The sequence below is a fragment of the Ascidia mentula genome, chromosome 4 (genome assembly GCF_947561715.1).
Source record: "Ascidia mentula chromosome 4, kaAscMent1.1, whole genome shotgun sequence".
In the NCBI taxonomy this organism is placed as follows: Eukaryota; Metazoa; Chordata; class Ascidiacea; order Phlebobranchia; family Ascidiidae; genus Ascidia; species Ascidia mentula.
This window is the reverse complement of record NC_138569.1, coordinates 893,648-1,037,826: the sequence shown is the minus strand read 5'-3', so window position 1 is coordinate 1,037,826 and position 144,179 is coordinate 893,648. Positions and strand designations below refer to the sequence as shown.

At 35.9% G+C, this 144,179-nt stretch overlaps 6 protein-coding genes across 6 annotated transcripts in view; 1 reads left to right on the top strand and 5 right to left on the bottom strand.

Annotated features, from left to right (window-relative positions):
* Nucleotides 1-2,879: 2,879 nt before the first annotated feature.
* LOC145899679 (uncharacterized) lies at nucleotides 2,880-4,288 on the bottom strand. Its single transcript, XM_082988572.1, has 4 exons — nucleotides 4,233-4,288; nucleotides 3,775-3,971; nucleotides 3,541-3,708; nucleotides 2,880-3,483 (listed from the first exon to the last, which is right to left on the bottom strand). The coding sequence occupies exons 1-4, from the start codon at nucleotides 4,286-4,288 to the stop codon at nucleotides 3,197-3,199; spliced, it is 708 nt and encodes a 235-aa protein (XP_082844698.1). The 3' UTR covers nucleotides 2,880-3,196.
* A 6,027-nt stretch (nucleotides 4,289-10,315) lies between these two features.
* Nucleotides 10,316-11,279, bottom strand: LOC145899857 (uncharacterized). The gene is made up of 5 exons (XM_082988782.1): nucleotides 11,220-11,279; nucleotides 10,952-11,131; nucleotides 10,724-10,887; nucleotides 10,593-10,669; nucleotides 10,316-10,509 (listed from the first exon to the last, which is right to left on the bottom strand). The coding sequence occupies exons 1-5, from the start codon at nucleotides 11,277-11,279 to the stop codon at nucleotides 10,316-10,318; spliced, it is 675 nt and encodes a 224-aa protein (XP_082844908.1).
* A 23,924-nt stretch (nucleotides 11,280-35,203) lies between these two features.
* LOC145899853 (uncharacterized) lies at nucleotides 35,204-117,573 on the bottom strand. The gene is made up of 11 exons (XM_082988779.1): nucleotides 117,487-117,573; nucleotides 116,845-116,963; nucleotides 114,185-114,249; nucleotides 113,665-113,768; nucleotides 113,415-113,603; nucleotides 113,141-113,277; nucleotides 111,552-111,687; nucleotides 36,186-36,290; nucleotides 36,063-36,127; nucleotides 35,488-35,668; nucleotides 35,204-35,403 (listed from the first exon to the last, which is right to left on the bottom strand). Exons 1-11 carry the CDS (start codon nucleotides 117,560-117,562, stop codon nucleotides 35,204-35,206), a joined length of 1,377 nt encoding a protein of 458 aa, XP_082844905.1. The 5' UTR covers nucleotides 117,563-117,573.
* Nucleotides 50,137-59,929, bottom strand: LOC145899166 (uncharacterized). Its single transcript, XM_082987891.1, has 10 exons — nucleotides 59,713-59,929; nucleotides 58,064-58,200; nucleotides 55,785-55,912; nucleotides 55,321-55,512; nucleotides 54,844-54,983; nucleotides 54,525-54,654; nucleotides 51,565-51,669; nucleotides 51,440-51,504; nucleotides 50,937-51,117; nucleotides 50,137-50,852 (listed from the first exon to the last, which is right to left on the bottom strand). Exons 2-10 carry the CDS (start codon nucleotides 58,135-58,137, stop codon nucleotides 50,656-50,658), a joined length of 1,212 nt encoding a protein of 403 aa, XP_082844017.1. The 5' UTR covers nucleotides 58,138-58,200; nucleotides 59,713-59,929; the 3' UTR covers nucleotides 50,137-50,655.
* LOC145899675 (uncharacterized) lies at nucleotides 63,029-63,697 on the bottom strand. Its single transcript, XM_082988569.1, has one exon. It carries the CDS (start codon nucleotides 63,695-63,697, stop codon nucleotides 63,029-63,031), a length of 669 nt encoding a protein of 222 aa, XP_082844695.1.
* Nucleotides 117,574-139,956: 22,383 nt separating the features above from the next.
* LOC145897450 (uncharacterized) overlaps nucleotides 139,957-144,179 on the top strand; it is an 8,830-nt gene continuing 4,607 nt past the window's right edge. The window contains exons 1-3 of the mRNA XM_082985754.1: nucleotides 139,957-140,095; nucleotides 141,659-141,985; nucleotides 142,145-142,309. Coding sequence (XP_082841880.1) covers nucleotides 140,029-140,095; nucleotides 141,659-141,985; nucleotides 142,145-142,309 — 559 coding nt within the window. The 5' untranslated portion in view covers nucleotides 139,957-140,028. The remainder of the gene's footprint in view (nucleotides 140,096-141,658; nucleotides 141,986-142,144; nucleotides 142,310-144,179) is intronic.

Sequence of the window (144,179 nt, the reverse complement as noted above, 5' to 3'; positions counted from 1 at the left end):
AGGGTTGCAAGATGTGCGTTAATTAATCATTAGATGCCTAAACCACAGTTATTCACAGCTTGTAGTGACCACATATGTGTATTTTTAATGTGTATTTTTTATAATGTATGTTGTATTACATGCGTAAAATTGTTTGTGGAAATTTTATACTCTGGAGCGTTTACGCACGCATTCACGTAACACGGAACGACAATTTAAAACTTTCACGACCATCGCTCTAACAATTAACTCTTGACCTAGGGGCATTTTTTAACTTGAAGAAGTTTTATATACGAAAGAAAGTTGCAAGCGGGTTTAAAAAGCGATGTAATGCATTGTCAAAGAATCATTCGGACCAGACCACTCTAACAATTCAACTCGATGCCATTCAAACTATTTCGATACCGAACGTTTAAATTGATAACTCAGCTCTTGGATTTGCTGTTTTGATGTCTGTCAAGTTTTGCCATCTTGGTAAAAGATCGTTTACCTGATTGGTGTTGGATATGCGGAGTTTACAGAAGAACACGCATCTACAAGCTCTAAGGTTAATTCATAAATTATGAACATGTTTAAATTGGTTTATTTGCATATAATTAGACATTGTAACGGTGATACATCTACACGCGTCAACCAACCCTACGTGTTATGTATCACCGTAACAACGTCCTACTATATGCAAATAAACCAATTTAATCACGTTCCTGAATAAGGAGATACTTTTGCGAATTTCCTAGGGTTGGTTGAAGCTTGCGTGTTGATGTTAATAGGAAATGATTCGGGACATAATCATACATGCTGCCCCGATCATATTTCAAGTTGTTGATATGTTTCCTATATTACACAACGTGGGATACCAGACGCACGGGCAACACGAAAAACAATATTCTCGTTTTTGTAATTGCTTTTTGCCACGTTGTTGATGCGCACACGTGGGGGCATGATTATGCACAAGCTTTTCATTGCATGGAAATATACTAACATTGTGCTCTGTATCTTTGTAGGAAAAAACTGTAAACAAATTTGTTCAGTGCACAGCATTATGCTGAAACCTAAACAACCTAACACAACACTTGTCAAGAACCACAAGTTGTTTGATATGGTTTTATTTTAATATCACCACAAAAATCATCCAAAGCACAAACATGTTTTGTAAAATATTCCATAATACTGGAGTCTAATACAGTGACCCAAAACTTAAAAAATATATTCCACAAAACAAAAAGAAATTACAATAATGGGGAACATGAACATCAGTGATATTTTTATTGGATCAAATATTTGTGTTGTTAAATGAGTGCAGATAACGTTGGACTTGATATAATATCAGCTGTTTATGGCAGCATTTTAAAAATTGTATTTGTCAATAAATACTATATGTGTACAGTAATGGCAGTTGTAGTTTTGTAATTAAAATAAAATTTTGTTTGAGGTAAGAAATGTGACAGAGTGTCAACTTTGTCAGGGTACAGTTACAAGAACGCACATATAACATATCTCAATACACACTGCTTGCAAACACTAATCTACAAATATTTTTCGACAGTAAACCACCAAAACTCCATCACAGTTTCTCACTATGAGGTAACATACATTTCAGTCCTGGAAAACCAACAATCACAAGTTGATCAAATCAAAAATAAATAATATTGCAGCAGTTATAAATAAATGCCTAAAAACATTTTTAAAATCACACACATTGCACATAACAATGAATATTTTAAACCAATATATCAGGTTTGCTGCATATTTTGATATAATTGTAAGGTACTATGGAAAGCTTTTGTGAAAATAACTACATTTAGAAAATATGACTTCGACATGGAAGTGCTGTTGTATGGAAAACCTAGGTGTGATTGCAAACAACAGAAAGGAAAAGCATGACAAGTGGTGTGCCAATCCAGGAAGTCCCCAAAGCTGAAAAATACAGGGAGAAATTTAGTGATTAATCTATTAAGTTTTGCTAAGTTTAGTTTAAATGGAGTGCATTTTTCCATTTATTTTACCTCCAAAATTTCCTGGTTCTGGAATAGTTGAAAAACAATATTTATTAACACATAAGAATACAACTCTTAACACTAGTGATAAATGTATTTGTTCAAAGGTTAAAGTTCATTTTTAAACATGTGTACAACCTCAAATATCAAAGTTGAGATGTAGTTGTTTTGATTCCGATTCTTTGCAATTAAACCATACACTGGATTTATATGCTACCCATATATATGTATTTACCTGTTGCTCCACCATTACTTGTTGTTGCTGTTGCAATTGCAGTGGTTGTAACTAAAACAAAATATCAACACTCAATAATTTTGCAAAACCATCATTTAACGTGCATGCTAATTATGCATTTTATCCATCTAGGCTTTCTCAGGGTTATTGTTCATTGTACAAGTTACGTTTTAATGTTCCAGAAGAACAGACTATTAAATATAATATGCCTGGCAGCAACAGAAACATTATATTTGCTAATTATGCAGATTGACATCCACACCACGCAATATTAATGCTATGCAACACAAAAACAGACAAAATATCAAAGTTTACCAACAGGAAAAACTCCTGGTTACATAAAAAACTTAATCACCATGTGTATCATTAAAATCAATATTCCATGTTTCTTTTAGGTATATTTTAGGTAATGTACTTTAACAAAGAAATCTTGAGAAAACCAATATTCTATATTTGCATGTGCTTAAGAATAAAATTAAAATGAACAAAATTTCTTTTTAGGAATAATATGTGAAAAGTGTCTAGGAATAATATGTGAAAAATTGTAAATATGGCAAACAACTTTGCACAAGGCTTATTTTTTTGTAAAACATATTCCATAAACAGTCTCTCAATCTCTCAATTTGCCACCCAAAACACATACAATCGTAAGTCCAACAAATCAAATCCATTCAATATTTGCCACAGTTATGTTGACAAAATGTAAACAAAAAAGTTCCATAATAATAAACCAGCGAATCATGCATTGTTAGCGAAGCACACTTTGTGGAAGTAATTTATTCATGCAAATTAAACTGCAACCATTACAAACCACAACATACAAAGATATTTGCCACCAACAAATTACAGACAGCAAGAGAAAAGTAACTGGAGAAAATGTAGTCAAGGCATTGCCACAGTTTTAACTTAAAAGATGTTTAAAGGTAGATTGGAATTCATTCCAGAAAAATTTTTCTTCATAATAGTGCAAGCTTTAGTTAAGGTGTTATTTGGCAAAAAAATGGCTTTTATTTAGCATGTCAAACAAAAGTAAAGAAAAATTATGTGTAAGACTATCAGCAGCAATATGTATATTTATAGGGTTGAACCACCCAATACCTTGGCAAACCAAGTCAGAAGTAATAGTTCGATCATGGGAACAATTTGCTTTCGCACTTTTTATTTTATCATCACAACACACAATGAAACCCATGGTTCCTTCTGTAATGGTTGAAGCTGTACCATTTGTGCAAAATGTTGCATTTGAGCCTAAAGCAGGAACTTCGCATTGAGCTAAAAACAAATTTTTTTTATATGGCTGATATAAAACCTACTACACAGTTTTAGTACCCAAACACGTTGTAACGCGCCACACTCCAGGAGCAACACATTCTGCAGATGCACTTCCAGTGTACCCACTGTTACATGTTAGGTTCAGCATATTATTAACAACAACAACAGCAGTTGAGTTATTTTTGTAAGATTGATCAGTAGGAATATCAATTGCATTGCATGAACCTAAAATTTTATGTTGTCAGTTTAGGGGATAGGCAAAAGAACAACAAAAATCAACAAAAGTCATACCAATGCAACTGTTACTGACATTCCATGTATCAACCCCCACACAAACTACCTCTGCAGTTCCAGAGTAGTTTTCAGCCCCAATCAAATTTACCCTCTGGCCAAAACCAGTTGTTCCATTTTGTGGGTGGACATATGAGGCATCTTGCGGTACTTTGTTATTCTGGCATTCAACTAAAGATTTACACAAATGCCAGTAGGCATGTTATGTTTCTACGAACCAGCAACCTATTTTTAACATGCCTTTGAAGGGCCATGTACATGTATAAAGGTGAAATACTTGCCCTAGCAACCTTTTCAGCTATTGTTTGAATTTTGCTCAATTGCATAAATATACATTTATTCGATTCTTTTAATTTGTTATGAAGCAAATGACATTTTTATTTGATTGAGCTTTGCAGTAACTCACCATAACCATGTAAACCGACTGATTAATGTTGGCACATGTGACACACTCTTACCACTTAAACACAAGAGTGCTTGTTTGTGGGCATATCATAATAATGTTTCTTAGCATGATAAAGGTTTGACGCTATATCAAAGTTATGATGAGCGCAAGAAACTGATACGTCGTTTAGTACATAAACATAAGCAGACAATTCCATCTCTCACACAAAGAGTCTGCGATGCCTTAACATGGCAGCAGTGGTCCCGATTTAATGTTTACAACAGATTGCCAGACAATCACAAATCTAGGTTGATGCACAGTTTTACAACTTACAAAAGTTGTTTACAAAGGACTTAAGACTTAAGGAACATGCAATGGTTCTCCTGATAGGCATAACCAGGGTGGTCTGAGAGGTTCAGAACCCCACCCTTTTGTAACATTCTGTCTGTTCATACTTAAATTTGCCATTGTTTCCTCAACATGAAGCATAGTTACCGAACATGTGTTATAAAACAAGCACTATTTTTCGTTGATCCAAAAACAAAATGTCTTTTGTTTACAGCGGTCAGTTTGTAGCAATGACATGCATTTTCCTAAATCTAAAATCATTAGTTATGTCGTAAAACAGGCTACAAACATTGAGCTCCTGAACATTGACTCAAAGAAATACTATAACTGCACGCATATAAGCAAAGAGGTATAGCGGACCACTTCATGCAAAAACTGAAAATAGAGTAATCTTCTGGGTTACAATCTAATGACTTATAATTGAACTATTTCCAATTCAGAAACAATGTCTCACTGCTAATACATATTCGACAATTCATTCACTTCAATCATACACAAGTGGAACACTGACTACATCACAAAACTATGAAGTGCTTAACCTTTGTAACTTGGTAAAATAAAAAACAGGTTTTTAAGAAAGGTTGGCATCACACAGTATTGTGCCTATTTAAGTTTAGCACACAAATGAGTTTATGTTAGTGGAGAAGTTAACTTAACAAGGCAACAGTTTTAGTCATATGATATTAAAGGCTTCTAACAACAAATAAGATATTAAAAAAAAAGTTTCGAAATAATATATTTAGTTGTGCAAGCTGCAGACAGACTTACACAATTCATATTATTGGCTCCACTTTGCTTATAATATATTTAAGTTACTATCATTAAATATTTACAAAACTACCTGAATTACAAAATGCTGTCAAGTTCCATGTAGCATCAGATAGACAAGTAGCTGTTTGGATTGCTGGTATGTAATTAGGTGTCATGCATTCAAACATGTGTGTGCTTCCAAAACCTTTATTGGCTGGAACATTCTTCACCACACCCAGCCTGCTCACATTTCCGCAATCTAAACATACATGCACAAATGTGTGCCACTTTTATTTTTTTGACATTTTTTTGTATCCTGTGGTGGACCAGTATTTAAATTACAAATAGATTTTTTAAACAAATTTTGAAAAGGATTTACTATGGGCAACTTACAAATAACTGTTAAACCTAAGACAACAGCAAAAGTTTCATTCTGAAACAAAATTATTACTATCACATATGTATTTCTATGCAAGTTCAATACAACAAACAAACAGACAGCTTAGTTAAGTGAAAAATATATTTTTTAAGTTTCTGTTTTTCGCCTGTAGTAGTTACACAGACTGATGATGCCTTATATATATATATCTCTTTTTTTTTCTGAATTATACATCAACTAACTGAGCTGTCTGCATGATCGTTGTATTGAACTTATGTAGAAATACTGGGTTAACTCGAGCTAGCAGCACTATTGGATACCAAGCAATAGTTGGTCATAGTGCGCTTCACTGTGGTTTGTCATTGTTGTTTTGTACCCAACAGATCAACATTGACTAAAAGGTACCACAAAGTGGAAATCTGTGTGCCTGCTAGTTTATGAGCTAGCCTGTGCCAAAGTCAACAGCTGCACTGATAAGACCTCACTGGTCGAACTTAAGTATGAAATAAGACTCAAGTATTAATAACTCCTGAACAAAATGATATGTTAGCTTTTTTTGGTAAATGTCACAGACAAAATTAAATAAGTTCAAAGCAAAAATAATTTTGCCATTTTGTATCAAAATCCTCTTATTATGTACAAAATAATTACTTACATTTTGCTGTCACATTAAACTGTGCGGGGTCACCAGCAACACATCCAATTTTGATATATAAGTTGGATGGTGCTGTTACTGGAAGGGGTGAATATGTTGACACCAAATTATTAGGAGAGTCCTCAGTACAAGTAGTATTATATGTAGGGTTGGAAACACACCCAAGAGCATAGAAGTTTGCAATAAAAACTGTATCCTTATACCAGTCACAGTTGGAATAAGGATTATTTGATATAGTATATGTGAAAGTTGGAGAATAATTAATAGCTATGGAACCATTATTTCTCACTTGACCGGATGAGGTGATTTCTTGTCCAACTAAAATACAAAAATGTTTTCTAAATGTGGTATCATTTCATTGAAAACTGAAAATAGGTTTTGACCACCAGGTATCACAATGAATTATTAAAATGTTCGTTTTTCAGCTGTGTATTGATGTATTTATGTCCTGCTATGTTGCGCCCTTTTTCACTTTTTCTTCACGTAATTTCCTCGCCTTTGGGTTCGCTACTGCGTTTGTTTTATTCTCTGAAGAAGCCCAGTTGTTCTTACAGGTGGAACATCGGAAAACACAATCTTTTTAAACTTAAGGTACATATTTGTTGTTTTTTCACGGTAAGAACGAACAATTTAGTAATTCATTCATTTCATTGTGAGGGAGAGTTCCCTATATGTAAGTATATATTTTAATGGGAGATACAGAAATGAAAAACGTAGACTTGATTTTTGAATTAAATATTTGATGACAGGTCACAATAGCAAGAAACTTGTGCAAAGTCATGAAAGGCATTAGTTTATACCAAAATTTCAAATGCCATCTTATTAGGCATTTAATAGGCATAAAATGCGGACTTATTTGAAGCAAAGATATATTCAAAACACTTGCTAAACACCTTTGAGCAAAAATGAGTTACAGTGGTTACAACCCAATGCCTTTGCTATTGTAACCTCCAGTAAGTCATTTAAACAACAGTAAAGTTTAGACAAATATAAACAAACCAAACCTACCTGCCAAGTGCGGGCTAGCGGCAAAAAAGCCAAAACCACAAACCATCAGTACCAACAAAGACATAACTTTCAGGTACATATATTGGGTCGGGTCTAGTGCGGAATCGTACGTACCTATGTTCCAGAAACCGGGGAAACTCCAAATTACGTCACAATAAAGGTGGGGTCAAGTTATGACGTCACACCAAAAATTACGTCACTGTGACGTCACTGGCTGAAGATACGCACCGACGAAGATTCTCGCCTACACGTACATACGCAGTTCTCCTATAGCAGTGGTTCCCAACCTGGGGGTCGCGACCCCTAAGGGGGTCGCGGGAAGGCTATCTGTGGGTCGCGACAGATATGTGATGTTTTCATAACTTGTTACAACACATAGGCTACAAACAACTAGTTGGGCCTACTATCGCTTTGTCTTGTCAGGGACGATAAGCAGTAGGCTATGTGCCACTAACATTGTGCACAGGCATTGTCATTGAAACATCACAGCAATTATTGTCATCAACAATGAAAGTATCAAAAAGCAGTTTAGGGCGTTCAGTTGTAAGTAGCAGTGAGATATCAAGGTGCAGTGTTTTTCTTTAACTCTGGTCATGGAGAAGAAGCGTAAATATGTTGAAGAATATTTGAAGTTTGGATTTACCCGCATAATCTGCACTTGCACTGAAAAGCCTCCGTGTGTGTGCAACGTGGTGCAGTGCTGAATTAAGCCGTCTAAATTAAACCGCCATTTACACACCATGCACCCCCAACACGTGAAAAAAAGATTAGGAATTCTTCAAACGTCATGAAGCCGGTTTGAAACGGCAGAGATTTGACTTGGGAGGTAGTTTTCAGATTTTAGCGTTGTCAAATACTCAACCACGGATTTCAAACTTGGCTATGGAGTTGCAAGTCAGCCGTCTTATGGAGCAAAGTGATTGCCAATAAATGATATACTGTAAAATGCACTTTGATTGATATTGCTGTTGGGAAAAAAATGGTGGGGTTCGCAAGTTAGTTTGAATCAATATAGGGGGTCATCAACCACAAAAGGTTGGGAACCACTGTCCTATAGGCATCGAAAAGGCGACGAAAGGCACAACAGCAACGAAGAAAATACGTGTTTACGCTTCATTGATTATTCAATAAAATAAACATTTTACAAGCTTGAAATTGCCTACGATCAACCACAAGGGTATCCAAAAGCAATATAAGAAAAAAATGAAGCTAAGCATAGCGCGTATTAGCGCCGTTGGCGGTAAATATGTCACAAAGTGAACAATTGTATGTCGCCCTGAAGAAGTTGTCGCACAGACTTAATTTTTTGCACAGACAACCACAAGTGTCACCAAACCACCATACTTGAAAATCTAGGCGATAACGAAATATTAACCCTATTTAAATCGACGACAAACTTTTGTTTGTGACGTAACAACGTTGATGATACATGGATTAGATCAAAGTTGTAATCATCTTAAAACACAGTCTCTTCTGTACAATCGTATCCATTTATACATTAATCGGACCAGTACTTTAGCTTGTACACCTCGAAACATACACACACCTCTTCGCACTCTGGCGCCGTTGGCGGCAAGAGGGGGTACCAAGTGCGGAATCGTACGTAACCATGAAGAAGACGTCGCAGAGACTTGAAATTTGGTACAAATTATAAGAAGAGACATATAACAAACATACTAAAAACACAAGTCGCTACCTCTTTATCAACCCTCTTTTAAACAACGATGCACATTTGTTTATGACGTAACAACGTTAATGATAGATGGATTGGATCAAAATTACAATCATCTTATAACACCGTCCCTCCTGCACAATCGTACCAAAATTTACAATAATCGGAGAAGTACTTTACCTTTCACACCTCAAAACATACACACACTTCTACGCACTCTGGCGCCGTTGGCGGCAAGAGGGGGTACCAAGTGCGGAATCGTACGTAACCATGAAGAAGACGTCGCAGAGACTTGAAATTTGGTAAAAATTATAAGAAGAGACATATAACAAACATACTAGAAACGCAAGTCGCTACCTTCTTATTAACCCTCTTTTGAACAACGATACACATTTGTTTATGACGTAACAACGTTGATGATAGATGGATTGGATCAAAATTACAATCATCTTATAACACCGTCCCTCTTGTACAATCGTACCAAAATTCACATTAATCAGACCAGTGTTTTAGTTTGTACATCTCGAAACATACACACACTTCTACGCACTCTGGCGGCGTTGGCGGCAAGAGAGGGTACCAAGTGCGGAATTGTACGTAACCATGAAGAAGACGTCGCAGAAACTTGAAATTTGGTACAAATTATAAGAAGGGACATATAACAAACATACTAAAAATTCAAGTCGCTATCGCTTTATTAACCTTCCTTAAATCAACGATAAACTTTGTTACGTAACAATATATAGTAGATAGATTGGATCAACATTGTAGTCATCTGATAACACCGTCCCTTTTGCACAATCGTACCACTATTCACAATAATCGGAGAAGTACTTTAGATTGTACACCTCGAAACACACACACACCTTTACAATGAGGGACATGACACATTAAAAATTGAATTCGCTGCCAGTTTATTTATCGGGTTCGGATTAGCATTGCCAGAACGATATCACAAATACACACACAAACTGCATTAACTCGGATGTTAATATAAACTTATTTTATTGCTTTGAGAATTTTCCAACTGCACCCGTGAGGTAATCTCAACGCAGTCGTTAGGTTTTTTTTTTGCAGGACCTTTTGCCGGTAGCCGTATTGTACCTGCCTATTTACAATTTAGGTTTTTTTCAGAGCAGGTCCTCTCACGAAGTTTGGAATACTTGACCTGCGTTTCTCGGGCAGCATTGTCACCTGCACAAGTTTAAAAGCGTTAACTTGTCACCTAAATTGGTGTTTGTAGTCTATTTTTAACAATACTTGCCCATTTAAACCAAATACTTTGGATTGTTTTTTATGGCCAAAATCAAATCATTAAAATAATGAGATTTTGGCCTCCTTTGTCTACAAAAACTCATCCAAGTAAGATGGAATGAAATCCCTGGACACCCCGTTTTTTTTTCTCATCATTCTTTTGGCTGAAGCCCATAAACTCTCAATGCTGTTGGTATGGACACCAGCAGCTGTCACATATTGCTGCGAATGGTTCACAGTCCTATGTGTGTATCCGATGTCTGAAAAGGTAATGTTGTAGTCGTCTACGATATACAAAAAAATATCACAATAATCTTACTTCCAAGATTTCTGTAAGCTCTCCACTCATCTGATCAGATTTCTGTGCCCGGGAGAATGTGGCGACGGATAACCGCTTCCAAGGTCTGCTGGTCACGGGCGGGAACCAGTTGCATGAAGCACTCACTTAAATAAAAAACATATTACGTGCTTTGTTGATGGTATTGTTAAAAAAATTACTTGGTCTGCATATCTATGCCGCCAAAAACCCATTGTTGCGGAATTGCGCGGGCCTGGGCATTGGAGCACGGTTTTCTTCGCGCCACCAGCGATTCATCAATAGCCACTACGTGGCCAGGACCTCCAATCAAAATAGGACTGGTCATCAGATCTTCTGTACAAATCTAAACGTGCCAAGACAAATTAGTTACACACGAAATGTCATATGACAAGTTTGATACTAGTTACCTCGCGAAGAAAACCGCACCAATCGACGCACGCTCCGTTGGCAATCTCTGCCTCTTTGCAGATTGCATCTTGTGTACTTTCCTCTGCCCAATGATAGAGGATGGTTAGGAGCTGCACCATGGAGAGGTTGCTCCTCTCAAAGAATGAGCCTGCACGTATCGACATGCGTTTCTTGCATTCCTGGCATTGTTCGATGCAAACACAAATGATTAACCTTAGCATATACACTTTAAAATCAATAAAGCCACCGTTATTGATAAAAACCTACTTTGTCAGGGCACCTCCAAACTCGTCCGTCCTTGGACGCTTGCAGACGTTGTTCGGTCATGTCTGACCCGCAGACACATATTTTTGTTAAACACAGCAACCCATGTTGCCGAGCCCAATTAATGGCATCGTTGTTGTGGAGGAAAGCACCACACAGAGAAAGTTGACGTGAGTTTACACCTACAAGCGAGTTCATGTTGATAGCACACGAATTTGCAAGAAAAGACAGTTTTTTGCGTTTCACGTTACACATCATAAAAAAAGAAAAAGGCGACACCAAAGTTTTTAAGATGCCCATTATTAGAAAACAATGAGCATTATTGACAAACTTGCAGAGACATGGGATTACCAAATAAGGCAACGAAAATATGCTTCCTGGTATTGCGAAATTAAACTTTCAACAAATACAAGCATGATTCATTGCTTACAGTTAGCATTCTAGTTTTACCAACATGTACCACAGCAAAGCAGTTGTGGAAATGTTAAACACTTTTGGCAATTTATTTTATTGCTGGAAGACTTAAACTTGGTTGAAACAATATATTTCGGTTTGGAATTAGTTATTAGTTCATTACAAACTATGGAAACATCGATTTACCTACATGGCTGCACTCAAACAGAAGACCTTTCAACTACACACTGTATTGATGTCTCTGGTAATAAGACAAATCCTAATCGACGGCTTGACCCTGCTGAAATTAAGCAATCGGTCTCCTAAAAGAATATAATGAATTCGTATCGTAAAAACAAGGCCCAAATTCCGTCGATCACCGTAAGGTCGTGGTTAATATACTTGTAGCGATTTATATTTCGAGTTTCTTTGATACATTCTTTACGGTTGTGATCTCGCATAGGCCCTTTTAACCGCTAACGGGCACCGCACCTGGTTGGTCGACAATGTAAGAAATGCATAGCTACACTAGTTTCAACAAAATTAGAAAGTTAAATTTTTTCATTGGTCATCCGCCAGAGCCCAATGGGTCACAGTTGATGCAATACTCATGGAAGTCAGAAATAAGGGGTCAGAAAGGGAGATACTTTTACACCGGGTCACAAAGTTTTTTCCAAACTTGATCCACATATAAGCCCAAATCACATATAAATCTGTGCGAATATAAACGCTCCGATTTCGGGTGGTATTTCAACTCAAAGTTATAAACAAAAACAACAGGCGGTGCGCACTGTTCACGCCTAATCATTCAAATTGGCACAGATTTATTTTTTACACATACTTATATGTGGATCAAGTTTGGAAAAAACTTTGTGACCCGGTGTAGTAGTATTTTCCGTCAGAAAGGGGAATGCGCAGATATCACCATAACATTTGGACACGCCCTGAAAGATATCCCGACTCTATACCATATGAGTACATTAACCAAACAAAATAACAAGTGTATGAGCTCCAGCAGCAGGCAGCAGGGTAGATAATATATAGGAAAATCCTTTAAATAATGTTTATTTATTGCGTGCAGGGAGGAATATGTTCCACCTCATAAGTGCGTTAGGATATAGCCCAAAAATAGTGAATTGTTTAATGGTTGTGGCAATTCAATTTTGATCTGAAATACATCTAAGCGTTTGCAACATTCCAATTTGTTTACATATCTTTCATATGAGAAAAGCTGGGAAATTCACATACTTTGAAATGAGCTAATATTACTCACCAATTCATTGCCCTAATTAATTTACGCAATTAACCCCAAAGTTTCGGTTGAGTATTTGAAAAAAATGCACCTAACCGTTTTGTTTTACAACACTAACCCTAACCTTACTTTATTACGTCACAAACAAAAGTGTATCATTACTTAAAAGAAGGTTAATAAAGAGGTAGCAACTTGTGTTTTTAGTATGTTTGTTATATGTCTCTTCTTATAATTTGTACCAAATTTCAAGTCTCTGCGACGTCTCCTTCATGGTTACGTACGATTCCGCACTTGGTACCCTCTCTTGCCGCCAACGGCGCCAGAGTGCGTAGAGATATGTGTATGTTTCGAGGTGTACAAGCTAAAGTACTGGTCCGATTACTGTATAAATGGGTACGATTGTACAGAAGAGACAGTGTTATAAGATGATTACAATTTTGATCTAATCCATCTATCATCAACGTTGTTACGTCACAAACAAAAGTTTATCGATGTTCAAAAGAGGGTTAATAAAAAGGTAGCAACTTGTGTTTTTAGAATGTTTGTTATATGTCTCTTCTTGTCATTCGTACCAAATTTCAAGTCTCTGCGACGTCTCCTTCATGGTTACGTACGATTCCGCACTTGGTACCCCCTCTTGCCGCCAACGCCGCCAGAGTGCGTAGAAGTGTGTGTATGTTTCGAGATGTACACACTAAAACACTGGTCTGATTAATGTGAATTTTGGTACGATTGTACAGGAGGGACGGTGTTACAAGATGATTGTAATTTTGATCCAATCCATCTATCATTAACGTTGTTACGTCATAAACAAATGTGTATCGTTGTTTAAAAGAGGGTTAATAAAGAGGTAGCGACTTGTGTTTTTAGTATGTTTGTTATATGTCCCTTCTTATAATTTGTACCAAATTTCAAGTCTCTGCGACGTCTTCTTCATGGTTACGTACGATTCCGCACTTGGTACCCTCTCTTGCCGCCAACGGCGCCAGAGTGCGAGGAGGTGTGTGTATGTTTTGAGGTGTGAAAGGTAAAGTACTTCTCCGATTATTGTAAATTTTGGTACGATTGTGCAGGAGGGACGGTGTTATCAGATGATTGTAATTTTGATCCAATCCATCTATCATTAACGTTGTTACGTCATAAACAAATGTGTATCGTTGTTTAAATAGGGTTAATATTTCGTTATCGCCTAGATTTTCAAGTATGGTGGTTTGGTGACACTTGTGGTTGTCTGTGCAAAAAATTAAGTCTGTGCGACATCTCCTTCAGGGCGACATACAATTGTTCACTTTGTGACATATTTACCGCCAACGGCGCTAATACGCGCTATGCTTAGCTTCATTTTTTTCTTATATTGCTTTTGGATACCCTTGTGGTTGATCGTAGGCAATTTCAAGCTTGTAAAATGTTTATTTTATTGAATAATCAATGAAGCGTAAACACGTATTTTCTTCGTTGCTGTTGTGCCTTTCGTCGCCTTTTCGATGCCTATAGGAGAACTGCGTATGTACGTGTAGGCGAGAATCTTCGTCGGTGCGTATCTTCAGCCAGTGACGTCACAGTGACGTAATTTTTGGTGTGACGTCATAACTTGACCCCACCTTTATTGTGACGTAATTTGGAGTTTCCCCGGTTTCTGGAACATAGGTACGTACGATTCCGCACTAGACCCCGAATGTTAAATGACACCTTACGAGTTACCATGCCAAAAATGACGTTATCACCTATGACGTAACGAAATTTACAAGACTTCGAAATTTTCCTCTCTATACGCGGTACGCCCGTCAACGAACTGCAATAGCATACTCCGTAAGGTACAACACCCACAAAACAAAAGTGTTGTTTGATGAAAATTTAGAAATCTCACAAGTAACCCGCATTGCGTCGTGTGACTATTACTGATTTATTAAATGCCTTCTTAAGCAAACACGCCAAAGTAGCCCGTAGTTATTACGAAAAAAACACAACAAACAACATGTACTCTTTTCACCACGGCAAATTGTCAGGATCATATAGCAAAAACCACTGGTCCAATAGAATCCATTGTGGCACCATCAGGAAGGTAGGCTATAACCCTCTACTTTACACCAAAGTTAAGTTTAAAGATATATTTCGATTGTGCGACATCTAGTGTCGTTTAGAACAAGGACGATTTACGAAACATTGTGACGTCACAAGCAAACTACTAAACTTGCATCGATCGAAAGACATGTCCTTTGTTGCAAAGCGTAGCAAATTTCAGCTTGCAGCAGCCTTTACTTTTGAGTTGGGACCCCATCAAAGACCCCCACCAAATTCGCTCGTATATACGCGAAAGGCCGAAACCGAGCATGTGTACTTTTAACACCACATATTCGATGGGTCGTACCGTCAAAAGTAGGAACCCCATAGGGTCGGTTGATGCATCGTGTGGAAGGTCTATCCTTCTACTTTACCATCCACCGAAATTTAAGTACCTACTGTGCTTGTGCGACACCTAGTTTCGCCTAAAACGAGAACGATATATCAAACATTGTTTATTTTTATCCATACTTGTTTCGCTGTTTACATTGTTTATCAACCCCACCTAATACGCTCGTGATCAAGATGGGGGTCTAACATAAAATTGCAAATGTACGTATACTTCTGTGATTCAACTTTTAGATGCATCCCCTGTAACATTTTTGTGTTTTTTAACTAAGTTACGTGCCGCCTTTGTTTGTGACGGAGGATAAAACCTTTTTTATTAGAAATACTCATATGCGTTCTAAAGGTTGCTACGAATGGCACCTTTTTTAAATGAAAGGAATATTGCTTCAATTGACCATCTTAAAACGGTAGATAATATAGATCCACCCCACAGCTAATTCGTCATGTGTGGGCCTCACATAAGTTTATGAAACATAGAAATCTGTGCTAAGTAAACGTTTGTTGTTAACAAACAAATATTTGAGTTTAAATATTGCACTAAATTGTGCACAATTTGTGTCGTCTACATTCGCACATATTTCTTTGTTCCAAACTTATATTGAGAATCACAAATGCTGACCCAGCTGTGAGGTGGTTCTTTAGCATTCACTTCTTAAACCCGAATACCTATAATTTCTATGAGCAGTAGCAATTAAGATATCAACCTCAATTAAGACATTTTCTCATTTACCTGTTGTTATTTTGTATGTTGTCATTCTCTTGCCGTGCCGAGGTGGTGGAGCGGGTGTTTGTAACCCAACCCTAGGTTTTTTCAACCCTAACCCTGGTTTTTGGTTAAACCCACTATTTGACAATATTTACCCTAATGATTTGTTTTCGATTGTAACCACTCACTATAACCTTTTTGCAAACGTAACTCAAACGTATGTATTTGTGCCTGTGCAACTGATGAATGACGGCCGTCTTGCCCAGTCAGACAGAGACTTTCTGCTTTGTAGTGACCGTCGTCAGCCACCACCAGCAGTGATGAGGGGTCGTTGCTCTCACATCTTACTTCAATCGAACAGAGAAATATCAAAAACAACACGATGGGATTAAATCGCTTACAATATTTTTTCATTCAAAGGGTAAACTCTTTACAATTGTGTATTGAATACCAATTCATTCTGACAGAGTTGTTGTATCGTTTGACCCAACCCATGCGGTGGTGCGTCCACTGTACGATAGCGCGAAGATTTGAGGTTGGTCACGTGGATAAAGATCTTTTGACAAACGGCTTATCTGATCGTCGAGATGTGTTGTGTCCTAGCAACCCCGCCTGATACTTTCCTTGATATTGCATTTCTAGTACCGCTAAGGAGAGCGTTCAATACGAGAGTGAGACAGGCCGTTCCCGAAGAACAAGTGCGATGACATCAATTGCAAGAAGACATTGTTTCAACCTGCCCAGAGTTGCGCAATCAAAAGCTTCGTTACGGTTGTAAAATGGTTATGGATAGAACTTTCAACAGAAAATTACACATCAGGGTCAGGGTTGATAAATACTGGGTTAGGGTTTTCAAACAAAATAACAGGGTTAGGGTCGAAAAAACCTAGGGTTAGGGTTTTTTTTGCCCAAACTTGAGGGCTGGGATTCCCAGACAGACGGCGGCGATACATTTATGCGTGAATCCAACATCGATGTCCTGCAACCGGCCTTTTACACCTGCTACTGGAGTCAACTTCTACCAGCACGCAGGCACCCCCCCAATTCTAGATCTACAGAGCCACCATAGACTCCCCCTTTCAATCCTCAAGATCAATTTATCACAAACCCGCATTTTTTTCGCAACCCTGTACACCGACCAACATCTTTCTTCTTATGCCCATCAAAATTTCATTAACCTCCCCCAGAATCCCAGAATAATATCTTGAAATCCTTCCAATCCCATAATACAACATGAAGTTAAAAAGTCCCATCCTCTTTCCAACTGGTAAAGCCCCGGCCCCGACAGTCTCAGCATCGAGTTCTACTCGCTCTCCTGGGACTCAACCGGGGCCGATCTCACCCAAACCCACAACTACACCCATACGTGTGCATACACCTCGGTAAAATTTAATCTTGGACACCAAAAACTAATACACAATATATCCCGACCTTTCGATTTTTAGTCGCATTTATTGCTCCTGGTAGACTCGCTTTGTGCTTGTTTTTTTTAGGTTTTTACGGTCACATTTGAGCTTGCGTTTTTTTTTCTCCGCTACCACCTACTAGGTTCGTAACCACACTGTGGTTCACAATTTGAGGTTTGAGGAGATAGCGTGAAGAAATGACTTCCAGTTGCAGCGATGTTCTATGTGCATTTTATTGCTTTCATTATTACTATTACGTAATATTTGCAGAAACAAAAGGTGCTTATGGTAACCTACTTAAGCGAAATAGAGTTTTCAAAATAAAATCTTCTGACGTAAATCAAAGGCTTGTTGCTTCACTATATACACCAACTAAAATAATTTGATGTCGCAGATAAATAAACAATGCCTAACCGAGGGCAATTCCTGTTAAGCAAGTCCTATCTCGACCCATTTTGTTAATTACTTTTTCGTTTCTCTTGACTTCAAAAAAGCGTTTCATTTCTTTCTCATGGCTCTCTCCCCAGTACAAACTTGATCGCTTTCCCCTTCATTACCTTTCTGCTCTTCACTCTTCCGCCAATTTCCGGGCCATAGTCAAGGTTTTGCAACGATGGACTTTCAGGTCAGGAGATGCGTCAGACAGGGAGATCTGAACCTCCTCGTTGCCCTTCACAATCGCTAACCCTCCTGCCATAAAATTCTTCCCTTGCCAACAGTCCTCCCTTCCATTAGATTAAAGCCCTCACGGTCATTTTTGCACATTAGGCGTTGGAATATTTACACGCCTATTTTGCGACTGCTCTTCTATACAACCTATTACCCCTGGCCAAAAACACCCTCAACCCACTTCTTAACATGACTACCGCCTATTTTGACACCCGTGCCTACCATAACATCCCCAAACTCCCACAGCCTAACAACACCCTACAACACAACCCTTAAACCCTTCTAAACACCTCTCTGTCCCATAACATTCGGAAAACGCGTAACCTAATCCGCCATGAACCCCGCCCTTTGAACAACATTCCCCCAACACCTCAGCAAGTCCTTAAAACAGTCCATAAACTTTAAGCTCGCAATTGAACAAAATAGATAACTTGGGTGGAGCTGGGTGAAGTAACTCCACCAAAGTGAATATTTTTCCATACGAGTCAGTCTCCCTTTTTGCCTGTATACGAGCGAATTAGGTGGGGTTTTTGGTGGTCTCCCAAGTCAAAATTAAAGGTTGCTGCAAACTGAAATTTGACACGCTTTGTCACAAATGACATGTCTTTCGATCGATGCACGTTTCGATCCGATTTGGAATTTGCTTGTGACGTCACAATGTTGTCACTTCTCTGTTAAACGCCTTAAATAAACACGTCAATGTAGTCCGCAGTTAGTACGAAAAAAACTCAATGAACAAGAAGTACTCTTAGTCCCACATATTGCCAGGATCTTTGAACAAATACCAATGATCCAATTGAGACCAATGTGCCATCCTTAGAAACGCCTATCCCTCTACTTTACAATAAACCTAATGTTTAAAGATTTACTGCGCTTGTGCGACACCAGCTGGTGCAAATATAACAACGATTTACCCAACATTGTGACGTCACAAACAAATTAGTAATTGTATCAAGATTTAAATTAGTCTAAAGGCAAACGAGTAAGTTAAATTTTAAGGTTGTAATGAGAACATTTGGCCGAATATTGGCCAAATAAAGTTAAATGTTTAAGCGTGGCAAGATTTCGAGAACATGTACAGATCAGAACATTCGCCTTAGCTGTAAGTTGGGTGTTTTTTGAGCCCTGGTGTATAATTCGCTAATAACCTGTGCTATCTGCTACATTTCCGCAGAGGAAATTTAGTTTATGTGGAAGTGTTGGTCCCGATGACAACTCGCTCTACAACTCATGAACTATCAGGTCAGAGTATTCCTTGGCGGTAGTTTTATAGTAAACCGCTCTGAAGAGTTAGTTGTAAAATTTTTTGCAAAGCCCGATGCTAGCCCGAAAACGTTTTTTTTCACATAAGCCAGAGTCAGACCCGAAAAGCCAGACATAGGCCCCAAAGTACGGCCAACATTATGATTTTGTGCGGTCTGCGACATAAATGCGACAAAACGGCAGACCTTTATAAGTTAAGTTTCCCGGTTTGGTCACAGCAAAAACCCATGCTCTGATTAGACATATTAACATGTTACATTATATAACATCCAAATGCCGTGAGTAACACGTAGATAATTACAAAAATTCCAATTTCGTTTCTAGATTATAAGGTAGGCCTGCTCTGTTAATAATGTTGGTCTCGTCACATTATTAATTGTAGACTTCACTACTTGCTACTGAATGTGTCCAACAATGTCATGTTTTGAATGTGGTTGAAGGAACAATTTAACTGAAATAATATACGGGACTTGAGTGAATTTCAAATATTTCGCAGTTTTTGTTTCCAAAGTATTTGCCCGAACACGTCAATTCTTGTCACAAATATTAACTAGGATGTAGTTAAGTGGGAAGGTGCAATCTGATATCCCGCAGTGCTTTAGTATAGGAAACATCAACAACTTGCAATATGATCAGGGCATATATTGATTACATCCTGCCTTAATCCCTATGCACATCTAAATTAACCAACCATGCGTGTAGATGTATCACCATGACAATGTCCAATTATATGCAAATAAATCGAATTGAGCATGGTCTAAATTGTAAGGGAAACTTTTAATTATGAATAACTTATCAGTGATTGCACATCTTTCAACTCATCATATACATACACGCACATACACGTAAGATTTGTAAGTATTTGCGGGTTGTTTGCATATACGGCTGTAACACAAAAAAACGAACTCGAACAGAGTTCTTCCTGGCCTGGTAACGAATCCCATTTAAAGCTTTTGTGTATAATTTTAGCGCCATCTATCGCCAGAGTGTAATTGGGAAAGTCCCTAAAGTAAATTTATTTTGTCAAGGCCTAGTTTTTTTTGAGAAGGGAAACAACAATTTGTTGAAAACAACAACACTCAAAAATGATTGCTTTATTTGTAGCGTACAGGTCTCTGATGTGATTTTGTGTCATGTAAAAACGGTGTGTCATTGGAATATCCTACACTACTTTGCTTAGTGCCAAAATATACTGGTAAACGCATTTAAATCCTGCCAATAGCCACGAATAAGAATTTTACGCTCTATACAATTGAGAAACCAGCGGTTTTATATATAATTAGGGGTGCATGTCTTTTATTCGGTCCAGATATCTTGTTCTCCGCAAGAGAGCGATAAAGATTGTATTTAGTTCAGGAGACCCTTCATGGTCAGCTTCCAAGCAGGCTATTTTTGGGGTTTAAAATTTACGAAATTTGTCTACGTGACTGATATAACTCTGTCGCAATTGTGCGGTGACAAATATGATAACCCTAAAGTCTAATAGTCCTAACAAAGAAAGTGAAAGTAGACGATTGTTTGAACACACATATCCACCCTAGTACGCGAACAGGATATTACGAGGGTTTGTTTGCACTACCATTGCACACAACACCTCATCCCTTACACCATTGCAAATAACACTAAAGGTTATGTACGCAGTATATGTGACATTATGACGTCAAGCAACTGATTAAAAGTATATTTTTTTCTCAGGATCACTAACTTGAATGATGAAATTCGCATTATCTGTTTAGGTGTGGCTTGTTTTTCGGAAATAATCATTTATCAACAAACTTCGGTGAAAATGTATGTGCTCCATATTTCTGAACTTATTGTGCAACAGGATAAAGCCGTGGCACCCATGCACTCCTTGTAACATCATAGAATTAGTTCCTGGTTGGCTTTAACATCGAGACATATGTTGGGTTCACCAGCGCACAGTAACCTATCGAACTATCCGGTGACAAAGTATTAATAACAGCAGTGCGATGCAATTAAAAGCTGTGTTATAACAATGATTCAAACTTAGCTTAGTGGTCACTGTCCTTGATTCACATGTAGGAATTTATAAAACGACAACTAAGATATTTATGGTTGAAGACACGCCTTGTTTTCTTACAAACAGAAAGTATTTTCACGCTACATTGTGTCTTGTCCCAAAAGTAAGGCCATTTATTTCATAATGCGGTTGGATGAATTTCATCACAAAACATTCAAAAAACTATGTTTGTGCAACTTCCTAAGGTCTTGTTCAGTGTTCTCGTTAAACTTATTGCATCGGTAATTCGTAAGTAAAGAAGGTGGTGGATAGAAAAGAGAGCAAAACACACATTTCGCATATTAGCTTTCTGACCAACACGGAAGTTCTGTAAAGGAAAGGAGTCCTTGCCTATAAACCGCCTTCCGCGTATTCGTCACCGAACATATTGTTTTAACGCAAAAACCCTACGTAATATTGATCACCTTATTTTGATCACAAAAGTAAGTGATGCACAATTTCGCAGAAATTAAAGCCAAAGCCGCCAAATCAACCAATTTATGGAGTGTAAAAGGCAGAACTTTTATCCATACAAAGTTCAAATCGTCCAAAAAAGGTTTAAATGCCTCTTTGTAATGAATCACTTAATTACCGCCTACTCTCCTATTGCTTACTATAGGTTGGCGATAGAAAAATCCTTGCAATAGAAACTCAACGCAACGAAGATCACATTCATTTATTAAAATATTAAAAACACACAGTGATGGACATGAAGTTAAACATTATAAAACACGAATAGAGAACAAACAGTGGTCACGGTTCTTACAACATTCTAAATTTACACAGGGAAGTTGAAGTCAACCTTCCTGTAATACTCAATACCCTGGCAACCAGAAAGGAAGGTGTTCTATTAAGTCAGGTAAAACATTAACCCCAGCAATACAAGGAAGTAAATGGAACTGTACTTGATTGGTTGAACTAATCAGGTATTTTCACTGATCGACTTTACGTTGTCGAATCAGCTTCAAAATCAATGAGAAAGTTAAAGTTACAAAAGAACACCGCACTGTAATAACTTGTACCAGCGGTTTTACCGGGAAAGTTATCACAATGTTGGCCAACCTTAAGTTTAAATCAATTTAAACCAAATACATGTTTCAAATACATAGTAGTGGTCAGTACATTCACATTCTCTCTCAAGTCTATAGTTAAAGTGCTTTTAACTGGAACCAAATGTTTCATATGCTGATGCACTTTGGTTTGCAGTTGTGGTTTGACAAGTTGCCACATTCTGATACTCAGGTGTGTTTTCACATGTGGGTGTATTAGGTTGTGGAGGTGTGTTTTCATACACATGTGTGTCTAAATATGCAGGTGCTCCCAGTGAAACCTTTGCAGGTGTTCCTTTCATTTTGTTGCCTGCAAGTTAACAACATTAATATGAAACAAAACTTTGGGTTTAATAACCCAACATTATAAAACATGTTACAATTTCACACTTACCTGTTGATCTTTTGAAACAAAATACTGCAAGTATTATTGCAAGAATCACAGAAAAAGCTGCTACAGATATTCCAATAATCATTCCCAGTTGGCTGGTAGTGATTACAGGTATTGTTATTGTAATCGAGCCTGTTCCAATTGCATTTGTAACATGCAAAGTGTAGGTTCCTTCTGGCTTCTACAGTAAAATAACCAAACTAGGATTACAAAGAACTCACTGTGCATAGTTTGTTACATTACTTTCAACATGCAGCAATAAAACTATATTATTTTAAATTTATTTTGGGATATATGTTAAATTATCACATTTTCCTACATCTATTATTTAAGTCAACCTTATTGGCACATTTTGTATTAAATAAGTATTGGTAACCGGCCTCAACTAAAGTAAACCAACCATTATGGGATTTAAGGTAAACGTTCGTTTAATATTATACTACCTTTAATGCGACTTACAAGAACAAATAAATGATTCCTTACTGTTTAACAACATAATTTACCTTAATTTGATATGTGTAAACTGGTGGAGTACTTGACAACAGTGAAAGAGTTTCATTTTCACCTCCTAAAAAAATATATTTACAAATCAAATGTTAAGATATGGCAAGTATTCAAGCATTACAAACCTGGTGACATTCAAACAGATGCATTAGGTGGAGGATTTGAATACACAACAATATTACATGGTTGGTTTGGTTGGCAGTTCAAATTGCTGTCAGTGTATGGTTGGTCTATGAAAATATATTAACTTGCAAAGCCAACATTAGCACAATTACAAAAACTATACAATTATCATTTCAAATAGTGTAAACCAAATGTAAATTGACACATGATTTATAAAATGTCTAATTGTAATCATTAGCGTTGTGCAAAGTGGTCAATCATTCATTGGCTTTAATGCACATATAGCACAAATTGTTTAATGGGGGAAAAAAGATAAAGAAACAGTTGCAGTAATTTTTGCAAAAGATCTGTTCCACTATGAAATGTCTACAGTTATGCTTGGAATACAGAAGTAGGATGCTAAAATATGAACTTGTGATTGGAATAGAACTAATGCAACCAATAGAAACCTTCACAAAACACCCAGTTATTAACAGGTTAAGCAAAACATAAAACACAAAACAAATTATTTAATGATAATTAATTCATTTACCAGATACCATACACTAGCACAGTTAAGGTAATCCATTAATACAAACAAAGGTGTAGCTAATCTTATACAGAACAATTTGGGTCAGTTAAGATTTCTACTGAATGCTACATTTTGCAATAGTTTCCAAAACAAATTATTTACCCAACATGTCACACAACACTATGGTTTTAAGAAAAAAATACGAAAACATGCAGAGTTGAATAGACAAACTATTTCAAATTAACACCACATGCAAACTTTCTATGCCAAACACATCCCAAACACATCAGAAGACTTGCATACATATGTACCAGTGTCATTTGGTGTAACAATTTTGGACAAAATGCTATCATTATTAACATCTATCTCAACATCAATCCCATCTTTTGTCCATTTAAAGATTGTACCAAGATAACTTTGGTGATCAACGGTACATTTAAATTTAACAGCATCGCTTTCATTGAGAAGCTTTGTTGTATTGCTATCAACTGTTTCACCATTAACTGTTATCTTTGGTTGTCCTGTATAAGAATGTTTTAAAGGAAAAAATGCCCAACCTCAAAAACCAAGCTTGAAATCTAACTTACTCAATGTTGGAACTGACACAATTGAAATGGTTGTGTTGGCAGAATTACCAATGCCATTAGTGGCTTTACAAGTTGCATTTGTTGAATCTTTAAATTTTCTGCTTATTCTACATGAATTGTTGTGTTCATTCAAGTTATCATATGACCAAACACATGTGGATTTGGGATTTGAATTTGCAATGCAATTTAAGCTTATATTGGTGTTTTGCAAAATAATATATTGGTTTTTAGTGTGTTGAAATAACCCCTATACAGTGATGTTTGAAATTGAAGGTGGATCTGAATACAACAAATACAAAAAGATCAGCAAACATTTGTTCCTGTTGAAATATCTGTTAGTTCAGACATATATCTTCTTTTAAATGTGGTAAATTTACAATTTATTTTTGAATGAGAAAATTTGATTATTAACAAATTAAATATATGGCAAAAATTAACATGTAAAGAGGAATAATTGCCTTTTTTATCAATAAAACAAATAACATTAAATTCAGTTCTTCTATAGTCACAAGATAAATATTTTTTTTTCAGATTTAGTTAATATCTATATTAATTAGCATAACTAACATACTTCAGGAGTAAACAATGCGTGAATTGTTTATATCAATAAACTTTAAATGATGTAAATATTGACAAATCACAAGCTGGAGTACACGAGTTTTGAAAAAGAAAGTGCAATGAAGAATATCTGCAGTTTAATTTAGCCAATACCATGGCTGATAACAGTGTGTGCTATACCTTGAATGCTTAACAACAATGCTCTGAGCTCTGAGGTCATTTGTAGCCATTTTAGCATTTAACAGTCTGATTTTAAAAATCCCCTGGTAAAAAACATACAATATCAGGGAAACTTTACTCAAATCGTATTCATTGTGTGTTTCACCAGCATCCTAGGCAAGACTAACAACAATAATCTTGAAAAGATTTACTATCCAATATGCCCCATCTATCCACCCCAAAGGGGTTGAAACTTTTTCGGGGGTAAAATTCAGGTTATTCAGGAATATGTGTACTTCTATTTTTCACAGTTGTGTTAGCATTGATTTGCTGCACTTGCGAATGTAAAGAGAAAAGCTCACAACCAACTCTGCTGTGAAGTTAAACTGACTGTGAATTGCCATCCCCAAAACTTTTGCAGCTGTTTTTCAATGTGTGGGGGACCACAAGGTTTCATATATAATGTTGTGGGCGTAACAAAAAAGTTTTAGAACCACTATGTAAACCAATAAAAGCAAAAAAAAACTTACAAATAACATTCAGTGTTTTGGGTTGAGACCATCCCTTGTCCTGTCTGATTCGTGTATATTTTGTATCAGCTTGACATTGAATGCTTTTGCCATTCATATCCCGACTAATTTTCAGACTATACAGCAAACACTAAAAAGTAAAGAGATGTTTTAAGACTTGTTAACAGTGCAAGTTATAACAGAATAGCCTGGATTTAAGGCTCTGATCACACAAAGATCATGCAGGCATGCATTGCTGTATTGTGATTGATCAAAAAAATTGCAACATAAAAAAAGATAGATCCAAACACAAAAAGAGACTAATTGAGTCAAACAGTTTACAGTTTTTCCAATTTTTGCAAAAAAAAATACCCTGACTTCAAAAATCTTTTTTACAAAAATGAAGCACACTTACAACATTTTGTTTACCAACACAAGTATTATCCAGTGTAACATTATAGTGACTCCCATTAGGCCACATAGACTGGTGATAGGAACAATTAATTTTAATTGAATTTCCATCTTGTTGAGTAAAATTTCCTGTAAGTTGTACGATTGGGGCTGCAAAAAAATTACATATGTGGAGGCAAAATGTTCTGGGAACTCTCTTGTGTTGAAACATTTCAGAAAAATATTTTACTATTCGTACAAGCAATGTTTTAGAAAAAAAGATGTGTAAACTTAGTATACTTAACAAACAGAAACAACCACCACATTTATGTGATGTGACTGGGACTTTTTAGTTTCTTATGCACAAACCTGACCAACATTCCAGTCCGTTAGCTCCAAACCATGTTGCATCATTTTGACAAGTTGTATCCCTGATACCAGGAGTTGAGTTGTTGTAAAACAACTCCTGTCCCAATTGACAATAGAAGGTGCCAGATTTTTGGTACGTGCACATACTTGCATTAACATTTGGTCCAACAACTGAGATATGATTTGTGCACTCTAAGAACAAAAATTAACATGCCAGACAGATTTTAATTTAGACAAAGCACTGATTGTACATTACACTGCATTTATACGCATTTAAATAAAGAGTTTTTGGCTAAAAAGCCAAAACTCTAGACAGTATAACATTTACCAGTTATGAAGGGAAAAAAGCTAATGTACAGTTTGACAGAGTTACAGTTTGACAGAGTAAATTATTTTAACCTTACTTAGAACTTTGAAGTTTAGGATGGTTGGGATTAAATTGAATAACCATTGAAGATTGGAAAAATTGGCATTTATATTTTCAAACTTCAGAGTGATTATTGTGGAAGTTCCATTGATTTCATATTTACAACTACAAAAGCAAAAATATGGTTGATGCATGTAAAATGTACAATAATACAATTATACATTAGAAACATATACTGTATTAACACAAACGCAGAGATTTTATTTGTTGCACGGAAAATTTCAGTATCATAGCCATAATCAGTTATAATATTGGTCTTGCACTTGCAATTGGAGTGACTTGAGCATACAAGCGCTTGTGTATTTTGTTATCATGTTTTTGACTTAACAAACATAAATTCTAAAACTTTTTATGTATATATGTTATAGTTAATTTATGAAAATTAACCTGGACATATTTCATTGCAGACAGTTTAAATAGTCTTAATCTACTACAATGCAAAGCATGTCAAATTTATTTAAATGTTCACCCTGTTATTATTTGCAAAAGTGTTACTTATTTTTGCACAAGCCAAAAATACATGTACACGGCTCTGCCAACCATTCTTATGAGGAAAATGTTTTCTGTAGCAAATACATAATTTTGTATGTATTGTGTAAATTTTGAGTATATGCAAAGCAACATTGCTTGGAGTTAGTTACAATGTATTTAACAACTAAGTTAAGAATAAATAATTAAAATTCCGAAAATTTTTCATGAATAAACTCTAAAAAAAAATAAGCAATTCATTTGTCAAAAACGTAATAACAAGACAGTTAACTGTGCAATTAGTGGACATATTCCAAAATTTTTAAGTATTGGCATCATGGGCATATCCAGGGGGTGTCCGAGGGGTTTCGGAGCAAATAAGCAGCATGTAGTGAGACAAAAAAATTAAACGAAATTTTGCAAAAATTACCTTCACTACATTCATTAGCTTTTATCAAAAAAATATAAAAAAGTATCATGTTACCTCCAATTAATATAATCCACGTTTGTTCCATTTAGGCAGCGTAATATGTTACCAGATACCACAGCCAATGTCTATGAAAACAATAAAGTTTGTACTTGCAGAAGTATAAATTGATATTATTAAATCTTGAAAAACAATTGATTTTGCTTTTAATCTTTACGATCAACTTACAACCAAATAAAAGTACATGAATCAAGAGAACAAAAAATATAAAAGTTGTCTAAAACGTATATGGTTTAAAACCTTGCACAAACTTTTGTGGCCCCTGATGTTTGCAACAAACACTGTAATACCATCCTGCTATTGAATGAAAATAAACTTTAATTGAATTGAAACTGGGAACTACAGAAAGTTTATTGCTTTACTGCAACTAACAGGACATGTGATGGTTCAGTAACCTAGCACATGTGGCAGATTTTATGTAATAATGAACTTGAACAATAATTTGTGAAGTATCATATCGTCAAACTAGGTCCGATAATTCAGCAATTTATCAAAAACAATAATATAAATTCTAACAAATTAATTGAATCATTTATGATGTAGCGCAAACCTGTACAAGTTACACTACTGCCAGACAAATAGTGCTATGACAGGATTATTGTATTCCATTATGCATTTTAACAGGTTTTTTATAGAATAAAAAAACATACATTCTTTTCAATTTGAGCATTATAGTATAAATTCCCACTTAAAGATCCAACAATAACAGATGTTGAAGTTGCAAAACCTCCAATTACTTGAGTGCTAGGACTGATGTCAAAATGCTTTAATTGTCCTGCAAATGCAGAAAAGGCTTCTTAAAACCAGTATTTTCTATGGAGATGAATTGTTACATACCTATATCAAATTTGAAGCTAATGTTTCTCTTGTTAGTTTGAGAAATACATTTAATATATATGCAACTATTATACATGCAAAAAGCATGAGTAGGCAAAACATGTTTGAGATAGTTGCAATGTGACAGTCAGATTTTACATTAAAGTATATATAGGCCTACCACTTCATTTTGTAACAACTCAGCAAATGACCACTTGAACATCCTTTTTGGTTCAAGATATAGTGAAGTCCTTTCTTTCACAGTCAAAGCAAAGAAAATTATGTATGTGCAACTCACAAATAACAGTCAGTTACACAGTGAATTAAGGAAATATCCTAAAATTATGTTGACCCTCTTTATTCAAGCAATTGGCTTGCGGTAAATTCATAAAGGCTACAATTTTATAAAGATGAATACAAAAAAATGATTGCCTTGCTCTTTCTTTAACTACATCAAATGCCAGTACACAATACCTAACTGCATATCTTGAAAAGCAGCAAGGTTGTCTTTAACCACGTTAGAACTAGCCATTGTTTCCTAACACGGTGCATTCTTACCAAACATGCGCTATTTTCCGTTAATAATGGCACGTAGTTTACCTGTGTGTCAAGCCAATTAGTCTAGTTGTTAAACCTTTTGCAAATATTACGCATGTACCTATTGAAGTTTGACTCAAGAAAAAACTGCTCATGCGAATGTGCAAAGAGGAAAAGCAGCATGCAAAACAGTTTAATCCCTTTTTCATTTTTATGTTTTCTTGGTGGCGTAACAGCACATTTAATTCTTTTTTGGTTGCAAATATATTCAACACCTTTCTTACAAATTAACAGTAATAAATCAACAGCGCGTTCTACCGAAAAACTCGCATTCGCGTCCAAAGGGTTACGCAATTGCGCAGGCCAGGAAGCCACCGTAACGATTGGTGCTAATACAGATCTACATATTTTGCTATGCTCGATCACAACTAACCTTAATTTAAAACGAAAAATCGGTGATTCCCCACCCAATTTTTAACCTCACATGCGGACACCCCTCTTTAAAGTTATTATAGGTCCGCAAATAATTACAACACTGCATAGTACTATGCTCCTAAATTAGTCATTTATTGCCCCAAGTCATACGATTATACGATCACCAAATGTCATTTGACAGTTGTTAGCCGAATTCAAGACAAAATGACTATGAAATACAACTTTAAAAGCACCAATGCAGTGTAGTTTTAGTGTTGCTGTTTGAACATTGACATTGCTAACGTTTGTCAACTCACATTGTATGAATTGCATTGATTGCTTGTAATTTGCCACATTGCGGGGGAATTTACAAAAAGTGATCAAGCAAAGGCAGGGATTTTTTGGAGGGGAGCGAATTTTTAAGGAATTCTCCAATTTTCCGCTGTTATTTGTTATCAAACAGCACAAAATTTGAATCCCGCCTGGTAGTGCAAAATATTGTTTTGACACCAATTGTAGCGTGGTGGTTTATCTGATAATCTTCTAACTTATAAGTTGCAAATAGCTAAAAAGTGCAGTACCGTCTAAATCAACTGACCTTCACTGAAGCAACCAGATAAGAGAACAAATACAACTTGAAGTAATAGTTCCACGATCATGGTAAAACAAAATCTTTTACACAACAAATATCTCAGCTACCTGGAACCTGATCCTGCACACAAGTGTTAAACGACTGTGACACTATCCCAAGAATAGCGTTATCAGCTGTAATGCAACTGTATTAAGATGAGGATGAAATATCGCTCCCCAGTAACTTTCCCACAAAAGCTTTAGTCCATCGCATTGGCATCGCATAGCTATAATGCCTGCAAATTCCAAACTTAATTTTTTTCGATCAGATTGACATGATTTGCGATGTTTGTGCGACATCTTGTGGTATAATACTTAGCTGCGATTTACGCAATATATATTGCTGTCTAGTTGGGAAGGACTTTGGTAAGTGCAAAGTATCGATTGATGAAATGACGATTGTTTTATTGTATGTGATGTAAACAAAGCGCAACAGAGATTCAATGGAGCGTCAATTTAACGCAAATTGCAAACAATGGAACTCAGTCATCACGCTTATGAACTGCGAAACCCGACGAACTGACGGCGCATTTTTCGACTCCCTTACAGCAGACATAAATTTTACTCGTAGCATAGTCAGCTATTCACTAGCGTGTGATCCAAATTAAAAAAAATGGGCGTTTGCCACCAATGCCCCTCAAACTTTGGTTAGAATTATTTGCGAAACCACACCGTGTGCTGTCCTAACTTTTTCTGTTGAGCAATAGTAGTTGCCCTTCACAAGAGAAATTGTCACCAGGTGCGTATAAACAAATTTCTTCCAAAACTAAATTTTTGGCTTTTAATTATGAGATGGGACCTGAAAGGGCAAGGTGGCTGCAATTATTAAATTAGGAATGGAAAACGCGCGTTCATTGATAATGAACCAAAATGACGGAAGTTAATCACGAATGTGAACTCGGTTACCAATGCTTCAAAAACTACTTGATCAGTAGACTCGTATAGTGGGCCATGGAGAAATAATATTGTGTTTCTTGCTCACTTATCACGCGAAACAAAATATGCTGTTTCAAAACAAATAAGACTACATGAAAAGAAAATAACAGCAAAAAACCAAACGCTGACGGCATAAATCAGTATTTATTCAATAACGAGAATATCGTTTTTCCGTGTTGCTCGTGCATCCGTGAATTTTGTAACCAAGTTTTTTACATCGTCCTCTATGTATATTTCAACTTCATTGCTGGCCTGATCTGTTGTATTTATCGTCTTTAGATATTAAAGCATTCACATCTCACGCGGGCCAGTTTTAGGTCCTATTACTTTTGGTTATTTATGCTACAGTGTTATTGCCCATTCGATATGCATGTTGCTTCTGTGGTCGGCAATTCGCATGCAAGTAATAAGTTTGCTTCGCTCACAAGTGCAAATAACTGTTACAATTCTTATTTTTTTTGTTAGCTGTTGTTTAAATATTGCTTGCGCCAAAATATGCTAATTTATAGTTGAATGAAAAACGTATGTTTTTTTTTGTGAGTAAAAAATGCCCACAAATAAATGCACTGGCAGTGTTTATGATTTAATTATCATTGCAAATGATGAATATCATTGCGAATGATACCTGCTGATTAATACGATACCCAATTAAATTCTTACCAATGTTGTTTAACGATTATATCGTATTCGTATTTATGTTTATAATGCTTGTTCCATCGCATCATCTGGTTTGGATGCAATAAAATGTGTCTAACTATGAAAAAAGAGGGAGGTGTTGATGAGACAATATAGTTTTCCAAGAAAAATATATTGCTAAAACAGCACTCCCCATGTCAATCTTCGGTAGGTGCATTAATTAGGAAGGTGCAATCTGATATCGTGCAGTGGATATTATAGAAAACATACCGATTTGCAATATGATCAGGGCAGCGTGTAATGTTTATATCGTGCCTTATTTCCAATTTACATCTAAACGCGTCAACCAACCATGCGCGTAGATGCATCACCAGAACAAAGCTCAATAATATGTAAATGAGCCAAATTGAACATGGTCTTAAATTGTAAAGAATACTTTTATTTCTGCACGTTTTTTCTCTCGCACAATAACTTTGCAAAAAATTCATTTACTTTCAATCTAGTTTGTGAATTGGCTGACCAGGTTAGTTTTCGATAAATTGACCGAATCCTAGAGTTGGGAATAACTTATCAGTGAATGCACATCTTTAAACGCATTATGTACACACACGTAATATTTGTAAGTATTTGCGGGTTGTTTGCATATACGGCCGTATCACAAACGATCAGGAAGTCGGGTAAAGCAATAGTAAAAGCTTATTATGTGCTCACCTTATTCACATTGTATGCTCTTACCCTATACACGTACATTACAATAACACAAGTGGAAAAAGATAATACAGTTTGACGACAACAATCTTCATTCAAAAGATTGCTTCGCTGTTCAACTTTATGGCCTAACATATCAGCTGAAAGTTTTGGTGATCAATAGACCGCTGGATTGTTTACCACAACCGAACACAGTTTTTCCTGGCTTGGTAACGAATCTCATTTAAGGTTTCTTATATAATTCTAGCGCCCTCTATCGCCAAAATGTTTTTGGGAAAGTCCCTAAATTGAATTTATTTTGTTCAAGCCTATTTTTTTTGAGAAAGGAAACAACAATTTGTTGAAATCAACAACACTAAAAAATGATTGCTTTATTTATAGCGTACAGGTCTCTGATGTGATTTTGTGTCATGTAAAAACGGTGTGTCATTGGGATATCCTACACCACTTTGCTTAGTGCCAAATTATACTTTTAAAACGCATATAAATTTTGCCAACAGCCACGAATAAGAATTTACGCTTTATACAATTGAGAAACCAACGCCATAAACCAACGGTTTCATATATTTCTAGGAGTGCGTGTATTTTACTCGGGCCAGATATCTTTTTCTCCGCAAGAGGGTGATAAAGATTGTATTTAGTTCAGGCCAGCTTCCAAGCAAGCTGTTTCTTGGCTTTAGAATTTTCGACTCTGAGAAACAAAACGATCAATAAACGTAAGGTTTGCAAATGATGACAAGATTTTAATTTTTGGGGAGTTTTTCGTCTGATTCAAAATGGCAAGAAGCAAGTCACAAATGTAATCTCCTGGTTTAATTCTGGGAAAAAAAAACGGTCCTAATTTGTAAAAGTGTCCAGATGTTTAAGGTTTGGGACTGCAAATTTGTCTACGTGCCTGATATAACTCTGTCGCAATTGTGCGGTGACAAATATGATAACCCAAAGTCTAATAATCCTAACAAAGAAAGTGAAAGTAGACGATTGTTTGAACACACATATCCAGCTTAGTACGCGAACAGGGTATTACGAGGGTTTGTTTGCACTACCATTACACACAACACCTCATCCCTTACACCATTGCAAATAACACTAAAGGTTATGTATGACCATATTTCTGTAAGTATGCAGTATATGTGACATTATGATGTCAAGCAACTGATTTAAAAGTACTTTTTTCTCAGGATCACTAACTTGAATGATGAAATTCGCATTATCTGTTTAGGTGCTACCTGTGAATTTTGTTTTTCGGACAAAAATCATTTATCAATAAACTTCGGTGAAAATGTGCTCCATATTTCTGCACCTATTGTGCAATATGATAAAGCCGTGGCACCCATGCACTCCTTGTAACATCATAGAATTACTTCCTGGTTTGCTTTAATATCAAGACATATGTTGGGTTCACCAGCGCACAGTAACCTATCGAACTTTCCGGTGGCAAAGTATTAATTACAGCAGTGCGACGCCATTAAAAGCTGTGTTATAACAATGATTTAAACTCAATTTAGTGGTCACTGTCCTTAAATCAAATGTAGGAATTTATAAAACGACAACAAACATATTTATGGTTGAAGACACGCCTCGTTTTCCTACAAACAGAAAAGTATTTTCACGCAATATTGTGTCTTGTCCCAAAAGTAAGGCCATTTATTTCATAATGCGGTCGGATGAATTTCATCACAAAACCTTCAAAAAACTATGTTTGTGCAACTTCCTAAGGTCTTGTTCAGTGTTTCCGTCAAACTTATTGCATCGGTTATTCGTAAGTAAGGAAGGTGGTGGATAGAGAAGAGAGCAAAACACACATTTCGCATATTAGCTTTCCTGCCAACACGGAAGTTCTGTAAAGGAAAGGAGTCCTTGCCTGTAAACCGCCTTCCGCGTATTCGTCACCGAGCATGTTGTTTTACGTAAAAACCCTACGTAATATTGATCACCTTAGTTTGATCACAAAAGTAAGTGATGCACAATTTCACATAAATGAAAGCCAATACGCAACGATGATCACATTCATTTATAAAATATTAAAAACACACAGTGATTGACAATAAGTGAAAACGTTATTTTCACTGTCAGGGAAACACGAATAGAGATTAAACAGTGGCCACAGTTCTTACAACACTGTAAATTTACACAGGGAAGTTGAACACAAAGTCATTTGAAGTCAACCTTCCTGTAATACTCAATACCCTGGCAAACAAAAGGAAGGTGTTCTCTAAAGTCTGGTAAAACATTAACCCCAGCAATAAAAGAAAGTAAATGGAGCCGTACTTGATTGGTTGAACTTATCCGGTATTTACATTGGGCGACTTTACGTTTTCGAATAAGCTTCAAAATCAAAGAGAAACTAAAAGTTTAACAAGAACACCGCACTGTAAAAACTTGAACCAGCGGTTTTACCAGGAAAGTTATCACAACGTTGGCCAACCTTAAGTTTAAACAAATTTAAACCAAATAAAATACATTTGCATTCTTTTTCGAAATAATGGATGATAACATGTAATACAAAATACTTTTACAAAAACAGTTCACTGTAATAATTTTTGTCATAATGTTGACTAACCTTAAGTTTAAAACAACTTAAACCAAATACATGTTTCAAATACATAGTAGTGGTCAGTACATTCGCATTCTTTCTAAAATCAGTAGTTAAAGTGCTTTTAACTGGAACCAAATGTTTCATATGCTGATGCACTTTGGTTTGCAGTTGTGGTTTGATAAGCTGCCACATTTTGATACTCAGGTGTGTTTTCATATGTGGGTGTATTAGGTTGTGGAGGTGTGTTTTCATACACATGTGTGTCTAAATAAACAGGTGCTTCCTGTGAAACCTTTGCAGGTGTTCCTTTCATTTTGTTATCTGCTAGATAACAACATTAATATGAAACAAAACTTTGGGTTTAATAATTTAACATCATGAAACATGTTACAATTTCACACTAACCTGTTGATCTTTTGAAACAAAATACTGCAAGTATTATTGCAAGAATCACAACAACAGCAGCGGCAACAGATATTCCAATAATCAATCCCAGTTGGCTGGTAGTGATTGCAGATATCATTATTGTAATCAAGCTTGTTCCAATTGCATTTGTGACATGCAATGTGTAGGTTCCTGCTGGCTTCTACAGATAAATAACCAAACTAGGATTACAAAGAACTCACTGTGCATAGTTTGTTGCATTACTTTTGACATGCAGCAATAAAACTATATTTAAAATAATATTGCCACAGATGCAAAATATTTTGCTTTGACACCTGACTAATGCCCATAGAGATAAATGGTTTCTTTTAATGGAATATATTCTAAATTGCATTTTTATCATATTTTCCAACATCTATTATTTAAGTCAACCTTATGGGCACATTTTACACCAAAAAAGTATTGGTAACCGGCCTCAACTAAAGTAAACCAACCATTATGGGATTAAAGGTTAACCTTTGTTTAATATTATACTACCGTTAGTGCGACTTACAAGAACAGAAAATGATTCCCTACTGTTTAACAACATAATTTACCTTAATTTGATATGTGTAAACTGGTGGAGTACTTAACAACCATGCAAGAGTTTCATTTCCACCTCCTAAAAATAATTTTACAAATCAAATGTTAAGATATGGCAAGATTCAAGCATTACAAACCTGGTGACATTAAAACAGATGCAGAAGGTGGAGGATTTGAATACACAGTAATATCACATGGTTGGTTTGGTTGGCAGTTCAAATTGCTGTCAGTGTATGGTTTGTCTATAAAATATAATTTAACTTGCAAAGCCAACATTAGCACAATTACAAAAAATATGCAATTATCATTTCAAATAGTGTAAACCAAATGTTAATTGACACATGATTTATCAATTGTCTAATTGTAATCATCAGCATTGTGCTAAGTGGTCAATCATTCATTGGCTTTAATGCACATATAGCACGAATTGTTTAATAGGGAAAAAATCTGCAACTTGTACCAAATGAGTTTCTAGCTTTTTCTGATTGTAAAGCAAGTAATGGAATTTTATTATTATACATGTTCGTTGACATCCTCGGGTGTCATTTCATGTTTTCAGATTGATAGAACTGAAAATAAACACTAAAACAGAAGAAAAATCATCCTAATACATTATTAGTTGCTATGTCCTGCGTTGTGATAAGTAATTGCTACACAAGGTAAAGGTTTAAATGTAAAAGTTTTTTATGGGAAAAAAAGATAAAGAAACAGTTGCAGTAGTTTTTGAAAAAAAACTGTTCCACGATGAAATGTCAAATGTTATGCTTGGAATACAGAAGTAAGTTGCAAAAAATATGAACTTGTGTTTGGAATAGAACTAATGCAACCAATAGAAACTTCACAAAACACCGAGTTATTAACAGGCTAAGTAAGACATAAAACACAAAACAAAATTAATGATAACCAAATCATTCACCAGATATCATACATAGCACAATTAAGGTAATCCATCAATACAAACAAAGGCGTAGTTAATCTTATACAGAACAATTTGGGTCAGTTAAGATTTCTACTGAATGCTACATTTTGCAATAGTTTCCAAAACACATTATTTACGCAACATGTCAAAAAACACTCTGTTTTTAAGAGAAATACGAAAACATGCAGGTTTGAATGGATAAACTATTTCAAATTATCACCACATGCAAACTTTCCATGGTGCAAACTTACACTGAACATCAATGTTAATCCTTGTTTGGAAACTCCCAAACACATCAGAAGACTTGCATACATATGTACCAGTGTCATTTGGTGTAACATTTTTCGACAAAATGCTATCACCATTCACATCCATCCCATCTTTTGTCCAATTAAAGATTGTACCAAGATAACTTTGGTAGTCAACAGTACATTTAAATTTAACAGCATTGCTTTCATTGAGAAGCTTTGTTGCATTGTTATTAACTGTTTCACCATTAACTGTTATTTTTGGTTGCCCTGAATAAGAATGTTTTGAAGGAAATTATGTCTAAATTCAAAAACTAACTTCAAAACTAACTTACTCATTGTTGGAACAGAAACAATTTTAATGGTTGGACTGGTAGAATTACCAATGCCATTACTGGCTTTACAAGTTGCATTTGTTGAACTAATAAATTTTCTGCTGACGTTGCATGAATCATTGCTTTCATTCAAGTTATCATATGACCAAACACATTTGGGTTGGGGATTTGAATCCACAGAGCAAATTAAGCTTATACTGGTGTTTTGCAAAATAATATAATGGTTTTCAGTTTGTAACCCCTGTACAGTGATGTTGGGAATTGAAGGTGGATCTGAATACAACAAACAAAATTCTGTGAAATATGTAGTAGTACCCATTCATCTTAAAACACATTTAATTGCTATTTAGAAGTTGAGAATTTAAACAATACTTTTGCACGAGAGAACTTGTTAATTTGTATCAATGAATATAATTTAACTTGCAAAGCTAACACTAGCACAATTACAAAAAATATACAATTATCATTTGAAATAGTGTAAACCAAATGTAAATTCACATATGATTCATAAAATGTTAAATTGTAATCATTAGCATTGTGCTAAGTGCTCAATCATTCATTGGCTTTAATGCACATATAGCACAAATAGTTTCTTAAATTTGTACCAAAAGAGTGTCTAGCTTTTTCTGATTGTAAAGCAAGTAATGGTATTTTTGCAAATTTTAATATTATTCATGTTCGGTGACATCCTCGGGTGTCATTTCATGTTTTCAGATTGATAGAACTGTAAATAAACACTAAAACAGAGGAAAAATCATCCTAATACATTATTAGTTGCTATGTCCTGAGTGTTGTGAAAAGTAATTGCTACACAAGGTAAAGGTTTAATGTAAAAGTTTTTAATGGGAAAAAAAGATAAAGAAACAGTTGCAGGACAAACTATTTCAAATTATCACCACATGCAAACTTTCCATGGTGCAAACTTACACTGAACATCAATGTTAATCCCTGTTTGGAAACTCCCAAACACATCAGAAGACTTGCATACATATGTACCAGTGTCATTTGGTGCAATATTTTTCAACAAAATGCTATCACCATTTACATCTATCTTAACATCAACTCCATCTTTTGTCCATTTAAAAGTTGTACCAAGATAACTCTGGTAGTCGACAGTACAATTAATAATCACAGCATCACTTTGACTAAGAAGCTTTGTTGCATTGCTATCAACTGCCTGATCATTCACTGTTATCTTTGGTTGTCCTGAATAAAAATTCAAGTTATCATATAACCAAACACATTGGGATCGGGGATTTGAAACAACAGTGCAATTTAATCTTATACTAGTGTTTTGCAGAATAATGTACTGGTTTTCAGTTTGCTGAAATACGCCCTGCACCGTGATGTTGAAAATTGTGGGTGGATCTGAATGTAATTAACACATAAAGACATTAATCTCATTTTTTAAGGATTTTTAAGTGTATAATCATTGTAATAGATGATTTCAACACTTCGCACAACTAACGACAACTTAGGCTGTTTTTTGTTTCTTAATTAATAACATGTAAACCCTTTTATTGTAAATAAAACAGTCTCTTAGGGCAGGCAACAAAATAAGCAGAATATAAACTACTGTAGGACGCATATTGGTATTTCTCTAAAATTAAATTTCAGTTGTTGGAAATGCCCACTGTGTAGGCCTTTGTCACAATGGAAAGGGTACGTCACAGAGCAAAGCTGTGATGCATAGGTGTCAATTTTACGATTGAATGAGTGCACATGCAAGTGCTGTTGTCATGGTAAATTTTAGGGCCATTTCAATGTTAGTGATGGGTGATGCTGAAAATTATGGTGAAATTGGAGCACAAAATTCAGGTTGTACCTGTGGAAAAATGAATCGTTTGTCCAATCATTCGTGATTTTATGAAAGATCCATCCCAGATCTACAAATTTTGATCAAATTTAGCTCCTCGAAAAATGGTTTAGCCACACCCTGGGGTCATTTGCCCCCCTGGTTAGTCAGTTTTTTTGGTAAAAAAAGCAATAAAAAATGTGAACTGGATTTTGCAGAAAATTTATTCATTTAACTGCCAACTCATTTGCATTTTTGTGTAAGTTCCAACTCTTCTCTATGCATCAAATTTAGTTGCTGAAACAGCCCCCTGGGCTGTTTATACTTTTTTTCTGGCATTGTCATTGCAATATTATTCAGTTTAGTGTCTGATGGGTGCTTTACCTAAAGTTTGGTTTGCTGCTTTTATTAGGTTAAAACTTGGAATTTATGTGATAAAGACTTCTTTACAGTCATCCACAAACCTATGCCTGTACTGCTTTAAAGCATTGTTTAGAGTTACATTTTAACTACCTTAAATTATATACATATTGATGGTGTAATTCAGTACCAGGACTCTGTGAACTGAATTTCAATTCAATATTAGAAAAAAAATACTTTTAATATTGAAAGTCATATTTGTAATACTTGCACACGTCCATAAACAGTGAATGCAATTTTCAGTGCTTTAAAGTTTTAAGAAAACATTTGTTGGGTATTAGCTTGAGGCAAATAAAACAGCCAATAGATAGGAGATTTTTAGATATAAAATAATCAAAAATGCATGCATTAATATATTTACTGGTATAACTTCTGCAGTACTGGATTTCATTAAATTTACCTTTTAGGACCCTGTGCAGTGAGTTAAAATGAAAAAAAAATCATCTCCTGTTCTTGGTATAATAATTATTTGAACATGTTCAAATATACAAAAAGACCTGAGGTAACATTACATACTGCAATAGTAAACAACAATTAAAATTCTACTCACAAGATATATTTAATATTGCTGGTTGAGACCATCCCCTGTCAGGTCTGACCTTTGTGTAATTTGTAAGAGCTTGACATCGAATCATTTGCCCATTCATTTCACGAGTGAGTTGAAGTTGGTATGTGCGGCCCTTAAACAAAATTCCATATTACGACAAACTTACAAAGCAAAACCTTAAATACAAATTTGTTGACAGCATATGTTATCATCTGCAAAGATGTTAGGTGAAACATAAAACAACATGTTTCCCTTGCTATTCAGTGAGTCAACAACATAAAAGCAACTTGTCAACAACATAAAAGCAACTCACATTAAAATTATTCTTTGGAAAATACGGTAAAATTAAGAAAATTAAACTAGAAATGTTTTTTTTTGTGTAATCCAAGTTGCTTGTTTGGCCACTATTCAAATAAATGTAATTTGAGTTTGCAAATTAATATACTTTATGTCAAGAATGAAGTGTGGCAAAAATTTTTTTATTGCGGATTATTTTTTTGCTTAACAAATGGTACCTACAGTAATATTCTTCAATTTATAGAACTACAGAACTTAAATTTTTTGACTTCACAACAATTTCTAAACTTACAAGGAGTATTGTTTGAGTTTTTATTCCATTAACTTCAACAACATATTGATTCCCGGTAGGTATAACGCTCTGGTTATAAGTGCAACCAACGTCTATTGAACTACCAGCTTGTCCAGATACACTTCCAGTAAGGCTTGGAAATGGAGCTGAAATAAATCAGGTCACTTAGTCCCAACAGATTTCTAGCTATAAAACACCATCGCCAATTGCATATTAAACCAAACATATTTACCATGCACAATTTTGCCATTGTTTTAATGGTTTGTTCATTAACTCTTTAATGGGGGCCTTATAACAGTAGTTTTCAAAACATAAAATCATTTTACTTAACAAAACAATAAATTTTATATTATTTTATATAATAGTGAAGGTAATTGTACTTCTGTTGTTGTACATGGCAAAAATATGTTGCAAACGGTAACCAATACCCTTACAAAACTTGGAGCCCAAGAATGTACATTTGTAATGTACAGCACAAAAGCAATTAAACAGTTATGTTAATGCTGTATAAAACAGTTTTTATTTGTATTTTTATCAGCTACATAACTGTATATTAAGTTACATGCTTACTTGATATGAAAATTTGAACAAAGCAAAGTATTGTGCATGTTCACATATAGCACGTTAAAAACAAAAACAAATATTTCTTGGTAATATAATGCATGCATACTGCATTTTTTTTGATTATCACAGAATAAAAATCATGAAAATCCCCTCCCAAAAAAAATATATATATAGATATATGTATATACAGGTTTTTACACAATACCTGACCAACATTCCAATCCATCTGCACCAAACCATGTTGCATCATTTTGACAAATTGTGTCCCTGATACCTGGAGTTGAGTTGCTGTAAAACAACTCCTGTCCTGTTTGGCATTTAAATTGTGTTGATGCACCATAGGTTTGATTATTTCCAACTGTGCTTGGTCCAGCATTTGAAATCACACTGGGACAATCTAGCAAACAAAAATACGGGTATTATGTCTCTGGCTCATAAAATATCTCGTGCCTATTAAACTTAAGTAACTCAATAATAGTATAATTACCTAATTACTTACATTTGCTAAACAAAATAAATGTGCTGATGTTTAAAGGTGCACATTGAAGGGACACAGTGTAGTTTGCTGGGCTGGATGTTAGAGCAGCTGCAACATATGTTGAAGTGAAACCTCCAGAATTGCTTGAGCATTGAATATTAGATGGGAGATAAGATGGAGGCACACATCCAGTTGGTGCCAAAAACTGTTTTTCAACTGAATTCACGTTCCAAAAACAACTTGAGGCTTCTGGTGGTAGCATAATTGTGAAGATTGGGGAAAAGTTCACAGCTACCCTTCCTTTGTTTATTAGTCCATGGGATTCCTGGATTTGCTGTGCAACTGAAAAAAATTATTATAATTACTAATGTGAACACAGACAAACAAAAATATGTGGCTTAGTGTAGTTTATTAGTGATTATATTATACCAGTAGAACTCATATTTAGTAAGCCATAACCCTATACTCCACATTTCCATACAACCACCCAACTTTAATAAGTACCTTTCTATGCCCTTTTCTAATTTAGTTGATTTGGATGGAAAGCAACAAAATAACCCTAAACTCCAATTTATTACCAGAATAATTTTGCAACTTTCAAGACAGAGAGCTGCTGTTTTGAGACAGAGAGCACAAATCTTGTCACAAAATACTCCCCTTTACAGTATAATTATGTTGTTACAAGTAATGACTGTAAAGAAGCTATCAGTTACCTGTTAAATAAGACCAAGTACAATGTTTTTGGAAAGTTTCTTATTTTAAATATCGATGTCATTTCTGCTACCATAAAAATGCAACAAACAATAATGTTTTATATTGAATTTTATCACACCCTAATATTAATTGCTATATTGGAAATGGTGGCTGTTTGGATGCACATTCTAAATGTATATTGACAGGCAAATAACATGTGTTCTGCTGAATAATTTAACCTGGTGTTGTTTATTGTTATTGGTAAAATATAACTTACCATTTCACCAAAAACATTGGTATCCATTAGTAAATAGTTCGCACAGTGTTTTCATTAGGTTACCAAGCACTTACCAATTTTCAATCCGAAAAAGCACAGATTACTATCAAAAATATTGCTAAATTTAAATCCATTCTTAGCTGTGTAAACAAATTTATGACACTGTAGTTGACCTTTCACACAGACAAGTGCTGTAACAAAAACACAAAAATCCAAGAGAAGATGTATAAATATTTTATCAAATGCAATTCCAAAGCAATCTGAGCATCATATACCATCTGACTTCTTTTACTTAGTCTTAAATGCTGTGCATGGTGTTGTGTACATTGAACACAACAATATTCAGTGCATAAGGTTAGCTCTAATGTCAAAGGTAAAACCATTGGCTAGTAAAAAACTGCTTTGCATTATTCAACACATGTATTTTTAATATTCTGTTGATACTCAATGCATTCACCGAGACGTTTACGAACGCTTTCACGTGACTCTAACGACCTTTTAATAGAGAACAAGCTATCTGAAGTGGAAGCAATAAATCAATTAAATAAAAAAAATGCATATCTGTGTTTACTACAAATTCTTCTTCGCCGCACTGTACTAACTCACAGGTAAATTCTTATTGACGATAATAAATCTAGATTTCAGTGAGTCTCTATGCCTTTGCTATGGTGCCCAAACTCTGCAACATTTCTAGAATTGCAACCAATCTCTATATTTTTTGCTAACAATTCTCTGAACATTTACCGTACTTACTCGATTGTAAGCAGCCCTCGAATGTAAGCAGCCCCCGATTGTAAGCAGCCCTCGAATGTAAGCCGCATGCGACGGTGTTACAAAATTAATATAAGCCGCCATCTAATGTAAGCCGCACGTAAATGCTAAAGGCAAACTTAGGTGCCCTACAACAATAATTGTTAACAAATCTTTCCTTTCAAATTGTCAGGTACGCTGATGACTGTGTTTGACAAAACGTATTTGTACGACCGAGCGAGTTAAACGTGAATTTCATTGAAACTCAGAGCCGCAGACAAAATATCAGCGTGACATTAAATAATGTAAGCCGCCGTCGAATATAAGTAGCCCTCGACTTTAAGCCGCACAAACGGTAAGTTAAAAAACGTGAAGTCGCGCTTACAATCGAGTAAATACGGTACCACAAGGTTGGTAACGTTATCGGGACATTCCGATTTGACTCAACACCTCAGTAGCGCCAAACAACGACGCGACCCTAAGTATTATTGTGAACATTGTAGGGATTTCAGTCGATCTATTTTATTATTTTGTTTAAACTTCGTCTTTTGAAACCGCTTACAACTATTTTACATTCGCACCTCTATTTTGTCTCGCCTTTGATATCGTCCTATATATTTGCGTCTCTTTCCAAATTTTGTTTCTTAACTTTGCTCCTATCACTTCCAGGTAATTTTACGGTAGGTTTGTTAACGCATGTCACCGAAACAGTAGTTTTTGATTGTTTTTGTTTACTGCGTGTTATATGTCATCACCTAATCTTGTGCCAGGTAAGCTACATGCCTTAACCAAGCGGACCAAAGTGCCGCGATGGTTACGGTTTTGAAAGCCTTCCGAGCCCAAGAAACACGGCACTAGAGTAGTTACATGATGATTGCTGCAAGGCCACCTCATCACTGTTTGCATGTCTGCTTACATTTTTTGCTTCATACAGATCAACGTCCTTGCTCCATTTTTAGTTAGGGATTGACCAGTTGGCAAAGCCAAGGTCAACGAGCTGTAGACGGCAAAAGTTGTGCTACTGGTTTAATTTCCATGTATAGTTTTTGATGATTTGGCTTGTTTGCTTACCGACATGCGTATAGCCAACCCTGCCTGGAATTACCAACTTGACTTTTTTTGGAATCTTGGTGGACGGATTACTCTTCGGTGCCATTTCGTCTTCTCCGGTTATACTTCACCCATTTTAATGCATATTTTTACGACGATTCACTACGCCTATTCCACACAAATTTTCCTCGAAACCGCAGCGCAAAATCGACGCCCAAGCAACAAAGATATAGTTCGTGGCAATGCTCGTTAATTCCTACTTCACGGCCTGTGTGAAGAAAGGCGTTATCACCATGTAGTTATCTACACCTACTACGCACGTCAAGCAATGCAAAGTGCATGCCACGACGGTCGACTACATATGTAAAGTACTTTGATAACTGCGCGCGCAAGAATCAATTTTTGGAAAACACTTGTCCGGTGGGGAAGCTGTGTAGGGAATTCAGCTTGTCGTAATTCAGTTTCGGCTAGTTATCTCGCTTGCGTTACGTCTTTTAACTTGCGCTACTTCTTCTAAGTCTCCTTTGTCTCGTAATTGCTGCAAATATTTCTTTTTTTGTTTAAGTATTTCTTTGTCTTTGATATCGCCCTGTATATTGACTCTTTCCACAAATAGGCAGATTCAAACGTTCGGTCTAACGCAGATCTCAATGCGGTCTCATGCATAACAACATGTGGCCTTACAGATCATGGTTTTCGGTCTCAGGCCGCTTTTAGGTCAAAGAACAGATCATCGGTGACGAGACCCGCAGCCAACATCGTGTCAGACCAAGATTTTCTTGCCAGACTTGATGATGGTTCATGGTGATACAAACCATTCAAACCCTTCAGCGTGCTCGACACAATAAAATTGCCCATCGAGTTACGGAATTCTGTATTAGTCGTTACGTAAGCCACATATACACATATCACTGACATTTCAGACATGTATACACAACACACATGCAGCAAGTGTAGACAAAAGCAGATTGTATGTCATATTTTCAGTGACTTGCAAACATAGAACTAATAGTAAATATTCGAGTTAGTCACGATAGCGCACCAAACTTCCAGGCCTCTACGAATCATGTTGATCGTTCCAGCAGGCTGCTAAGCTACCTTCGCTAATGAATAAAAGAAGATTTGACTCATCTGTTTCTTCTTCAAATATAGACAACGTTGGAAACACATCTAAAGCATCAGATTTGGGAACAGTGTCATCGACTTCATCTGTATCCTTAAAGTCCTCGAAAACAGAGAAGTCGAGACTTTTAAACGGTCGAAATTTGATGTCTTTCGCGAAAAAAGAAAGGTGCTTCGCATATTCGGAACTAATGACATCTAATGGCTGTACTTTCAAAAAATACTCACAAGGCAATCTGTGAGTTGGCCAAAAATTAATTCAGAAGCAGAACAATCGAAGTCAGCGTTACGAATTCCAAGCATAACTAAACTAAATCGTCATAAAGATCTTGGGGCTGCTTTAAAGGCGCCTGTTCAAACGTTCGACCGCGTCATTTGACTTCACATTACAACTCCAGGTATAAAAGCATTCACAAAAGTCATCAAAATCACCCGAAATGAAGTCAATAAATATACGAAGTGAAACTCTATAGAGGTATAGCTTCAAGCCAACTGCTAAATCTGCCTAGCTATAAACGTTAAATATATTTATGAAAATATGATTCCCTTATCGGTCGGACAATGTAAACGTGGAGGACGGTAAGTTACTGGGATTCAACATATTTACGCAAAGGAGAAATATTGTGAAGATGAACTTTGTAAGTTTTTCCCACTGGAAAAAATAGTTTAAATTGCAAGGGTTAGTCGCACCACCTGTTTTCTTGGTTTCCAGGGGTTTCAAACACAAAGGACGCATATTTGTATTTCTATAAAAACAAATTTTGTCGGGGGGAAATGCCTACCTTGTATTCTGCCCTTTGTCACAAGGATGACGTAACAAAGTAACCAGTGATGCATGAGGGTTAATTTAATGATTGACAGAGCAAATATTCATGTGCTGTTGCTAATGCGCACTTTAGCGTCTTTCGGGTTTTGGTAGATTTTGGACATTTCGAATCGGGTCAATTTGAATCAAATCAGTTACTTGGTGCATGGTCAGTCACAGAATGAATTTACAGAAAAATGAATCGTTTAAAGCTGAGATCGGGCACCTTTTTGGCTAAGGGAGCCATGGAGCTACATATTTTTCATTGTATTTCTGTGAGAACCATATAAAATTTTCAACACTTAATGCAATTAACGTGTGCATTTTAGGCAAAACCTTACAAAAACGGTAAGTGTCTTTGGTAACACCTTACAGTTAATGCGACTTTTATCGGATTGTTGTGGTTGATTGTTACAAATGGATTGTTACGTTATGGAATATTACCTCATCTGGCTCGCCAGCTATAGGTTCCCGACCTGTGGTTTAAGGGAAAAGCCATTTGTGGTTTCATGAAAGATCCATTCCTTCTCTACACATTCTGTGCAAAGTTGCTTGCTAAAGAAGTGCTTTTTAGACCCCTGTTCTTCCAGGAGGTGGAACATTTTATGAAAATATTAGGTCCCTATATAAGTCACAAGACTCAGCAACGTGTACCGACAGACAAGCAAAACAGCCGACAGGTCATTATTGCAGAGGACCTTGAAAACAGAATTTCTAACTATGCGTGTTTTGTTTATCTGTTTACTTGTAACAAACTAACCTATTTGTGCAGTATTTACCGCAAGAGATATTTTATATTTCCGTTCATACTTTTTTTTGGATTTGGAATTTTCAGATCTGAGATACATAACCATACATCAGCGTGACATTGTACATGATTAAAGGCGAAATTGACAACTGAAAGAGCTTTTAGTGTCACAAAAAAACATATATTAGCTACGTTTCACAATTATTCTTGCTCTGCTAGTTCAGTTTAAAAGTTGTGTTTAGTGCGAATTTTTCAGAAGTTTACAAAAATCTGTTTCAGATGAAACCATGATGCGCATTACCCTTTATCCACAATAAATGAAGGGTTATTCAACTTAAAACAATGTTTGGGTGGCAAAATTTTGCCGGATATGTCCTGAATTTGGTGTTAAAATTCGCGTACAGTAAATGGGAAAAAGTGCCTTAATTTTCCAGATTTGGTCCAAAAATTTGTCTACGTGACAGGCATAACTCTGTCGCAATTGTGCGGTGACTAATGCGATGATCCTGAATTCTAAATAAGGCTCACCGAGATAGTGAAAGTAGTCGATTGTTTAAACACCCATATCCACCCTGTACACGAACCATGTGTATTATAAGCTTTTTACACAACCCATCATCCCTTATGCCTTAGCAAACAACACATAACCTTTTGTATGACCATTTCCTAGTTTTCCTGTACATATACTGTGTATGTGACATTATTACGTCAAGCAATTAGTTAAAACCAATTTTTTCGGATAAAAACTTTGTGGCTTAAAAATGATGCAATTCACTTCATTTATTTATGCCTTGCTTACAAATTTCGGAAAAAAATCAATTTAACAACAAACTGGGGTGAAAATGGACGTGCTCAATATTTATGTGACCACCAGGCAATATAATAAAGCCTGGCGTCATCGCACTCCTTGTAACGCTTTGAGAGGCGTTAACATTTAATAGAAATGCTTCCTGGTTGACTGTAATGTCGAGGCATATCTTGGTTGCATCAGCGCACAGTAACCTATTGCTATCCAGTGACAACCAAGTATTAATCACAGCAATTGAATGCTGCGTTATAACAATGATTCAAACTCAGCATAGTAATCACAGTCCTTCACATGTAGGAATTTAATAAACGACAACTAAGTAGTTTTGGTATAATGACACACCCTGTTTTTTGCAAACTAAAAGGTATTTGTAACACTGTGTTGTTTCTTCTTTTTTAAAGTGAAGCCATTCATTGCATAATCCGGTCGGATAAAATGCATCACAGTACATATTAAAAAAACTATGTTTGTGCAACTCCAAAGGTTCAGCTCCGTTATAAACTTATTACATTGGTAACTCTTGAGCAAAGAAGGTGGTTCATAGCCAAGAGAGCAAAACACACAATGCACATGGGCCCATTTGCTTTCTGGCCAACACGGAAGTGCTATGAAAAAAGAAGTCCTCCCTGTAAACCGCCTTCCGCGTATTCGTCACCGAGCACGTTGTTTCGTGAGAACACCACTTAATATTGATCATCTTAGTTTAATCACTAAGCAAGCGGCACAGTGATTGTAGCAATTGATTAAATCGCCATATATCGGGGAAAATTTCAACAGTGTACACAAAAATATAATACGGAATTTCAAGAAATTACAGCCAAAGCTGTCAAACCTAACAAGTTATGGCATGTAAGAGGCAGATAAACCGGAATTTTTATACAAACAGTATTAAAATCGTCCAATTTTTTTCTCTTAGAGACTTTTTAATTCTGGGAAAGTAGGAAAATGTAACGAATGCACAAACGTTAAAACTCGACATACGTTCGTTATATCAGGTGACATAATTCAGGGTTTCCCAAACTTTTTTGGTCGCGGACCCTATTTTGTGAACCTGTTTTTTCTCAGGCCCCCTGTGTTACGTCACATCATTTTGCAACGTAATCAGCGTTGAAAATGCTACAAAACAATAATAACAATAACGTGTGAATTCTTACGTCATAGACGCGTAGTAAAAGAAAGAAAGAATTGTAAACAGCTTTGAAACGATATTGCAAGAACCATTCAAAAGTAGAGTAAAGCTTACGGAACCAATCCAGTTATGATCACTGCAGTCATTACTGCTGAAGCACTGTATAAAACGTACAAATTTTTTTACAGGTATAGTTACGGACCCCGGTTTGGGAACCCGTCTAGATTTTTTGCGTGGTTGGTTTCGGAAAAACTGTTTCTTATAAATCGTCAGAAGAAACTGGGCAAGTTAAGTAGATAAGCAATATAAGACACCCTTGTTGGTGCGGATTTTCCTTTCTGCCCAACGGGAAACGGTTACTTTATGGTAATCATTTTCATAACACATTCTCAATAAGCTTCCAGATTAGTCACAATATATACGACATTACAACATCAACTTGAACGCCAAACTAGGGATATTGTACACATACGACGTCACACGTCTTTCTTGAATACAACGTTTTCGGGATCTAAACGTTACAAAGAAATCTAAATAAAAAAAATGTGCTACAAAGAAACATTATTTTTTAGATATCGCTGTAATTTTCAGTTGTAAATCCGTCGGGGGCTGTTTAAGATCCCAAATTGTTGGTCATTTATCTGAGAACAAGAAAGTGTTCCTGGTTTCAAAACCTCTTTGTAATGAATGACCTAATTTCCGCCTATTCTGCTATTGGATACTGGGTTGGCGAAAGTAAAATCCTTGCAACAGAAACTCTATACGACGATAATCACATTCGTTTAATGACATTATTGAAAACACACAGTGATTGACAATAAGTGAACACATTATAAATTGAAAAAAACATGAATAGAAAACAAACAGATCCCGGATTATCCAAACGAGTATCAACATATATTTCTTTTTGGAAGCACAGGCTGGCCACAGTTTTCCTACAACATTAGTTTACACAGGGAAGTTAATAATCTTGAAAACAAAAGGAGAGTGTTCTCTTCCGTGAGGTAAAACATTAACCTAGCAGTATAAGGAAGTAAATGGTTTTGCTCGGATTATCGGGAAGTTCCAATCTACGACTTTTCAAATATTTTCGAACCAGCTTTAAAATCAATCAGAAATGAAAAAATGCTAGTTACCACTCAAATGATGTATGATCGTATATAATACAAAACACAAAAACAGTGCACTGTAATAACTTGCACAAATCCTTTTAGCAGAGAAGTCAAACACAAAGTTTAAGTTTAAATCTACTTGAACCAAATATAAAACCAGAATGTAGTAGTGTTCAGTACATTCATGTTCTCTTTCAAATCTGCAGTTAAAGTGTTTCTTAACTTGGACCAAATGTTTCATATGCTGATGCACTTTGGTTTACAGTTGTATTTTGATAAGTTGCCACATTGTGATATTCAGGTGTGTTTTCATATGTGGGTGTAGGTTGTTGAGGTGTGTTTTCATACACATGTGTGTCTAAATAAGCAGGTGCTCCCAGTGAAACCTTTGCAGGTGTTCCTTTCATTTTGTTACCTGCAAGATATCAACATTAATATGAAACAAACCTTTGGGTTTAATAACCCAACATTCTAAAACATGTTACAATTTCACACTTACCTGTTGATCTTTTGAAACAAACTACTGCAAGTATTATTGCAAGAATCACATCAACAACAGCTGCTACAGATATTCCAATAATCATTCCCAGTAGGCTGGTAGTGATTCCAGACACAGTTATTGTAATCAAGCTTGTTCCAATTGAATTTGTAACATGCAAAGTGTAGGTTCCTGCTGGCTTCTACAGTAAAATAACCAAACTAGGATTACAAAGAACTCACTGTGCATAGTTTGTTACATTACTTTCAACATACAGCAATAAAACTATATTATTTTAAATTTATTTTGGGATATATGTTAAATTATCACATTTTCCTACATCTATTATTTAAGTCAACCTTATGGGCACATTTTGCGATAAATAAGTATTGGTAACTGGCCTCAACTAAAGTAAACCAACCATTTTTGGATTAAAGGTAAACGTTCGTTTAATATTATACTACCTTTAATGCAACTTACAAGAACAAATAAATGATTCCCTACTGTTTAACAACATAATTTACCTTAATTTGATATGTGTAAACCGGTGGAGTACTTGACAACAGTGCAAGAGTTTCATTTCCACCTCCTTAAAAAGTATATATATAAATCAAATGTTAAGATATGGCAAGATTCAAGCATTACAAACCTGGTGACATTAAAACAGATGCATTAGGTGGAGGATTTGAATACACAACAATATTACATGGTTGGTTTGGTTGGCAGTTCAAATTGCTGTCAGTGTATGGTTGGTCTATGAAAATATATCAACTTGCAAAGCCAACATTAGCACAATTACAAAAACTATGCAATTATCATTTGAAATAGTGTAAACCAAATGTAAATTCACACATGATTTATAAAATGTCTAATTGTAATCATTAGCGTTGTGCAAAGTGGTCAATCATTCATTGGCTTTAATGCACATATAGCACAAATTGTTTAATGGGGAAAAAAAGATACAGAAACAGTTGCAGTAATTTTTGCAAAAGAACTGTTCCGCGATGGAATGTCTACAGTTGTGCTTGGAATACAGAAGTAGGTTGCTAAAATATGAACTTGTGTTGGAATAGAACTAATGCAACCAATAGAAACCTTCACTAAACACCCAGTTATTAACAGGTTAAGAAAGACATAAAACACAAAACAAAACTAATGATAATTAATTCATTCACTAGATACCATACACTAGCACAGTTAAGGTAATCCATTAATACAAACAAAGGCGTAGTTAATCTTATACAGAACAATTTGGGTCAGTTAAGATTTCTACTGAATGCTACATTTTGCAATAGTTTCCAAAACAAATTATTTACGCAACATGTCAAACAACACTATGGTTTTAAGAAAAAAAATACGAAAACATGCAGAGTGGAATAGACAAACTATTTCAAATTATCACCACATGCAAACTTTCCATGTTGCAAACTTACACTGAACATCAATGTTAATCGTTGTTTGGAAACTCCCAAACACATCAGAAGACTTGCATACATATGTACCAGTGTCATTTGGTGTAACATTTTTGGACAAAATGCTATCATTATTAACATCAATCCCATCTTTTGTCCATTTAAAGATCGTACCAAGATAACTTTGGTAATCAACAGTACATTTAAATTTAACAACATTGCTTTCATTGAGAAGCTTTGTTGTATTGCTATCAACTGTTTCACCATTAACTGTTATCTTTGGTTGTCCAGAATAAGAATGTTTTTAAGGAAAAAGTGTCTAAATTAAAAAAGAAACTTCAAAACTAACTTACTCAATGTTGGAACTGAAACAATTGAAATGGTTGTACTGTTAGAATTACCAATACCATTATTGGCTTTACAAGTTGCATAAATTTTCTGCTTATATTGCATGAATTGTTTCTTTCATTCAAGTTATCATATGACCAAACACATTGGGATTGGGGGTTTGAATCCACAATCAAATTTGTTTTTTTCTACAAACACACAAATTCATGTTCAATTCAGCTCTTGTTTATAAACTTATTACAAATATCATTTTTCAGACAGAATTCAGAATTAAACTTCGGTTTTAAAGATTGTCTAAAAGAACATTATTCCATTTTCAAACAACTGAAGATTGGAGAGTTTTGATCAGAAGACTCATCGCATATGTACCACTATCAGTTTGTAAAACATTTTTAATTGAAATACTACCCTTACTAACACCAACGCTATATTCTGTTAATTTGAAAGTTGTACTAAGATAACTGTGGTAGGCTACAGTATATTTAACAAATAAAGAATCACTTTGGATCCGAGGCTACATTGTTTTATCAATTATGTTGCCATCAACTGTTATTGTTGAGGTCCTGAATAGGAATGATGCAGAAAACTCTAGCTAGACAACATAAGACCAAACACATGTGGATTGGGGATTTAAATACACAAAGCAGTTTAGGTTTAGTGGTATTTCACAGAATAATGGTTTTCAAGTTCCTAAATTGGTCCCAGCACAGCGATGTTTGAAATTGATGGTGGATTTGAATACAACAAATACAAAAAGACAAATATATTTTAAATTTAAAACAAATGTCCATTGTCAAATGACCAACCACATTTATTGAGATTTGATTTAACTGACAGAATAAGCTGATACTGTCATAGATTGCAGAAGAATGTAATGGTTTGTTTAAGTAAGCTTTGTATAGTAATGGTGGAATTTGACAGTCTATACCATTGGTTCTTAACCTTTTTAACTCACCAGATCCCTTGGATCTTCTGCAAACATTAATCGAACCCCGATAACATAAAGAATAAGATAAGCAAAAATAGCAAACGAATTGGAACAGGAACTGAAATCAATCCAACACAATTTTATTGAATTTGGGTTACTGTGTCCAAGCAAAGCCTTTTTCGCATGCCAGGGCTATTATGTTTTTCGTTTACGGCAGTTAAAAATGCAATGGTTTCAAGATGGATAGAAATTACATGTCCAAGAATTCGCATATTAATTCATATTTAGGACGCCAGGGTGAGCTTCAAATTCGCAGTACACCAATGCCACCAGAAAATAACTGTCAAACCGCAGCTGAAAACGAGAGCCCATTTTTTTGTGAACCGGACCAGAATCTGCACCAGTTATTTGCAATATGATATAACCTAGGAATGTGCCAAAACAGAAAAGATTCACATATAATCTTATTTCTGTGTACAAATTCCAACAACAATGCACATATTTAGCCTAGAGACTGCAATGTCTATTGATTACACCACAGCATGCAAAAATATGTTTCAAAATGTTCATTTGTGCAGTTTGTTTATGTCAGCCATGACTACGAACGATTTCCAATTCACGCCAAGTGCTCAGCAATTACTATCTTAAACTCATGTGAGTACAAATAGTTGTCATGTTCATTGTTACATCACAGAAGTTAAATTATGGTTACAATCCAACCTACCCGTGCCTATTTAAGTTATAAACTAAATAGATTCTGGAATTAATTTAAAAGAAAAATATGATTCAAATGTTTGTTGAGTTTTTGTGAATCATTGGACCTTCGTCGAATCACAGAAACGTCACCATCGAAGCCCAGAGGTTCGATCGAACCCAGGTTAAGAGCCACTGATCTATAAAATAAATATTTGCTAAACTTACAAGTTACATTCAATCTTTGTGGCTGTGACCATCCCATGTTGTTTTTTATTTTTGTGTATTTTGAAACAGCTTGACATCGAACTGTTTTTCCATTCATCTCACGAGTAAGAGTTAGATTAACTGTTTCATTCTGAATAAAAAAGGCTGATAAAACAAAATATCATAGGATTAAATTTTATTATATTAGCTGCTTCCAACTAATGTACTTATTTATGTAAATACATTTATATTTTTTGAAGACCAGTCACATATTTTTTTAAATAGAAATTATATTTATTAACCTAAACTGCATGAAGCTACACTTAAAGAATTATCTTACAACTTTGTGGGTATGGTTTCCACGATCATCTTCAAAAATATATTCATAAGCAGGTGGAAATGATTTCATAAAAAAACATCCCATCCCCACAGTACTTCCCTCTTTTCCATTAAAACTCCCAGTTACAGTTGCAATTGGTGCTGTAATACAGATCACATGTTTTGCAACCACAGACTATAAACGTCCACATGGTATACATTACAGGTGTTCATTTTAGCAAAAGTGTTGGGGTGTTGTGGTGTTTATGAAAATGTCACAGGGCTATTTGTTGTACTACCGTTCCACATTGACAAAAGAACTCATACATATGCAAACATGTATAATTTGTGGCTTTCTTTTTAATCATAACGCCACTTTTTTACCATCCAAGCAGTCTACTTTATCATGTTACACTAGAAATATACTGAACATTTGCATAATTTATAACGCAAAACCCTTGAAATAGTGTAACCACCCTGCAGAGTATCCTCATATTACCTGACCAACATCCTAATCCTTCAGCCCCAAACCATGTTGCATCATTTTGACAAATTGTATCCTTGATACCAGGAGTTGAGTTACTGTAAAACAACTCTTGTCCATTTGTACAAACAAAAACTCCACTTGCTTGGTAAGTGTAAACAATTGCATTGATGTTAGGGCCATTTTGTGATGAATTGGATGGACAATCTGTGTCGAAAAGGTGTTGTAAATACAAACACAAAATAGTATATTTAAATCACTGATGCTGCCAGGCATGTTTAATTGCTGCAATGCAGCTCTCAGGAAATAATTTCATTATTTCAGCGTTCCAGGCACCATGCAGCAGCCTCATAGTATATTTAGTTTTCAGGGGTTCATGTAGCTTTAAAATCAATCCTTGTAGAATAATACTGTTTAAACGCCAATAAGTGGTTATTGTAAATTAGAGCACTAAACTAATCATATTTGTATTTTTACACCTGTAACACTAAAGTTAGACCAAGTCCAAATTCCAGCAAATTGCCACCCCAAGAGGGAATAGTTTGACATCACGTTGTAGAATGTTGTAGTGAAAACATAGAATTGCCCAGTGGTGGAATATTCACATCTGTAATAAATTAGAAACAATTACATGTCATTAAATTTATATATATTCAAAATATGCTGTTAGATAGAAGATACATAACTTGCATTTGGAATTGTGTTGCAAAAACTTTTAAAATCACAACTTCTCCAAGAAGCAATTTCAAAAGTCCCAATTTTATATTGACAAAATCAAATTGACTTCAACATGCCTATGACAATACATGTTTTGGACTTACTTAGTGGGCAGAGAGTTTTATAATGCACTTAACTGATAACCGGCCATACTGGTCAAAGCAAACCTTTGCTTAGTTTTGATTTTTTAACGACTTTCTTTAAACTAACTTCCATTTTCTTTTCTTTTTATCACATATATTGCACGACCAATTTTTATGTTTGTGGCAACATGCATGAGCTGTCAGTTATCCTATTCAGTAGGAGTATGTACTTGTTTGTGTCAGTGTTTAGTATTCTACTTGTTAGGATGTGTTTGCTATATGTTTATGTTAATGCTTTATGCTTGTATTCTATTTGAATATAAATAAGGTCTAATGTTATGTTGGAAATTGTAGTTGGATTGACTAACTTAAAGACCAAGAGAAGTTTACAAGCTTGACAAAATGTACATACAAATACCTAAACTTTAACAGGAATTTGGTATGCTTTAAGTTTTGAGCCTTTTGTTTGCCAACACACACTAAGCTAGGACTGTACCATCAGCGAAAACTTTAATAATATTTAGCTATTGCAAGCGGCTACACGTGAAGATTGTGTAAAAGAAAACATGTCAACCCAAGACAATGAGATTGAAACATTTTACAAAACAATGATTCTTAACTACCAGTTTCAAGAATAAACTTCAAAACCAAAAAAGTAACTGGATAGTGATAACTTTCATCGTTTATGTCACTTAACATATTTCTGCACCTGTTTCAGTGACATTTGGTATGCTAAATTTACCACTCTGTGCCAGCAATAAACAATAATTTCCTAGAAATTAGCACACAAACATGCACATATGGTTATTTCATCATACTTTTGTTTAACGACATGACTTTTTTTTTTAAATTTTACAACACCACTAAAATTTTTGAAAGTGCTAAAAGTTATTCTACAGTACTAGACATACCTTCGTTTAATATTTGCCAATGTTTCGGATTGGTTTCTGCATATTGCTGGACCATTATAAACAAAGGCGATTGTTTGTAAAACAACAACACAATTGTTTCAAAACATTCATACAATTTGTCTCATATTTTAAAATAGGAACACAAAGACAATTTACATCAAGGGTTTCCAAAGTGTGTCCTGCAAGCTAAATGTAGTGTTTCATTTATTCCACAGGTATGGTTTAATTTGTGTAGAAAATTGCCAGCCAAAGTGTGGATTAGACTTTTTTACTTTAAATTAAACTTGAAAATGGAGGTTAAATAAAATGCTTCACTGCCCTTGTTGGCAGTTTGGAAAACAAAAAAGTTAAGCCTCCAGGTTTCACAATCCTGGGCTTTCCGGGACCCACATACTACATGCTGAGATATTGTGGTTCGTAGTAGGTTAAATCTAGATTGTTTGTGACTCCAACTACTGATCAAAATCCTGCTTGGCAGTACATATGACAAACAAACAGTCAATATGTTTTATTTGTTTTGGGAATTCCACTAATTTGGTTGCACATTGTATCAGCAAAATCAGGGAGTTTTTTTTTCAAGAATCATTGCGAAACAGAATGAAGATAATATATAAAGAACTTGAACCAAGTTTTTAAATGATTTCTTTGCTGCACAGTAAGTAGTACCACACCATCCAAACTACCTGGACAGATAATTTGTGGAACAAGAAACATCACCATATCAATGCATAGATATCAATAAAATGTACTCTGTCATTTATAGGTAATACTAACACACCAGCAGTTGGAGAGCAGCACTTTGTTTAAGAGTAAGTACAGAATAATAGTTATAATTACGATTTGTGACTGATCTAGCATGGCTACAAGGCTAGTGAACCTTATAAGCTAAATGAAAAGGCGAAGATAACAATTATAAATGGCCTACACAGTGGGGCTGCCTTGCGTTGTGATAACATGTAACACTTCTGGATTGTCATTATGATGTGTATAAGTAACGGACAAGGTAATGTTTATGTTACCAAACCGTATTCTCCAGTAAACACTTACTTCTTGACTTTTACCAAACTTGAGGCTTGCAGATCCACTTGCAGTTTTCCTGACATATGACTGCAATACAGCATTACTTCCACGAGCTTGATATGGGTAAGGGGTAAGTGTGTTGTTTACAATTAAAGACGTTTGCCCTGCGGTGAAATAAACAACAACACTGGTCAGAACATTTTGTCTGAAATGTCAGCATATACATTTCTTAAAATGCCATTTAACCAAACAACAATATGTACATACTAAAAAGTTACCAATATGCTTTTTTGCATTATGTATATTTTCGTTAAAGCATATAAAATATATGTACTTGTGCCACTAAATATTCCATGTTCATGTAATGCAAAATGTGAGTAACCAAATGATGCACATCAGTATGATATAAAATTTTTCTATTTTTGGAGCCGCGACTTTTTTCTGAAACTTTCATTGAATTAGATCTGACTTCATAAAATACTCTTCTTTTACTTTAACAACATCAAATGCCAGCACAAATTACCTACACATCTTGGAAAGCAGCAATGTAGTCAATATTGACTACTTTATGAACTATAAAACGAAGGCAACTACAACGTTTATTCACCGCACCTCGCTTTAACTGGGCATGTTTCCTGACATGGTGCATTGTTACCTAACAAGCGCCATTTATTGTTAAATCTAAGGACGAAATGTTTTTTAGTGTGTACGTTGTAGCAATGGCATGTAAATTCCATGTGTGTTAAGTCAATTATTTTAGTAGTTAAACACGTTGCAAATATTACGCATGTACCTTTTAAAGTAAGACTCAAGAAAAAACTGCGCACGTGAATGTATAAAGAGGAATAGCGCGCCAACGCATGCGAAATAGAGTTTATTTTTATGTTTTTTTGATGGCGTAACCGCACATTTAATCCCTTTTTTGATTACAAATATATTTACCTTTCTTTCAAAGTAACAGTAATAAATCAACGGCGCGTACTACCGAAAAACTCGCATTCGCGTCCATAGCGTTACGCAATTGCGCAGGCCAGGAAGCCACAGTAACGATTGGCGCTAATACAGATCTACATATTTTGCAATGCTCGATCACAACTAACCTTAATTTGCAACGAAAAATCGGTGATTCCCCACCCAATTTTTAACCTTACAACCCTCTTCAAAGTTATTATAGGTCCGCAACTAACTACAACACTGCATAGTACTATGTTCCTAAATTAGTCATTTATTGGCCCAAGTCATACGTTTATACGATCACCAAATGTCATTTGACAGTTGTTATCCGAATTCAAGACAAAATGACTATGAAATACAACTTTAAAAGCACCAATGCAGTGTAGTTTTAGTGTTGCTGTTTGAACATTGATAAACATTGCTAACGTTTGTCAACTCACATTGTATGAATTGCATTGATTGCTTGTAATTTGCCACATTGCGGGGTAATTTACAAAAAGTGATCAAGCAAAGGCAGGGATTTTTTGGAGGGGAGCGAATTTTTGAGGAATTCTCCAATTTTCCGCTGTTATTTGTTATCAAACAGCACAAAATTTGAATCCCGCCTGGTAGTGCAAAATATTGTTTTGACACCAATTATAGCGTGGTGGTTTATCTGATTATCTTCTTAACTTATAAGTTGCAAATAGCTAAAAAGTGCAGTATCGTATAAATCAACTGACCTTCACTGAAGCAACCAGATAAGAGAACAAATGCAACTTGAAGTAATGGTTCCACGATCATGGTAAAATAAAATCTTTTACACAACAAATATCTCAGCTACCTGGAACCTGATCCTGCACACTAGTGTTAAACGACTGTGACACTATTCCAGGAATGGCGTTATCAGCTCTAATGCAACTGTATTAAGAAGATAATGAAATATCGCTCCCCAGTAACTTTCCCACAGAAGCTTTAGTCCATCGCATTGGCATGGCATAGCTATAATGTCTGCAAATTCCAAACTTAATTGTTTTCGATCAGATTGACATGATTTGCGATGTTTGTGCGACATCTTGTGGTATAATACTTTGCAGCGATTTATGCAATATATATTGCTGTGTGGTTGGGAAGGACTTTGGTAAGTGCAAAGTATCGATTGATGAAATGACGATTGTTATATTGTGTGTGATGTAAACAAAGCACAACAGAGATTCAATGGAGCGTCAATTTAACAATGGAACTCAGTCATCACGCTTATGAACCTCGAAACCCGTCGAACTGACGGCGCATTTTTCGACTCCTTTACAGCAGACATAAATTTTACTCGTAGCATAGTCAGCTATTCACTAACGTTTGATCCAAGTTAAAAAAATTGGGCGTTTGCCCCCAATGCCCCTCAATAATGCCGGATAGCGTGAAATGTTAAAACTAATTGCCGCTTCCCTTCTATAAAATCTGGGTGTATGAAAACTAAAATCCATACAGGGAATGTTCCTAACAACTCCATGAAGGCAGTAGTAATTGAATCAGTAAAACGGCCAACCCACAGGCAAATACGCATTACGTCTCGTATTGGTCGTTAACTATTGCTTGTAAAAATGTTTCCAATTATGACAAGCCGAATTCCTTACAGCCTTGACGCCATTTTGAGGTGCTGTTGAAAATCTGGTTTAAAAAGTACCAAAAATATTAAGGTGTATTTTGTGGAAAATTGCGTCACAAGAAATTTTTACATTTTTGATTTTGTGTTAATCCCCTTATCTACAGACTTTGTTCAGAATTATTTGCGAAATCTTACCGTGTGCTGTCCTAATTCGGCTATATTTTTTCTGTTGAGCGATAGTAGTTACCCTTCACAAGAGAAATTGTCGCCAGGTGAATGCAGACAAATTACCTCCAAAACTAAATTTTTGGGATTTAATTGTGAGATGGGACCTGAAAGGGAACGTGGCTGCAATTATTATAGGTATGAAAAACGAGCGTTCATTGATAATGAACCAAAATGACGGAAGTTAATCACGAACGTGAACTCGGTTACCAATGCTTCAAAAACTATTTGATCAGTAGACTCGTATAGTCGGCCAAGGATAAATAAAATTGTGTTTCTTGCTCACTTATCACGCGAAACAAAATATGCTGTTTCAAAACAAATAAGACTACATGAAAAGAAAATAACAGCCAAAAACCAAAGGCTGACTACATAAATCAGTATTTAATCCACAACGAGAAAATCGTTTTTCGCGTGTTGTCCGTGCATCCGTAAATTTTGTAACCAAGTTTTTTACATCGTCCTCTATGTATATTTCAACGTCATTGCTGGACTGATATGTTGTGTTTATAGTCTTTGGAACAAAAGCATTCACCTCTCACGAGGACCGGTTTTGTGTACTGGCAGTGTTTAAAATTTTATTCTGATTCCACTATTTGCAAGCGAATGAATATCCCTGTTAATGTGACCTGTTGATTAATACGATACCCAACTACTTTCGTATTTATGTTAATAAATCTTTGTCCCATTCCATGTTCTGGTGTGGATGCAACTACTTGCAATATAATGTGTTTAACCATGAAAAAACAGGGAGGTGTTGAAGAGAGTATAATTTTACAAGAAAATATTACGGCCAAAACAGCACTCCCAACATCAATCTTCGGCAGGTGCATTATCTAGGAAGGTGTACTACTTGCAATATGATCAGGGCAGCATGTGATGATTACATCCTGTCTTATTTCCTATTCACATCCAAATCCGTAAACCAACCATGCGTATCATGTATCACCATAACAACGTCCAATCACATGTAAGTAATTTTTTTTGTGACTAGCCCATATTTATGCAAGTACTTTTACTTTAAGGAAATATTGCGCACTTTTTCTATCATATGATAAGTTTGCTAGTGACACAATTTTCACATTGGTGAAAAATCTTGCCTTACCATGGTGATTAACTTCTGTAGTTTTTGCATCAAATAAACCCCTTAACCCGTGAATTTAAAGTGAAATAATACAGACAAGTAACATTTGCATGTAAGTATTTGCCGCTGGTTATTTACATATACGCCCGTAACACAAGCGAACAGAAACTCGGCAACGCGAGGGAAATACAAAATAATTAGGTTAAAGCGTTACACAGCTTTATTCCTTTAACCCAAATGGCATTTTTTAACCCAAATGGCATGCGCAGAAATTCAAAAAGACCGAAAGGTGTAATTACCGCCGTTTTGGCAACATCCGCGGGGGCAACTGAAACTTGGTGGTAGCCACGCACAAGGTCGATTTTGGAAAAAATGGTAGATCCTGCCAAACTTGCTGAAAAGTCCTGAATGTGAGGAATAGAATAACGATCTGGCAGAGTAGCAGCATTTAATCGCCTGTAATCACCACACGGCCTCCAACCGCCTGTAGACTTTGGAACCATGTGTAGTGGCGAAGCCCAGGGACTGGACGAGCGTCTGACAATCCCCATTTTTAACATATTGGCGAACTCATTTCTTGCCAAAGTGAGTTTCTCAGGAGGAAGGCGCCGAGCACGCGCGTGAACTGGAGGTCCACTTGTTGTGATGAAATGCTGCACGCCGTGCCTGGGGAGCAATTCAGAGAAGTGAGGCGCTGTAACTGCGGGAAATGCGGCCAGCAAACGCGCGTAATCACACTTGTCTGAGGTGAGAACATTTATGCGTTGAAATAAAGATCCGGCTTTTCGAATAGGAAAACTTGCAAACGTTTGTGCGCTGACCAAACGCTGTCGTTGAAGATCAACTAACAAAGAATGTGCTCTCAAGAAGTCGGCGCCGAGCAGTGGCCTGGAGACATCCGCCAAAACAAAATTCCATTTAAACTTCCCAGCGGGCAAATTAAGCGAGATCAGACGTGAGCCGTACGTCCGAATACTGCTGCCGTTCGCAGCCACAAGGGTTTTGCCGGGCCTGTTTGTGTGGCGCTCAAAGCGAGTCGGTGGAAAAACGCTGATTTCTGCCCCCGTGTCGACAAGAAAATTACGCCCAGATATGCGGTCCATTAAAAAAAAGAGGCTGCTCGTTTTGCCGGCCGTCGCAGCAGCTAAAGACGGTCGGCTTGCTCGTTTCCCCGAAACGCACATGGAGGACAACACTGACGTGCGTTTTTACCGAAACGACGGTGGTAAAAGCAAAATTTTTGAGCGTTTCTTACTTGTTGTGGTGTAGTAGAACTGAACCTCGAGCGTCGCACCTTTAATACCTCGTATTCCTCGTCTTTTCTACTAGCCAAGAGCAGAGCATCCGCCTGTTGCGCTAAAACGCGAGCACAAGGAAAATCCTTTCCAGCCAAACCCGTGCGTACGGCAGCGGGCATCTTCTCCAGGAATAATTCTTTGAACAAAAAACAAGGTTCCTCACTCCCAAGCAACGCCAGCATTTCGTCCATTAGGGCAGTTGGCAGCCGGTCACCCAAAGTTGGCATGTGGAGTAATTGTTGAGCTCTTTGTGACGGTGTTAAAGTAAAAGTAGTCAGCAATCGCTCCTTAATTGCTGCATACTTGTCTTCATGCGGCGGTTGTTCAAGTAAATCAATCAAACGACTAGCTGTGTTCTGATCGAGAGCTGACACAACGTAAAAGTACTTGGTTTCGTCAGCTGTCACTTTCTTCAAAGCAAATTGAGCTTCCGCTTGCTGGAACCAAACACGTGGCTGTGACATCCAAAATGTGGGGAGTTTAATAGCCACAGCGTTTTGATCACTACCATCCATCTTAACTTGAAATTTATGTCAAGAAATATACGTTTCTATCACGTCGGGGTCACCACTAAAGCGTTACACAGCTTTATTCCGTTGCAAAGTTAAGAATGACTCAACGAGTCTACGCAACAGCGGCAAAAGAGAAACGCGGCGAAAAAGGCAATTAATCCGCTTCGCTAAAATGCGGTAAAGTGAGCGCTACAAGGTACCCATATATGCATTAGAAAAACGTGATACAGTTTGACGACAAAATCTATATTAAAATGATTGTTTCAGAACCTTTACCGCTGTAACAACGGGCAGCTCAATAATTTGTAATTTTTATGCGCCCAATATGTTGCCGCAAACTGCACAAATAACTCATGTTAATTGTTAGCAACGCATAGCATCCATCCTGCCTTGATGCTATGCGAAAGCGTGGTATTACTTCTGCGTTGTCTGATTACGGTGGTAGAGATCCTCTACGTTGTGAAGGTCGCCTGGCAAGTTGTGCGCTTGCGCACCAGTGTACCTTGACCACAATATACCCCGTGAAACCACTCAGTTGGTAGAGCGTTGGCCCTGGTTAGCCCAGGGTCGTGAGTTCAAACCTCACCGGGACTTTGATTTTTCAGATCTCGCTCCGACTTGTCGGGAAAAGTGGCTGATCCAGCTTGGCTGCAATGCCTTGGCTGCGAAGCCTGTGAACATTAATTGTTAGCATGTGATATTATTGAAAAATGTTTGACATATTTAAAAATATGATTCTTGCACATACTTTTTAAACAGATCTTTGTAAAAGGAGGCCACATCCACTCAAAACACGATTCATTATATTTAGTAAGAATAGATTACAAATGATAATTGAACGAGAAAAAAAATTCATAGATTAATAACTCACGGCTTAAATCCCGTCCAGAACAACACAAAAAAAGGACATAAGAAACCTCATCCTACCTTCTGTTACATGCAAATTGACCTTATTATGCATACAAAATGTGTCGCCTATTTGCGTAGAAATGAAAGGGTAGCAGCAGTAATTAATTGTTCCCCTAAAAAATGTCAGTTAGATAAAGGTAATGAATAACTTTAAGGTTGTACTTTCTGTTTCTGGTTTTGATGTATAAATGAGTGATTTCGATAAGTGTTAGTTTTGTTCAACAGAAGTTAGTTTTGAAATTTTTCTGGTTAAAAAGCGAAATGATCTTTCATTCACTGCCACTCCTTTGTGTGATTCTTGGCTTTGCACTGATAATTTGGAAACTTACATCTGTTGTAGGTAAGTCGGCGGCTAAATTTTCTATGTTATGGCGAGTACCATAATAAAATCTCGAGACGTAAGGGACTACCATAAAAGAAGTTACGGTCAGACACACACGTTAGCATATGTCGTGTTCACGCGCAATACTTCTCAATCAATAATGCTTTTTAATTTTCTTTGGCTACTGACCTATCGCCAGTTAAAACCTAAAAAAGAGCCTTGATTTCATTCTTTCCTTATGGTTGGTGCGATTATCGTTGGAATATTTATGTATAACCGAAACATGAAATTTCACTATTTGGTTTCCAAACATACAAGCTGTTGGCCATTACAAGTGAATGTGAAACAGGAAGATGCACAAGAAAGTTTAAATTGGTTATGGTTATTATATTGTAGTTTGCTCTGATCCGCCCCAAGACAATACACTCAACATATAGACAGGTGGAATTTACCATAAAGGCGACCGTTTGAACTACACTTGCTCTAATTCAGCGCTAACTCGGGTCGGCGATGCGACGACAGAATGCACTGATGCTGGATGGAGCTTGTCACCTCTTCCAACCTGCAGAGCAAGTAACATAGGTTTTGAAACCACATATCTAGAAGAAAACCACATCGGGATTCGTATCCATTCGTACAGACTGGGTTCAAATCCCGGTGTGATAAATAAACTAAATTAGTGACCCATTCATTTGTTGATACGCACATATTAAAAAAACTTTTGATTAAATTTGTTTACAGTTTGTGTTTGACCTACTTTTGCTTTTAATCTGTTCCCATCCGAATTTTCCACCCATGACCTATGCAAAACTTTCCACATTGTTCAGGGTGTGGGCCACCACCGGCTTTAACAAACGGAGACTACACAGTCACAAACGACCCCGATTTCAAGGTCAATGCTACTGTCACATACAACTGTAACAATGGCTTCTTAAAATCCGGTACAGATGACTTTAACACGTGCACGGCTGCTGGCACGTGGGAACATCAAACTGTCACGCTGGTCAGCTGTATGTCTGGTTAGTGTGAAGTGGTATATATAGACCAACTAGATTATTACAGTATTTAATTAAATATATAATGGCGTAATTGTTCTAATCAAGCGCTCTGCACTTATCGACTAAAAGTTGAATGTTCTGTGTACATATTTCAGCCTTTTACCAACGAAAGTTAAAACCACATTTTTTCAAAGCTAAATTCCTGTACATATTTGATGGAAACGCGAAAGTGGACGATTGCATTACTAAGCAGAATGCTTTGACGCTGCTCGCGCCGTTCCCACAGGGTGGAGCTGTGAATGAAACCAATTTTCCCAACTTCTTTCGCGAACTGAACTTGGCAACAAGGTATATCAGAAACTTACACTTTGCGTTTCATACCGTATTATTATTGACACATTGCATTAAAATTTGTGAATAGTTTCACTTTATTTTACCCTATCAAGTGTTGTGAATCGTTTACGATCGTTGTGAAACAGCCTCGGAGATTGGCTTTCTCCAGCTGCAAATTCTCAATACGCCATTCACCAACATTCAGGAGGTTGCCCCACGAATGCCAGTCTTGACCCGGTTTATATTGAGTTAGAATTCGGAATGATAGACTACGCATCTGCCGTAAGTTTTTTACATTTAAATTATAGTTGGTTGCAACGAGTGATGGATAAAACGAATCACCGGGGCCGCATAAATTACGTAGGCACTTCTTCTTCAATTCTTTGATTTCACCATTATTGTGCCGAGATTTTGTAAATTTGTCTTAACTTATGCCCAGATTGCAGCGGCGCAATATCAATGCCTAACCTTTAACCTTCTGGGGATGTTGAACTGTGCCGTCACACACCACTATGCTCTTGGTACAAATGATAGTGACGTCAATGTGATTCTCCTCATAGCTGAAGATGTTTCCACACTTGGTGATATTTTCAAAAGTAAGCATGTCGTTTGTTATAAACAAAACTTTCCTCACGGTAAATCAATGAAAGCTTAACTTCATTACATATATGTTGTATATCGCTTCACAAAAAACCTGAACATGCCAGTATTTAGTCCATTATTGCTGAAATGTTACGATTAAAAACTTATATAGGGCCTAAAGGAAATAAAATGACCATTTCTAATCTTTTTCAACCAAATCTCACGAGAGTGCCTCGCCAAGCACAAGACAAAATGAACTTCAACTCAAACCAAATCAAATCATGTTTATTTTGCAAAAAAAGTAACTATACGCGTATGAACAATATACAAAGAAATAAAATGGCATGGGCACCGATAAAACCATAAAGGTCAGGCGCCCGTATGAAGGTGATTTCCTCACGGAGAATCACTGTCTGCACCCAGTCGCACTGGGAGGTGATGGGTTGCGACAGGTTGCATGTGACGAAAGGTGGCCACCCGACCGTGCTGGCCAAAGCAAAACCCATCGAAACCCAAACGCCAACTCGGTTCTTAGAACGTTTCCTTTGATCCACATCGACAGACCTTAAACGTCCCGAGGACAGTCCAAACGTGGTGGTTTTGGTTGGAGATGGTCAGGATCGTATGGAGGTTGCGCTTGTTGAATCATCGCTGGTCTTCAAATAAATAAATTTTACAAACATGAGAGCCATGATCAATCGAAAAGTCATACAAGAAAGTTGAAAAAAATATTTTCTGCACCAGTCCCTTGCCACGCCCAATGGGGGAACCTCTGAAGCCGCCATTAAAGCGATTATGTATACGCATGGACTGAGTGACGTCATTGTGTCCTGTTTTTCATATAAATTGTGATAACCTCAAGTTACTGCTACCTGAAACGTTTTAATTTAAAACGTTTTAATTTTTTTTCTAGCAACGCCTTTACCTAACGCTTAGGTTCTTACATTGTAACAAAAATAATGTGATTGTTATAAATTTAAGCAATTTCATCACTATTTGAATAATTCTTCTGTTTTTAGCGATTGCCTATAAGGTGATTGATACACAAAGACCATTGTGGGATGCTGAGTTCTTCACGATGACGTTGGTCTCATCGACAGCTGGTACATACACCAGCAACAACGAATGTAAAGTATAGTTTAAACTACTCCCAATTTTCAATATTTTCAAGTTTGAGCAAATCTGATTGTAATTACAAACAATGCCACAGGTTTAGCCCCAATTATTTCAAAAGCGAGGCGATTAGAGGTACTTGTTGTTTCAAAATTCAAATATTTACGGACGGTTGGGTAAGGCCGGGTCCACACTCACGCTTTGCGCCGGCGGATTTTTTGTTTGTTTCAATGTCCCGAGCGTACGCCCGCACGCCGGCGTATAATGAAACAAACAAAGAATCCGCCGGCGCAAAGCGTAAGTGTGGACCCGGCCTTAGGGTATACTTCTTTTACAGACCTCTCCCAAGTTGCCTGTGGTCAAGGCATTACGTCATGTAACCGGTTCCTTGGTTCTGTTGCTGATTTCACTGACACACAAATCATTGACATGATCACCAATTTCAATTTCAACTAGATTGTCATGTCCTGTGTAGTGGCAACAAAATGACATTGGCTGAAGAAATTTGTGCTTTGAATTACAACTAACAACTAAACATTTAAATCTTGCGGTCTTATGTGCGTCAAAACGTATTGTCTTTTTCCACTTGTGTTATTTTAATGTACGTGTATAGGGTAAGAGTATATATTGCGAATAAGGTGAGCACATTATAAATTTTACTATTGCTTCGCCCGACTTCCCGACCGCTGATGTTACGGCCGTGTATGCGAACAACCCACAAATACTTAATTGTAAATATTACAAGTATGTTCTTACTTTAAATCATGAGTTTAAATTGTACGTTTATTGATGAAATGCACAAATACTGAAGTTATCACAACTCCTAAAGATTCGGTCAAGATTCTGAAAACTCTTCTTTTCAGTTAAGTCATTAACCGGGTATGGGAGAAAAAAAGATTGGGTTAAGTTATCAAATACGAGAGAAAAATTGTGTAAAAATTTAGGACCATGCTAAAATTGGTTTATTTGCTTATAATTGGACGTTGTTATGGTGATACATAACACGCATTGTTGGCTGACGCGTGTGGGTGTGAATTGGAAATAAGGCAAGATTTATTCATCACGCTGTCCTGATCATACTGTAAGTAGTTAATGTTTCCTACAATATCCCACGGCGCAATGTCAGCTCCCACCTTCCCACTTAACATCTTTATCTTTTCTTGTTAAACTATGTGGTTCACTTCAGTAAAATGTAAACACGTTCTCGTTATTTCCCACATTTTGTTGCAAGTAGTTGTATCCACACCACTTGATGTGGCGGTAAAAATATTATAAACAGGTGTAGACCGACCTTGTTACCAATAAACTCATTTGAAAAAAGGGATTGTATCGCTAATTTATCAACAGTAAATTAGCTTACTTTGGGGCAAGCAAGCAATTATCAAACCACAGTGCTTCAACAGCACAGTTAGATAATCAAAGAATAGTGACAGTTATTTCTACTTGTAAAAGAAGTAAACCTACTAGGCCTACTTGCATAGAAATTACTGACCACTACAGCAACATGCAATAGCGTATTAAATTGGTGGTAACACGGCAGTTATAAAAACAAAAAGTGATTTGCATTGTGACCTCACAAGCATACTAGAAATCGAGAAAAAACATGTCCTTTGAAATAAAAGACATTAAATTTTAAATTAAACTGATATTTACTTTTAGGCTAATACGAAAAGGCCGTTGCCAGTCTTATGTACTTTTAGCGCTACAAATTCTTTGGTGAATATCGAAAAAAACACTAACCTTATGCCATCCCTTGCACTTTATCTATCCGTCGACTTCCACTAAAGGTTGCTACGAAAGACACCTTTTCTAACATGAAAATATTATTGCTTCTATTAACCGTCTCAAAACCGTTGTTGTATGAAACGACGATGGGTTTCGCACAAACAGTATAGGAAGTTAAGTATAGGTGGATGATGAAAGGATAGACTTCCTAGACGGTGTATCAACCAATTCTTTGAGGTTCGTAGTTTTCACGCTACGACCTAACGAATAAGTGGTGCTAAAAGTACACATGGATATCCTGGCCACGAATCCCGATAAGTTTTTTTCTTCTTATATGGATTAACCAATGCTGCCAATCACCCGCCCAAGCGTATCTAATTTCAGCCTGCAGCAACCTTTACTTTTGAGATAGGATCCCATCAATATACCCCCCAACTAATCAGCTCGTATGCACGCAAAAAAAGGCTGGAGCCTACAAAGTGTACTTTTAGCACCACAAATACAAAAAACAATCCTCGATCCTTAAAATCATTCTTGGGAAAAGCAAGTGCCTCAACTTTGTTTTACTCACTAAAGCTACCCTCTACGTTCCTTTTGGTGCTTATTATTGTCACAGAAATAATGAAGTTTTAGTTAAAATGCATTTTTAAGATTTTGCTAACCTGCCAAATGCATTGCAGTATTTAAAAGTTTGTTATTTACGTTTCCAGGTAAAGTTAAACCAAGAAATAAAAATTAAAACACGAGGGAATTATTAAAAAAAAATAATGAAAAAAGTGAACTGAAGAAAAAATAAATGAAGTTTTTTTATTTAGCACAAAATTTTGCAACTATGATCTTGTTTGATATGGAAATATTGGACAAAGCTTGGAAGTGGCAATGACTTTGCGTAGTTTTGTGCAGACGTATATATTTTGCTCTCCATACTAACATAACTATTTCACATGAAAACATAGGTACTGATAAAACTTTTGCTTTTTCTCATTATTTTGCTGAAGTGTTTATTGTGTGTGTAACTATATGTGCGTTCTTACCACTACTGCTTGTGTGCAAAGTTACAGAAACAAACTTCATGTCGTGAAAATCGCAAATAATCGTTGGAAAAACAAATATAATCTAGTTCCTATTGTTTTATGGTTCGGGGCGTGGAAAACTTTTTTTTAACCATAAGCCCGAGTCAGACCCGAAAAGCCATACATAAGCTCCAAAGTACATAAATGCGACAAAACGGCAGGCCTTTATATAAGTTAGGTTTCCCGGTTTGGTCACAGCAAAAACCCACGCGCTAATTAAACATATTAACATATTACATTATATAACATCCAAATGCTGTGAATAACGTTTCCAAACTTTCTATAGAACTGGAGACAAAATTTTTTTGTCACAATGCGCACAAAATTGTCAATTTACTTAGTCTTTATGTATCGGAATGTTACAGAGAATATTGTTAAATTCATTTGTACAACATGATAAGGGTCGAACGTTCCCGTAGACTGGAATACATTTTGAGCAGTTGGTACAGTACTTAAGTTTATGTAGCATTTGGTTGCATGAAACTACGCTTCATACACAAACATGGACTTCTATATGCGTAGCAGAATTATTGTTGCACGCGCTAATAAAATTCCTAAACGCGGGTCACACTCCCCTGGTACATGTAATTCTTCTACCATTGTATTCATAGAGAATGTTTTGAGTTTCGGTAACAAATGTGAAAAGGATAACAAACGACTAATTATCGGACAATTGTCAATCGCACTTGTCCACACCATGTTTGTCAGTTAGTCATTCGCACAATAAATTTTCTTCTCCGCACCAGTTCGGATGGTTCCACATGTTGGAAAGTACTGACCTTGCCTATGTTTCTATGAGCGGCGTCCGAAGTTGAAATGTGACCAAAATTAATCGTCCTGCTACGTTTACAGTTTCATTCCGTCTTCGATATTTGCAAGCAATTGAACATTGCCGCAAATGAGGCACGTAGATAATTCAAAAAATTCCAATTTCGTTTCTAGATTATAAGGTAGACCTGCTCCTGTTAATAATGTTGGTCTCGTCACATTATTAAGTGTAGACTCCACTATACTTGCTACTGAATGTGTCTAACAATGTCATGTTTTGAATGTGGTCGAAGAAACAATTTAACTGGAATAATATACGGGACGTGAGTGAATTTTAAATATTTCGCATTTTTTGCGTTCAAAGCCCGAACTCGTCAATTCTTGTCACGAATATTAACTAGGATGTAGTTAAGTGGGAAGGTGCAATCTGATATCCCACAGTGTTTTAGTATAGGAAACATTAACAACTTGCAATATGATCAGGGCAGCATATGATGATTACATCCTGATGCCTTAATGCACATCTAAATTAACCAACCATGCGTGTAGATGTATCACCATAACAACGTCCAATTATATGCAAATAAATCGAATTGAGCATGGTCTAAATTGTAAGGGAAACTTTTAATCATGAATAACTTATCAGTAATTGCACATCTTCCAACTCGTCATATACATACACGCACATACACGTAATATTTAAAGTCGGGCAAGGCAATAAGAAACTCACTATGTGCTCACCTTATTCACATTATATGCTATTACCCTACACGTACATTATTACAATTTTTTGCTTGCTTGTGCACTGCTTTTATAAGAGACTGACTATGAAACCAGGTTTTGCTGCACCTGAAGAAGCGAGATCAATCTCGCAAAAGCTCGTGCTAATAAAGTTGTTTAACAGTCAGTCTCTTATAAAAGCAGTGCACAAGCAAGCATATAGTCATAGATCAGAGACTGACACGACAAATTGAAGAAATTGAATTATTACAATAACACATGTGGAAAAAGACAATACAGTTTGACCAATAACAACCTTTCATTTAAAAGATTGCTTGACCTGACATGGATTGTTTTCCACAACCGAACACAGTTCTTCCTGGCCTGGTAACGAATCCCATTTAAGGCTTTTATGTATAATTTTAGCGCCATCTATCGCCACAGTGTAATTGGGAAAATCCCTACAGTAAATTTTTTTTGTTCAAGCCTAGTTTTTTTTGAGAAGGGAAACAACAATTTGTTGAAAACAACAACACTCAAAAATGATTGCATTTTTTCACCGCACATGTCTCTGATGTGATTTTTTTATTCAAAAGCTGTGTTTCCAATTCGAATATCCTACACCACTTTACTTAGTGCCAAAATATACTGTTAAACACATATAAATCCTGACAACAGCCACGAATAAGAATTTACGCTCTATACAATTGAGAAACCAATGCCATAAACCAGCGGTTTTAAATTTATTTAGGGGTGCGTGTATTTTACACGGGCCAGATATCTTGTTCTCCGCACGAGGGCGATAAAGATTGTATTTAGTTCGTCTGATTCAAAATCGACACTGAGATAAAAAACGATCAATAAACGCAAGGTTTGCATATGATGACAAGATTCAAAATGGCAAGAAGCAAGTCACAAATGTGATTTCCTGGTTTAATTCTGTGGGAAAAAACGGTTCTAATGGGTAAAAGTGTCCAGATGTTTAAGATTTGGGACTAGAAATTTGTCTACGTGACTGATATAACTCTGTCGCAATTGTGCGGTGACAAATATGATAACCCCAAAGTTTAATAATCCTAACAAAGAAAGTGAAAGTAGACGAATGTTTGAACACACATATCCACCCTAGGACGCGAACAGGATATTACGAGGGTTTGTTTGCACTACCATTGCACACAACACCTCATCTCTTACACCATTGCAAATAACACTGAAGATTATGTATGACCATATTTCTGTAAGTATGCAGTATATCTGACATTATGATGTGAAGCAACTGATCAAGTATTTTTTTTCTCAGGATCACTAACTTGAATGATGAAATTCGCATCTGTTTAGGTGTGAGCTGCGAAGTTTGTTTTTCGGACAAAAATCATTTATCAACAAACGCCGGTGAAAATGTATGTGCTCCATGTTTCTGCACCTATTGTGCAATATGATAAAGCCGTGGTACCCATGCAGTCCTTGTAACATCATAGAATTACTTCCTGGTTGGCTTTAACATTGAGACATATCTTGGGTTCACCATAGCACAGTAACCTATCGAACTATCCGGTGACAAAGTATTAGTTACATCAGTGCGACGCAATTAAAAGCTGCGTTATAACAATGATTCAAACTTAGCTTAGTGGTCACTGTCCTTAAATCACATGTAGGAATTTATAAAACGACAACTAAGATATTTATGGTTGAAGACACGCCTCGTTTTCTTACAAACAGAAAGTATTTTCACTCTATATTGTGTCATGCCCCAAAAGTAAGGCCATTTATTTCATAATGCGGTCGGATGAATTTCATCACAAAACATTCAAAAAACTATGTTTGTGCAACTTCCAAAGGTCTTGTTCAGTGTTCTCGTTAAACTTATTACATCGGTTATTCGTAAGTAAAGAAGGTGGTGGATAGAGAAGAGAGCAAAACACACATTTCGCATATTTGCTTTCCTGCCAACACGGAAGTTCTGTAAAGGAAAGGAGTCCTTGCCTGTAAACCGCCTTCCGCGTATTCGTCACCGAGCATGTTGTTTCACGTAAAAACCCTACAATATATTGATCACCTTAGTTTGATCACAAAAGTAAGTGATGCTCAATTTCACAGACTTTAGAGCCAAAGCCGCCTAATCAACCAATTTATGGAGTGTGAACGGCAAAACTTTTATGCATACAAAGTTCAAATCGTCCAAAAAAGGTTTAAATGACTCTTTGTAATGAATCACTTAATTACCGCCTACTCTCCTATTGCTTACTATAGGTTGGCGATAGAAAAATCCTTGCAATAGAAACTCAACGCAACGAAGATCACATTCATTTATAAAATATTAGAAACACACAGTGATGGACATCAAGTGAAACGTTATGAAACACGAATAGAGAACAAACAGTGGTCACAGTTTTCTTACAACATTCTAAATTTACACAGGGAAATTGAACACAAAGTCATTTGAAGTCAACCTTCCTGTAATACTCAATACCCTTGCAAACAAAAGGAAGGTGTTCTATTAAGTCAGGTAAAACATTAACCCCAGCAATACAAGGAAGTAAATGGAACCGTACTTGATTGCTTGAACTTATCAGGTATTTGCACTGGGCAACTTTATGTTTTCGAATCAGGTTCAAAATCAACGATAAATTAAAAGTTATTGATGTTTTTACAAGAACACCGTACTGCACCAGTTCTTTTACCGGAAAAGTTATCACAATGTTGACCAACCTTAGGTTTAAACAAATTTAAACCAAATAAAATGTCTCGAAATGATAGATGAATGCAATACACAATACTTTTACAAAAACCGTTCACTGTTATGATTTTTATCACCATGTTTACCAACCTTAAGTTTAAATCAACGTAAACCAAATAAACTGTAGTAGTGGTCAGTACATTCACATTCTCTGTCAAATCTATATTAACAGTGCTTTTAACTGGTACCAAATGTTTCATATGCTGATGCACTTTGGTTTGCAGTTGTGGTTTGACAAGTTGCCACATTCTGATACTCAGGTGTGTTTTCATATGTTGGTGTAGTAGGTTGTTGAGGTGTGTTTTCATACACATGTGTGTCTAAATAAGTAGGTGCTTCCAGTGAAACCTTTGCAGGTGTTTCTTTCATTTTGTTATCTGCAAGTTACCAACAGTATGATAAAACAAAACTTTGGGTTTAATAATCCAACATCATGAAACATGTAACAATTTTACACTTACCTGTTGATCTTTTGAAACAAAATACTGCAAGTATTATTGCAAGAATCACAACAACAACAGCAGCAACAGACATTCCAATAATCAATCCCGGTTGGCTGGTAGTGATTGCAGATACTGTTATTGTGATCGAGCTTGTTCCAATTAAATTTGTAACTTCCAAAGTGTAGGTTCCTGCTGGCTTCTACAGCAAAACCAAACTGGTATTATAAAAAGATTATCAGGAGTTCTCATATTTTGTTACATTACTTTTGATACACAGAAATTAAACTATATTAAAAACAATATTGCTACTTGTGAAAAATGTATTTGCTTCGGCAGTTTTATAATGACCATAGAGATCGATAGTTACTTTTAATGTTATGAAATTCTATTTAAAGTTTTCTGCATCTGTTACTTCAGTCAACCTTCTGGTCATGATCTGTATTGAAAATGTATTAGTAACTGGCATTATACTATCTTTAATGTAACTTACAAGAAAGCAAAAAATTAGTGCTTATTGTTCAACAACATAACTTACATTAATTTGATATGTGTACCCCTGCTGATTATTTGACATCCATGTAAGATTTTTATTCCCACCTCCTAAATCAAATAACTTCATAAAACAACTTGCTTTAATCTTAAAATGATTCAGGCATTACAAACCTGGTGATATTAAAACAGAGGCATAAGGTGGAGGATTCGAATTCACAATAATATTACATGGTTGGTTTGGTTGGCAGTTCACATTGCTGACAGTGTATGGTTTGTCTACGAAATAAATTAACATGTAAAGCCAACATTAGCACAATTACAACATATATACAATTGCCATTTGAAATATTGTAAACCAAATGTTAATTGACAGATGATGTGCAAAATGTCTAATTGTAATCATTACTCTTGTGCTAAGTGCTCAAGAGTTTCTAGCTTTTTCTGATTGTAAAGCAAGTAATAGTATTTTAGCAAATTTTAATTTTTTACAAGTTAGGTGACATTCTTGGGTGTCATTTCACGTTTTCAGATTTATGAAACTGAAATAATCACAGAGAAAAAATCATTCTAATAGTTTATTAGTTGCTATGTCACAAGTGGGATGAAACTTTCTACATGCTACACACATAGTTGGAAGCATTTCTCATACTTGTAATTACATTATATTACTAATCGATGTATGTAAAGATGTTTTTATTTTCAGCTAAAATGTTTTAATTTGCTAAAAATAAAAACATCTTTAAAAGAGCTGTCTGAAAGATTGACTAAAAAAGTTTTACTCTTTAACTACAGATACGGTTATTGATCGACAGGCTACCAGGGTGACTTGGTTCAATGATCCGGTGTAGTTTATTGGTTTTTCATCAACAATGTATGTAAAGTTTTAAATGTAGGGAATATAATTATAAAGAAACAATTGCAGTAATTTTCATAAAAGCCCTGAACTAATGCAACCAATAGAAACCTTCACTTAACACCCAGTAATTAACAGGTTAAACAGGACATATAGCATGACACAAAATTAATGATTATTAAATTGTTCACCAGATACCATACATAACACAATTAAGGTAATCCATTGATACAAACAAAGGTGTAGTTAATCTTATACAGAACAATTTGGGTCAGTTAATATTTCTACTGAATGCTACATATTGCAATATTTTCCAAAACAAATTATTTACACAAAATGTCAAACAACACTCTGTTTTTAAGAGAAATATGGAAACATGCAGATTTGAATGGGTAAACTATTCCCAGTTATCACCACATGCAAACTTTTTATGGTGTCAACTTACACTGAACATTGCATACATATGTACCAGTGTCATTTGGTGTAACATTTTTGAATAAAATGCTATTATTACTAACATCTATCTCAACATCAATCCCATCTTTTGTCCATTTGAAGATCGTACCAAGATAACTTTGGTAGTCAACAGTACATTTAAATTTAATAGCATTGCTTTCACTGAGAAGCTTTGTTGTATTGTTATCAACTGTTTCACCATTAACTGTTATTTTTGGTTGTCCTGAACAAGATGTTTTAAAGGAAAAATGTCTAAATTCAAAAACAAACTTCAAAACTAACTTACTCAATGTTGGAACTGAAACAATTGAAATGGTTGGACTTGTAGAATTACCAATGCCATTATTGGCTTCACAAGTTGCATTTGTTGAATTAATAAATTTTCTGCGTATGTTGCGTTAATCGTTGTGTTCTTTAGAGTTATCATATGTCCAAATAGATTGGGATTGGAGATTTGAACCCAAAATGCAATTTAAGCTTATACTAGTGTTTTGCAAAATAATATATTGGTTTTCAGTGCGTTGAAATAACCCATACAGTTAGGCTGGAAATTGATGGTGGATCTGAATGCAACAAACAAAAAACAATCAAATAAGAACTGTAAAATATCTAGTAGTACCACATTTCATATTAAAAAGTAAACACAGCATTTGAATTTCATTTTTCATGTGATAACATGATACCTCATACAGCAACTAACATTTAAACTGGCAAAGACTTAAAATGTCAAATTTGAATTTTTTATTAAGCACACAAATTCAGCTTTGGTTTATAAACCCATCAGGAAATGTCATTTTTCAACATCTATACTTTTATTCTCTAGTTCAACAGACATGAAATATCAGAATTAACAGTAACGTACACCACAAGTGTGTTTTTTTATAGGGACAGGAAAAGTAAATAGATTCTAGATTCATGTTGCATGTAGTATTGTAATGTGAATAATTAAGGATAAAAATCCTAACAAACCACATCAACAAGCAATAACTAAGCAAAAGAACTCCTGAACAATTTTCCACAAGTTGAACTAAGGCATAATTTACAATACAACGTAATGCAACCTAATGTTAAAAAAGTTTTTTCGATAGGAATCCAAAAGTCAGATGTTCTAAAAATGAAAAAAAATAATAAATTGAAATAAAGTCCTTCACTTTGAACCCATGACACTTATGCAGTCTTGTGTTAAGTAAATACAAATGATAAATTTGTTTCATATAGTACAGATTATGATTACGGCATCATAGTTGTCATCATAAAAGCAGTTGTTAATGTGTGCAGTTGTCACAACATGACATTGTGCACACAATTAAAACAGTGTAATGTCTAGGAAATACTTTGTAACTATTGTGATCACAAGCTACATTGTGCAAATAAATATGCAAGACACTGTTTTTTGCTCCATTAGTAGTTTGAGAACCAATAATCCACACATTGTGCCCCATCATGGGATTGTTTAACAGTAAGCGATGCTTTTGAATACAAACGAGTTTTGATCAATACAAAATAAAATAATGCTGCAATAAAGAGTCATATCCTTTTTCAGTTATTTATCAAGTGGTGAAACCGAAACCAAAATCTTTAGTACAAACTATATAACACTAACACAGTAGTTTTGAATGGCAGAAATTTGCAGAAGATTAACAGCATAATTTTTATAATATATTAGAATTCCATTCTTTTAAGCTAGTAATGCCCCATGAACATGAGACAGTGGACATTAAATTGATATTTGCTAGAACTTCATTATTTTTAATTCAAACTCACGTTGGACATTCAAGACATGATAAGATGACAGTCCAACACTAATGTTGACTTCAGAATACTTTGAGTTTGCTTGACAATAAATTTGAAGCTTATTCATTTGGGTTTGGAGAGGTAAACTGTATATAGGACTAACCTGAAAAACAAAATTCTATCAGTTTCACATGAAGAACTTAATTTGGTTTGGTTGCACTTTTTATTCACTATATGCAATCACCGTAGATGTTTTAGATGTTTAAAAGTATCGGTATTCGTTCCAATCTGAAACTACCCTAAAGTATCGATTCCAATCTAATATCAGACATCCCTTTACAAGGAGGTGTTAATGCACAAGTTGCTAGAAAACCTATACTTTATGTAGGTCTTGACAACCTTTTGTCATACTTCAAAACTGTCAAATTATGGTGACACACACCAACCTTAGTGTTCATTCAGTATGTGCAATGAAGAAGTAATTAATTTAGATCTGACAGCTATTTGGGTGAACGAACCCCTCTGCCCCATAACAAGTTTTTGAGATTGCCATGCAACACACTTCAAATAGCAACAGTTTTGTAGTTACATTTATATCTCAACTTATTCTTGATATAAAATGCACAAATATACACACCTGTGTCACAGATTTTTGACCAATATAGAAGGTGAAGTTTGTGACTCTTGGATAAATGCCTTGAACAACGCTACATGTAATGGAAATAAATGTTCCTGAAACTCCAGTCAAATTTCCAGTAAGAAATGGCTGGGGACCTTTAAATGAAAATAAAAAATAAAGAAGTATGTGGGTCATCTGCCTCAGAAAAAGTATTTTAACTTACATGAAATGCCCTACGTCACATCACAGAAATGTTCATTTTAGGCTAAAATTAGTCTTGGCATGCAGGACAAATGTATATAATGACCTATTCATATAAATTAAGACAACATATAAATGAAGAGAAGACAGATTATCAAAGAATTTTTGCCATAAACTTACACAAAATGATGATTATTTTTCACCAAAAACATATATGTACAAAACATATAACTCTCATTCATATGTGCTTTAAAATCAACAAATCAATACCTGCCCAGCATTCTACAGTAGTTCCATCTTTCCATGAAGCATCATTAAGACATATTGTATCACTGGCAGCAAGTGTTCCGGTATTATAAAATAACTCTCCTGACCCACACTTAAACTGACCTACTGACATATAGGCGTATGCAGTGGCTGTTATAGTTGGTTTGACAGGCAAAGTTGTGGTTGAAACAACTGTTGGACACTCTGAAAAACAGTGAACTTTGCTGTCCCATATAAACACAACATAATTATTCAGCCACCGCCATAATTACTTCATGTTCAATAAATACTCATATCACCAAGTACATGTTCACAGTGGGCAATCTTAAACTGTTATGTCAATGTGGTTGGCATTAATTATCTGTGCCAGATAAGAGCTGTTGTACTTTTCAGGAAAGTACTTGGGTAGAAAACAAAATATATAATAGCTAACAACATAATTTTAATTATTATATACAACTAATTATGAATACCATACACTATTGCTATTGAAAAAGTTAGGAAAGGGGTGACTTACTTCTAACAATGACATGCACTGTTTGAGTAGATGTTTGGGTTACAGAACCAATTGGCGCAAATTGACATTCCAAAAGAATTTTTAAGCTGTTGTTGACAAAACTTGTATAGTTAAATGAAGTTTCAAAATATGTATCATTGATGGAATTGCAACCAATATTTATGTAATTCCGGCATCCTGTTGAAATATAGAAAGTTGTGCTTGAGCCATTACACTTCCACGAACATTGTGTAGTTCCACTATTCTTGGGTGGAGTTGTAACAACACCATTTATTTGAGGAACAATTCCACCGACCACCACCAAGCTGTTGATAGGTGTAACAGTGAGGGAAAGAATATCTAAAAATAGATAAGGTAGTAACCACTTGACACAATTAATGGTTGATTTGCATTTTGCACCAAAATAACTTGCTGTTTTCTGTGAAACAAATGAATATAATAAATTAATTAACACATGTGGTCATCCAAGAGATTGCATGAATTTGTTCTTTGAAACTTGGTAATAACAGGAAAATTTGGTTCTGTAATTAGTGAAAAGTTTGTAACCATTCTGTGCAAATACAACCTTGTTGTAATTACAAAACAGGTATGCTACAAAGACAAACTTTTACTTCATGGACACGAAAATAAATCCTTTTATCAATATATATTATACCTGCTGAGGTACAAGAAGCACCAATAAACATTAGTATCAAAGCAGCATGGTTTAATCTCATCATTGTAAGATTTAAAATCCGGGTGTGGTGTACTTTCTGTGTTTATGCGACACCTAGTCCCTTAGATAAAAAAAACCTAAAGCTTCACACGAATGCAAAATGACATCTTACGTGATAACATGTCAAATTCGTCACCACTTATGACGTAACTATTTACAACAGTTCGAAATTTTGCTCTCCATACGACTACGAACTACAATGACACAAGCCGTGACAGACAACACCAGCCCAACCGAAATTTGATTTTATGATAATTTACCACGTCTCACATGCATTGCATCGTGTGACTTTTGCTTTTCTGTTAAACGCTTTAAACCAGTGGTTCCCAAAGTGGGGGCCAGCGCCCCCCTGCGGACGTTTGCAATGGCTTGGTGACCGGGCAAATTCTCTTATAGCGTAAGTTAGAGTTTCCAAACGGGTGGTACGTGTACAACTAGTAGTAAGCGACCGCATTCCAGGTGGTACGTGAGCACCTTTCCGTAATTTGCGTGTAAAGTTCAAATTTAAGAAATCGTAACTGATTTCAAAATTTCCGATCAACCCCTAGGTTACTTTCAAACACTCGATTAGGTGGTACACGACGAAATTGTTTTACCTCCAAGTGGTACGCAACCACAAAAAGGTTCAGTCCAATCTTTGTATAATTTATGCTCCTTCAAAAAGGGTTTTCCTCGCATGCTGAACTAGAAGTTATCGATTCTGACGTCACAACGAACTTAATTTTCAAGCAACAAATAAATTTGTTATGTTTTTGTCTATTCTGTTGGGCGTTGTTAAATGACTAAGGTGTTTGGGGGGGCGGTGCAGAAAAAAAGTTTGAGAAACGCTGCTTTAAACAATCACGCCAAAGTAGTTACTACGAGAAAAAAACGTCAACGAAAAACTTGTTCACTTAGCACGCCAAATTGCCACGATCATAGAGCAATAGCCACTGAACCTTTTGAGTACTTTGTAGCCTCCTCATCCTTTTACTTGTACTGCACTTATCTAAAGTTTAAAGTTGTATGGCGGTTGTGCGACACCTAATGGCGTTTACCACCAGAACGATATACGCAACATTGTAACGTCGCAAACCGATTCGAATCGAATCAAAACTTCCATCGATCTAAAGACTTGTGCTTTGTGACTAAGCATTTCAATTTCAGCTTGCAGCAACCTTTACTTTGGGACCTATCAAACACCCCCACCTAATCTACTTATATATAGGGAAACAGGCCGGAATTAAAACCATGTGTACTTTTAGCACCACATATTCGGAAGGTCGCCAAAGAATTGGTTGATACACCGTCTAGGAAGTCTATTCTTTTACCATCCACCTATACTTAATTTCCTATATTGTATGTGCGACACCAGTTGTCGTTTGATACAACAAAGGTTTTAATACGGTTAATAGAAATAATATTTTCATGGCCTATACCTATTAATAATGTTTGTCCCGCCACATCAACTGGTGTGGACTGTAGCAACACGCATGTTTCCCAACTTAATTTTCACACATTTGGAACACAGACGGAGCGACGACAGACCTTTTTTCATTGTAACTTGTTAAATACCCGTTCTCATTTTACTCCGTCGATTTTCTGTCATTAATTTGTCACCAACTATAGTCTCGGTCACTTAACAAACAACTGGCACGCGGTAGAAGTTACTCGCACAGTCACAAACGCGCTTGGAACAAACTAAACTTTACGCCACCTGGTATTGCAAACCTGTGTTTCCATTAATAAACGAGTGTGCTCTAGGAGTCGAACTTAGTATCAACAGCAAGAACACGCAAGCAGACTTAGTTACAGCATCCGGCCGAAATCATTTGGTACGCTGCAGGACACATCAACAAAATGTGGAAAAAATGTGAAAAAGTGTCTCAAATGTTGCTGAAGAAACACTATAACTTGATAGGAAAAGATACGACGAAAGTAAATCACTTACTTTTCTTTCTTTGCAGTTATGGTTGTGACCAAAAAGTAACTCTCCCAGCAAAATTCCATAACAAGTCAATCCTTGGGAAGGATAATACGTGGGAAGCTTCAATCTGATATCCCGCGATACTATAGAAAACATATCGACTATTTGCAACATGACCAGGGCAGCATGTGATGAATATATCCTGTCTTATTTCCTATTCACATCCAACGCGTCAACAAACCGATCTGAGCATAGTCCTAAATTATGCGGGATAGTTTTACTTTTGCACAACTTTCTCTCACGTGATAAGTTTGCAAATCTTTCAACTCATCCTGTACTTAGACGCACATAGCCTACACGTATTATTTGGAAGTATTTGCGGGTTGTTTGCATATACGGCCGTAACACAAGCGATCAGGAAGTCGGGCAAAGCAATAGTAAAAGCTCATTATGTGCTCACCTTATTCACATTTTATACTCTTACCCTATACACGTACATAACAATAACACCAGTGGAAAAAGATAATACAGTTTGACGACAGCAATCTTCATTGAAAAGATTGCTTTGCTGTTAAATTTTATGGCCTGACTTGTGAGCCATAAATTTTGGTTATCAATCGCCACCAAAGAGATGTTAGTTGACAAAAAAACGACAGTTTACAAAAATTTGATTTTATCACACGTAAAAGTTTATAGACTGACCTTTCTAACGATACCAAAATTATCAAAAAACATTTTTCATAATCAGTTATGAATGTCATACGCCTAGAGTTGCGAAAAAGCGATTTGCCCACAGAAATTTTAAAGCAGAGCATTCTACGCGCTTAACTCTTTCAAACGATATCAAAATTTTAAAAAAAATCGAGGATAAGCGCAGAAATATGAATTTATATTTTTGAAAACATGAAAAAATATCAATTTTTTTCATCATTATGGTCCGTCCCACTTTCGATTTTTCTTAAATAAACAATCCTATACCATTCTACAATAAAATTAAACTTTAACCAATTCGGAGAGACGCCATGCAAATAGAATCTACTCCAGAAGTAAACTCTCAATAATCTACTCCAACCCGACCGTCGTCCTTCGCTCTTTTTAAGCCATCAAACCATTGCATCCGCGCCGTTTGATTAAAGTTTGATTTCATTCGGTAAGTCATGCAGTATGTAAAACAACGGGATAACCAAACTACCTGGATGCAAATACTTGGTAAAAACCTGGGTTCAAATATTGAGAGTTTACTTCTTTGAAATTCGTCTTTGCCAGTTTTTGTAAAACATTACCCAACAGGAAATGTATGTAAACTCTTCTACTTCACATTCTTCAAAACACTAGGTTGCAATTATGAACGTCTCGTGCATCTCTATGGCTACCAAACAACCTCAAACACATAAGCGCGCATAATGCACAAACATGCAGAGAATTATTTTATTTGCGATCAGTCATATGGTACAATAAAACTTCGCGAGAATATGTTTGAATGACTTCACTATGGTGACCCGTACAGGTCTCTGATATGTTGGTCACACATGTTTCCCATTTGAATATTCTACATCATGCTGCTAAGAGCCAGAAAAATACTGGTAAACGCATATAAATCCTGCTAACAGGCACGACTACCAAATTACGCTTTACACAAATGATAAACCAACGCCATAAACCAATTTACCAACTTTACATTAAAAAGACATACGGTAAAAGTTCCTTCAAGGAAAAGATTAAGTGGATGTTGACGTTATTTGTTTACCGGTATGTTGTTGCGGAACCCACCAAGTGAAATCCGTCAAATTTAGCAACCAAGATTTTCACTCGGGCTAGGTATCTTCTGCTCCACAGGAGAACAATAAGATTGTATTTCCGTAGGACACCCGTGGTTGCCTATTTTCATGCAAGCTGTATCTGATATTTGTAATTTTTGGTTTTAAGACACAAAACGGACAATAGGCGTGGGCTCATGAACATTAGAACAAGATTAAAAAATTGTGGATTTTTGATGATTCAAAATAGTAAGAAGTATGATTTTAAGAAGTCACTTTTGGTGACGTGTTTGATGGACGCCGAAACATAATATTGGGAAAAATGGTCTTTTTTAATTGAAAAAACTGAATGTATCTTCAAGATTTTGCACAAAACATTTGTCTACGTGACTGACGTAACCCTATCGTAATTATGCGGTGACCAATAGTGCTCACAGAGAAAGTGAAAGTGGACATCGTTTGAACACTCTTATCCACCCCGGTACGCGAACATCGTGTATAAGCAATACGAGGGTTTATTTGTACAATCATTTTATACAAGACAGCATCCATTATGCCACTGCAAACAACGCTAAAACGTATGTATCACCATTTTATACTTTTTCTGTATACAAACTGTGTATGTGACATTATAACGTAAAACAATTGAATAAAAGTTTTTTCAGATGAAACTGGTATACCAACTTTTATTTTAAGATGACGCAATTTGCATCATCACTTTAGATCTCTATCAACAAACTTCAGTGAAAATGTATGCGCTCTACATTTCTGCACCTAATGTGCAATATGATAAAGCCGTGGTACCCATGCTCTCCTTGTAACGTCACACAATTGTTGGCTTTAACGTCGAGGCATATCTTGGTTTCACCAGCGCACATTAACCTATTGAACTATCCGGTGACAACAACATATTAATCACAGCAGTGCGACGAATCAAAAGATGCGTTGTAACAATGATTTAAACTCAGCTTAGTGATCATTGTCCTTGATTCACATGAAGGAATGTAATAAACAACAACTAAGTCGTTTTAGGCTAATGATACACCTTGCTTTCTGACAAACTGTTGAGTATTTGTGACACGATTCTGTGTCTTGTGCCAATTGTTGAGTATTTGTGACACGATACTGTGTCTTGAGCCAAAAGTGAACACTCAAAAATGATTGCTTTATTTATAGCGCACAGATCTCTGATGTGATTTTGTGTCATGTAAAAACGGTGTGTCATTGGAATATCCTACACCACTTTGCTTAGTGCCAAAATATACTTCCAAAACGTATATAAATCCTGACAACAGCCACGAATAAGAATTTTACGCTCTATACAATTGAGAAATCAACGCCATAAACCAGCGGTTTCATATATTTCTAGGAGTGTGTGTATTTTACTCGGGACAGATATCTTGTTCTCCGCAAGAGGGTGATAAAGATTGTATTTAGTTCAGGAGACCGTTCATGGTCGGCTTCCAAACAGGCTATTTTTGAGTTTAGAATTTTTTGCTCTGAGAAACAAAACGATCAATGAACTTAAGGTTTGCATATGATGACAAGATTTTATTTTTGGGGATTTTCGTCTGATTCAAAATGGCAAGAAGTTTGCAAGTCACAAATGTAATTTCCTGGTTTAATTCTGGGGGGAAAAAACGGTCCTAATTTGTAAAAGTGTTCAGATGTTTAAGATTTGGTACTAGAAATTTGTCTACGTGCCTGATATAACTCTGTCGCAATTGTGCGGTGACAAATATGATAACCCTAAAGCCTAATAGCCCTAACAAAGAAAGTGAAAGTAGACGATTGTTTGAACATACATATCCACCCTAGTACGCAAACACGATATTACGAGGGTTTGTTTGCACTACCAATGCACACAACACCTCATCCCTTACACCATTGCAAATAACATTAAAGGTTATGTATGACCATATTTCTGTAAGTGCAGTATATGTGACATTATGATGTCAAGCAACTGATTAAAATTATATTTTTCTCAGGATCACTAACTTGAATGATGAAATTCGCATTATCTGTTTAGGTGTGAGCTGCGAAGTTTGTTTTTCGGACAAAAATCATTTATCAACAAACTTCGGTGAAAATGTATGCGCTCCATATTTCTGCAACTATTGTGCAATATGATAAAGCCGTGGCACCCATGCACTCCTTGTAACATCATAGAATTACTTCCTGGTTGGCTTTAACATCGAGACATATGTTGGGTTCACCAGCGCACAGTAACCTATCGAACTATCCGGTGACAAAGTATTAATCACAGCAGTGCGACGCAATTAAAAGCTGCGTTATAACAATGATTCAAACTCAGCTTAGTGATCACTGTCCTTTTATCACATGTAGGAATTTATAAAAAGACAACTAACATATTTATGGTTGAAGACACGCCTCGTTTTCTTACAAATAGAAAAGTATTTTCACGCTATATTGTGTCATGCCCCAAAAGTAAGGCCATTTATTTCACAATGCGGTCGGATGAATTTCATCACAAAACATTCAAAAAACTATGTTTGTGCAACTTCCTAAGGTCTTGTTCAGTGTTCTCGTTAAACTTATTACATCGGTTATTCGTAAGTAAAGAAGGTGGTAGATAGAGAAGAGAGCAAAACACACATTTCGCATATTAGCTTTCCTGCCAACACGGAAGTTCTGTAAAGGAAAGGAGTCCTTGCCTGTAAACCGCCTTCCGCGTATTCGTCACCGAGCATGTTGTTTTACGTAAAAACCCTACGTAATATTGATCACCGTAGTTTTGATCACAAAAGTAAGTGATGCTCAATTTCACAGACTTTAGAGCCAAAGCCGCCATATCAACCAATTTATAGAGTGTAAACGACAGAACTTTTATACATACAAAGTTCAAATCGTCCAAAAAAGGTTTAAATGACTCTTTGTAATGAATCACTTAATTACCGCCTACTCTCCTATTGCTTACTATAGGTTGGCGATAGAAAAATCCTTGCAATAGAAACTCAACGCAACGAAGATCACATTCATTTATTAAAATATTAGAAACACACAGTGATGGACATTAAGTGAAACATTATGAAACACGAATAGAGAACAAACAGTGGTCACAGTTTTCTTACAACATTGTAAATTTACACAGGGAAGTTGAACACAAAGTCATTTAAAGTCAACCTTCCTGTAATACTCAATACCCTGGCAAACAAAAGGAAGGTGTTCTATTAGGTCAGAATAAAACATTACCCAGCAATACAAGGGAGTAAATGGAGGTGTACTTGATTGCTTGAACTAATCAGGTATTTGCACTGGGCGACGTTACGTTGTCGAATCGGCAAAAAAATCAATGAGAAACTTAAAGTTACAGAAGAACACCGCACTGTAATAACATGTACCAGCGGTTTTACCAGAAAAGTTATTATAATGTTGGCCAACCTTAAGTTTAAATAAATTTAAACCAAATAAAATACATTCGCATTCTGTCTCGAAATCATAGATGAATGTAATACTAAATACTTTTACAACAACAGTGCACTGTAATAATATTTGTCACAAATTTGACTAACCTTAAGTTTAAATCAACTTAAACCAAATACATGTTTCAAATACATAGTAGTGGTCAGTACATTCGCATTCTTTCTAAAATCACTGGTTAAAGTGCTTTTAACTGGAACCAAATGTTTCATATGCTGACGCACTTTGGTTTGCAGTTGTGTTTTGATAAGTTGCCACATTCTGATACTCAGGTGTGTTTTCATATGTGGGTGTATTAGGTTGTGGAGGTGTGTTTTCATACATATGTGTGTCTAAATAAGCAGGTGCTTCAAGTGAAACCTTTGCAGGTGTTCCTTTCATTTTGTTACCTGCAAGATAACAACATTAATACGAAACAAACCTTTGGGTTTAATAACACAACATTCTAAAACATGTTACAATTTCACACTTACCTGTTGATCTGTTGAAACTAAATACTGCAAGTATTATTGCAAGAATCACAACAACAACAGCTGCAACAGATATTCCAATAATCATTCCCAGTTGGCTGGTAGTGATTGCAGATACTGTTATTGTAATCGAGCTTGTTCCAATTGCATTTGTGACATGCAAAGTGTAGGTTCCTGCTGGCTTCTACAGTAAAGTAACCAAACTAGGATTACAAAGAACTCACTGTGCATAGTTTGTTACATTACTTTCAACATACAGCAATGAAACTATATTATTTTAAATTTATTTTAGGATATATGTTAAATTATCACATTTTCCTGCATCTATTATTTAAGTCAACCTTATGGGCACATTTTGTGTTAAATAAGTATTGGTAACTGGCATCAACTAAAGTAAACCAACCATTATGGGATTAAAGGTTAACCTTCGTTTAATATTATACTACCTTTAATGCAACTTACAAGAACAAATAAATGATTCCCTACTGTTTAACAACATAATTTACCTTAATTTGATATGTGTAAACTGGTGGAGTACTTATCAACCAGGCAAGAGTTTCATTTCCACCTCCTAAAAATATATATTTATAAATCAAATGTTAAGATATGGCAAGATTCAAGCATTACAAACCTGGTGACATTAAAACAGATGCATTAGGTGGAGGATTTGAATACACAGTAATATCACATGGTTGGTTTGGTTGGCAGTTCACATTGCCGACAGTGTATGGTTGGTCTATAAAATTAATTAACTTGTAAAGCCAACATTAGCACAATAACAAAATATATACAATTATCATTTGAAATAGTGTAAACCAAATGTAAATTCACACATGATTCATAAAATGTCTAATTGTAATCATTAGCATTGTGCTAAGTGCTCAATCATTCATTGGCTTTAATGCACATATAGCACAAATTGTTTAATGGAGAAAAATCTGCAACTTGTACCAATAGAGTTTCTAGCTTTTTCTGATTATAAAGCAAGTAATGGTATTTTTGCAAATTTTAATATTATACATGTTACATGACGTCCTCGTGTGTTATTTCACGTTTTCAGATTTATGAAACTGAAAATAATCACAAGCAGAAGAAAAATCATCCTAATAGATTATTAGTTGCAATGAAACTTTCCACATGCTACACACATAGTTGGAAACATTTCTAATACTTGTAATTACATTATATAACCAATCTTAAAAACCAGGTAATTTCTACATGAGGTGTAAAGGTTTAAATAATGGATATAAAGATAAAAGAAACAGTTGCAGTAATTTTACAAAAGACCTGTTCTATGATGAAATGTCTACAGTTATGCTTGGACTACAGGAGTAGGTTGTAAAAAATATGAACATGTTTTTGGAATAGAACTAATGCAACCAATAGAAACCGTCACAAAACACCCACTTATTAACAGGTTAAGCAAGACATAAAACACAAAACAAATTTAATGATAATTAATTCATTCACTAGCACAGTTAAGGTATTCTATTAATACACTCAAAGGTGTAGTTAATCTTAAACAGAACAAATTTGGGTCGGTTAAGATTTCTACCAAATTCTACATTTTGCAATAGCTTCCAAAACAAATTATTTACGCAACATGTCAAACAACACTCTGTTTTTAAGAGAAATATGGAAACATGCAGATTTGAATGGACAAACTATTTCAAATTAACACCACATGCAAACTTTCTATGGTGCAAACTTACACTGAACATCAATGTTAACCCTTGTTTGAAAACTTCCAAACTCATCAGAAGACTTGCATACATATGTACCAGTGTCATTTGGTGTAACATTTTTTGGCAAAATGCTATCATTATTAACATCTATCTCAACATCAATCCCATCTTTTGTCCATTTAAAGATTGTACCAAGATAACTTTGGTAATCAACAGTGCATTTAAATTTAACAGCATTGCTTTCATTGAGAAGCTTTGTTGTATTGTTATCAACTGTTTCACCATTAACTGTTATCTTTGGTTGTCCTGAATAAGAATGTTTTAAAAGAAAAAATGTATAAATTCAAAAACTAACTTCAAAGTTAACTTACTCAATGTTGGAACTGAAACAATTGAAATGGTTGGACTGGTAGAATTACCAATGCCATTAGTGGCTTGACAAGTTGCATTTGTTGAATTACTAAATACTCTGCTTATGCTGCATGAATTGTTGTGTTCATTCAAGTTATCATATGACCAAACACATTTGGATGGGGGATTTGAATCCACAGAGCAATTTAAGCTTATACTTATGTTTCGCAAAATAATATATTGGTTTTCAGTTTGTTGAAATAACCCCTGTGGTGTGATGTGGGTTGAAATTGATGGTGGATCTGAATACAACAAACAAAAAACAATCAACAAGCAAAATTCTGTGAAATATGTAGTTTTGATTGCAATTTATAAGTTTGGAATTTGAACATTATTTTTACATGAGAGAACTTGTTAATTTGTATCAAATTTTTTTTTTTTAACAAACACACAAATTCATGTTCAAGTCAGCTCTTGTTTATAAACTTATCACAAATGTCCTTTTTCAGAAAGAATTAAACTTTAGTTTCAAGATTGTCTTATAGAACATTATTGCATGAAAGAACTTGTTAATTTATATTGCAACTTACACTGACATTTAAATCTATAAAACATCAAACGTCACCGTTGTTTTTATTACATATGTCATTTTTCAGACATTATCAAACTTTATATTTTAAGATTGTCTATTAAAACTACAGTTTCATGGTCCATTTTGACAGACATAACCAATCAGAATTAACATTAATTTACACAACTAATGTCCTTTTTATTGGGATAAGAGAAGTAAACAGACAATAGTATTCCTGATACATGTAGTATTTTCACATCAATAATTAAGGGTACAAATCTGGACAAATCACAACCTGCTGAAATGAGCCCTGTACAGTGATGTTGAAAATTGAAGGTGGGTCTGAATACAACAAATGCAAAATGATCAACAAACATTTTTTTCTGATAAAAATACTGTTACTGCCACATTCCAGGCATATATCTTCTTTTCAATGTGTTAAATTTCCAGCTTATTTTTGCATGAAAAAACTTGTTTATCAACAAGTAAACTATATAGCAATATACATAAACATATAAGACCATGAAGAAGACAAATGTCATTTTTCAGATATTATCAAACTTTACTCAAGAAATCGTTTGATAGAATTTACACTTTTTTGGAATATGTGATGAACATGAGGAATTAGTATCACAATGAATGTACACCGGGAATAAACAGTAGTTTTCCTAATCCATAAATTTTTTATCAGTAAAACTGTGGAAGAAAGCAAATGTTGACAAATCACAAGCAACCACCCAGGTAATGAAGACTAAATGCTACAATTTACTCAGGGCATTAACATGAGGATGGCAATATTTAAAATGGAAAAAGTAAACCATTTACATTAAGTTGTTATAGACTCAGTAGTATTTTTTTCATTGGTAATCCCATAACTTTTTAAAATGTAACAAAATATTTGGAATAAGAAGATAGGACTTTAAGTTTAAGTAAGACTTACTTTAAACACAATTATTTGAAGCACTGAACATTAGGTTTACCCAATACACAGTTTTCAAAACCAATAAAATCTGCAATATTTTGAGTAGTTAACTTAAGAAGAGAATTGTGCAATGCCGTAGCACCAACTTGCACTAAACATCAATGTACACCAGTGTTTGAAAAATTCCAAGCTAATCAGAAGACTTGCACACATATGTCCCAATGCCATTTTCTTAATAAAGTGTTATACCCATTAACACCAATCTCAACAGCTTTTCTATCTCTTAAACATTTAAAGGTTGTATGAAGGTAACTGTGTCAGTCCACAGAACAATTAAAAGTAACAGCAGTGCTTTCATTGAAAAGCTTGGTTGTATTGTTGTCAACTTTTTCGCCATTAAGCATTATCATTAGTTCTCCTGAATGAGAAAGTTTAAATATCTATCTAAGCTACCCAAACTGTTGCTTTGATTCACATTATCTTAAGACCAAACACATGTGGATTGGGATGTGACTTCACAATACAAGGATCATAGTGGCTACAACCAGTCCACATTTTAAAGAGAAAACCAATACAACATTATACTTAAAACAGCCAATATACTGATAAATGCATTTCACATCACTGAACTACAATGAATAAAAAAACATCTTGCTAAAAATAAAAAAGCTGCACACAATGACCTCCAACATTTAACTATTTATGCAACACAAGTTCAATGAAAACAAAAACACATTGCCAGGTTTGGATTACTTCAAATACACAATTTTTCATACTTTTTATATTCCTAAACACATATTTATTCTCAACTGACCAAAAATCAATTCAACCAGAGGTAAAAAAAAGCTGAAAAGTTCTGACCATATAACCTGCAGACTCCTATGGAAAAACAACAAAACAAACAGTAAAGAAACTGTTTCAAAGACAACACGAAGAACTTTTGTGCAATCTACAGCTTTTATCCCAAGCTAGCTTTCTATTACATCAGCGTGAAATGAAACAAATTATTCACTTCACATTTAGCAAATTAATTTGAAGTTTCAAACATTTACATTAATGAAGACTCTCAGCTTTTAGATCAAGGTTGGCAAATGCATAAACTTCAATGCAGTTTTGATTTTTTTTTTACTACAACATACACGGAGCAGCTACTTGGCAGCATTGCTTTCGTTAAAATGTAGTGTTTTATTATTTCCAACAGCTTCACCATTAACTAGTATTATTGGTTGCCCTGTGTGAAGAATATGTCAAAAAAAATAATTCCAATGTAAACTGACTAACTTACTCTCTATTGGGACTGACACAAGTTCTATGGTTTTAGTGGTTTTGTTGCCGATGCCAAAGGGCTTCACAGGTTGCATTTGTTGAAGTATTAAATGTTTTGCTAATATTGCATACAGTGTCATTTCCATTCAAGTTGTCATACAACCAAACACAAGTGGAAGTGGGATTTGAATCAACCAAGCAAGTCAAATGTACAGTGACATTTCGATAAAATATGTACTGGTTTATGTTTTGCATTTGTGAACCATATGCTGAGATGTTGTAAATGGATGGAGGATCTAAAATGCAAGACATGCTGCAGCATTGGTCAAAAATCGAAAAAGCCCCTAAACATTATTTTTTTAAGCACATAAAAAAATATTATAACTAGCCCATTTGGACAAACATTAAATTTTGCAAATGATATATACCATAAAATTAAAAAAAAATTTTTAAGCAGCAACAATTATGACATTTTTTACAATAAACAAAACACTGTTCACTGTCTCAGTTAACCTAGTGACTTAGTTCCTGTACAAAGTGACTAAAAGTTTTGATTATATTGGAAAGTTTATTAAATACAATGAAGGCTTTACCAGAAGCATATTTTGTATCTTTAAACCAAATACAAAAATTAAACGTTAAAATTGTCTAAAAAACAACACAGAAATTTTTATTTTTTTTGTAATGTACTAAATAGCTAACAAGTAAAATGGCTTATTCCATATGCATATTACTGTTTATTTGAATTCCTAATACTCATGTTGTCTTGAAACTTGAAACAACCATTATTTTTCAAACTTACAAAAACCAAATTGTTTAAACTCAATAGTTACATTTGTCTATTGAAGTAAGAACAAATATTCCAGACAAGAAATACAGTTAACAATTCCAAACATGCTTCAAAATGGTAACATTTTAAGTAGACATGCAACAATATTCTTTTTGTACATATAAACTACCTGGTAGACTCAAATAACCAAGCCAGGACTAAACAAGGTTTTCAAAAGTAGTTAAAAATGTGACACCCATTATTAAATCCAACAGATTGTGCAAAATGAATTAGGTTAAAAATCTGTCAGATATATAAAAAAGTGGCTATCCATGTGTTATGGCATTGAGAGATACTTTATATGTTTATGACATTGTTGGTTAAATTTTACATTAATATGAATAAAGATTTAAAGAAACAAAATGCAGCCTTTCATAATAACAAATAGAAGTTTGAAACAATTAAGGTAAGGTCAGTTTTGTTTTCTATAAATATACACTGGTTAAAGTAGGCTTTGTCCAGATTCTAAACCCATAATAACTGCCATTGCTTTACTTACTTAACTTTTTATCTGTGACATACAACCTTTTCAATTGACAAGAAAAATTGGTTAAACTGTCATTAATAAGTAACCTACCATTGTTAAACTGACAACACATTGTAAATTTCTTATTACATGTAGTTTACATCACTAACTATCAACTAAATGTTGGCTTTCGACATTATGATACAAAGTAAAGATAGATGAATCTTTCTTTCATGGAAATGTCGACAAATCACATTAAAAAACACCCAACAAGCTCCAGGGTGGTGCTGAAGTGGTACAAGTTGTTATGCTGTTAAGCAATTTAAAATTATGAAAGCTAAAACTATTAATGCTAATGGGGCAAAACCACATTATTTGTTGAGATTTGATTTTGATTGAGCTGACAGAATAAGCTTATACTGCCATAAATTGCAGCGGAATGTAATGGTTTGACAGTCTATACCATTGGTTCTTAACTTTTTTAACTCGCCGAACCCCTTGGATCTTCTGCAAACATTCATCGAACCCCGATAACATAAAGAATAAGATAAGCATAAATAGCAAACGAAATGGAATAGGAACTGAATTCAATCCAACACAATTTTAATGAATTTGGGTTACTGTGTCCAAGCAAAGTCAGTTTCGAATGCAAGGCTATTATGTTTTTCATTTACGGCACTTAAAGATGCAATGGTTTAAAGATGGATCGGGTAGAAATTACATGTCCAAGATTTTGAATTCGCATATTATTTCATAGTTAGGATGCCCGTGTGAGCTTTAAATACCGCAGTACACCAATGCCACCAGAACAGATATTTATAAACATCGAACTGCAGCTGAAAACGAGTGCCAGTTTTTTTGTAAACCAGACCAGAATCTGCACTAGTTATTTGTAATATGATATAAACTAGCAATGTGCCATAAGAGAAAAGATTCGGATATAATCATAAAAACATCACACATGTCGTTGATATTTTTGCTATTGCAACATGATTTTATTCTAATGTCAATATATATGTGTTAAATTTGCCAGTGATTGCTTCTTATAATCGTATATTCGTGTACAAATTCCAACAACAATGTGCATATTTAGCATAGCCACTGTAATGTCTATTGATTGCACCACAGCATGCAAAAATATGTTTTGAAATGTTCATTTGTGCAGATTGTTTATGTCAGCCATTGCTACGCACAATTTTCAATTCACACAAGTGCCCAGCAATTACTATTTTAACTTATGCGAGTACAAATAGTTGTTATGTTCATTGTTACATCACAGAAGTGAAACTATGGTTACAATCCAACTTACCCGTGCCTATTTAAGTTACAAAACTAAATTTAAGTCTATTTAAGTTACAAACTAAATAGATTCTGGAATTAATTTAAAAGAAAAATATGACTCAAATGTTTGTTGAGTTTGTATGAACCATTGGACCTTCGTCAAATCCCTGAAACATCACCATCGAAGCCCAGAGGTTTGATCGAACCCAGGTTAAGAGCCACTGGTCTATACAATAAATATTTGCTAAACTTACAAGTTACATTCAATCTTTGTGGCTGTGACCATCCCATGTTGTTTTTTATTTTTGTGTATTTTGAAACAGCTTGACATCGAACTGCTTTTCCATTCATCTCACGAGTAAGAGTTAGATTAACTGTTTCATTCTGAATAAAAAAGGCTGATAAAATAAAATATCATAGGATTAAATTTTATTATATTAGCTGCTTCCAACTAATGTACTTATTTATGTAAATACATTTATATTTTTTGAGGACCAGTCACATATTTACTGCATGAACCTAAACTGCATGAAGCTACACTTAAAGAATTATCTTACAACTTTGTGGGTATGGTTTCCACGATCATCTTCAAAAATATATTCATAAGCAGGTGGAAATGATTCCATAAAAAAGCATCCCATCCCCACAGTACTACCCTCTTTTCCATTAAAACTCCCTGTTACAGTTGCAATTGGCGCTGTAATACAGATCACATGTTTTGCAACCACAGACTATAAACGTCCACATGGTATACATTACAGGTGTTCATTTTAGCAAAAGTGTTGGGGTGTTGTGGTGTTTATGAGAATGTCAAAAGGTCATTTGTTGTACTACCATTCCACATTGACAAAAGAACTCATACATATGCAAACATGTATAATTTGTGGCTTTCTTTTTAATCATAACGTCATTTTTTTACCATCCAAGCAGTCTACTTCATCATGTTACACTAGAAATATACTGAACATTTGCATAATTTATAATGCAAAACCCTTGAAATAGTGTGACCACCCTGCACAGTATCCTCATATTACCTGACCAACATCCTAATCCTTCAGCCCCAAACCATGTTGCATCATTTTGACAAATTGTATCCCTGATACCAGGAGTTGAGTTACTGTAAAACAACTCTTGTCCATTTGGACAAACAAAAACTCCACTTGCTTGGTAAGTGTAATCAGTTGCAATGATGTTGGGGCCATTTTGTAATGAATTGGATGGACAATCTGTTTCATAAAGGTGTTGTAAATACAAAAACAGTATATTTAAATTACTGATGCTGCCAGGCATGTTTAATTGCTGCAATGCGGCTCTCAGGAAATAATATCATTATATCAACGTTCCAGCCACCATGCAGCAGCCTCATAGTATATTTAGTTTTTAGGGGTTCATGTAGCTTTAAAATCAATCCTTGTAGAATGATACTGTTTAAACGCCAATAAGTAGTTATTGTAAATTGGAGCACTAAACCAATAATATTTGTATTTTTACACCTGTAACACTAAAGTTAGACCAAGCCCAATTTCCAGCAAATTGCCACCCCAAGAGAGAATAATTTGACATCATGTTGTAGAATGTTATAATAAAAACATGGAATTGTCCAGTGGTGGAATATTCACATCTGTAATAAATTAGAAACAATTGCACATTAATTAAAATCATACATATTCAAAATATGCTGTTAGATAGAATATACATAACTTGCATTTGGAAATTGTGTTGCAAAAACTTTTAAAATCACAACTTCTACAAGAAGCAATTTCAAAAGTCCCAATTTTGTATTGGCAAAATCAAATTGTCTTCTGCATGCCTATGGCAATACATGTTTTGGACTTGCTTAGTGAGCAGAGAGTTTTATAATGCACGTAACTGATAACCGGCCATACTGGTCAAAGCAAACCTTTGCTTAGTTTTGATTTTTTAACGACTTTCTTTTAACTAACTTCCATTTTCTTTTCTTTTTATCACATATATTGCACGACCAATTTTTATGTTTGTGGGAACATGCATGAGCTGTCAGTTAACCTATTCAGTTGGCGTATGAACTTGTTTGTGTCAGTGTTTAGTATTCTACTTGTTAGGATGTGTTTTGCTATATGTTTATGTTAATGCTTTATGCTTGAATTCTATTTGATTATAAATAAGGTCTAATATTATGTTGGAAATTGTAGTTGGATTGACTAACTTAAAGACCAAGAGAAGTTTACAAGCTTGACAAAATATACATACAAATACCTAAACTTTAACAGGAATTTGGTATGCTTTAAGTTTTGGGCCTTTTGTTTGCCAACACACAGTAAGCTAGGACTGTACCATCAGCGAAAACTTTAATAATATTTAACTATTGCAAGCGGCTACATGTGAAGATTGTGTAAAAGAAAACATGTCAACCCAAGACAATGAGATTGAAACATTTTACAAAACAATGATTCTTAACTACCAGTTTCAAGAATAAACTTCAAAACCAAAAAAGTAACTGGATAGTGATAACTTTCATCATTTATGTCACTTAACATATTTCTGCACCTGTTTCAGTGACATTTGGTATGCTAAATTTACCACTCTGTGCCAGCAGTAAACAATAATTTCCTAGAAATTAGCACACAAACATGCACATATGGTTATTTCATCATACTTTTGTTTAACGACATGACTTTTTTTTTTAAATTTTACAACACCACTAAAATTTTTGAAAGTGCTAAAAGTTATTCTACAGTACTAGACATACCTTCGTTTAATATTTGCCAATGTTTCGGATTGGTTTCTGCATGTTGCTGCACTATATACAACATAGGCGATTGTCTGTAAAACAACAACACAATTGTTTCAAAACATTCATACAATTTGTCTCATATTTTAAAATAGGAACACAAAGACAATTTACATCAAGGGTTTCCAAAGTGTGTCCTGCAAGCTAAATGTAGTGTTTCATTTATTCCACAGGTATGGTTTAATTTGTGTAGAAAATTGCCAGGCAAAGTGTGGATTAGACTTTTTTACTTTAAATTAAACTTGAAAATGGAGGTTAAATAAAATGCTTCACTGCCCTTGTTGGCAGTTTGGAAAACAAAAAAGTTAAGCCTCCAGGTTTCACAATCCTGGGCTTTCCGGGACCCACATACTACATGCTGAGATATTGTGGTTCGTAGTAGGTTAAATCTAGATTGTTTGTGACTCCACCTACTGATCAAAATCCTGCTTGGCAGTACATATGACAAACAAACAGTCAATATGTTTTATTTGTTTTGGGACTCTCCTGTACCAATTCCACTAATTTGGTTGCACATTGTATCAGCAAAATCAGGGAGTTTTTTTTTCAACAATCATTGCGAAACAGAATGAAGATAATATATAAAGAACTTGAACCAAGTTTTTAAATGATTTCTTTGCTGCACAGTAAGTAGTACCACACCATCCCAACTACCTGGACAGATAATTTGTGGAACAAGAAACATCACCATATCAATGCATAGATATCAATAAAATGTACTTTGTCATTTATAGGTAATACTAACACACCAGAAGTTGGAGAGCAGCACTTTGTTTAAGAGTAAGTACAGAATAATAGTTATAATTACGATTTGTGACTGATCTAGCATGGCTACAAGGCTAGTGAACCTTATAAGCTAAATGAAAAGGCGAAGATAACAATTATAAATGGCCTACACAGTGGGGCTGCCTTGTGTTGTGATAACATGTACCACTTCTGGATTGTCATTATGATGTGTATAAGTAACGGACAAGGTAATGTTTATGTTACCAAACTGTATTCTCCAGTAAACACTTACTTCTTGACTTTTACCAAACTTGAGGCTTGCAGATCCACTTGCAGTTTTCCTGACATATGACTGCAATACAGCATTACTTCCACGAGCTTGATATGGGTAAGGGGTAAGTGTGTTGTTTACAATTAAAGACGTTTGCCCTGCGGTGAAATAAACAACAACACTGGTCAGAACATTTTGTGTGAAATGTCAGCAAATACATTTCTTAAAATGCCATTTAACCAAACAACAATATGTACATACTAAAAAGTTACCAATATGCTTTTTTGCATTATGTATATTTTCGTTAAAGCATATAAAATATATGTACTTGTGCCACTAAATATTCCATGTTCATGTAATGCAAAATGTGAGTAACCAAATGCTGCACATCAGTATGATATAAAATTTTTCTATTTTTGGAGCCGCGACTTTTTTCTGAAACGTTTATTGAATTAGATCGGACTTCATAAAATACTCTTCTTTCACTTCAACAACATCAAATGCCAGCACACGTTACCTACACATCTTGGAAAGCAACAAGGTAGTCAATATTGACTACTTCATTAACTATAAAACGAAGGCAACTACAACGTTTATTCACCGCACCACGCTTTAACTGGGCATGTTTCCTGACATGGTGCATTGTTACCTAACAAGCGCCATTTGTTGTTAAATCTAAGGACGAAATGTTTTTTAGTGCGTACGTTGTAGCAATGGCATATAAATTCCATGCGTGTTAAGTCAATTATTTTAGTTATTAAACACGTTGCAAATATTACGCATGTACCTTCTAAAGTATGACTCAAGAAAAAACTGCGCACGTGAATGTATAAAGAGGAATAGCGCGCCAACGCATGCGAAATAGAGTTTATTTTTATGTTTTTTTGATGTCGTAACCGCACACTTAATCCCATTTTTTGTTACAAACATATTTATCACCTTTCTTTCAAAGTAACAGTAATAAATCAACGGCGCAGGTACTACCGAAAAACTTGCATTCGAGTCCATGAGGTTACGCAATTGCGCAGACCAGGCCACCGTAACGATTGGCGCTAATACAGACCTACATATTTTCAATGCTCGATCACAACTAACCTTAATTTACAACGAAAAATCGGTGATTCCCCACCCAATTTTTAACCTCACATGCGGACACCCCTCTTAAGTTATTATAGGTCCGCAAATAATTACAACACTGTACAGTACTATGCTCCTAAATTAGTCATTTATTGGCCCAAAGTCATACGATTATACGATCACCAAATGTCATTTGACAGTTGTTATCCGAATTCACGACAAAATGACTATGAAATACAATTTCAAAAGCACCAATGCAGTGTAGTTTTAGTGTTGATGTTTGAACACTGATAAACATTGCTAACGTTTGTTAACTCACATTGTATGAATTGCACTGATTGCTTGTAATTTGCCACATTGCGGGGGAATTTACAAAAAGTTATCAAGCAAAGGCAGGGATCTTTTGGAGGGGAGCAAATTTTTAAGGAATTTTCCAATTTTCCGCTGTTAACAAGGTTAATTGTTATCAAACAGCACAAAATTTGAATCCCGCCTGGTAGTGCAAAATATTGTTTTGAAAACAATTGTAGCGTGGTGGTTTATCTGATAATCTTCTAACTTATAAGTTGCAAATAGTAAAAAAGTGCAGTATCGTCTAAATTAACTGACCTTCACTGGAGCAACCAGATAAGAGAACAAATGCAACTTGAAGTAATAGTTTCACGATCATGGTAAAACAAAATCTTTTACACAACAAATATCTCAGCTACATGGAACCTGAAGCTGCACACAAGTGTTAAACGACTGTGACACTATTCCAAGAATAACGTTATCAGCTCTAATGCAACTGTGTTAAGATGAGAATTAAATATCGCTCCCCAGTAACTTTCCCGCATAAGCTTTAGTCCATCGCATTGGCATGGCATAGCTATAATGCCTGCAAATTCCAAACTTAATTTTTTCGATCAGATTGACATGATTTGCGATGTTTGTGCGACATCTTGCGGTATAATATTTAGCTGCGATTTATGCAATATATATTGCTGTGTAGTTGGGAACGACTTCGGTAAGTGCAAAGTATCGATTGATGAAATGACGATTGTTATATTGTGTGTGATGTAAACAAAGCACAACAGAGATTCAATGGAGCGTCAATTTAACGCAAATTGCAAAAAATGGAACTCAGTCGTCACGCTTATGAACCGCGAAACCCGTCAAACTGACGGCACATTTTTCGACTCCCTCACAGCAGACATAAATTTTACTCGTAGCATAGTCAGCTATTCACCAGCGTTTGATCCAATTGAAAAAATTGGGCGTTTGCCACCAATGTCCCTCAATAATGCTGGATAGCGTGAAATGTTCAAAGTAATTGCCGCTTCCCTTCTAAAATCTGGGTGTATGAAAAATAAAATCCACACAGGGAATGTTCCTAAAGACTCCATGAAGGCACCAAAACAACGCACAACATATTAATAATTGGGTGGGCGATCGACAGAATTATTCAGTAGTAACTGAATCAGTAAAACGTCCAACCCATAGGCAAATACGCAATACGTCTCGTATTGGTCGTGAACAATTGCTTGTAGAAATGTTTTCAATTATAACGAGCCGAATTCCTTACAGCCTTTTTCAGGGCTTTAGTCAGGCAGTCCATTGGTGGCGCCTTTTTCAGGTGTTGTTGAAAATCTGGTTTAAAAAGTACCAAAAATATTAAGGTGTTTTTTTGTGGAAAATTGCGTCACAAGAAATTTAAACATTTTTGATTTTGTGTTAATCCCCTTATGTACAGACTTTGTTTAGAATTATTTGCGAAACCTCACCGTGTGCTGTCCTAATTTGGATACATTTTTTTTCTGTTGAGCAATAGTAGTTACCCTTCACAAGAGAAATTGTCACCAGGTGCATGCAGACAAATTACCTCCAAAACTAAATTTTTGGGATTTAATTGTGAGATGGGACCTGAAAGGGCAGGTGGCTGCAATTATTAAATTAGGAATGAAAAACCCGCGTTCATTGATAATGAACCAAAATGACGGAAGTTAATCACAAATGTGAACTCGGTTACCAATGCTTCAAAAACTACTTGATCAGTAGACTCGTATAGTGAGCCATGGAGAAATAAAATTGTGTTTCTTGCTCACTTATCACGCGAAACAAAATATGCTATATCAAAATAAATAAGACTACATGAAAAGAAATAACAGCAAAAAACCAAACGCTGACGGCATAAATCAGTATTTATTCAACAAAGAGAAAATCGTTTTCCGTGTTGCCCGTGCACCCGTGAATTTTGTAACCAGGTTTTTTACCATGTGCTCTGTGTATGTTTCAACTTCATTGCTGGACTGATCTGTTGCATTTTTCGTCTTTGGAATATAAAGCATTCACATCTCACGCGGGCCAGTTTTAGATCCTATTACTTTTGGTTATTTATGCTACAGTGTCATTGCCCATTCGATATGCTAATGTAGCTTCTGTGGTCGGCAATTCACATGCAAGTAATAAGTTTACTTCGCGCACAAGTACAAATAACTGTTGCAATTCTATTGCAAGTATTTGTTAACTGTTGTTTAAATATTGCTTGCGCCAAAATATGCTAATCCATAGTTCAATGAAGAACGTATGTTTTTTGTGAGTAAAAAATCCCCACAAATAAATGCACTGGCAGTGTTTATGACTTCATTCTGATTCTACATTTGCAAGCGAACAAATATCGTTGCTTATGCGACCTGTTAATTAATACGATACCCAATTAAATTCTTACCAATGTTGTTTAACGATTATACCGTATACGTATTTATGTTAATAATGCTTGTTCCATCGCATCATCTGGTTTGGATGCAATAAAATGTGTCTAACCATGAAAAAAGAGGGAGGTGTTGATGAGACAATATAGTTTTCCAAGAAAAATATACTGCTAAAACAGAACTCCCCATGTCAATCTTTGGCAGATACATTAATTAGGAAGGTGCAATCTGATATCGCGCAGTGGGATATTGTAGAAAACATACCGATTTGCAATATGATCAGGGCAGTGTGTGATGTTTATATCCTGTCTTATTTCCAACTTACATCTAAACGCGTCAACCAACCATGCGTGTAGATGCATCACCAGAACAAAGTTCAATAATATGTAAATGAGCCAAATTGAACATGGTCTTAAATTGTAAAGAATACTTTTATTTCTGCACATTTTTTCTCTCGCACGATAACTTTGCAAAAAATTCATTTACTTTCAATCTGGTTTATGAGTTGGCTGACCAGGTTAGTTTTCGACAAATTGACCAAATCTTAGAGTTGGGAATAAATTGTTAGTGAATGCACATCTTTAAACGCATTATGTACACACACGTAATATTTGTAAGTATTTGAGAGTTGTTTGCATATACGGGCGTAACACAAACGATCAGGAAGTCGGGTAAAGCAATAGGGAAAAGCTTATTATGTGCTCATCTTATCCACATGATACACACTTACACACCTACATTACAATAACACAAGTGGAAAAAGATAATACAGTTTGACGACAACAATCTTCATTTGAAAGATTGCTTCGCTGTTCAACTTTATGGTCTGACCTATCAGCTGAAAGTTTTGATGATCAATAGACCGCTGGATTGTTTACCACAACCGAACACAGTTTTTCCTGGCTTGTTAACGAATTTCATTTAAGGTTTCTTGTATAATTCTAGCGCCCTCTATCGCCAAAATGTTTTTGGGAAAGTCCCTAAAGTAAATTTATTTTGTTTAAGCCTAGTTTTTTTTGAGAAGGGAAACAACAATTTGTTGAAAACATCAACTCTCAAAAATGATTGCTTTATTTGTAGCGTACAGGTTTCTGATGTGATTTTGTGTCATGTAAAAACGGTGTGTCATTGGAATATCCTACACCACTTTGCTAAGTGCCAAATTATACTTTTAAAACGCATATAAATCCTGCCAACAGCCACGAATAAGAATTTACGTTCTATACAATTGAGAAATCAACGCCATAAACCAGCGGTTTCATATATTTCTAGGAGTGCGTGTATTTTACTCGGGCCAGATATATTTTTCTCCGCAAGAGGGTGATAAAGATTGTATTTAGTTCAGGAGACCGTTCATGGCCAGCTTCCAAGCAAGCTATTTTTTGGTTTGGAAGTTTTTGCTCTGAGAAACAAAACGATCAATAAACGTAAGGTTTGCAAATTATGTCAATTTTCATGGGGGTTTTCGTCTGATTCAAAACAGTAAGAAGCAAGTCACAAATGTAATCTCCTGGTTTAATTCTGGGGAGAAAAAACGGTCCCAATGGGAAAAAGTGTTCAGATGTTTAAGATTTGGGACTAGAAATTTGTCTACGTGCCCGATATAACTCGCAATTGTGCGGTGACAAATATGATAACCCTGAAGTCTAATAGTCCTAACAAAGAAAGTGAAAGCAGACGATTGTTTAAACACACATATCCACCCCAGTACGCGAACAGGATATTACAAGGGTTTGTTTGCACTACCATTGCACACAACACCTCATCCCTTACACGATTGCAAATAACACTAAAGGTTATGTACGACCATTTTCTGTAAGTATCCAGTATATGTGACATTATGACGTTGTAAATAACTCTAAGGGTCTCAGAGATATTTAACAGGGTCTCGATGGCCTGAGCGGTTATTGAGTCTCTTTGATGGTTAAACCTGCTTCTGCCCCGTTCTATAAAGCACCCAGAACCAAGATCTCTTCCCGAATAATTGTATTCATTTCTGTTATCTTCTTCATTACGACGGTACATTACAACTTTCAATACAACGTTGTTAGGATGCCAGCAAATAGAATGGCAGCAAATAGAATCAAGTAGAATGAATTAAAATGGATTAGAATTAGAATGAATTTACCGGTCTAACCTGGGCTTTTTAACGCTCTCCATTATGAGAGCTGATTGGTCAATAATGTCACGTGATATCAAAGTATAAATTACAGCAGTGCGACACAATTAAAAGCTGTGTTATAACAATGATTCAAACTCAACTTAGTGATCACTGTCCTTGATTCACATGTGGGAATTTTTGAAACGACAGCTAAGATATAAACGTTGAAGACACGCCTCTTTTTCTTACAAACAGAAAAGTATTTTCACGCTATATTGTGTCTTGCCCCAAAAGTAAGGCCATTTATTTCATAATGCGGTCGGGTGAATTTCATTACAAAACTCTTAAAAAACTATGTTTGTGCAACTTCCTAAGGTCTTGTTCAGTGTTTTCGTTAAACTTATTACATCGGTTATTCGTAAGTAAAGAAGGTGGTAGATGGAGAAGAGAGCAAAACACACATTTCGCATATTAGCTTTCCTGCCAACACGGAAGTTCTGTAAAGGAAAGGAGTCTTGCCTGTAAACCGCCTTCCGCGTATTCGTCACCAAGCATGTTGTTTTAACGTAAAAACCCCACGTACTATTGATCACCTTAGTTTGATCACAAAAGTAAGTGATGCACAATTTCGCAGAAATTAAAGCCAAAGCCGCCAAATCAACCAATATATGGAGTGTAAACGGCAGAACTTTTATACATACAAAGTTCAAATCGTCCAAAAAAGGTTTAAATGGCATTTTGTAATGAATCACTTAATTACCGCCTATTCTCCTAATGCTTACTATAGGTTGGCGATAGAAAAATCCTTGCAATAGAAACTCAACGCAACGAAGATCACATTCATTTATTAAAATATTAAAAACACACAGTGATGGAAAATAAGTGAAAACGTTATGTCAGGGAAACACAAATAGAGAACAAACAGTGGTCACAGTTTTCTTACACAGGGAAGTTGAACACAAAGTCATTTAAAGTCAACCTTCCTGTAATACTCAATACCCTGGCAAACAAAAGGAAGGTGTTCTATTAAGTCAGGTAAAACATTAACCCCAGTAATACAAGGGAGTAAATGGAGCCGTACTTGATTGTTCGAACTAATCAGGTATTTGCACTGGGCGATTTTACGTTGTCGAATCGGCTTCAAAATCAAAGAGAAACTAAAAGTTGCAGAAGAACACCGCACTGTAATAACATGTACCAGCGGTTTTACCGGGAAAGTTATCATAATGTTGGCCAACCTTAAGTTTAAACGAATTTAAACCCAATAAAATACATTCGCATTTGTGTCTCGAAATCATAGATGAATGTAATACAAAATACTTTTACAACAACGCTGCACTGTAATAATATTTCTCACAATGTTGACTAACCTTAAGTTTAAATCAACTTAAACCAAATACATGTTTCAAATACATAGTAGTGGTCAGTACATTCGCATTCTTTCTAAAATCAGTAGTTAAAGTGCTTTTAACTGGAACCAAATGTTTCATATGCTGACGCACTTTGGTTTGCAGTTGTGTTTTGATAAGTTGCCACATTCTGATACTCAGGTGTGTTTTCATATGTGGGTGTATTAGGTTGTGGAGGTGTGTTTTCGTACACATGTGTGTCTATATAAGCAGGTGCTGCCAGTGAACCCTTTGTAGGTGTTCCTTTCATTTTGTTACCTGCAAGATAACAACATTAATATGAAACAAACCTTTGGGTTTAATAACCCAACATTCTAAAACATGTTACAATTTCACACTTACCTGTTGATCTTTTGAAACAAAATACTGCAAGTATTATTGCAAGAATCACAACAGCAGCAGCTGCAACAGATATTCCAATAATCAATCCCAGTTGGCTGATAGTGATTGCAGATACTGTTATTGTAATCGAGCTTGTTCCAATTGAATTTGTAACATGCAAAGTGTAGGTTTCTGCTGGTTTCTACAGCAAAATAACCAAACTAGGATTACAAAGAACTCACTGTGCATAGTTTGTTACATTTCTTTAAACATGCAGCAATGAAACTATATTATTTTAAATTTATTTTGGGATATATGTTAAATTATCACATTTTCCTGCATCTATTATTTAAGTCAACCTTATGGGCACATTTTGTGTTAAATAAGTATTGGTAACTGGCCTCAACTAAAGTAAACCAACCATTATGGGATTAAAGGTTAACCTTCATTTAATATTATACTACCTTTAATGCAACTTACAAGAACAAAAAATGGTTCCTCACTGTTTAACAACATAATTTACCTTAATTTGGTATGTGTAAACCGGTGGAGTACTTGACAACCATACAAGAGTTTCATTTCCACCTCCTAAAAAAGTATATTTATTAATCAAATGTTAAGATATGGCAAGAATCAAGCATTACAAACCTGGTGACATTAAAACAGATGCAAAAGGTGGAGGATTTGAATACACAATAATATTACATGGTTGGTTTGGTTGGCAGTTCCCATTGCCAACAGTGTATGGTTGGTCTATAAAATTAATTAACTTGTAAAGATAACATTAGCACAATTACAAAATGTATATTTACAATTATCGTTTGAAATAGTTTAAACAAATGTTAATTGACACTTGATTCATCAATTGTCTAATTGTAATCATTAGCATTGTGCTAAGTGGTCAATCATTCATTGGCTTTAATGCACATATAGTAAAAAATGGTTTAATAGAGGAAAAATCTGCAACTTGTACCAAAAGAGTGACTAGCTTTTTCTGATTGTAAAGCAAGTAATGATATATTTGCAAATTTTAACATTATACATGTTAGGTGACACCCTCGGGTGTCATTTCATGTTTTCAGATTTTTGAACTGAAAATAAACACTAAAACAGAGGAAAAATCATCCTAATACATTATTAGTTGCTATGTCCTGAGTGTTGTGAAAAGTAATTGCTACACAAGGTAAAGGTTTAAATGTAAAAGTTTTTAATGGGAAAAAAAGATAAAAAAACAGTTGAAGTAATTTTTGAAAAAAATCTGTTCCACGATGAAATGTCTACAGTTATGCTTGGAATACAGAAGTAGGTTGCAAAAAATATGAACTTGTGTTTGGAATAGAACTAATGCAACCAATAGAAACCTTCACTAAACACCCAGTTATTAACAGGTTAAGCAAGACATAAAACACAAAACAAATTATTTAATGATAATTAATTCATTCACCAGATACCATACACTTGCACAGTTATCCATCAATACAAACAAAGGTGTAGTTAATCTTATACAGAACAATTTGGGTTAGTTAAGATTTCTACTGAATGCTACATTTTGCAATAGTTTCCAAAACAAATTATTCATGCAACATGTCATATTACACTCTGTTTTTAACATGCAGATTTGAATGGAGAAACTATTTCAAATTATCACCACAAGCAAACTTTCTATGGTGCCAACTTACACTGAACACCTATGTTAATCCTTGTTTGGAAACTCCCAAACACATCAGAAGACTTGCATACATATGTACCAGTGTCATTTGGTGTAACATTTTTGGACAGAATGCTATCATTACTAACATCTATCTCAACATCAATCCCATCTTTTGTCCATTTAAAGATCGTACCAAGATAACTTTGGTACTCAACAGTACATTTAAATTTAACAGCACTGCTTTCATTGAGAAGCTTTGTTGCATTGTTATTAACTGTTTCACCATTAACTGTTATCTTTGGTTGTCCTGAATAAGAATGTTTTAAAGGAAAAAATGTCTAAATTCAAAAACAAACTTCAACACTAACTTACTCAATGTTGGAACTGAAACAATTGAAATGGTTGGACTGGTAGAATTACCAATGCCATTATTTGCTTTGCAAGTTGCTTTTGTTGAACTAATAAATTTTCTGCTTATGTTGCATGAATCATTGCTTTCATTTAAGTTATTATATGACCAAACACATTTAGGTTTGGGATTTGAATCCACAGAGCAATTTAAGCTTATACTGGTGTTTTGCAAAAAAATATATTGGTTTTCAGTTTGTTGAAATAACCCCTGTACAGTGATGTTGGGAATTGAAGGTGGATCTGAATACAACAAACAAAAAACAATCAACAAGCAAAATTCTGTGAAATATGTAGTGGTACCCATTCATCTTACAATGCATTTAATTGCAATTTAGAAGTTTGGAACAATATTTTTGCATAAGAGAACTTGTTAATTTACATCAAATTTTTTTTTTTAACAAACACATAAATTCATGTTCAATTCAGCTCTTGTTTATAAACTTATTACAAATGTCATTTTTCATACAGAATTAAACTTTAGTTTTTAAGATTGTCTTGCAGAACATTATTGCATTAAAAAACTTGTTAATTTATATTGCAACTTACACTGACATTTAAATCGATAAAACATCAAAAGTCACCATTGTTTTTATGACATATGTCATTTTTCAGATATAATCAAACTTTATAATTTAAGATTGTCAAATAAAACTACAGTTTCATGGTCCTTTTTGACATACATAATAAATCAGAATTAACATTAATTTACACAACTAATGTGTTTTTTATTGGGGTAAGAGAAGTTAACAGACAATAGAATTCCTGATACAAGTAGTATTTTCACATCAATAATTAAGGGTACAAATCTAGACAAATCACACCAGTAAGCAACCACTAAGCCAAGGAACTCCTAAGCAAAATACTTCAAGTTGCTAAAAGAAGCCCTAATTTACAATGCAAAAATAATGCAACCTAAAGAAATTGGCCTCAAGTAGTTTTTCAATGTGAATCCAAGATCATCATATGTTTTCACAGTGAAAAAAATATTTTGCAATGTTCTGCCTCTTCACATACACTTAATTATATATAAATTAACTCTGTAATTAAGCAAAAATTGTCAGGTTCATGGTGTTGGAAGACATATGTAACAACTTTCAGCCTTTCACAAACGACAATTAAAAATTTAAAGACCTGGATTACCAGGCCAGTTTAACTTTTTAACAAAATACATTGGTTCACATGGAATTGGTTCCATCTTGTTTGTAAGCTCGCAAATGTGTCATTTTTTAGACATTAAGCTGCACAAGTAAATATTGTCCAAACAAAGTAACATCTTTACCATACTTAACAAATATACACCTTATTCATGAACATGAAGAAATGTATTTGAAATTAATCTACATTACTAATATAATTCAAAACAACCTCCAGATAGTAGATGTACGATTTTACATCAACTAACTATAAACAAATGTTAACATTTCAATCCCCACAAGGTAATATGACACAAATTTGACAAAACAAGTTGACAAATTATTTGATAGGCAGCACACAACAGGGAACATCACCACTTCCGTATTCAAAATTTTCAAAAAAGTAGTTTTATATTTTCTATCCAGATTTATTTTTTATAATCCAGATTTGGGTGGATTTTCGTGCATCAATCATTTATTCATTCATCAACCCAGGTTTCAGAGACTTTTTGTTCAACTTTTAAGATCAGTGTTCACAATATCATAATTACTGGCTACCATCTTTATTACTGTGTGTGTATGATGTCACAATTGGCAGGTTTTTTGTCCACAAAAAATGTATAAAATGGCAGATGTGTTATTTTGTGTCACATCTAGTTGAGTTGAATAATTTTTGCAGCAACAAAATCGCAAAATGACACACCACTAAAATTAACAAAATAAAGTGCGCAGTCTATTAACTCATTTTAGTTGTATTGTACAATTTGTTACTTACATTTGACATTTAATGTCTTAGGTGTTGATATTCCCAAACTAGTATTGAGAATTGTGTACTTGGTGTTTGCTTTGCAAGTCACCTCTTTCCCATTCATTTGACGCTGGAGAGTTACAAAGTATGTCTGTTGTCTTCCCTTGTATAACAAAAAAAACGTAACTAATGTTTGAACCAATAGCAATATAACCCATCAGTGATGGATCTAAGGGAGTGTTTTAATAGGTGTAAGAATACCACTCTTAACAATTTTGCACATTGTTTTGAGAGGTGTGAAAGTGCGATTAATTTTCAGGTAATAGAGAAAAACTTCAGAAACAGAAAATGACTGCAGGAATCAGCCTTTGCAAGTCAGTTACTGATGGATTTGTCTTTACAAATCAATTTAATATTTCTAGAGTTCCAAAAGGAGTAAACGACGATCAGCGCCAGTATAAGATCTTTATTACAGAAATATTAATTTCGCCTATTGTAGCTCAAGGAATTTCAATTTTCCGCTATGCAGGTACGAATATTAAGTGTTCATCTTCGCAGTTGCTTTGTTTCGTGGTCACGCTAATGGTAATGATCAAAAACAATTGTTTGTATTAAATACAATGTTAACCAGTTTCCTAAACTTTGGCAAAGATATTAAGTACAAATCAGTAAAAATTTACTTACACTGTATACCTAGTTGATTGTTTTATGTGTAAACTGCAGACATATGGCCACTGTTTCGACCTAAAAGGTCTCATCAGTGTAGCTGGTGTGACTTTCAGCCAACTTTGCTGACCATAAGGCCAAATGGCCAAGCAAAGATTTGGCTCCACTTGGCTTATCATATGAATATTTTATGTTTACTCTTCTATTTTTTCTTAACTTGCGATGTTGCAAATTTTTAATTTGTCATATTATGCAATACAGTAATAAAAAACAACAGAAAAAAATTTGGTCTTTATATGTTGCAGAAAACAAGTTGTTGAACTGTTGAATCATGTACAAAAGATGTCCATGGCATTTTGTGATAATTGTACATGTCCTACATTACTTATCATTAGTCAGGACATATACCATTTGTGTAAATGTACCAGAGCATGTTACTTAATTAATTTAATATCACAGGGGTGAACAACACAGAACAATCTGGCACACCCATGTTAAGATAATGACACATGTACAAAATTATTTCATAACTGACTCTCTATGCTTTTTTATTACATCTGACCATAGTTTTGCAGTACTTTCAAGTTAAAACATGCAAAAAAGTAGATAAAAAACAAGTTGGTGCAAGTAAAGGGAAAATATTTTCACAGGCCTTGGTGTATTGTAAATAAAATACTGAAAGCATATACTAAAGACAACAGTTTTGCTAAACATTGTGAAAACAATGCAAGTGGGTGACTGGATTAGGCATGCCAAGGTTATCAATGGTGCATGCATGAAGTGCATGACATCCATATTAAGACAAAAAAATTGTTTTTTCTATACAGACCGGTTACTAACGACTCACAGTCCAATATTTGTGGAACACTGATATAAAATATTTTAACATGTATCCTTATTTGCGTTGTGTACCTTTCAATGCTTTTAACAAAATTTTTGCAAGGGCCTACCTGCTGTTCCATTGTTTTTCCAATATAAAAGGAAACATTATTGACTGGAGGGTGAGCAGATGGTGTTGTGTTGCAGAATATATAAGTTGTTGTTCCTTCATTGCCAGAAAAATTTCCAGTCAAGTAAGGCTGAGGATCTAGATGTAAACACCTGCTTTTGTTGGGGAATAGTGAGGAACACATGTGCTTTCAAATGAGTATAGGCACCAGTTGTAAGTAGCCTTTAATCAAAAACATTTGGCATATACATCTTGAAAAAAGCTGCAATATTTACCTCCCCAACATTCAAGTCCTTCCTCTCCAAACCATGTTGCATCATTTTGACAAGTTGTATCCCTGATAACAGGAGTTGAGTTGCTGTAAAACAACTCTTGTCCTGCTGGGCATTTAAACTGACCGGGTTGATTGAACTGATATTTATCAGCTGTAATATTTGGTCCATTATTTACAGTCCTAGGACAATCTAAACATAAATGCCATGAAGACAAAAGTAACCATATTCATGCAAACAGAAAAATATTTACCTTTAACATTAAAATGGACAACATTTGAATTATCAACAAAGTAAAGTTTGGAGTAGTCTGAGGAAACATTTAAAAAAACTGTAACTCCAGTAACGCTGTTGCATCTAAAAATGAAATGAAATATTTAAAATGCTTTTTTGTTGAGATTATACTTTAACTACACTTGTTGGTTGCAACTGTGCAAATTTTAAAATTATTTATAAAACTAGTTTTGTTTTTCTTCTATTTGCGTGTTTATATGACTTGCAATTTGGCAAATGATGCAAAATTGTTTTGACTTTTCTAGCTTTAGTTTGGGTTTTTTGTGTGGAATGCGCACAAGTTAAAATCTACATCAAAATTGTTTTCACCTGATTTGGTTAATACGCTACATGTACTAAATTTTAAAGAAAGTTTTTGTATACCTGATGAGGTTATATGGCAAAGTTAGCCTACAAATAGAAAAACCAAGAAGCATCTATTATTTTGAATGCATCCTTGTTTTTGTTACTAATAATATAATAAAAATAAAGTTTCTTACTTGCGCAAAATATGTGGCAAGTTATCGAAACAATTCCACGCACTCCCGCTACTTACAGCAAGACTCTGAACCAAAGGACACAAAATTTAATTTTATGCATATCGCAGTGGATCAAATTGTTAAGCCATTGTTAGCTACACATTTCATTTCAGAACTTAATGCCATTATCTTTTTGTGATATAATAAGAAAGTAAATATGCCATTACAGCAATGCGATACTATATTCAGTTTTTGAAAACATACCAAGGAGTCACCCCTCCACCTTTTTTTATACTTTTCTTTATAGTTTTCTATACTTTTATTTTTTTTAACTCAAACAAGTCAATGTTTTCACTGACTGTTGTTCAGTCGTACATTGTTTTTGTTACCAATAAGTTGTTTAAAACTAGGGATGTGACAGATGGATAAAGATTCGGGTTCGTGCGAAACCGAATAAATCAGAAACATTTTTAGCAAGGAACCCGAATATATTCTTGTGTATGTACGACGCCACCAATAGTTAACTGGTTGTATCACGCGCGTTTCTTGACCAATGATTGTTTTGCCGTCATACAAAAAAAAATTACAGGAAGTTAACAGTGTCCGACAGTGTTTGGAAAAAAACGATACTTTGCTTTAATAAAACATAATCATGCCGTTAGATTGATCAACTCGATTGATAAACAACACAGGATTTAAGTTCTTTTCTTGTCAACAATACTTTTGTGTTTTAGTCACGCAAACCTGCGCTACTAACAGCGCCCGTATCTATGATACGATGTCAGACGACCGGGATTTACCAAAGCAATGCCAGTCGACAAAAATGTTTTCTAGTCGGTAAAACGGGTATTGCCACTACGAACCAGAAGACAAGTGTGGTATCGTTGGAATAGTTTTTTAATGAGCTTTGCCGTGTTTGTGGAATTGTCCTTTCTGTTGGCCTATGAAAAAAGGCGCACTATTCGGTTTCGCACGAATATGAAAACGGTGCTGATATTCGGTTCGGGTTCGCCTTGGCATATCCCTAGTTAGAAGTAGTTTTGTGCTTTACCTTACTAACATAAAAATGTTCCAGCACCAACAACTGTCTTTAACAAAACATACTATTATCATGTAAGGACCAGGAAGAAGAAATGCATTACGTTTAAATACAAAAAAACCTGTGATCGATACCAGTTTACTTTAATTATCGTCGCGTCTTGTCTAATACAATGTTTTTATCAAAAATACACTTGGCCATTCTCATGTGTTAGTTACCAGGCTAGGACATTTTTGTTACTCTGTTGCATGGTAAGTTTTTTTTACGCGCGATAAATACGCTACTAGTAAACATAAATTTTCACAAATATAAACTCAAATAGAAGATTTTTGCACATTTTGGATATTCACACTCAATAGTGTTCGACAATGCACCATTGTTTTCATAGGAGGAGTTCCGAAACTACTGTAAAGAAAGAGGAATTGTTGTCCAGAAAAAGCAGTTGCAAGGAGTTAAACACGATGTTTCTACTACACGCGTTAACCGGACATACAACGTCGGTGATCCTTGCTATGTACAGTATTACGGACCACAGCATGACAAAGACCCACAGCATGACAAAGAACCCAACGCACTGGTCGTCAAACGCTGTGGAAGTCGAAGTGTTCTTGTTAAAGTTATTCCCCGAGGCCTCATATGACGACAGATTGAGCAACTTCGACCCAGATACGCATCATCACAAGATGACGAGCCAGGAGATGAACCAGCGAATCACCCAACATCACGCGATGCATCCGATGATGACGTGTCCGGCCGTACCGATACGCGCGAAACTGTCACACCTGAAACTATCGCTAGGCCTGGCAATATTCGTACACCCGCGGTGCAGGAGTTGTCACAAGGGAAGAGTTTACCCCGACGATCGAAGAGTCGTCCGAAGTCACGCAAATTCTATGGTTATTAGCGGCAAAAAAATATAAAACCTTGTCGCACAGTTTTACAAACATGCTGTCCATACTTCAATGAAGATGAACAGAATATTCCAGTGTAACGTAGTAATACTCTGTGCTGCGCAACGCAGTATTATGTAATGACTTAAGTAACCCAGAATAGTGATAGTGGAACCACTGGGTGTGCTTCCTGGAATATTGGAACCCAGGATAATAAGCTCTGTTTGATACAGCGGTTGACAACTTTAGAAAATAGGGCATTCTCACCCAAATTGGTATTTATTACAATAAATGGTAACTTAGCATGTTACCACCGCTTGAGACATGTAAATATAAAATAACTGTTTTATACCCGGAATAACTGTTTATACCCTGAAAATGATATTAAAACACTTTATATGTACAAAAAGAGTCATAATAATCATAGTGCTGCACACAGGCTTTACACACCCTGTATCATTTTTCTGGAACTATTGCATATTTATATATATTTTATTACAATGACCAGTAAATTTTGCTCTCCATACCATTTTTTCTCAAAAAAATGTATATATCTTTTATGCAAAGAACTAAAACAAAACGTAAAATTTTTGTGTTGTCCAAAAAAAATTTATGTGCAGCAGATGTCAAACTAAAAATAAACCTTGGCACAGATTTGTTTCTTTTTTTTCTTCAAAGAAAAATAGATCTTATAATAACTAGGCCTTCATAGAAGGTCTTCAAGAAAGTTTTCACCACGTAAAAAAACTTACATGGTTTGTCCAGATCTGATTAAAATACAAAGAATCTCCAGCTTTGGGTGAAGTAATAGTGACAAGCACATCTGCACCTGTTGCTTGCTTGTTCAGTGGTGACACAACAATTTGTTGTCCTGTATTAAATGACATTGTACATTGTGTCTACCAAAGATTTGAAAAGGGCTTTAAATGAAAGTTAACAAACTGAATAAAAAATACTGATTTTATGAAACAATGTACAATGTTGAAAGGTATCCATTAGTACCAAAAAGTTTAAAAATGTAGTTCCTCTTCTAAACCAGCAATAGATGAACCAAACATACATAATATATATACACTGCATAGGCTTTCTTGTTTTATTATAGTCCAATCAAGATTTAGACAAAACTAAAAACAGGCAAATTATTTTTATTGTACAGAAAAGAACTTGAACATGCATGAACAAAAAAAATACAAAAATAAAAATTGAAAGGGCACTAACAAAATCACAACCACAAGGGTTATAGATTCAGGTGTCCATGAGAAAGTAAAAAAAAAATCGACATAGTTATTACAGCTTTTATGGTAAATAATAATGTTAGGTTTTGGAATGACCAGTTGCATTGCAGAAATCATGTCTACCACTTTATTAGTAATGTTAATTCATAATATGCCCACCTTGGCTTACATTGCTTGTAGCCGCCCATAGAACAAAAATAGGGCAAACTTTAAATAATTTTCCAAAAAATAACATTGGCAACTGTGGTCTACATAAAACGGGTCGGGTCTAGTGTATGGGTTTGGTGTACTTTTAGCACCACACCTAATATCTCGGCTATCCCTAGCACTACAAACCTGAAACTTGACACGATTGTTAAATGACACCTTACGAGTCACCATGCCAAAAATAACGTCATAGCCTATGACGTAACAAAAATTTACAAGACTTCGAAGTTTTCCTCTCCACACTCGCTGCGCCCGTCAACGAACTGCAATAGCATACTTCGTAAGGTACAACATCCACAGAACCAAAATGTTGTTTAATGAAAATTTACACGTCTCACGAGTAAAGGCTGATGCCCACTGCGTCGGAACGCCGTCGGAGAATTGCGTCGTGTGACTTTTATTGATTTGTTAAATGCCATTTCAAATAAACTTGCCAAAATAGACCGCAGTCATTACGAAAAAAACACAACAAACAACATGCACTCTTCTCACGACGACAAATTGTCAGGATCATAGAGCAAAAACCACTGGTCCAATAGAGTCCATTGTGGCATCGTCTAAAGGAGTGCTTCCCAACCTTTTTCAGTTCGCGACTTTCAATGCAAGTTTTATTGTGCGACCCATCTTTACCACTGGCGTACGTACTAAAATAGTTAATGCGACACAACACATCTAGTTATTACGTATTTGTTACATTATATTGCATAAATGTTACGTAATGATAATGCAATAATTTCGTGAATTGTTGACCACATGAAAGCTCTTGTCCGATTGGTACGGACACTTTACCCATTCGTCAAGGTATGTAGAAATACTATACATTACTTTGTGTCATTTAAACAATATGCGTTCTAAGCATTTATACCCTATTTCGTGTTGCAGATTTTTCACACTGGAATATTACCTTTGACCAAGAAGCCACGTTTGGTTACAACGCTCAACAAAGAATTGAGTAAGTCAGCAGAAGAAGTGGAACTTCAGTTTATTGAGGGTGGCATCCCATCTCAGTTACTTAGTAACGATGGGATCCATCTATCAGATGAAGGGCTACGACTTCTGCTCACACATGTGAAAAGGACTGTCCAATCACGGGAGGTGGCGGTTTAGGCTATCCAGGATTTCCCCTAATTAAATGCGGGAACAAAGATGGCGTCGAGTCCGCTGTTGGTGAGTACACATGTTTTTACAAGAAAATTATTCCAGTAACGACATTATGTTACACTAGGAGTCCATTGAACAGGCGGAACCGGTGAAAACAAGACCGGAACGCTGCGGCATGTCACTTCGACTTCCAGTATCATGCTGTGGTCGCATGGGACGCTAGAGATTTTTCTAGAGAGAAAATGTGTTAGAAACTCTTAATAATCTACAGTACTTAGTCAAATAGTTTACTGGAATTGCTGAAATGAGTGAAATTCTTTTGACATCACCTGTACATCTAGAGAACATGTGCTCGACGCAAATCTTAGTACCCTTTAAGGGGTAAAACACCTACGACTTAACGAAAGTGAAAAAGTTAATGTCGCTGTAGGATGGGTTTCAATACCCTTACCAAACCAGGCAATAGCAGAAGAGTTGACAAAAAAAAATATGGGAATGTTTCCAAGATGATACATCGCAAAGGAAGGGATGGTTGGCTTTCAGGCATGCGTATCGCCACAATCAACGCATCCGACCTAGAAGATAACCCAATCCCAAGCTACATCAGAATAATGGACTGCGAATTTTATGTTACCTACCATGGTCAGGTAGCAACCTGTAAATACTGCGGGGAAAAGGGTCACAAACAATTCGTTTGCCCAAAACGTAAATTGGATTTTCCAAAGCTTGCAAATGTTCAGTCACCAAAACGTTCAAACACAGAAGTAAACTATGGAGCAACCTGATACTTTTACTGATAAAAGTCCTGAGGGCGAGAGTGCCAAAGTGTCCAACACAATTGCTGGTCATAACTTAACCGATGAGTTCCAAGCCATGAAATCACCTCACGCAAGCACGCCCATTGATAAGCGGACCATCAGAAAACGACCAACAAGAAGCCCTGAAGACCTGCTTAAAAGTCAATCAGTCTCTGCGAAAGTGTGATTTCTTTGAACTGTCCAGAATGTGAGGAGGAAATCTTGGTTTCCTCCAAATCTAAATCAACACGCTGCTGGGGATGCTCGAAAGAATGGACTGTGGCGGTACAATGTTGCAGAGATGAACTGTTCCTTGTGGAAGTGGGGAGGAAAGTCTGCAAATGTCCGACATGTCGAAGCACAATGCGGCTTATGCCATGTTGCCAGGACTTCCAACCAGAATTCCGAAAGAGGAGGGCACCTTCGAATGTATCCAATGCGAAAGGTCCTATCGTATGTGTCTCTAATTCGATGAATCGTTTTCCTAAGGCAACGATGAGCATTGATTGTTGTAAACATAAAATAATTAACTGTGACTGTGGTCAAGTATTTGCGCAGTTTATAAACCCTGGCGAACCATTTCCTTGTCCGTGCGGCATGGAATTCGAGTGGGATATGGATATTGGACTGAAAAAATATTAAATAATGTTATAATGACGTCCCATATTGTTTCCTTTAATGTTCGGGGGCTAAACAAGATTATAAAACGGAAATCGGTGTTTAACTTTTTGCGTCGCAAGTGTCACATTGCCTTTTTGCAAGAGACCCGTTGAAGTCCAGTCAACGCGAAATTATAGCAACTAGAATGGGGCGGGGAAGCTATTTGGTCACATGGCAATAGGAACAGCAGGGGAGTAGGAATCCTGTTTAACAAAGGCCTCTCTTATACGTTAAAAAACATCGTATCCGATCGCGAAGGCCGATTCATTTTGGCTGAAATAGAAATTAACTCCATAACAATAACCCTAGCTAATGTTTACGCACCCAACAACGACTCCCCAGAATATTTCCACAACCTATTCGCAGAACTGTCAAACTTTTCTGACACACCCTTTTGGAGCGACAAACAAAAAGTGCCATTATTTTGGAATAGGGCACGTTGGGCAGAAGAAGGATAAAAAAACACAAAATACTTTAGTTTAGAAAAACGACATGTCGACAAAAAATTTCTAGATTATTAATTAACGCTACTATATCGACTGACCATAAATTAATACTTAATAATCTAGTTGGCTTCTATAACCACCTGTATGGGAAACTTTCATGTTCGACTCACCCTTCTGACAAGTAACCTAGAAAAGCTCGCGCTACCAAAAATTACCTGCGAACAAGCGGAAAAATTAAATGAAGAGACAACGGAAGTGGAATTTTTAAATGTGATTAAAACCATGCAAAAAAACAAATCGCCAGGCCTGGATTGCTTTCCCGTTGAATTTTTCATGATTTTTTGGTATAGGAACAAACTATATAGGAACAAATATCTGGTTGCTGTTCGATATGATTGACAGTACGGACCATTACCGCGTTCCTGGGGCAGTACTGTCTTTAGATATTTATAAAGCCTTTGACACATTAAGGTGGAATTTATCTACGCAACTCTCTCTGCGTTCGTGTTCGGAGTCAGATTGGTCAATCTCAATAAATGATTTTATTAAAATGCTTTTGCGAGAATCACCAATAGCAACTTTGTCTAAGAATAGTTTGACATAGAACGTGGCGTCAGACAGGGAGACCCACTCTCCCCAACGTTGTTCGTGCTCTGCATCGAATGCCGACCAACGCGGCTTAGACAGGGCGATTTTGACGGCATACCACTAAACGATAAAGAATACAAAACATCTTTATTTGCAGATGATACACTTGTTTTTACTAAAGGTTCTGATGCGAATTTCACCAAAATCTTTCAAATTTAAGAGGAGTTCGGCGAAATGACAGGTTGCAAAGTAAATATGGATGCCTTTTTAAGTCCTGTGCCTTTTTTATGGGTCCAAATCGCTCAAACCAACATAAACAATTTCAAAAGGATGGTCTTCAATGGCCCTCGGAATCTTTTAAGTACCTTGGGGTTATAATACCACTAAGAAAATACAAAAATGGCGAACTTATCGGACTGAACTTTTCCCCGTCACTAAAAAAAGCGAACATAGTAATGAACCTTTAGGCGACCAGAGGAATAACCCTTCTCGGTAAGATAACGATGGCCAAGAGTCTCATTATACCCCTAATGATAAGCTGTGCGTCCTACCAGTGATCATCCCAAAAAAATGCATTTGTAAAATCGACCAAGCATTATTTAAATTCATATGGGGCTCATCTTGGGAACGAATTAAAAGAGTGAACCTGTGTAAAAGTTTGGATAACGGCGGGACGGGCATGATACGTATTGAGAACTATATGTTGGCTTTAAAATTTAAAGCGCTTGGGAAATTATTTTGCGAGGAAACAAAAAATATAACTGATCCTTAAACTGCATTCTTACACCCAAACAGATGGGAGGCACTATTAAACTCGACGGTCAGCCCATCTAGTTTAATTTTGAGGAGCCTCATCTCATTGAGAACCCTCCGTTGTATCATAAACATTGCGAAATCAATCCTGAGCAAAAACCCCAACCACGCATGCAATACCTCTTTGGTTTAACAAATCAATAAAAAAACGCAGTAAACCCTTCTATTTCGAAAACTTTGCAGACGCGGGAGTAATGGCCCACAACGACCTGCTAGACCACAACGGAGAATATTTGAAATATGATGCACTTACTACAAAATTTAGTCTTGGCCCAAGTACAATAGATTTCATTAAGTTTCTCAAACTTATAACATGCATACCCGAGGAGTGGGACTATGGACCAGTGCCTTCACATAAAAACCTAACAGACGTTTTTAAAAAATATCTTGAAACATTGCGAGAGAACAAAGGCTTTGTATTTGTGTCTTCAAACCGCCAATACGATTCAACCCAAAACACAAGCTGTATAGGAGTCCTTAGTCAATGACAGAGTAACTTGAAGGCAAATGTATAAAAATATACCTCAAGCTACAGTGGAAACTAAATTAATAAGTTTTCAAATTAAGCTAAATCTCAGGGCCATTGTGACCAACAAAAAGTTAAAGGATCTGAAGTTTACAGAAACAGGTTCACGTGTCTTTTGCGAAAATACCGCGGAAACTGTTTTACATCTTATTGTAAATTGCCATATTGTAATACATTACTGGGAAAATGTATGCAGTTGGCTCAGTGCTAAACTTCGTGTCCCCTTGTATTTTTCTCCTTCGCATTTACTGTTCGACATCAAAATAACATTAATTTTGAATGCTTTTTGTTGTGAAATTAAAACAAGACAGGCGTATGTACTGTTTTCTTTTGACCTATGTGTTTTGCAGTTGTTCCTTAGTTACAGTGACTTGAAGCCTCATGTATGAAATAAACAATTAACATCATAACACTTTTTTAACTGCGCTCTTCTTTGTGCGCAATTTGTAATTTATCGATGCAAATACGCTAAAAGGCGACCAACAACAACAGAATTTGTGCTGATTTCTCGCCATTATGTTTAACCCTTTTTTGTCTTCTTGCTTTGCCTTTTCTTCAATTGTACACCTTTAGCGTCTGTAACGTGATTTTACGTTACATTTTGACGGTTGCATTTATGGACTTAGGTTGCATGGTCAGTTTGTCGTTGTTCGGAGTCTCTCTCTTCACTGGGTAAAGGCATTTTTAGGTCGTCTTGTCAAGCGTGTTTCATTTTAAAGTGTGGCGATAGCAGCTGTTGTACATTCTCGTGATTTGTGTCCTTTGTGTGATATTGTTTAACAGCTATTTGGCGTCATGTTAATCTCAAGTGATTTGGTCGCTTAGAGACTTTAGAAGTTTTCCCATGTGAATGTCCTTTATTGTCTTTCAGTAACCGACCTTTCTTTAATGTCCGCTGACCTTAGCTTTCTTTAATCACACTTCGATCACTTTGTTTCTCTCCGGTTTAAATAATGTAACTTTCCGTGTGCGTTTAGCTGAGGCGGGCCGAGGCAGGGCAGGGCAGCGTAGCTGTAGTTCATTGGTTTTGTGATTTGGTTCTGTTTAATTCTGTCTGAGCGTTTGGGCGTAAATTCACTCAGTTTGGCGTTGGTATCATTGCGTTTGTTAATTTCGTGTCCAAAATGGTTCATGTTAAATAAATATTGGCGAAGTGCTTGCATCGAGTTTTCAATTTAAGTCTGGTTAGGAAAACACAACAATTAGAACTCACGTGCAATCTTATGTCAAATGCCCCGTTTTGCATCGAAATAACTTTTTCAGTCAACAATTACAACCGAACTATGACATGCAATGAAATTCTATTGACGCTTTAAACACTTTCCGGGACTAATATTTTTTCTAAAAATCGTCATATAGGTAGAGTACAGCATCATCTAAACGCTCATACTGAAAAAATGGTGCATAAGCGCCGTTTCCATCGAAATGACTTTTATAATAACAACCGAACACTGATGAACGAGTGGCTATTACGTCATAACCGCACCAAACTAAAGCTTCTATACTGCTGTCAAATTGAAATGAACTAGAGCTGATAATAATAAAATTATACTTTAAAATGCATATGACACGTAAAAATAAAACATTTTAATAATCAAACTAAGAGATGTTCATAACTTTAGAACATTTTTGGCGAAAAAAAGGAGCTTGATACGACGACTGGTTTCTCAGATACAGCTGATCAAAGTCGCATTTTTGCCGCTGCGAACGAGATCGTGCGAAAGCGAGATATTGTTGCGTGACGTCATAGAAGGCGCTTCGGTTGTGCGCCAGTGCTGGCAGCAAGCCTTGTGCGTAGGAATGGAAAACATTGTAAAACTGGTTTAGGCATAATATTGCATTAAACAGGGGAAAAAAAGTGAACAAGTGCAATAAACGGATTTTGATGTTAATTTAAGCTGAAGACAGATGACCGCTGTTCGATCTATTATGTCTTATTTAGTTGTGTAATAATAAAACAGTTACTGGGACAGGGTGTTCTTGTTGTTACAGCATTTATGATCGCTAACGTGATAAATGAACTTTTGAAAACACAACAGCGACAAACCGTTAGTTTGGCATTGTCGTTTTGTCCACTCACAGTTACGTCGTTTCTGCTATACCCTATGGTCTTCCGCTAATTAGGGACAAATAAGCCTTTGATTCGTGACGTCACAATGACAAATTTTTGTGTGGAGCAAAACCCTGTCCTGACCTTTACGGTAACGTAATCTGTGTATTTCCCATGTTTTAAACTTTTCGATATATGCAAAAAAAGGCTCCTTCTCCTATCTAAACAATGCATTTTTTCGACGCAAGCGCCTTATGTGATGTCCTTTCCTCCTTAGCGCAAAAGGTTTACGATTTTTGGTCGCTGTTACTTTTCGTGCAGTTTTCTACATTTTTTAGTTGACGCAGAGGCGTAAAACTTTGGATATATGTTTGTTGTGGATGTATCTTTAGTTTTACGCAAAGTTGTCATAACCGTGTCATATGCACTTAAAACACTTTCCGTAGTAATTTATTACTACACTGTTAATGTTATGCGGATATTATTGAAATGAATTTTATATTTTATTAATTAATGCATATCGCCTAATCGCTAGTGAGTCTTTTGCATGGGTGACTGACGGCAACTTGCTGTTGATTGTGGATCTAAAATCTTAACTTTTCTAATTGAAGTCCTCGAATTCCCTTTTAACATGAGGCAAACGTCGCGACCGCGTCCTCTCAACGCACACTTCTTACCTCACATTACCTAAAAGTTATATCGGACAATGCTGTCCGAGGAGCAGCATAAGACTGCAAGCTACAAGGGGCAATTAGTCGTCTCATTTCGCAACCAGACGTTCAAATAGACTTGGTTGCTATGCAAGAATACCATGCTTTGGGCAGTAGGTCATTTAAAAATCCGCACTGTGATTTACCTGCGATGCTCAACAGTACTGGTAATTTTTGAGAAGTCCGTACCTTCTAATCGTAACGACTTGTTTTATTTTTTATTTGGAATATTTTGATACATGACAATTCTCAAAGCTTTTATTATTTGTATGTTAACCTTGTTTTCTGTCTAGGTTATTGTTAAATTATGTGTGTGTGTGTGTGTGTGTGTGCGTGTGCAAACTAAATACTGCTCTTAATGTAAATTTCGGTACAATTGCACAGAAGGGACGGTATTATAAGTTGGTTACAATTTTGATTGAATCCGTCTATCATTAACGTTGTTACGTCACAAACAAAAGTTTATCGTTGTTTCAAAGAAGGTAAATAAAGAGGTAGCGACTTGTGTTTTAGTATGTTTGTTATATGTCCCTTCTTGTGATTTGTACCAAATTTCATGTTTTTGTGACGTCTTCTTCATGGGTACGTAATATTGTACACTTTAGAAATACTTTTTGTTGTGAATAAGTACGATTGTTAAGGAGTGACTTTTCTTTAAAACATGTGAAAACTTATTAAAATTGACGTAAAATGTAATTGTTACGTCACAAACACAGTTTTGTCGTCGATTTAAATATGGTTATTATTACGCCTATGTTCATTATGCTGGTGTAAACACACATGTGGTTGTCTGTGCAATATTTGAAGTTTGTACGACACGTACAGTTGCACACTTTGTGACATATTTACCGCCAATGTCGCTAAAACGCGCTATACTTAGCTTACATTTTTTTTAAATTGCTTTTGGACACCCTTGTATCGATCGTACGTAATTTCAAGCTTGTAATGGGCTGATTATATTGAATAATCAAAGAAGCTTAAGCATATATTTGTTCGTTACTGTTGTGCCTTTCGTCGCTTGCTTGGTGCCTCTAATGTCATTCTGGCGAAAAAAAAAAAAAAAATTAGTATGATCGTTCTGCATGATTTGCCACAAATTTCAAATAATGTTTCGAGTCGTTAATTTTGTTTTGGAGTAATTTAGTTTTTTTCGGCAAACAGATGGCCAAAACGTCTATCTGGTCGAAGAGGAAATTTTAAATGCCATATCAAATCAACTATTTCTTCATATAACATAAATATATACTTCACAGCGTGTCCGAGAGCTTTTATCGTATTTTTTTCTGCTTTATCACCAGTCTTTGTGTTTGCTGTGTGATATATACTCAAACGCCATTAGTTGCCGACGCCTTGTTTAAAACTTAACGTAGACATCAGTAAACCTTTGAAAGCTTTAGTCGTTGTCCTGTTGTTTCAGTTACTTTACAGGCATTTTCGTCCTTAGCATAGCTTTCCAGACCTATATGGCAATTAAATCAACGAAATTCTGCTTTTAAGGTCATCTGCAACAATGCACCTGTCAGTTTCTCCTCTTGTGTACCAATAACTGTTGCTGGGTCTTGTGAGTTTTATAGGGACCTAGTACTATTGTATAAAGTTCAAAACAAAATTATTGGATGGAACAGTACTCAGCAGGGATTTGTTGAGCCTCCTGGAAGATCTTGTGACCTACAGGGGGGCATACACAGCTTTAGTCGGTTGCTTAGGCAATGTTTCAGCAACTAACTTTGGTGTCCAAAGAGACGCAAGTCGACAAAACTTTTATCCAGTCAAAAAACTTCAAACGCACATGAAGCCGTTACTGCCGTTACTAGTGGGACATCGATAATTGTTTGGCAAGATGCATAGATTGACACAAAATTTATAAAAAATAATTAATTTCGAACGAATTTTGTGACGCATATTAGTATGCATTGTCATAAATCAGCTATAACTTTTTTCATAGGTCGACTGGAAAGATAATTCTACCACCTTTGGAAAGCCCTTTCAAATCCCCTTACAGCGATACCTACTTGTGTGCGATTTCGTGGGGGGAATATGTTTACGGACCGAATATTAATAATGACTATCATAACATTGGTAATATATAGCCTCCAGCATCGAACCAAATGCTGTCAACAAAGCAGCTGTGCTGGACTTTATTTCGATGAAAGGCTTTTGTAAGCGTGTAAAGTACCTAGCACCTACAACGAAAATATCCGCTTAAGCGAGGAAAAAGTCTGGAATAGACGGTAACTAGCGCGCCTGGCAGCAACTTGGCTGTTGTGTGCGTTTTCACTGCGTCGAAAAGTCCTAATCATAACTAACAGCAGACGGACTGTAAAGCTTATCTATTGTGTTTTCATGTTTTTTGTTACAGCGTATAATCACACAGGTAAATTTCGTAAATTATAATATCTTTTGCGGAACTTAAAGGCGCACATCAATGCAGTAAATACCAAAAAAGTGATTTTGAAAAAAAAAATAGTGCGAAAGTGTTCAAAACGTTTGTGCAATTCGCTTGTCTACCATTTGTTTTTTGATATAAGCGTTCAGCTGATACTGTTCTTTACCCATACAGCGATTTTTTGAAAAATATTAGTCCCGGAAAGTATTTAAAATATAACTGTATTGACAACAGCACTAGTTCTTTTTAAGCCCATGCCAATGGAAGCTTGCGTTTAATGCGCTTATGATGAAACAGTCTCTGTGTCATCTGAACCAAAGTTTGTTTTGTTACATTAAAAGTAATTTTGCTGGAAAACTTCGCTTGTCTACCATTTTTTTTGTTATGAGCGTTCAACTTTGCTGTACTATACCTACACTGCAATTTTTAGAAAAATATTAGTACCAGAAAGTGTTTAAAACGTTAAAAGAATTTCCTTGTATACCTTATTCTGGTTGCAATTGTTGACGAAAACATCCATTTCGTTAAAAAACGGCGCTTGTCTACCATTTTATTTCCATATGAGCGTTTAGCTAATGCTGTACTCTAGAGCGATTTTTAGAAAAATATTAGTCCCGGAAAGTGTTTAGAACGCCCATACAATTACCATCATTTTGTGTGAACGGATACGCTGTGAAGTATAAAATTAAATGATTTCCTTTTAAACTAAAAATAAAGACTCAAAATATTATTTGAAAGTTGTGGGAAGTCATGCGGAACTAATTTGAATTTTTTTTTTTATTTTGCTAGAATGACAATAGTCCGATACCAATAAGGCAACCGCCAGGGTTAACCGCGTATGTGCGTGTAGGCGAGAATCTTCGACGGTGCGTATCTTCGGCTAGTGACGTGTTTTTAGCGTGACGTCATAACTTGCCTCCACCTTCATTGTGACGTAATTTGGGGTTTCCCCGGTGTCTTGAACATAGGTACATTCGAATTCGCACTTGTAAGGTTTGAACCTCACCAGCAAACCGTTGTATCCGAATAAACAGTTTATTATCAGGCTGTGGGAATAAATCCCAAGCCGGCAAATAGCTTGTAGAGTCTCAGTAATAATAGCAGTAATACGATGAAACAAGTAGAATCGAATGGAATCAAATAGAATCAAAATAGAATGAATTTACAGGTACACACTGGGCTTTAAAGCTCTCCATACTGAGAGCTGATTGGTCAATAATGTCACGTGATATCATGAGGCGCTCGAAGTAATATAATACAAGAACATAGGTGTGATGTGACATAAGCATAGGAGAACATTTTATGTGGTAAACAGGATGTTGAATGAATCACTTTACTCGAGAATGTTCGATGGCTAAATCATTTGGGTCACATTATGGGATTATGGGGTCTAGTGTACTATTGTACGTACCTATCTTCTAAAAATCGGGGAACCCCCAAATTACGTCACAATGAAGGTGGGGTCAAGTTATGACGTCACACCAAAAATTACGTCACTGCGACGTCACTAACCGAAGATATGCAACGATGAAGTTTCTCGCCCCTACACACATACGCGGTTCTCCTGCAGGCACCTGAAGGTCGGCAAAAGGCACAACAGCAACGAAGAAATACATTTTTACGCTTCATTGATTACATAATGAAACAAACCTGTGAGAAACTTCAAATTGGGTACGATCAACCACAAGGGTGCGTAAACCAACATATGAAAAAATGAAAGTCGGGGTTAACGCGCTTTAGCGCCGTTGGCGGTAAACAAGTCCCAAAGTATACATCCATACGTATCAATAAAGGAGACGTCACACAAACTTTAAATTTGGTACAGACAACCACAAGGGTGACTACACCAACATACTAAAAAGTTAACTCGATACCACTTTATTAACCCTTTGTTTCTTGACGACAAATATTTGTTTGTGACGTAACAATTACATTTAAAGTCGATTTTAATCCGTTCTCGAATATTATAAACAAGAGTCCCTCCTTGACAATCGAGCCCATTCTCAACACAATCCAACAAGTATTTCTTTCAAAAATCATCAAAACTTTAACCGACGTTAACACGCTTTGGCGACGTTGGCGGTAATAAGGTTCCATAGTGTACAATTGTACGTAACAATAAAAAAGACGTTGTATAAACTTGAAATTAGGTACAAACACCCAGAAGGGATCCTACACCAACATACTAAAAAATTAACCCGACACCACTTTATTAACCTTCTCTAAATCAACGATAAACTTTCATTTGTGACGTAACAATTACATTTTAGGTCTATTTTATTCGGTTGTTGTATATTATGAAGAAGAGCTCCTCCTTGACAATCGAGCCCATTCTAAAGAAAAACCAACCAGTATTTTTCTCAAAAATCATCTAAACGTCAACCGAAGTCGACGCGCTTTGGCGCCGTTGGCGGCAAAAAGATCCCATAGTGTACAATTATACGTAACCATGAAGGAGACATCGTACAAACTTGAAATTTGGTACAAACAATCACAAGGGTATCTACACCAATACAGTAAAATCTTAACCCGATACCACTTTATTAACCCTCTCTTAATCGACGACAAACTAGTGTTTATGACGTAACAAACATATTTTAGGTATATTTTAATCGGTTGTCGAATATGTAAAAGAAGAGCCCCTTCTTGACAATCGAGCCCATTCTCAACACAATCCAACAAGTATTTCTTTCAAAAATCATCAAAACGTCAACCGACGTTAACACGCTTTAGCGACGTAGGCGGTATTAAGGTCCCATAGTGTACAATTGTACGTAACAATGAAAAAGACGTTGTATAAACTTGAAAGTAAGCACAAACTACCAGAAGGGTTCCTACACCAACATACTAAAAAATTAACCCGATACCATTTTATTAACTCTCTCTAAATCAACGATAAACTTTCATTTGTGACGTAACAATTACATTTTAGGTCTATTTTATTCGGTTGTTGTATATCATAAAGAAGAGCTCCTCCTTGACAATCGAGCTCATTTTCAACGGAATCCAACCAGTATTTCTCTCAAAAATCATCTAAACGTCAACCGAAGTCGACGCGCTTTGGCGCCGTTGGCGGCAAAAAGATCCCATAGTGTACAATTGTACGTAACCATGAAGGAGACATCGTACAAACTTGAAATTTGGTACAGACAACCACAAGGGTGTCTACACCAATATAGTAAAATCTTAACTCGATACCACTTTATTAACCCTCTCTTAATCGACGACAAACTAGTGTTTATGACGTAACAAACATATTTTACGTCTATCTTAATCGGTTGTCGAATATGTAAAAGAAGAGCCCCTTCTTGACAATCGAGCCCATTCTCAACGGAATCCAACCAGTATTTGTTTCAAAAATCATTAAATCGTCAACCGACGTTAACACGCTTCAGCGACGTTTACGGTAATAAGGTTCCATAGTGTACAATTCTACGTACCCATGAAGGAGACATTGCACAAACTTGAAATTTGGTACAGACAACCAGAAGGGTTTCTACACCAACATACTAAAAAATAAACCGGATACCACCTAATTAACCCTCTCTTAATCGACGACAAACTATTGTTTATGACGTAACAATTACATTTTAAGTCTATTTTAATCGATTGTCAAATATTTGGAAAACGAGCCCCTCCTTGACAATGAAGCCCATTCTCAACAAAAACCAACAAGTATTTCTCTCAAAAATCATCTAAACGTCAACCGAAGTCGACGCGCATTAGCGCCGTTGGCGGTATTAAGATCCCATAGTGTACAATTGTACGTAACCATGAAGGAGACATCGTACAAACTTGAAATTTGGTACAAACAACCACAAGGGTGTCTATACTAACATACTAAAAAATTAACCCGACACCGTTTTATTAACCCTCTCTAAATCAACAATAAACTTTCATTTGTGACGTAACAATTACATTTTAGGTCTATTTTATTCGGTTGTCGAATATGTAAAAGAAAAGCCCCTTCTTGACAATCGAGCCCATTCTAAAGAAAAACCAACCAGTATTTCTCTCAAAAATCATCTAAACGTCAACCGAAGTCGACGCGCTTTGGCGCCGTTGGCGGCAAAAAGATCCCATAGTGTACAATTGTACGTAACCATGAAGGAGACATCGTACAAACTTGAAATTTAGTACAGACAACCACAAGGGTGCCTACACCAATATATTAAAATCTTAACTCGATACCACTTTATTAACCCTCTCTTAATCGACGACAAACTAGTGTTTATGACGTAACAAACATATTTTACGTCTATCTTAATCGGTTGTCGAATATGTAAAAGAAGAGCCCCTTCTTGACAATCGAGCCCATTCTCAACGGAATCCAACCAGTATTTGTTTCAAAAATCATTAAATCGTCAACCGACGTTAACACGATAGTGTGGAATTGTACGTAACCATGAAGGAACAACCACAAGGTTGTCTACACCAACATAGTAAAATCTTAACCCGATACCACTTTGTTTGTGATGTAACAATTGCATGTACTCCTCTTCTGGCATAAAATAACGTACTGTATTTCTTCGGCGTTTCGTCTGCCATGCGGCGAGACTTCATCAGGTATAATGCAAAAAGTGAACTGCACTAAAACACACAGGGACACAAAAGAAAAAAGGACACGTTGACACCGCTTGTCAAATCACGTGCTAGAGGCAAAAACGCCGAACATTGCAGGAGACACAACAGTTACAACAAATTATTATAAACTGCCGGAAAGAAAGCACATTGTTCTTTGTCGTTGACGCACCCACTATTTTTGTGGATGTGAAGCAACTCAAGAAACAGCCGCTTGGAGTGGTCCAACTCCTTCTCCAGAACTTGGGCTTTATCGAAGACAACTTCGTGTCGCAATGTCACCGCACGCTTGGACAACGCAGTCTTGCTGGCATCTTTCGATGCGACATCAACAATTACAGTTTACAACTGTTTTGATCGACTCTTAATTATTATCAAGAAGAACTCCTCTTTGACAATCGAACCTATTTCCGCACTGTAATATTTTTATGTTATTTGAGATTTTCCAACTGCACCCTTGAGGTAATCTCCATGCAGTCGTTAGGGTTTTTTGCAGCAGGACCCTTCGCCATTAGCCATATTTTACCTGCACGAGAGTTAGGTTTTTTGCAGCAGGCCCCTTCGCAATTAGCCCTATTCTACCTGCGCACATGCGTCTTCCGCAACGGGAACGCCAGTCTATCTGAAAAATTACATTCGTATAAACTGTTAAAATGTACCACATTAATAACACTTACATTTACACTTGATATTTTGGATTAGTGCTGATGGCCAGCACCAAATCATGGAAATAGTGCGACTTCGGTCGCCTCTGACGCCACATGAATTCGTCCAGGTACGTCGGAATATAGTCCCGATGGACACCATTTTTTTGGCGTAACTGGCGTTTAGCCGCCGACCACAGGCTTTCTATGGTGTTAGTGTGGACGCCTTGAGACGTAACATACTGCACAGAGTGATTCACTGTTCTGTGAGTATATCCGATGTCTACAAATGCAAAAACACACGTTTAAAAAAACTACATCTACTGGTCACTTAAGTGAAGTTACTTCCTAAATTGTTATAGGCCCGCCACTCGTCGGACCAAATTTTTGTGCCGGGAAAAATGTGTCGGCGTATAACTGCCTCCAAGGTTACTTGGTCCCTCGAAGGACCTGAATTCAAGTCATTTGAAGGCAGATACAGCAAATGACAGCCGTGCATCAACTTTTTACATAGGGCACGACCAACGCGCATTCCGCGCGCAAAATGCGCTACGATGTGTGTTTCAATATTTGAAAAACGACAAGACTTAAATAAAAACTGTTTTCACAGGTCATCTCCGTCTGCATTGTAGTTAACTTGTTGAAAATTTCAAGTCATTTGAAGGCAGATACAGCAAATGACAGCCGTGCATCATCTTTTTGCAGAGGGCACGACCAACGCGCCTTCCGCGCGCAAAATGCGCTACGATGGTAACTGTGTGTTTCTATATTTGAAAAACGACAAGACTTAAACAAAAACTGTTTTCACAGGTCATCTCCGTCTGCATTGTAGTTAACTTGTTGAAAATTTCAAGTCATTTGAAGGCAGATACAGCAAATGACAGCCGTGCATCATCTTTTTGCAGAGGGCACGACCAACGCGCCTTCCGCGCGCAAAATGCGCTACGATGGTAACTGTGTGTTTCTATATTTGAAAAACGACAAGACTTAAACAAAAACTGTTTTCACAGGTCATCTCCGTCTGCATTGTAGTTAACTTGTTGAAAATTTCAAGTCATTTGAAGGCAGATACAGCAAATGACAGCCGTGCATCATCTTTTTGCAGAGGGCACGACCAACGCGCCTTCCGCGCGCAAAATGCGCTACGATGGTAACTGTGTGTTTCTATATTTGAAAAACGACAAGACTTAAACAAAAACTGTTTTCACAGGTCATCTCCGTCTGCATTGTAGTTAACTTGTTGAAAATTTCAAGTCATTTGAAGGCAGATACAGCAAATGACAGCCGTGCATCATCTTTTTGCAGAGGGCACGACCAACGCGCCTTCCGCGCGCAAAATGCGCTACGATGGTAACTGTGTGTTTCAATATTTGAAAAACGACAAGACTTAAACAAAAACTGTTTTGACAGGTCATCTCCGTCTGCATTGTAGTTAACTTGTTGAAAATTTCAAGTCATTTGAAGGCAGATACAGCAAATGACAGCCGTGCATCAACTTTTTGCAGAGGGCACGACCAACGCGCCTTCCGCGCGCAAAATGCGCTACGATGGTAACTGTGTGTTTCAATATTTGAAAAACGACAAGACTTAAACAAAAACTGTTTTCACAGGTCATCTCCATCTGCATTGTAGTTAACTTGTTGAAAATTTCAAGTCATTTGAAGGCAGATACAGCAAATAATATTTAAACATTGTTCATTGCAACGGATTCCTGGGTGTATCAAGCCAGTTTTTGGTAAACTGCCTGTAAACTTATACATATCAGTATTTACTGCGTTATGAAAATGCCACAGCATGGCTTTTTACCTTACCTTATTTGGCCAAACCATAAGTTGAAACTATTACCTTATTTGGTAATACCAACTTCATTATAAGGACGTTGATAATGGCCTTTGTTTCGCAATATCCCCTACACTTTTTCTAATTCTTTCAATGAAATAGCGAGCAATCTGCCATGTGGTTTTTATTGCAAATTCAACATGAATTCGTTGGTAGGCATAAATGCTCGGCAACTATCGCTCTGCGGAGCTTTGCTTTATGTGGAGGATGCGATTAAATTTGCGCGGCAGTACAGGCTGTTGGCCAACAGTCACTCTTGTGTCTGTGGTACGCTGATGATGGAACAACGCCTACGGGCAAGCAAAGATGGGATAATATGGAGATGCCCGGACCAAGTAAGGGTTAGGGTTGATTTGCATTTCCCGTTGTCTTCTCCAAATTTAGGAAATGCCCAGAAGAAGTTGCGTTAACATACGCTTCCTATGAGTTGCCTTCATGCTTGCAGGAATGTCGAAAACGAGTCTCCGTTCGGACAGGATCGTTCTTCGAAGGAAGCAACCTGTCCATGGTTCAACTGCTTACAATTCTGTACTATTGGGCTGAGGGACGGAGTCAGGAGGCGATCGAGAAAGAGGCAGAAATCTCCAACAAAATTTCTGTTGATTGGTGTGGATTTCTCCGAGAGGTGATGGTTTTACCATTTAAATAGGTTGTTTAATACTTATTTACAAGGTTTACACTGGCATCATGCAGATATGCACAGAGGACCTTCTGCGGAATCCATGCATCATTGGAGGCCCAGGACATGTCGTCAGCATCGACGAGTCCTTGGTTGCTAAGAGAAAGCCTTGCTCGAACGCCCAGGCTCGCCCGATTCCGCAGCAGTGGGTGTTCGGTGGCATTGATGTGGAAACCAAGTACTTTTTTAAAAGCGTGTTAATTGCATTTTGCACAGAACTATTTTGACAGGGACTGTTTTATGGAATTGGTTCCTTCGAGGGACCAAGTAACCATGGAGGCAGTTATACGCCGACACATTTTGCCCGGCACAGAAATTTGGTCCGACGAGTGGCGGGCCTATAACAATTTAGGAAGTAACTTCACTTAAGTGACCAGTAGATGTAGTTTTTTTAAACGTGTGTTTTTGCATTTGTAGACATCGGATATACTCACAGAACAGTGAATCACTCTGTGCAGTATGTTACGTCTCAAGGCGTCCACACTAACACCATAGAAAGCCTGTGGTCGGCGGCTAAACGCCAGTTACGCCAAAAAAATGGTGTCCATCGGGACTATATTCCGACGTACCTGGACGAATTCATGTGGCGTCAGAGGCGACCGAAGTCGCACTATTTCCATGATTTGGTGCTGGCCATCAGCACTAATCCAAAATATCAAGTGTAAATGTAAGTGTTATTAATGTGGTACATTTTAACAGTTTATACGAATGTAATTTTTCAGATAGACTGGCGTTCCCGTTGCGGAAGACGCATGTGCGCAGGTAGAATAGGGCTAATTGCGAAGGGGCCTGCTGCAAAAAACCTAACTCTCGTGCAGGTAAAATATGGCTAATGGCGAAGGGTCCTGCTGCAAAAAACCCTAACGACTGCATGGAGATTACCTCAAGGGTGCAGTTGGAAAATCTCAAATAACATAAAAATATTACAGTGCGGAAATAGGTTCGATTGTCAAAGAGGAGTTCTTCTTGATAATAATTAAGAGTCGATCAAAACAGTTGTAAACTGTAATTGTTGATGTCGCATCGAAAGATGCCAGCAAGACTGCGTTGTCCAAGCGTGCGGTGACATTGCGACACGAAGTTGTCTTCGATAAAGCCCAAGTTCTGGAGAAGGAGTTGGACCACTCCAAGCGGCTGTTTCTTGAGTTGCTTCACATCCACAAAAATAGTGGGTGCGTCAACGACAAAGAACAATGTGCTTTCTTTCCGGCAGTTTATAATAATTTGTTGTAACTGTTGTGTCTCCTGCAATGTTCGGCGTTTTTGCCTCTAGCACGTGATTTGACAAGCGGTGTCAACGTGTCCTTTTTTCTTTTGTGTCCCTGTGTGTTTTAGTGCAGTTCACTTTTTGCATTATACCTGATGAAGTCTCGCCGCATGGCAGACGAAACGCCGAAGAAATACAGTACGTTATTTTATGCCAGAAGAGGAGTACATGCAATTGTTACATCACAAACAAAGTGGTATCGGGTTAAGATTTTACTATGTTGGTGTAGACAACCTTGTGGTTGTTCCTTCATGGTTACGTACAATTCCACACTATCGTGTTAACGTCGGTTGACGATTTAATGATTTTTGAAACAAATACTGGTTGGATTCCGTTGAGAATGGGCTCGATTGTCAAGAAGGGGCTCTTCTTTTACATATTCGACAACCGATTAAGATAGACGTAAAATATGTTTGTTACGTCATAAACACTAGTTTGTCGTCGATTAAGAGAGGGTTAATAAAGTGGTATCGAGTTAAGATTTTAATATATTGGTGTAGGCACCCTTGTGGTTGTCTGTACTAAATTTCAAGTTTGTACGATGTCTCCTTCATGGTTACGTACAATTGTACACTATGGGATCTTTTTGCCGCCAACGGCGCCAAAGCGCGTCGACTTCGGTTGACGTTTAGATGATTTTTGAGAGAAATACTGGTTGGTTTTTCTTTAGAATGGGCTCGATTGTCAAGAAGGGGCTTTTCTTTTACATATTCGACAACCGAATAAAATAGACCTAAAATGTAATTGTTACGTCACAAATGAAAGTTTATTGTTGATTTAGAGAGGGTTAATAAAACGGTGTCGGGTTAATTTTTTAGTATGTTAGTATAGACACCCTTGTGGTTGTTTGTACCAAATTTCAAGTTTGTACGATGTCTCCTTCATGGTTACGTACAATTGTACACTATGGGATCTTAATACCGCCAACGGCGCTAATGCGCGTCGACTTCGGTTGACGTTTAGATGATTTTTGAGAGAAATACTTGTTGGTTTTTGTTGAGAATGGGCTTCATTGTCAAGGAGGGGCTCGTTTTCCAAATATTTGACAATCGATTAAAATAGACTTAAAATGTAATTGTTACGTCATAAACAATAGTTTGTCGTCGATTAAGAGAGGGTTAATTAGGTGGTATCCGGTTTATTTTTTAGTATGTTGGTGTAGAAACCCTTCTGGTTGTCTGTACCAAATTTCAAGTTTGTGCAATGTCTCCTTCATGGGTACGTAGAATTGTACACTATGGAACCTTATTACCGTAAACGTCGCTGAAGCGTGTTAACGTCGGTTGACGATTTAATGATTTTTGAAACAAATACTGGTTGGATTCCGTTGAGAATGGGCTCGATTGTCAAGAAGGGGCTCTTCTTTTACATATTCGACAACCGATTAAGATAGACGTAAAATATGTTTGTTACGTCATAAACACTAGTTTGTCGTCGATTAAGAGAGGGTTAATAAAGTGGTATCGAGTTAAGATTTTACTATATTGGTGTAGACACCCTTGTGGTTGTCTGTACCAAATTTCAAGTTTGTACGATGTCTCCTTCATGGTTACGTACAATTGTACACTATGGGATCTTTTTGCCGCCAACGGCGCCAAAGCGCGTCGACTTCGGTTGACGTTTAGATGATTTTTGAGAGAAATACTGGTTGGATTCCGTTGAAAATGAGCTCGATTGTCAAGGAGGAGCTCTTCTTTATGATATACAACAACCGAATAAAATAGACCTAAAATGTAATTGTTACGTCACAAATGAAAGTTTATCGTTGATTTAGAGAGAGTTAATAAAATGGTATCGGGTTAATTTTTTAGTATGTTGGTGTAGGAACCCTTCTGGTAGTTTGTGCTTACTTTCAAGTTTATACAACGTCTTTTTCATTGTTACGTACAATTGTACACTATGGGACCTTAATACCGCCTACGTCGCTAAAGCGTGTTAACGTCGGTTGACGTTTTGATGATTTTTGAAAGAAATACTTGTTGGATTGTGTTGAGAATGGGCTCGATTGTCAAGAAGGGGCTCTTCTTTTACATATTCGACAACCGATTAAAATATACCTAAAATATGTTTGTTACGTCATAAACACTAGTTTGTCGTCGATTAAGAGAGGGTTAATAAAGTGGTATCGGGTTAAGATTTTACTGTATTGGTGTAGATACCCTTGTGATTGTTTGTACCAAATTTCAAGTTTGTACGATGTCTCCTTCATGGTTACGTATAATTGTACACTATGGGATCTTTTTGCCGCCAACGGCGCCAAAGCGCGTCGACTTCGGTTGACGTTTAGATGATTTTTGAGAAAAATACTGGTTGGTTTTTCTTTAGAATGGGCTCGATTGTCAAGGAGGAGCTCTTCTTCATAATATACAACAACCGAATAAAATAGACCTAAAATGTAATTGTTACGTCACAAATGAAAGTTTATCGTTGATTTAGAGAAGGTTAATAAAGTGGTGTCGGGTTAATTTTTTAGTATGTTGGTGTAGGATCCCTTCTGGGTGTTTGTACCTAATTTCAAGTTTATACAACGTCTTTTTTATTGTTACGTACAATTGTACACTATGGAACCTTATTACCGCCAACGTCGCCAAAGCGTGTTAACGTCGGTTAAAGTTTTGATGATTTTTGAGAGAAATACTTGTTGGATTGTGTTGAGAATGGGCTCGATTGTCAAGGAGGGACTCTTGTTTATAATATTCGAGAACGGATTAAAATCGACTTTAAATGTAATTGTTACGTCACAAACAAATATTTGTCGTCAAGAAACAAAGGGTTAATAAAGTGGTATCGAGTTAACTTTTTAGTATGTTGGTGTAGTCACCCTTGTGGTTGTCTGTACCAAATTTAAAGTTTGTGTGACGTCTCCTTTATTGATACGTATGGATGTATACTTTGGGACTTGTTTACCGCCAACGGCGCTAAAGCGCGTTAACCCCGACTTTCATTTTTTCATATGTTGGTTTACGCACCCTTGTGGTTGATCGTACCCAATTTGAAGTTTCTCACAGGTTTGTTTCATTATGTAATCAATGAAGCGTAAAAATGTATTTCTTCGTTGCTGTTGTGCCTTTTGCCGACCTTCAGGTGCCTGCAGGAGAACCGCGTATGTGTGTAGGGGCGAGAAACTTCATCGTTGCATACCTTCATTGTGACGTAATTTGGGGGTTCCCCGATTTTTAGAAGATAGGTACGTACAATAGTACACTAGACCCGGATTATGCAGTACATGTGCAAAGCTGCGCGCAAAACATTACGCAATTCAAGCACTGGTTTCTGTGACGTATGTTACACACTGGACCCCGAACCCGTGTCATGTAACATTCATGTGATGTTTCAGGTTTGTAGTGCTAGGGATAGCTGCGATATTAGGTGTGGTGCTAAAAGTACAATAGAGGCCAATCCTCTCAATGGATACAACAACACTACTTGCAGCAGGATTTCTTTTTACATTCACCAATTTTGTAACAGTGATAGGTAAGTGATGGTATTAAGCAAATTTAAAATATTGTACTATTTTAAGGGAGATTGTTAGTAGGTTAGTTTTATATCACAAAATTATTTTGGGGGGTTTAAAGTTTTTTCAATCTATAAATTTAAAAATTGTTCGGCAGCACATGCTTTAAAAAGGTTACTGCTTGTTGGTAATCCACTTGGATGTTTTGCTAATAGATATAATACAGCTTTTTTGACTGATAAAATATCATGCCAAGTACTTTTTTTTCAAACCCAGTGTCAATAAAAGCTTATTTAAGGGTCAGGGTCTATTTCGAAATGTATAAATGATGTTTCTTGTAATAGTAGTTGTAAAAGTATAAGTTGCCTTTACCAAAAGGCCTGGAAGTATGATGTTGTCAGCATTGTCAACCCATTATGCATGTAAAGTAGTACTCATTCTTTTGTATCTTTTTTATTATGACCACATAAACAGCTCTGCCAGGATAAAAAGATTGAGACTAAAACATGTTGTAAACACACAAATTTGGGTCTTATTGCATATTTTGCTTATTTTTTGTAATGTGTTGATGTACACATTTACTATGGCAAAAAAACTTTGGGAATACCGATCTAGATTAGGTGTCACCAGATTTAGGCTGTATTTTTTACTCCACTCATGTCCATACATCCAATTTTATTTTGTATGCAGCAATCAAAAGTTTTATTTAGATCTTATTTTTTTATCCAGAAATTACCAATTATTGCCCTCAAATCCCCTGTGAAAGAGGTATATACATTGCAGTCAAAATTGTCATCTTAAATGGTATTCTGGACCCTGATTGTTACTGCTCACATATAACACATTTAGAAAAAGGAGTCCTGGTCTAGGTGAATGAAGCTAACTTATTACCTAGATGACACAAAACTATAATATTCGCATTACTTTTACTGCAAATACAGCTTATTAAACACTTAGCCAGTGTTTAATTGCAATGATTTGCTTTTGTAAAATTCAGAATCTACATGTAACAAAAGGTAAAACACATGTGATTAGAATGACTGCAAAGTTTGTAGTGCTATCATTATTTGAGAAAATTTTGTTTTGTAATTTATTTTTACCTTTTACAAAGGGTCTTCTGCAAAAATTTAACTTTAATGGCAAATATATGTAGTGACTTACAAACAACCTCCTGATGAGAAAATTACCACAACACCCAACAGTCAGCAGAACTCCACACCGATTCTTGTGTTTTAACATCATTCACTTTGAACTAGTTTCTAACCTGGTTCTTCCCAAACCCTAAGAATTATGCCAATTTGTACAACTTCAAACCCTGTCAAACTAATTGATTTGTCCCAAAAAGCAACTTTAAAAGCCCAATTACATGTTCAACATAATCATTTTATAACTGTGCAACACTGGTTAACAAAAGTTAGTTTAGTTGCATGATAACAGTATAATGAGTTTCAAGACATCAACATCACAGAAAATCAGAATCGCCTATACCTACCCATAAAAACACATTATAAAGACTTTAGCTAATCAGATTTGTCCATTTGTATTAATAGTAAGATGTATTTTGTGATAACGTTATTTTCTAGATGCCCAGACTATACAAGAATCGGGTGGATTGGTAAACAATGGGAACATATCTGTCAACTATTCTCCAACATTTTCGGTGTCATTTCCCAAAAACCAGTTTATTTCGTGTGGTTGGATAAAAGACTCCGGTTCAAAAGTAGTCTTTTTTGTCAATCCATCTTGTTTGTCCATTCCTGATGCTACTTGCACTGAGGATACTTCAACATCCCCAGCAACAATTATTTCAACATTTCCTGTGCCCGCTTTATCCACATCTCAAAGCAACATTACAATAACTTTTGATTGCAGCCCTCCTCACACTGATAGAATATTTCTAACTGCTAAATGTAAGCAAATAAATTTGTGTTATTACAAATTAAATACTAATCAAATATAGATGTAAAATAAAAAAATAGAAAGTTTGTAAACAATTTTCCATTGTTTTGTATTAAGTTTTTATCATTGCAAAATAATGGAAATCATTGTAACAGTATAAATTATTTTAGACTGTCAAAACTTGGGTACTGGAGTGGTTCAAGATGTCCCTGCTAATCAGGATTACAACAGCCATCATACTTTTACATGTATGGCAAACTACACATGGCCAAGTCAACATTCTGTTTGTGGACCCGATGCAACCTGGAATGTCACCGAACCAGTTTGTTCATTAGGTATGTACTTTTGTATCATTCTTTCCAAGCCCAATTTGCGTTTACCCCAAATCACACTAACCACATAGTTTTGCACTGGATAATAGTTAACCAGTAACTGTGGCAAACAGACATTAAAAAACACTTCGGCCCTTTTCACAGGTATTTTAGCCTTGACTATTGCTGTCTCTCTATATGGTAGAGTAAAGTAACCTTTTTTTATAACTTGCTACAACAAGTTACTTAGTTGGGTGCATATACAAACAAACTACAGAGAGTAAGGCAGCAAAAACTAAATGAAAAGAAGCAGAACTATCCCCCACCTCTGGTACCTGATCCCTTTTTGACCAAGGGAAAGTATCAGCCTATATTTATTTGGTAGCTGCCAATGTACAAGGGTCATGGTAATTGGTAACCAAGGTGTTTGTTTTATCATTAATTTGTGCAAGAAGCCGGTGATCTATTTGTAAAAACTTTTCTTGAACATAAAAACAAAAGCTTATATACATTCTAATCAAATGTTTCGAACATCACTGCATTCATCACCGGTACAATTTGAGATGATCATAAACTGTGCAGATTTTTTACTCTTTTAGGTAGTTACTCCACATATCATTAGTAATGCATGTATGATACCAACAGACAGTTGTAATGTATCCACCCACTTTTTAGTCACCCAGTGTGGTTAGAAGCATGTTACAGTGATCTTTAATTTTAAGAAAAAAAATATATCAATTTCCCTTTGTCTGCACCAGCGCTGTTTAACCAAAATGTGCTTTGTCTAAGTCAGCATGTATAAGCTTGCTTCTATGCAATGTACCTGCATTGTTATGTTTTAATCTGAAGTCATATTAATTTCTAGAAAAAATATTCACAGACAAAGACTGTGTGTGCAAACTGCTGCTGTGACACACATTGCCAATTGTTTTGTAAATATAATGATACAATTACACTTCCCATAGTGACCAATTTAGCTTTTATAATTTTTTGCGTGACAAGCCCACTGAACTTTTTGAAGATGACCCTTTTCCACACCTAATGCGTAATTCCTATAATCAGTATTGGGGTGCATGCGGCCAGTACGTGGAACATAGTGGATCTAAACATAGGCGTATCTAGGGTGGTCAGAGTTAACACCACTGTATTTTTTTGTCAAAATCCAGGAAAAACAAGAAACTTTCTTTAGTGTTGACCTAAAAACCGCAATGTGCTTGCATAGCTATTGTTTCCAAACAGGAAGCATTGTTACAAAATAATTTAGTGTAAGTAAATTAGTTTAATTCATAAAAACGTTACCAATATTATGCATATTCAAAACACTGTCAGTTCTCACAAAAGTGCAAGGAGGAATATAAGGCCACCACATGCAAAATAGTTTTTATTTGTATGTGTTCTTGAAAGCCCACATTTGATATTTTTTGGGTTACAAATATATTCAACACCTAAATACATTCAAAGTAGTACTAATAAAACTATGGCGCAAGCACTACCACAAAAACTCGAATCGAGTGTTCCATAGTGGTACGCAATTGTGCAAGCCACCATTTATATGACGATTCATGCTAACATGGGCGTATGTATTTCCCAGTGTTTGATCACAATTACCCTTAATTTACAGCAGAAATTCTAGGAAGAATTTGACCCCTCCCCAAAATCCTGGATACGCTTATGAATTTAAACACTTCTGATTTTTTTTCTGAATTAACCAATGTTTATTGTGATGGTTTTGTTTCAATACATGTTGAAAGTGCAGTAAATTTATGTATATTCACGTAAAATAATATTGGTTTGTAAATCTGATTTTTAGGCATACTGAGATGCAAGTCAGGTGTTGTTTTGCATTTTATGTTCTTGAAGTGGTTACATGTAGTTAAATAGATTTTAGTTAAAT

Excerpts from the sequence above, each read along its gene's own strand:
- LOC145899679 (XM_082988572.1), bottom strand. The coding sequence starts at position 4,288 with ATGCTAAGAAACATTATTATGATATGCCCACAAACAAGCACTCTTGTG. Across the intron at positions 3,709-3,774 it reads TGTCAGTAACAGTTGCATTG|GTTCATGCAATGCAATTGAT; the intron begins GTATGACTTTTG and ends ATAAAATTTTAG. Across the intron at positions 3,484-3,540 it reads GCGCGTTACAACGTGTTTGG|CTCAATGCGAAGTTCCTGCT; the intron begins GTACTAAAACTG and ends ATTTGTTTTTAG.
- LOC145899857 (XM_082988782.1), bottom strand. The coding sequence starts at position 11,279 with ATGACCGAACAACGTCTGCAAGCGTCCAAGGACGGACGAGTTTGGAGG. Across the intron at positions 11,132-11,219 it reads TTTGGAGGTGCCCTGACAAA|GAATGCAAGAAACGCATGTC; the intron begins GTAGGTTTTTAT and ends GAACAATGCCAG. Across the intron at positions 10,888-10,951 it reads GGTGCGGTTTTCTTCGCGAG|ATTTGTACAGAAGATCTGAT; the intron begins GTAACTAGTATC and ends TGGCACGTTTAG.
- LOC145899166 (XM_082987891.1), bottom strand. The coding sequence starts at position 58,137 with ATGCTGTATTGCAGTCATATGTCAGGAAAACTGCAAGTGGATCTGCAA. Across the intron at positions 55,913-58,063 it reads AGTTTGGTAAAAGTCAAGAA|ATGTGAATATTCCACCACTG; the intron begins GTAAGTGTTTAC and ends AATTTATTACAG. Across the intron at positions 51,118-51,439 it reads TTTACACATATCAAATTAAG|AAGCCAGCAGGAACCTACAC; the intron begins GTAAATTATGTT and ends ATTTTACTGTAG.
- LOC145899675 (XM_082988569.1), bottom strand. The coding sequence starts at position 63,697 with ATGGATGGTAGTGATCAAAACGCTGTGGCTATTAAACTCCCCACATTT.
- LOC145899853 (XM_082988779.1), bottom strand. The coding sequence starts at position 117,562 with ATGTTATTTTTTGGAAAATTATTTAAAGTTTGCCCTATTTTTGTTCTA. Across the intron at positions 113,769-114,184 it reads TTGCCACATATTTTGCGCAA|ATGCAACAGCGTTACTGGAG; the intron begins GTAAGAAACTTT and ends TTTCATTTTTAG. Across the intron at positions 36,291-111,551 it reads TAAGACATTAAATGTCAAAT|ACAAACCATACACTGACAGC; the intron begins GTAAGTAACAAA and ends TATATTTTATAG.